The following is a 137142-nucleotide window of genomic DNA, read 5'->3' as shown; positions in this document are numbered from 1 at the left end:
GCAGGGGATGGTTTCCCCTGCAGCCCGAGCGACAGGAGCGGGTCGGAGAGATGCAGATTCGCCCAGAGCTGCTGCGTGGCATGTCGGAACAGCCTTCCCCATGGCAGGCCCCTCCCGGGTTGGCTGTGCACCCCAGGGACGCGGACCCTGTATTGGTAATGCCGGTTTGGGATTTTTTTGGGGGGGAGGGTTGTTTGAAGAACTACATGTCTGTGAACTGAAACACCGCTGATGCTTCCCTGAATCCCTTGGGCTCAGGGTTTGCACCATGTCTCGTGGCTTTGGAGAACCAGGGGACAGACTCTTTAGTAGGGCCTGTAGCTATAGGACAAGGGGTAATGGTTTTAAACTGCAAGAGGGGAGATTCAGACTAGATAAAGAAGAAATTTGTTTACGATGAGGGTGGTGAAACACTGGCACAGGTTGCCCAGAGAGGTGGTGGATGCTCCATCCCTGGAAGCATTCAAGGCCAGGTTGGACGGGGCTCTGAGCAACCTGCTCTAGTGGAAGATGTCCCTGCTCATGGCAGGGGGTTGGACTGGATGGGCTTTAAAGGTCCCTTCCAACCCAAACCATTCTGTGAGTCTATGATTCTAACCTGGCTGTGAGTAACTGAGCTGGTATTCAGAAGAGGCAGTTTCCAAAACAAGGCTTAATCGTGTTCCCTGTTTAAAGCTAAGGGCCCTGACCTGGTCTTGCATGCTAGGCCTTGACAAAGTGTTGCCCCCTCTTGTTCCAGCTATTCCCCCCAGTGCTGCCCAGAAAGTCTCACAAGGCCAAGGTTAGAACAGGTTTATTTGAGGAGCAGTGATCTCAGGAACGCTTTGATCCTCCGTCTTCTGCAAACTCTGCTGGTGAGAGACGTGCCCGGCACAGGGTGTGTATTCGTCGCGGATGCTCTCCGTAGCATGACCGGCTCCCAGTGCTGCTGTGCTACCTGCACACTGGAAAGAGCAGGGGAGAAACCCTATGAATATCTGGGGGGCAGCAGGGCAGTGCAGGATGGGGAGGAAGAACCCAAGCAGCACTTGAAGCTCCACTATGTTTCAAGGGAGACTGATGGATGGATGGAGATTAATTGATTGATTGATGGCTGGGAGGTACATGCAGGCCGGCCGCACTAGGGCCGGTGGGCTGCCCCAAGGCTGGCATTTGCAGAATTTGCCATAAATTTCAGATCAGACCCTGCTGGTTGGTGATATCCGCTCTCCTCCAGCCGTGGCCCTGGTGGGGGGTTGAGCACTCCAGCCAGCACCCTCTGCTCTGCAATGCAGAGGCCAATGTATGGTTAAAAAAAAGAAAAAGTGGTTATGGGATCTCTGTGTGTAAAATGGACAAGTGTTGTCCCCACATGACGTCAGACCTTTCCTTTCCCTGGAAATCTCCCTGCTTTCCCCACGCTCCCTTACATCTTGGGCTTCAAACCTCTCCGATACCCAAGAAGGAGGGGTGTCCTGCCAGGGCGATGGGGCCGGGTGGCTGCCCACCGTCTCGGTCACTGGGAACCATAGCAGGCGCCAGCAGGATGGATAGAGGGGAGCACAGCCCCGGGGTGGGCTGTGCGGCAGCTGAGCGCTGCGGGGCATGGACAGCCCTTGCTCTGTGTGCATGCGGAGCCGGCACGGACTTGCTGCAGCAGCGGCAGGCTGAGCCCTGTGGGTGCCAGTTCCCGAGTCTGTGGGCTCTGCCGCTGCCATGCTGGGGGAGCGGAGGGGCCATCTCAGGATGGCAGGTCTGCAGGGGACAGTGGGGACATGGCGGTGGAGACCTGTGCTCAGGCCTCGGCTTCCCACTACAGCATACCTGTTTTCTTTGCATCCTCTTGGCTACTTTCTGTGAAGGGCTGACCACTGCCAAGGAGCTGGGCCCACGCCGATAGAGTCTTGGGTAGGGCCAGAACCGCTCAGCATCACGGGCTCTCCACGCATAGCCTGGGGTCAGCGTTGCGGTACCATCGCAATGAGCTGGGGCTTGCACAAGTGCATTTGCACATCAGGGCTGTTGCATGAAGACAGGTCTGTGTGTGTGCAGGGTTTGCAGGAGCACCGGCTCTGCAGTCGTTGTGGGGACACCTCCGTGGCCGTCCCCCGCGGGGAGCCCCACTCTCATCCCCCACACAGCTCCAGCTATGGTCTCTCTGAAACGGCTTTGGCCCATTTGTAGCCAAAACGTTTCCTCAAGTGTGGCCTTTTCAAAAGACCTGAAAAAAAAAGCAGCAACCAAAAGCATCTTGCTCCTAAAACCACCGTAAAGCAGAGCATCCCGCAGCACTGACTGGCCACCCCTGGAGGGGGACGCATCAAACTGTCACCTCAGGGAGGGGGCGATAGGTTTTGTGGAGGCTCTGAGCATCCCTGCCAGACTCCACCCAGCATCCACTCACTTACCCAGGTCGGTGACCCCCAGCACCAGCAGCACCCATCTGCAGGAGAGGTGGGGGTCACCCTGGGCAGGGCCACCCCAAGGTTCCCCCTGGCAACAGAGAGCCGACCTCATCTTCCCCACCCCCAGCAAACAGGCACGAAATGAGGAAGTGGGAGGAGGGAAAAAAAAAAATTAGTTGCAATTTGTAGTTGCAGCAGAAACACAAAAGCGAAGCGCTTTGAGATGGACCTGGGCCATCGGTGACAGAAGCCCCGAGCATCCCATCCACAGGGGCAAGACGCAGGGACACCATGGTGAGTGCAAGCGGGGCCCTCGCTGGGCTCCCCCACCCTGTCTCCCTCGGGCACCCTGCGGATGTCACCCTCTCTTTGTGCCACCTCAGGGCTATCTCAGCCCTGTCCTTTCCTGCACCCATCGTGGTCCCTTGCTGCTTTCCAGGAGGTGCCAGGAGCCCACTCAACATCCCCGCTGGAGCGGGGACGGTGCTGCCCAAGCTTGGGGACAGGGAGCAGAGCTGGGGCTGGGTGAGGCACTGGCACAGGACGCAGCAGTGGGGAGCACCCGGGGATGGGTGCTGGGTGCAAGGTCGGTGCCCCCAGAAGCACTGACCCAAGCAGGATGGAGGGCACCAGGTGGTGAGGCTGGGCTGACACAAAGTGGGCTTGATTTTGCCTGTCGATGGTGCAGTACCCACAGGAGAACCCTCGTGTTCCTCTTGGCCCAACTTCCCATCAGTGCTTCTGGTTTCAGCGCTCATGGTGCCAGCAGGGTGTGGGCAAAGCGTCGTACAGGCAGAGCACAGGGGCTGCCAGGGGCAGCCGTACCCCCCACGCTGGCTCAAGCCGGGAAGGACCCTTTGGGTGCTGGTGCCCAGGGTCGGACCGTGCACCTTGGCACATGCGGGGAACAGGGACCACAGGCAGGGCACGGGGCTGTTGGAAGGGCAGCTGGGAGTTGATCTGGAGGTAGAAGAGGAAGATGAAAGCTCTCAAAATTAGGGAGATGCTCAGGCATGGAGTTAATGGTTTGCACAGTGTGGCCGCAGCCGCATCCTTCAGCGCACGGCTCTGCTCCCTCCGTGTCTCGGAGTGATGCTGTCCCCAGACATTTCCACCCAGCCAGGAAGGGGATGGTGGCCAGGCTGAAACAGAGCCTTCTGTCACCCACAGTCGTGGTTGCCACCTCTGAGAGGCTGCTCAGATGCTGTCCCCCACAAGACATGAATACAGTCCCCTCCCTACCACCACCCGAGACTTGAAGAGGTTTTGTGGCTTCACGAAGGGCCGTGGGGCTCCGCAGCCACGACCCCGACTCTGCTGGGGCCCAGCTCCGGGGTCAGCCCCCATCCCCAAAATGCTGGGGGAAACACCCCATCCCCAAACACTGCCTGTGCCTCGGAGCTGGTGGGGTTGTGGCAGCGATGCAACACCTTGTGCTGCTCTTCTCAAGGTTTCCGGTGGTTTTAAGGTGTTGGCTGCATCTGGTCTTGCCCTGTCTTGAGACAGAAGGTGCCTCCTTGGGCTGCGTCCGCTCCCCACTCGGGACTTGTAGGGTTTTTTTGATGGCTGAGACCTGAGCTTTGAAGAAAAACAGATGATGTTTTGCAATCCACAGGGCCGCTCCCCTCCCTGCCTCAGTGATGCTATCATGAGCGCTGGCTGCATCCTGCGGTGGTGACGGTCCCCATCCCGCAGCCCTCAGCTGGGGCACTCATGGGGGTCCTGATGGGGGTCCCCACGCGTGCACCCGTCATGCATGGGGCCACCAGCAGAGCAAAGTCTCTTGTGCAAAGTGGCTGCAAACTGCACCTGGAAGCCTAGGCCAAGGGGTGCTGAAAGCTGCTCCCTACCCAGCTTGAGGATGAAAAGGCCTCACAGAAGCGTTTGGTCCAGGCCACCCATCAGTCCCCTTCCCTGGAGAGCCCCACAGCGGTGGCTGTCGAGCTGCTGCTCCCTTGCTCATCCCTTGCTTTGGCCTGGAACAGAGAGGGGGACTGAAGAACCACTGCCCCAAACCTCTGAAAGCAAATTCAGTTTGTGCCCCCGCTCCTTGCAGGGATGCTGCCTGCAGCCCTCGTCCCACAAGGGCTTGCTGGGCACTGAGCTCAGGCAATGCCGCAGTTTCGAGGAGCATCATTGCTCTTCATCCTCCCCACAAGGCTTTTACCCAGCTTGGTGAGCCCTGGTCCCGCGAACCCCCCGTGCCACCCCTCAGGACGTGCTGAGGAAAGCCAGGCAGACTTTGGGCTCTCAGAAACAGGGTGGAAACAACCACGGCCCTGCAGATATCCGGGACAAAACGTTCATTTAAAGCGAGCTGGTGTTTTCCCTGCAGCTGTGCTGCTTCAGGTGCCCCGGCTGAGCCAGGAAAGCACCTAACCTGAGCCCAGAGGAAGAGGAGGTGTCATGAGGGCACACGCTCGCCACTGACAGCTCTGAGCACTCGTTTGACTGAAGGAGAAACTCTGGGTGTCAGCTCAAAAGCGCCGAGCTTGCAATACAGGAAATGCTCATATTTGCCTTAATTTGGTGCCATCACCAGCCACGTGAGCCCAGGGTGCCTGCGCCAGAGGGCTCAGGGCGATGGAGGCAGGGGACAGGGAACCGAGGTGTCGGGCTCCCCGCGGGCTCCTCCCGACCCGCTCCTCTCCACCTGAAGCACAAGGTTTTGGCCAGGTTGGGTTCAAGCTGGGCAGCTCCTGGGGTCACCGACAGCTCCCTGGGTGACAGCACAGTGACCTGGAGTGGATGACTGAGCCCACCTGCATTTTTCCAAGTGGCTTTTCTAGGGGCTTATTAGGATGGAGGCGAGGAAGAAGAGGGGAAGGCAAGAAAAAGGCCCATAAGCAACAAACAGGAGGAAGAGGAGAAGCTCCCCACGTGGCTTCAGGCTGCGTGAGCAGCCCCAATTCCCCCCTGACCCAGGTCCATGCGTCCCAAGGGAAGGTAGTGGGACAACAAAGCCAAAAGCCCCTCCACCAGCTACGGGGGCTTGAGTGGCACTTGGGTTTTGGGGGGCAGGGATGGTATTTTGGGTTGCAGAGCTCAGCAGCCCAGCAGGGAGGGAGGTGGCTGGGAGAAGCAGCACGATGCTGCCAAGCTCCTCCGTGGTCCATGAGGGTCCCTCTGTCCCTCATCGCGATAGTGCCGGGTTGCGCTGAGCATCCGGGGGGGCTGTGGGCAGCCTGAGAAAATCAGGGGCAGAAGGGAAGGTGCAAAGGTGTCGGGGTCCGGAGGCCTGAAATCTTGAGAGCCAATAGGAAAATGAAACAAAAGGGGAAGAGAAGAAAAGGGAAATGGAAAGAGTAAGAGGCCGAGGGCGACGAGGGGAGGAGAAGTGAAATTGGTGCCGGGAGCACTGGGGTGAAAGCAGAACTGCGGGGGCCGTGGGACGGGCACAGTGGAGCCGTGGGCAGGTCCAGATGGGGTGTCCCCTCCAGGAACCGTGCCGGGGGCCATGCAGGTGCTGCAGCTGTGTTCAGCAAGTTTCCTCTGCATCATCAAGGACAGGGGGCCTTTGAGTAGTTTTCTTTTTGCATGGTGAAATCTTACCCTCCCCTCCCAGCCCAGGGCTGTGTTTAGCCCCTCAAGGGCTTAAATCACAGCCCAGTTTTCCTGCTTCCTCACGGTCCCGGGAGGACAGAGCCAGGCAAGTTGGGGGGCAGCTGGAAAGTGGGTGCTGGCATCTCCATGGGTAGGGAGGAAAGGGTGACGGGGGCACAGTCGCACCTCTGCCCTGGTGCAAAGGGGATGCGGGGGCAGAGGGGATGCGCAGTGCTGGGGATGCCCCCACCGGCTGCAATTTTTGCCCTTCCCCTGGGTTATTTTTGCTGCCCCTTTGACTCATAAGCAGATCCTGTGCAGCAATTGCTTCTTTAGTCCTTTGTCACCTCCGTAACGAGCAGGGGTGATGTTACAAACATGCCCGCAGGCTGTCGGCGCCCCAGCTGCTCCTCTCCAGGGTGCCAGACCTGCGGTGGGACAGGATCCGGACAGAGGGATGAGGCAAGCCCAGGGGCAGCAGCGCTGGGATTTTGAGCTTTGCAAGTTCCCAGTGTGGCCAGACCACTGCTCTTTGCACACTTGAAGGTGTCCGTTTTGGAGCCACAGCCAGGGTGGGGCTGCTACCAGCAGCCCAGGGGGAGCTGGGGCCAGATCCAGGCCTGGAGCCCCGCTCCCGTCGGTGGTGGCCCCGGTGCAGTCGCTGTGGCCCTCTCTCCGCAGGGCAGCAAGGAGCGCTTCCACTGGCAGAGCCACAATGTCAAGCAGAGCGGCGTGGACGACATGGTCCTGCTCTCCAAGATCTCCGAGGAGGCCATTGTGGAGAACCTCAAGAAGCGTTTTATGGACGATTACATCTTTGTATCCTTCCCGGGGCAGCGGGACAGGGACAGGGACAGGGAGCGGCAGGGCTGTGCTCCAAGGTTTTGCCAGGGCATGGACCAAACTGGGGCTGCCTCAATGCTTGCAGAGTGTCCCATCCCCACACAGTGGTGGGACAAGATTGGGGCTGGCTGGAGGAATGCCACCATTCCCAAACTGAGTTGCACTCAGCAGGGACACTGCAACTGTGACCCCCATCCTGCTATGCCCCAGGATCCACTTTGGTCCTTCCTTTGCCAAAGCCAAGAGCGCTGAGCAAAGCCCCCCATCTGCTGTCTCCCACTGCTCCTGCACACTGGAGACCCGCCTGCCTGTGCCAAGGGGGCTGGAGCCCAGTGGCAGTAGTGGCCTTCGTCCCCTGTTGGTGTCACCCAACCCCCCCGATGCCCACAGCGTGCCCTGGCTGCTCTGCACCCACAGCAAATCCAAGCAAACCCTGGACGGAGCGGAAGCATCCCTGCAGACACAGGGAGGAGGTGCCACCCCTCACTCGCCACCGGTGTCAGGCCACGTAGGACACCATCAAACCAGCGCAGGGTGCAAAGCTCCCACCCTGCCCAGTGTTGCAGTTGCTGGCTCCCATCACAGGGTTGACACAGCTGAGCACCGTGCACGAGACTCAGCGGCTCTCGGGCTCCACGATGCGGTGTGGTGTCCCCACACCCACGATTCAAGGCGCTGAGCCCTTGCCTTGCTCGCCCCACACCTGTTTGGGAATGCAGCCGGCTCAGCACCCCGGCACCATCACACCCGCTTCGCCTGCACCCCAGCTCTGGTGGGTGGCCAGCTCTGGTGGGAAAGAGGACAAAATCCCTGCCGTGCAGAGCCAGGCACGGTGGGGTCTCGAGTGACAGTGGGGCTGAGTCGCTTGCTCACACCACTGCAAGTGGTTGTGGTTTCCCTGAAGATGCAGCTCTGTCCTTACAAGGCGATGCTCTGTCCCAGGCCAGCGGTGACGCAGCCATCCTCCCCACTCTTTTGTCAGGCCTGGGGCTTTAAATGTGTTTAGGGGTTGGGTTTGGGGTTGGCTTTTTTTTTGGAGGAAAAAATACCCCATGCAGCATCTCTCTTCCTTTTTTTTGTGCTGCTGCACGCAGGGCCCCCATCTAGCCATGACTCAACACCCCATGCTTCTGCATTTCCCAGAAAAGCCCCTCTCTTCCTGCCTCTTCGGCTGCTCTTCCCCCGCCCCTGCTGTCAGGTGGGCCGAAAATATGACACCGAGGGCTCAGGGGAACACTGCTCCATCCCTCACCTCCATCTCCCCAGCACCTGCCCCGGGGTGCCAGGGGCTCATCCCCATCCTGCTGCTGCATCATTTCCAGGTGCATCTCACTGCTTTTCCATTCCCCTGCCCACACCTGGGTGACCCGGGAATGCTGCAGGCAGGGGCTGAGGGAGGCAGAGTGGTTGGGTGGCTGGGGAAAGGCAGGAGCCTGTGGTTTCTCCCCTCTTGGTGCCTCAGTTTCCCTGGCTGTAAAATGGAGATGGTCTCCTGCTGCAAAAGCCGCAGGTGGAGCATGAGCAGCTGAGCAGAAGGTGAATGCCGGGAGGCTGCAGGATGCTGGACATGCTGCTGATCCTCAGCCAGAGGTTGGGGAGCTGAGGGGATGCTATACCCTGTGCTGGCCACACTGGGGGGGGATGCCCTGGGGCTGAGGGAGCGAAGCACTGAGGCCCTGTGGCTGAGAGAGCACCAAGTCGTGGTGGTGGCTCTGCACCCAAGCTGGAAACCCTCATGGTATTCCTGGTGCAGCTTCCAGGAAGAGGCAGGGACCCCCCAACCACTTTCTTTCCATTGCTCGCACTGATGCTGCCTCCCAGTGCCGTGAGTGGGGCAAGGAAGGGGGAACACGGGAAAGGACGCATGGACCTTAACCTGCTGCTCAGACCTACATCGGGCCAGTGCTCATCTCTGTCAACCCCTTCAAGCAGATGCCGTACTTCACCGACCGGGAGATCGAGCTGTACCAGGGGGCGGTGAGGCTGCTGCGCGCCGGCTGGCGGGGTTGGCCAGGGGTTCACTGGGTTTAATTTGATGCGAAACACCTGGGGGTGTCCCGTGAGTTTCCCCATCCTCCCTAGCCCTTTGGGTGCTGCAGGGTTCAGTGCTCCCAAACACATTGATGTAACAGGACTCAGGCGCAGATCCACATTCCTGGGAAATTCAGCTCATAAATACACACCAAAGCGACCCAAACATGGTAAAATCCAGCCCGAGCGACTAGCTCTGCCACAACGAGCTTCCCAAGGAGGAGGGGAGTTGAAAAAACATCTGACACGCTGCTGATTAGCTCATGTTTGTGGGAAGAGATTAATTCCCCATCCCTGCTATGTGCCACTGCCTTGTGCAATGCATGGGCAGAGTTAAGGGGTTTTGGGGAGGGGGCTCAGTGCGGGGGACAGATGGCTGCTCTCTGCTTAGTGCTGCTGTCCTTGTCCCCTGTTTAGGCTCAGTATGAAAATCCCCCTCATATCTATGCCCTGACCGACAACATGTACCGTAACATGCTGATCGACGGGGAGAACCAGTGCGTCATCATCAGGTAGGGGGTACGCGGGCTGCAGCTGGGGACCCTGTGCCACCGGTCTGGGGCCAGCTGCCCCCATCACCCCTTGTCCCCACATCCCGGGGGCGTCCCGGCTAAACACAGCGGCCTGGCAGCGGTGAGAGGCAGCTGAAGCCCAGTGGTGGGTCCTGGGGGACCCAGCGGGTGGGGGTGACTGGAGGGACCCCGGCATCCTGGGCCATGAGCATCAGCCAGGGCTACGACCGGGTTGTCCCAGTCAGGGACCGAGCCTTGTGCAACGTGTTTTTCCGGCTGAGTGTTGCAAGGCAAATGGTCAGGATGTGGGGCAAGGCCAGAGACTTCCCCTTGAGGCTCCCACGTCTCCCTCCTCCCCTCCAAAATCCAGCAACAAGAAATCCAACATCTCCCAGAGCGGCTCATCGCCCAGCCTTGCTCTGGTCCCAGTTATATCCGAGAGCACCCCCAGAGCACCCAGGCAGCCCCGGCCCCCGCGTTAGCGCTGTCACACACTCAGAGTACACGGCAGGAGGGAGGCCACAGCCCCGTCACCCGCCATCACCCCCCGGCCCTGCTCCAGCATCCCACCCTGAAGCACCCCAGGATGGGCGACTCTGGTGGGGCCGCTTCACATCTCTTCTGCTTTGACATTTGCACAGCGGAGAAAGCGGGGCTGGGAAAACAGTGGCGGCAAAATACATCATGGGCTACATCTCCAAAGTGTCCGGCGGTGGCGAGAAAGTGCAGGTATGGCTGCCTGGCACAGCACCGCCGCGCTTCACTTCATCTCCCAACCACGTCCCACCGCCTCAGCCCCCCGCTCCCCTCATCTGCTGGTGGCACGCGGAGCAGCCCCGGCTGCAGGGCTGGGGACGCCCAAAGCCCCGGGTCTGTCCTCAGCCCCGAGGCAGGGCTGCTGCAGTGGGGTGCAGGCGTGTGGCCCCCCTGCTCAGCCCTCTCCCTCCTCTGCCCCCAGCACGTGAAGGACATCATCCTGCAGTCCAACCCGCTACTGGAAGCCTTCGGAAACGCCAAAACCGTCCGGAACAACAACTCCAGCCGCTTTGTAAGTCACCAGGGCAGGTGCAAAGGGTCAGCGCCGCGGCCAGGATCCGTCCCAGCAATGCTCCTAGCATGGTGGGAGATGGGGGAGAGAAGCCAGGGCCGGGGGCAGTGAGGAGTCCCGACGGCCGGGGCCGCGGCTCTGAGCGGGAGCTGTGCTGGGGCAGGGGAAGTACTTCGAGATCCAGTTCAGCCGGGGCGGCGAACCCGATGGGGGGAAGATCTCCAACTTTCTGCTGGAGAAGTCACGGGTGGTGAGCCAGAACGAGTGCGAGAGGAATTTCCACATCTACTATCAGGTACGGGGGGGCACGGAGCCGGCCGGGCTGCTGCGGCAGCCAGGGGCCGGGTAACCGCAGCTCCCATTTCTCTCCCAGCTCATCGAAGGGGCGTCCCAAGAGCAGCGGCAGAACCTGGGCATCATGAGCCCGGATTATTATTACTACCTGAACCAGTCGGACACATACCAGGTGGAGGGCACAGACGACCGCAGCGACTTCCATGAGACCATGGTGAGTGCCCAGGAGGGGAAGTCCCCAAAGCCGGCTGCGGCCAGGCAGGGGCTGACGGGCTCCCCGTGCCCCCAGAACGCCATGCAGGTCATCGGCATCCGGGGCGAGGACCAGCAGCTGGTGCTGCAGATCGTGGCGGGGATCCTCCACCTGGGAAACATCAGCTTTCGGGAGGAAGGCAACTACGCTCGGGTGGAAAATGCTGACTGTGAGTAGCCAACTCCCCTGGCTTCAGGGGGGCAAGTGGGGATGCTCGCAGAGACCCTTGACAATGAATTGCAAACTCTCTGTAGCACAAATCCTCTGGCAGAGGAGAGAGGCAGTGTCAGCATCTTCCCCATGTTAGACATGGGGAAACTGAGGCAGCGAGCAAATGACGCAACCAGAGCTTAATTAGCAAGGGGCCAGATGCCAGGAGTCACTTGCTGGGATTTAGCAGAGGGAGTACCACGTCCCACGTGCCCAGTCACCGCACCGCTGCTGTCCTTTGCACTCAGACGGGGCTGGGGGGTCCAGCAGCGGCTGCGGGCAGTGTGCCGGGCACGTACGGGGAGCAGGCAGCCCTGACCACCCCCCCCGCCCCCTCTGCCCAGCCCTGGCCTTCCCTGCCTACCTGCTGGGGATCGACCAGGACCGCCTCAATGAGAAGGTCACCAGCAGGAAAATGGACAGCAAGTGGGGCGGCCGCTCCGAGTCCATCACCGTCACCCTCAACGTGGAGCAGGCGGCTTACACCCGGGATGCCCTGGCCAAGGGGCTCTACACGCGCGTCTTCGACTTCCTCGTGGAGGTGTGTGGTCCCGGCGGGCTGGGCCAAGCACAGCTGCGGCATGGAGGGGATGCTTGCCATCTGCTCCCGTGTGCAGCCGGTCCCATCGCCCTAAGCCCCCGATGAAGGTGACTTGTCCCGTCTCTCCCTGCAGTCTATCAACCGGGCTATGCAGAAGCCATATGAGGAGTACAGCATCGGGGTGTTGGACATCTACGGCTTTGAAATATTCCAGGTATGTGTTGCTTTGCTGTAGGAGCCCAGCTGGGGGATGTCCTTCCCTGCTCATGCAGCAAGGAGAGCGGCTGGAGCAGGGGGCTGTTAGCAGTCAGTGGCCCCAAGAAGGGTCCCTGGAACAGCACCCAAAGGTTCTGCTGTTTAGGGTCCCCCCAATGCGGTGAGAGGAGCAGAAGCCAACTCAGCCCCATCTTCTCTTTCATCTCCTGTCCTTTTGCAGAAAAATGGCTTTGAGCAATTCTGCATTAACTTTGTGAATGAGAAGCTGCAGCAGATCTTCATAGAGCTGACCCTGAAGGCAGAGCAGGTACGGCGGGGCTGGGCTGGGGGGGCTGCAGGGCTGCACCAGTGCCCCAATTCCTGCACCCTGCACTCCTGCCGCGAGCCAGTCCCAGCACCACAGCCGAAGCAGGGGGGCTGCAGCATATCCCATGGGTCAGGAGCTCATCCAGCTCTCCCTGTGCTTCCCCAGGAGGAATACGTGCAGGAGGGGATCAAGTGGACCCAGATCCAGTACTTCAACAACAAGGTGGTGTGCGACCTGATAGAGAACAAGCTGGTGAGTGGGGTCCTCTCCTCCGGGGAAGGCTTTCTCAGGGAGTCAAGGCACCCAGGGAGGGGGACGCTGGATGGGCTGGGTGCTGTCGAGGATGGGTGGCAGAAGCCAGTCCTGCCAGGGAGAGCAGCAGCTCTGCATCCTTAACCTAAGCTGCAGTTTAGCACAAAGCAGCTTTGACCAGTGCGGGGCACTTGAGCACAGGCAGATGCAGGACTGGGCCCTGCCTGAAGCCTTTGGACACCCATGGCTTCACTCTCCCTCCCCCAGAATCCCCCTGGGATCATGAGCGTCCTGGACGACGTCTGTGCCACGATGCATGCCACCGGTGAGGGGGCAGACCAGACCCTGCTGCAGAAGCTGCAGGCGGCTGTGGGCACCCACGAGCACTTCAACAGCTGGAGCTCGGGCTTCGTCATCCACCACTACGCAGGCAAGGTACGGCACCCCACACCCCGCACCCAGCACCCCACGGACCCGGCCACAGCGGCAGGGGACTGAGCTCCCCTCGTGTCCCCAGGTCTCCTATGATGTGAATGGCTTCTGCGAGCGCAACCGGGACGTGCTCTTCACTGACTTGATCGAGCTCATGCAAAGCAGCGAATAGTGAGTCCTGGCAGTGCTGTGGTCCCAGGGGCCTCCCCAAAAGGGCTGGGGCAGAGCATCCTCAACATCCAGACCATAAAGCTTTGTTGGTCCTGCCTCTGCTGGAGCCACAGCTTGGGTTGCTCAGCATCCTGCGTTGCCCTGCAGGCACTGGTGGCATCTACCCATCGAGTGCATCGGCATCCAGGGGCTGCAGGGCTGGGCAGAGGGGTGCTCGCCCACCAGCACCAATGCTGCTCGGCCTGGGGGCAGGTGGGGGGACGGGCTGAGCCACGGTGCAGGATTTTCCAGCAGCAGAAAGCAGAGCTGGAGCTGGTTCCAGCTCAGCGTGTGCTGAGCTTGGGGAGCCTGGTGGCTCTCACCCAGGGACTGTCACCTGCCTTTCAGTGGTTTCATCCAGATGCTTTTCCCAGAAAAGCTGGATTCTGACAAAAAGGGACGACCGACCACCGCGGGCTCCAAAATCAAGGTACGTTCCAGAGGCAGCAGGACAGTAGCTGCCTCTGGGGTGGCAGCAGGGTGACGGGCTCCCACCAACACCTTTAACACTACAGAGGTCGATCCTTGCAACAGAAACAGGCTAATGACCTGGTGAACACGCTAATGAAGTGCACGCCACACTACATCCGCTGCATCAAGCCCAACGAGACCAAGAAACCCCGGGACTGGGAGGAGAGCAGGTAACAGAGGCCCCTCACGATGTATCAGTGAGCCCACAGAGCCTGGGGAACGGGAGCCGGCCATGGAGACGTGGCCAGGACCGACTTTCCTCCAAAAACTGCACCCTGGGTCTGGTCCCTCTGTGCTGCCCACAGACCCAGGAGAGCACGAGGTGGGTGCTGAGGAGGGTGCGGGGACACTACATGCATCACCCAGAGGCTCCATCTGAGCCCCAGGAAGCTCTCATGCGTGCACAGCTGAGGCCCCGTGCAAAGCGGTGGCCAAGGGGTCTGGGTAGGTCGCCCACTGACCTGCCATCCCACGCCGAGCGTGTCCCTCCCGGCTCCACAGGGTGAAACACCAAGTCGAGTACCTGGGGCTGAAGGAGAACATCCGGGTGCGCCGGGCAGGTTTCGCCTACCGCCGCCTCTTCCACAAATTCCTGCAACGGTGAGCGACCACCAGGATGGGGGATGGCGGGTCTCCGCAGCCTAGCCACGACTCACGTCCCCTGTCCCGGCAGCTACGCCATCCTCACCCCCGAGACATGGCCGTCGTGGCGCGGGGACGAGCGGCAAGGGGTCCAGCACTTGCTGCGCTCCGTCAACATGGACCCGGACCAGTACCAGATGGGTCGGAGCAAGGTGTTTGTCAAGAACCCCGAATCGGTAGGTGGCCCAGCTCTGCCGCTCACCCCGCAACCCAGCATCCCCAGGGGACGCTGCACACAGCCAAGCATCGCTTTGGCCAACGCTGGGGATGGTTTGGGGTGCCGACATGCTGGAGAAGTGATGCAGCATGGGGGCTGAGCGGCCCCTGGCCGGCCGGGCTCAGCACCTCGTGTCCCCCCAGCTCTTCCTCCTTGAAGAGATGCGGGAGCGGAAATTCGACGGCTTTGCCCGGGTGATCCAGAAGGCCTGGCGCCGGCACATCGCCATCCGGAAATATGAGCAGATGCGAGAAGAGGGTAAGGCCGGGCGAGGATGGGTACACCGGCACCCCAGCACCCCTTTTAGGGTGCCCTTTGCTGGGGACAGCCCAGCTGCCAGAGCGGCAGGAGAGCGGATGCCCAGCACCTTCCTATTTGCGGCACTAATGAGGAGGGGGGTGAGGAGGGACCAGACCATCAGATGCCTGCGGTCTTTTCCTACATCTTAAAGGAGAGCACGGATTTTTTGCTCCTATTTCCATTCCTGGGAGGGGCCATAGGACAGAAACCAGAGCCTCTCACTGTCTTGCTCTGCATTTCATTGCCTGTGCTGAGACAGAGAGGAGTAGCTGAGAATCAGCATTTGCAGAGGGATGGGAAAGGCCAGTGGTCGCCGCCTGACCCCATGGAGGGTGTTTTTCCACCCTTCCAAGCATGCAGTGAAAAATCAAGGGGGAAAACCCAGAAAGCAGCTGGGTCCATCCCTCCCTCCCACAGCACATGTTTTTTTGAGGGTTATTAATGGGTTCCAAAGCCAGCCAAGCTCAAGCAGCTCAGATTCCTCCTGTGGCATAAAACAAGCCCCGCTTCTTGCTGCCACAGTCTGCGATGGCTCCCACAGCTCCCGCAGCCAGTTTGGGAGGGCAGGCAGGCAGGGGCCGAGGGCTGAGCCACCGGCGCAGAGCCCTGTCTGACCGACATCGCTTTGGGGTCCCACGCAGCCTCCAACATCCTCTACAACTTCAAAGAGCGGAGGAGAAACAGCATTAACAGGAATTTCGTGGGTGATTACCTGGGCATGGAGGAGCGGCCGGAGCTGCGCCAGTTCCTGGCCAAGCGGGAGAGGATAGACTTCGCCGACTCCATCACGAAGTACGACCGGAGGTTCAAGGTACGTGGAGCCACTTGGGGTTTGGGACAGGCCAAGCCATGGCTTGTGGTGGCTGCCCTTGGGTGGGATGTGTGCAGGGCTCATGCCCCCCTAAAAACATGCCCTCACCCCCTCCTCCTGCCCTTTCCCAGCCCATCAAGCGGGACTTCATCCTCACCCCCAAGTACTTCTACCTGATCGGGCGGGAAAAGGTGAAGAAAGGTCCTGAGAAGGGGCAGATCAAGGAGGTGCTCAAGAAGAAGGTGGAGCTCCAGGCGGTGAGCGGCGTCTCGCTGAGGTGCGTCCCTTAGCACGGGCTCCACGGGCGGGGGGTCCGTGCAGTCGGGCTTCACCCACCAGCCCCACCAGCCTCTCCGTGCACTGGTGCTCCCCACCAGGCCCCAGCCCCTCGCCCATGGAGGCAACGGGGCATCGGGCTGTGGGGAGAAGGCTCCCTGCAGAGTGCTTTGCAGATGGAGCTTTGGAGGCCAGGGAGGTTTCCACCTAAATCACCCTCCAAATTTGCTCGGGGTGGACTGAGGCCCAGTGGGGCCTTCCAGCTCCCCCCCAGTGCTGGCTAGCACCAGCCTTGCCCCCGCTTATGCCTCCAGCACCAGGCAGGATGATTTCTTCATCCTCCACGAGAACAATGCCGACAATTTCTTGGAGTCCATCTTCAAGACGGAGCTGATCAGCCTGCTGTGCAAACGCTACGAGGAGCTCACCCGCACCAAGCTGTGCCTCTCCTTCAAGGACACGTAAGGATGGAGGCCGGGAGGGGTGACAAAGCAGGACAGGGTCCCATCCCAATGGCCTCACGGCCCCTCTCTCTCCCCCAGACTACAGTTTCGGGTGAAGAAGGAGGGCTGGGGTGGTGGCGGCACCCGCAACGTCACCTTCGTCAGAGGACAGGGCGACGTGGCTGCCCTCAAAGCCGGAGGCAAAACCCTTACAGTCAGCATCGGCGATGGGCTCCCCAGGAATGCCAGTGAGTGCCAGGGTGCCCGGGTGGCAGCGGTCAGGGGGACAGGAGTGCCAGGGCTGCACGGCATGGGCAGAGGCTTGGGGACAAGCCAGTGTGTACCCCAGCGCTGTGGGGTTTGTGTTTCACCCAGAAGGGACGCACTTCTGCTCAGGTGATGGGGCAGCACGGGGAATTTCAGGGAAAAGGGCGGCCGGGGGCAAACTGCGGGGGCAAACTATAGGGGCAAACTGCAGGGGCAGCCCCCCCGGCTGGCTCCAAGGGCCATCAACTAACGGGGGGCTTGTGTCCCCCCAGAGCCCACAAGGAAGGGGGCAACGCAGAGCAAAGGAGGCAGCAGGTGCCCGGCGCCCTCCCGAAGCGCCCCGCCGGCACCCAGAGGTGAGGAGGGCAGTGCCGAAGGGGGGGTGCTGGGGAGGAGGGACCCCAGCCTGGCTCCAGCCAACGCTGAGCTCCTGGGGGGGTGCAGGCTGAGCACAGGCCCCCTGTAATGCACCGTCCCCGGGGGCGATCTTCCAGGTGCCTGCAGGAATGGGGCACCCCAGTTCCCACGCAGCGATGGCCGGGCTCAGCGGGACACCTACTCAGCGCCCCAGAAGCAGGCGCGGGGGCCACCAGCTGCAGCGCTGCCTGCCCGGAACGCCGCCCGCCAGCAGAAGACACGGCCCCCCTCCGAGCAGAACATGGATTTCCTCAACGTGCCCGACCAGGGGGTGGCCGGGTAGGTCCTGTACCGGCACCCACGTCCCCTGCCTGCTGCCCCATCCTCCCCTCCCACTGCTGCCAGTCCCAGGAGATGCTCTTTTCCCTCTAGGCAGCTCAGCTGCCCAACCGAGCAACAGCCCAACCAGCTCCGGGCAATCTGCCCTTGCTGGCAGGACAGGCTCTTGCATACCCCAATTCTCCCAGTTCCCTGCACTGGGAAGACCCAGCTGAGCTGCAGGCGCAGAGCACCACGTCGGTGGGGGAGAGCAGGGTGGGAAGGAGGGTGCGGCACATCCTGCGCCCTCCCGCTCTCCCTGGTGTGAACGCTGTTTCTCCCGCTCCCGCAGCATGCAGCGCCGGCGAAGCCTGAGCCAGCGGCCGCCCCCGGCCGGGCGTCCCAAGCCACAGCCCAAGGCGGCCACGCCGCGCTGCCAGGCGCTCTACCAGTACATCGGGCAGGACGTGGACGAGCTCAGCTTCAACGTAGGGGACATCATTGACATCCTGCTGGAAGGTACCGGCGGGTTCCCGCCCTGCCCAGCTCCTCCCTGCTGTGCCCCATGACAGCACCATGCCTGACCCGGCTCTTTTTTTCCCCCTTTCCCAGATATCTCTGGCTGGTGGAAAGGCCGGCTGCACGGCAAGGAAGGGCTTTTCCCTGGGAACTACGTGCAGAAGATCTGAGCCAGGTGCAGCAGCCGCATGGCCGGAGGCAAGGGGGGGGTCACCATCCTCCCACCCCAGCTCTGCCGAGGCCGTGCTGAAGGGGCCGGCGGCGGCTCCACAGCGGTTCTCCACCGACACTGGCGTTGAGCGAGCGCTTCCTCGCGAGCCCCCCTGGCCTGTGCTGGCTGCCGGGCTGTGCCGGTGCCAACCACTGAATCCCGCAGCTGCTTTAGATGGTGACCTTCCTGCAGCAAGGACTTACTCTTTACTGCTGGTTTGTAGCCTGGGAGTGGAACTGCTTCAGTGATTGTATGGTATGAACAGGATTATTGTTAATCACTGTGGTACAAAAATTGAACCCAGCGTTTGTATTTCACCCTGGTGCCGGCCTGTGGCTCCCGCTGGCCCCGTGACAAGAGCCCTGCACCCACGTGTCCCCACGTAGGGACGTGGGCGGACACACGTCGGAGGCAGCCCCATTCTCCCCATGTTCAACCATCCAGAAGATGCTGAACACAGAAAACGGGATCAGGTGTCTCCACATCCAGGCGTGACTCTGGACCTCTTGGTGCAGCCGGCCCGGAGCTGCCGGGGCAGCAGCGAGGCAAAGCAGGGCAACAGGGCGCAGCAGGACTGGGGCGCCATCGCCGGTCCCTGATTTCTCATAGGGTCGATGCATGGGGTGGAACCTGCCGTCCTCGGCTGCACAGGCTCCAGGGTTTGGGGGGGCCCTCTTTGCCCCGACCCCCCAGGACAGGGGGATAGCCAGGGCTGGGGGGGGGGGGAGGGCTGAGTCCGACCCAGGGTTGTTCAGGAGGTTTGCAGCAGGGAGAGGGACGAACGGTGCCGACATGTAGGGGCTTGTCCCTGCCTGCCCCCCGCTCCCCGCTCCCCCCGTCGGGCCCTGCGCCGGGCGGCCGGAGGAAGTGACGACAGCCCGCTCCTGCGCGGCCCTGCCTCAGCCTCGCGTCCCAGCCCTCCTCTTCCTCCCTCCCGCAGCCCCCCCCGGGGCTGCCCCCCGGCAGGCAGACCCCCTGCCCCGGAGATGAGGGGCTATAGAGGGGTTCAGGGGACCCTGTTTCCTGCAGGGTGGGGACGGCACAGGGCAGGAGGCTGCTGGGATGTGGTCCTGCACGGCCCCACACTGCAAACGGCACTTGGGCCCCTCCCCGTTATGGGTTCTTATGACCCCTGTGGTCCTTGAGGTGATTTTTTCTTGTAAATCACACGGTTTTAGGAGTCCTTGCAATGCTGAGCTTGGTGGAGAGAAGCAGGCAGAGCCTCTGGCTTTATTTTAACGAAAAAAATTGGCTTTAGAAACTCCGGGGATTTAGGAAACACCTTCCTGAGCCTTCCAGCCCTTCTGTGGGGCTGGGGGGGGCAGCACCCCGGCAGTGGGTGTTGTGCAAGTGGGATGCTCCCACTCAGCCCCGGTGGCACTCACTGGGGTGCTCCGAGGGACTCGGGGTGCTCGGAGGGGCTCCGAGGGGCTCCGAGGGTCTTGGGGGTCTCCAGTTGCTCTGAAGGCCCTGGGAGGTTCCAAGGGGCTTGGGCTGCCCTTAGGGGCCATGCGTGATCTGACGGGCTGGGGGGCTCCAAGGAGCCCAGGGTGCTTCAAGGAACTTGGGGTGCTCAGGGGACCCTGGGACACTCTGAGGAGTCCAGGGTGCTCTGAGGGGTTTGAGGAGCTCCAAAAAGCATGGGGTGCCCTGGGATGCTCTGAGGGGTCCAGGGCTTCCCAAGAAGCTCAGGGTGCTCTGAGGACCCTGGGATGCTCTGAGAGCCCCGGGATGCTCCGAGGCCCCTGGGGTGCTCCAAGGGCCCGGGATGCTCTGAGGACCCCGGGATGCTCCGAGGCCCCTGGGATGCTCCAAGGGCCTGGGGTGCTCCAAGGGCCCGGGATGCTCTGAGGACCCCGGGATGCTCCAGACCCCGGGATGCTCCGGGAAGCCCGGGATATTCCAGCCGCCCCCAGCGCTGGGGTGCCGAGCGCTCCCGCTGCCGGCATGGGGCGGGGGGGGGGGGGGGGGGGGCGCCTGCAAAAACACCCGGGAAAAAAAGCCGGTGGGCACCGGGCCGGGGCGGGGCCGGGGCGGGCCGCCCCCCCGCAGCCCCCGCCCCCCCTTCCGCACCGCTCCTTCCTCCCCCCCCGCCCTCCTCCTCCTCCTCCTCCTCCTCCCCCCGCTCTCGCGACAGCTCCGTGCAGAAAATGGCCCCGCGGCCGCGCCGCCGCTGATGCGCGCCCCGGGCGGCGCCGGCCCCGCCGCAGCCCCGGTACGTGCGGGGGCGGGACGGGCCGGCACCGGGGGCGGCACCGGGGGGACCGGGACCCGGGCGGGGGGACCGGCCCCGGGAGGGGAGCACCGGCCCCGGGGATGGACCGGCCCCGGGGCAGCGGCGGTACCGGAGCGGGTGCCGGGCCCGCGGTGCCGGGGCTTTGCAGGGAGCTGGGACGTGCAGCGGGGGCGGCGGGGGGCCGCTCCGGGGGGCGGGCACCAGCCGTGGGGCTGCTGCCCACGGGGGGCTCCAGGCTACGGGGGCCACCAACCCGTGCGGCGACTAGCCGTGGGGCTGCTAGCCATGGCTGTGTTACTGCCCGCAGAGGCTATTAGCCATGGGTGTATTACCCATTGGGGGCTACTAGCCACAGAAACCACTAGCCATGGGGGTGCGCCCCATGGGGGGCTGCTAGCTATGGGGGTTACTACCTGCGGGGCTAGTAGCACGGGCACAGCTAGCCACGAGAGCTGTTAGCCCCCGGTCTTTGCAGGCGTGTGTGGCCCACGGGAGCAGCGGGACCCGCTTCGCCACCCCGAGCATCCCGGGGCTGCGCCCGCCGGGGTCTCCCCGGGGTCTCTGCATCTTCCCACGCACGTGGGAGCCGCTTTGTTGCTGTCAGGGGCTGGGGGATGCGGCTGCTCCTCTGCTGCTGGAGCGAGGGGGTCCCGCACCTTGGCCGCGGTGTGAACTTGACCGAGGCCAGGGCCGCCCGCTCGAGGGGCAGCTTTGTCCGGGCTCAGGGAGGAAGGTTTGTCCTCCCCGGATGGCTCCTGAAAGGAAAGAGGGGGTTTTTTTCCAGCTGAAGAGCTGATGTAGCCTGGTGGATCGGCCGGCTGCGGGCAGGCAGGTAAAGGTGGGCACCAGGATGGTGCGGGGACGTGGGGAAATGGCAGCACGGCTCTCCCCCGTTCGCACGTCACCCGGGTCGCCGATGGCTTGGAGCAAGCCGGGGGGATGGCAGGGGCGGCTCTGCGGGGAAGGCTGGAAGATGTTTCCCAAGGAACCACTGAAGGGCCTCAGCCGAGCTGCCCCTGCGGCCGCCGTGGGGATGTGGCACGGTGGCTGTGCGCAAGGCTCGGCGCTCACCCCCGTGGATGCCCACGCTGCCACCGGCAGCAGCTGTGGCGGGGTTCAGGGTGGGCTCTGTGGGGGTCTCCGGGCAGATTTTCTGAGTTGGAAAGCAAGGAGCCTGCCCTCAGAGCGAGGTGGAGGGATAAAACATCGAGGCAGCGGCTTTGCTCCAGCCCAAGCTGGGATTAGGGCACCCAAGTTGCGGTGGGCATCACGAAGGCCGTGGCTGTGAGGCAGGGGCCGCCGGGCGGCAGAGATGCTCGGAGCATCTTCCCCCCTGCCACACCAACTCTTGCAGGGCTCCCTGTGATATCTGAAGGCAACAGGAGAATTTACGACGTGCATTTTGATTTACGACATGCATTTTAACCCCGTGACCAGTGGCCGGAGCGCGTGCCGGGGTGGGCGGGGGGCTCGCCGCGCCGGCAGGAGCCGTGCTGCTGTCACAGCCTGCGCTTCCTCCCTCCGCGCCGCTCGGCGCTCACCGGCTGAGCGATCACATGAGCCCCTTGTTCGGAGCCTTTGTCTCTCATCTCCGACGCCGAGGAGCGGCGTTTCGGGAAGCCTCTGCAACCTCTGGCCATAGACCATGCGGAGATGATCAAATAGGATTATTTGTCCCATTTATCCTCCCAGGGTGGGTTTGTAAAAGTCTTCTGTGCTTGGCGATATGTATAAACCCCCTGGTTCGGTTGAGGGAGATGAGCTGTATTCATGATTAACTGAATCAGCACCAGTGGCTGCTCTGGGTGACCGGTAGCTGCAAGCCCTCCTGTTCACCCCGTTGCCATCAGCCCTGTGAAAGGACTTTTCCAGGGTCCCCGTTCACCGCAGGGGCTGGAGCGAGGGAGTTTGGTGCCAGCAGGTTTTCAGGGAGACTGAACCTGTGGCAGGAAAACCCTTCAAAAAGTGACGCCGAATTTGCGGTGGTTCTGAGATTCAGGTTTGCAGGGCAGGGTTTGCACCGGCACTGGGGGAGTCACATCTCTGGTGGCCACCTAGGGTCACTGGGGACGGGGACGGTGGCAGGTCAGCGGCACCTGGGTCGGAGCATCGTACCCAGGGTTGCAGAATGAAGGGTCCTGGAGGATGACAAGTGTTGGACGTCATCCCGCGGGAGGTGGCAGATAACAGCAAAATGATACAGGTGTCCCCGGCTCCCTGAAAACCAGGGCCTGGGCCGAGCGTACGGCGATGCTACGGTGCTGCCGTCATGTCCGCTGCCGAAAGCACACCCGCGTTGAACAGCTTTGCCCTGGCGGGACGTTGGCGGGGCCACGAGCCGGGCGCAGGCATGCTCAGGCGTGCTGGCTGCAATGAGGTGCACCCTCACCAGACCTGCCCATTAGTATCCGCTCAAGAGGCATTTTCCCAGGTTTTCCAGACAAAAATCAGCTTAAAACGCATCTTTGGGGTACCGCCTGCCACCGGGAAATGGAGAGCGGCATCAGACAGCGCATCCGAGATGGAGAGGAGGGAGGTTTCAGCACAAGCTGTGACATCCGAAGGAGCCGCAGGGTTTGACGCTGAAGCACTGGGAGCTCTCTGCCCCGGGGAGCCAGCAGCCCTGCTGCGATGCTGCCGAGGAAGAATTTCCTGGTTTCTTGAAAAATGGACTTGAAAAAAAATTGCCTGTGCTCCTGCTGAGCAGCGGGCGCGGGCGTCCTGCTCCCTTACGGCCTCATCTGGAGGCCACCAGAGACCATCGGTCCTGGGGGACCGTCAGCAGGCCCTGGGGAAGGTGGAGGCATCGAGGATTGACCTGGAGTCGGCATCTCCAGCGGGGAAGCGGGGACCTGGGGCTGATTCGCTACAGTCTCAAGGACGTGTGCTAGGAAGAAACGCTCCGGCAGCGCCGAAGCTCCGCGGCTTCAGGGACGGGCACCGAAACGTGGCGGTGCCACACCGGCGCTGCACAAGGGGCTGAGCAGGACGACGCAGCCCTGCCTCGATACTTTGAATGCTTTCTCCCTCAAGAAAGGGAGAAAGTCTCATATTCCTGAGACTTTTTTTCCCAGCAAAACTGCGTTTCCTCCTCCTGATAAAACAAAGCTCCATCAAAGCTGCCATGAACTTTCTGTGCGGTGTTTACCCCGCCCCGGCCGTGCCGCTTTGTGCAGACCGAGCAAACCAACCCCTCCAGCCAGGGCTGAATTTCCCCTCCCGGGACACGGTCAGCCCCGGCGCTGCCCCAAATCCCCGCTCTGGGGCCGACCCCCCTCCAGCCAGTCCTGGCCTTGGCACGGGTTGCATCCCGCAGCGCCGGCAGAAGCCGCCAAACTGAGAAAGCAACAAAAAAAAAAAAAAAAAAAAAAAGGCAATGCAACCCCCAAACAAAGCTGCAAGCCTGGGGGCGGCCAGAGAAATAATCCCACATGGATTTTCCCCCCCCGCTCTGATTTATTGCCCACTGGGTTGCAGTCCCAGCGCCGCCGGTTGCTGCAGTAACAGCCGCTGAGCTCGCCTTCACCAGGCTAAAGCCCCGCTGTGCGCAGCCGGCCGGGAGCAGGGCTGGATGGGAAAAACTGGGAAAATGCCTCTTGAGCAGATGCTAACGGGCAGGTCTGGTGAGGCCGGGGGGGACGGAGGTGGCTGATCCCCAGGGACACTTGTCTTGGGAGTGATTGAGCTCTTGGGGAAACATTAACCCTCTGACCAACTGCAGATGTACGTGTTGCAGCCACTCCACAGCCCCAGTGCTGCTGCTATTATTATTATTATTATTATTATTGTTGTTGTTTTCTTTTTAACTTTGACGTTAAGACACTATTGAGAAGTCTCCTGAAGTGAGGGACTTTTTGGATGCTTTTTACTGAGGGTTAGTATTTGGCTTTTGCATGTCGAAGCCTCGCGCTGAGGCTCCATGAGCCAATTTAATTTAGGGGACCGTCTGATGTAGGGTGTGTGAGGGAACCACCCCCACACGCCCATCAGCTGGGCATCAGGCCCTGCTGCCGATGCTCCTGGTCACGCAATGGGACCTGCTGCTCCTTTTGGCTGGAAAACCCTTCGAAACTGCGGGTGGGGGGAGCACCCAGCGAGACCCTCGGCCCGGACAGTCGTGGCCAGGAGCAAGAGAGGCTGGAGCAGCTCCCACAGTCCCTGCTTCGATGGTGCCGGGGTTGCATTACCTTGGCAGGGAGGGGGGTCCTGTGGGTTTGGGGGGGATTTTTGCCTATCGATGCTGTGGGCTGGACCTTACCACGAAGCGGGAGTCTGGCGATGCGTGGGGCAGACGGCAGCTTGGGGGGGACCTTTTTGGGGGAGGTCGTAGACCACCCCTGGGACAGGAGAAGCGGGAAGGGTTGGCGACGACTCTGGCTTCAAAGCCCGGCCCAGGGCGAAGTGCTGCGTTTGCAGCGTGTCCCTCCTGCAGAGATGCTGCAAAGCTCCTGTGAAGCCATGACCAGCTTGGCCCAGGAGGTCCCCAGGCGGGAGAGTCGGTCCCACAGCCACAGGGCACCGAGGAGGAGGAGGAGGAGGCAGTCGACATGGCTCCATGCTGGGCTTTAACCTCTTGCCCTTGCGCTTGGTGTAGCATCAACAGGAGAAGACGCTGTCGGCGGCGCGCACCTCATCCCATGCCCGCCACTGGCCAGGCCATGAAGATGGAGAAGGATGAGGCGGTGCCCACCTTCTCCCTGGGGGGTAAATACACTGGAGAGGGGGCAGGTGAGTCCCTCGTGCCACGGGGGGGTTGGCGAGAGGAGTCGGGGCAGGACGGGGAGGAGAAGCCTTCGCTCCTGTTGATGTGAGGTCCCTTTGGCCAAATCCCACCCCAGAGGGGCGGCGGGGGGCACCCTGAGGGGGTGGGTGGGTGGGTGTGGGTATGCACGTGGCATCACCCAGCGTGTTCGAGACACCAGCAGGCTTTGCCTTTGTACCAGCAGCTTTTTCTAGAGCAAAGACCCTCCCGTCTCTAACCACCCTGGAGGGCTCCTGCCTCTCTGGCCCCTTCCAAGCCAGACCCCCCCCAGTTGCCTGCACCCCTGTTTGTAAAGGGTAGGAAGGAGGGCACAGAGGTCGTGGTTTAGGCAGGGGCTGAGGTTTGGCGCTGCCCGCGCTGCCCATGGCGGCTGGCGCCCGCTGCCTAACAGCCTCATCCCGGCAGGTTGCAGCGAAGCGGCTCTGCCCGGCGGCCCGATGCCGGTGGCAGGGAGCGGAGGGACCCCAGCCCAGGACCTGCGGCCACTGAAGCGCAGACCTGTCCCAGGTGAGCCGAGCCCCAGCCCTGCCCCGGGGAGGTGACAGCGATGGGCTGGGGCAGGGACGAGGCCAATGGATCTGTCTCCTTCCAGGGAAGCACTACCAGTGCTCAAGCTACGGCTGCAAACTGGCCTTCCCCAGCATGCAGGAGCTGATGGACCACCTGAAGGTCCACTACAGACCCACGCAGTCCCTCGAGGGTAAGGCCGGGACACTCTGCGTCGCTCCACGGTGCCCTTTTTTGGCTGGGAGATGGCAAAGCGGGGCTTGAAGCTGAGGCAGCACTGGTGGGGGTGCCCGTGCCTCCGGGAGGTGCTGCACAGCACTGGACGGGAGTGGGGAGAGCATGGGAGGTGCTGGAGACCCACTGGTGGGGCTGCCCCCAGCCCCAGGGGGTGCAGCGCAGCCAGGCTGTTGCTGAATTTCTGCCCTATTTCTTTGCTCAGGCAAAACCTTCCAGTGCCCCACGCTGGGCTGCACAGAGACCTTCCCCAGCATGCAGGACCTCATGGCCCACATGAAGGTGCACTACAAGCCAAACCGCTACTTCAAGTGAGTCCTGCTGGTCCCCGTCCCCATCCCATGCCGCCCTGCCATCTCCCTGCAGACCCCTCCTGCGGTGTCCTATCTGGGAGCACCCGGCAGCTCCCCCCTTTGCAGACCCCCCCATCTCAGCGGCAGACCCCGGGGCCGGGGTGCGGGGGGGTGATGCAGAGGGGAGCGCTGCCGCTGATGTCGCCTCCCCGGCCCCGCAGGTGTGAGAACTGCATGCTGCGCTTCCGGACGCACCGCTCCCTCTTCAAGCACCTGCACGTCTGCTCCGACAGCGCCAGCAGCCCCGCGCCGCCCCCCAAAACCGACAAGCCCGTCCTGCCTGCTACCTCTGCCCTGGAGAAGGAGTCCCCGGCCAAGCCACCCGAGGGGCTGCCCAAGCTCCGGCCCCCGGAGAAAGAAGCCATCCTCCCCGGCGCGGACATTGCCCCGGCGGCCCCCGCCGCGCTCCCCACCAGCCTCCCCGAGCTGCCCGGCTCACTGGAGGCGCTGCCGCTGGTCTCGCCGGCCCCCCACCCCTTCCCGCTGTTGGAGCCCAGCCTTTTCGGGCCATCATCCTTGACTCGGTTCTCGGGGCCACCCCCCTCCTCGGTGCCGGGGCCGTTCCTGTCCTACGTGCACCCTTCGCCCTACAGCTTGCCCCAGCCCCCGGCGCAGCATCGCCTCCGGCCCTACGTGCCGGGCCACGGTCCCCCCGTCTCCAACGCCGTCTGGAAGAAAAGCCAAGGTGAGCGCGCGGGGCCGTTTGGGCAAACCTTCTTCTGCTCCTGCCTTGACCAGCAGCTCCTGGAGGAGGACCCGCCGTTTGCCAGCTGAGGATCCCCCTCCTCCCGGCCCCACACAGGGCCACCCTGGCCCCCCCCGGCCCCATCCCACCTCCACCCCCCTACTCCATCCCACCCACAGGGATGCTCAATTGGAGAAAGCACCAGCAACCACCAAAAAAACCCAAGCCGCTAAATTTTCCCGGCCCTGCTGCTCCCCGGCGTGCTCGGGGTGCGAGGCGGGGGGCCGGGCCAGGCCTGCCCCCCCACGTCCCCCCCCAGGGAGGGGAAGACCTAATGCTTGTCTTGCCCCTCGATTCCCTCCGCAGGTGTGAGTGTCAGCCCACTCCTCCCATGCTTTGGCTCAGGAGTGACTCCAGGTTAGTTTGGCACCTACTGGTTGGGGGGTGCTTTCTGTCACTGGGGGGGTGGTGGGCGGTGGGGAGGGCCGCAGGGGATGGGAGAGGCCCCATGGGGTGCCGCAATGCTCCCCGGAGAGCAGAGGGGGAGGGCGGGCTCCCTTGGTTTTGGGAGCTGCGTGGAGAGGGGATGCTGCCCAGGTAGGGTCGGAGACAGGGGGGTCGCTGGCTGCACCCCCCCGGGAACCGCCCAGCCTGGCTCCTCCGGCGCCCGCGGGCAGAAGCAGCAGGAGGAGGAGCTGCAGCAGCTGCTTGGGCTCAAGCCCCCCGATCGCCCCAGCCCCGAGGCCGGGCTGGAAACCGCTGCCCTTGGCTCCGTGGGGCACAGAGAGGCGATGGGCAAAGGGAGGTCGGGGCCAGGGGGCACAGCCTTGCTCCCTGCTCCCAGATTTGGGGTTCCCCCCGTGGGGAGGGGACCTCTGTGCATGTGGGGCTCGGAGCAGGGGGGCTCCTGCCCCCATAGCACCGGCCAATCCGAGCCCCATGGCACCCAGCACGATGCAGCAGCACCCAGGACCGCCTGCCCTGCACCCTATGCTGCCGCTTTGCGTGGCTCCCACTGGCGGGAGGGGGCTCCTGGGCACAGCCCCCCCCCCCCGCTGTGGTTGGGGGGCTGGCGGGCGAGCGCTGTGCTTCCCTCCTCGCCCGTCCTTGCAGGGCACTCCTCCAACAGCCGCATCGTGTGGGAGCACACGCGGGGCCGCTACACCTGCATGCAGTGCCCCTACTCCACCGCCTCGCGGGAGGAGATGACCCTGCACATCGAGGACCACCGCAAGAACCCCCCGCCAGCCGGGCGCCTGGACGCAGAGATGGGTACGGCTTGGGGGGTGGCAGGAGGGACCTCAGCTGCCGGGATACTCACGGGGAGCGGGCTCGGCCTGCCCCGCATGGCCAACACACACCCCCTTGCCTCTGTCCTGGAGCAGGGGGTGACCGGCCGCTGTAGTGGGCACCAGGGTCCAGCTCCTGGCTCCCCAGCCTGCAGTGATGCCCTGGGCGGTCCGTGTCCCCCGCCATGCCCCCTCCACTGGGTGCCAGCCCCCAGGGAGCCTCCCATGGGAACTGGGGTGCAAGGGGATCGGCCGCAATGCTGACAGCTCTCTTCCTTCTCCCTCCAGATTTCGGGGTGGGCATCACCTCCTTCCATGCCAAGCTGACGCCGGAGATGGAGAACTCCCTGTACTCCCAGCTCTGATGCCCCTGGCTCCCACGGGACTGCTCCTGCACCTCCCCGTCCCTCCCCCGGCCGGGCAGGGGGGCACCGCACAGCCCCGTGCCACCGCGCTGGGACAGGGGCCCCTTCCTGGGTACCAGGAGCATCCCCCAGCATGGGGTGGCAGAGCAAGGGGTGGTTTTTTCTCTCTTGAATTTCTAGCCTCCCTTTTATTTTCGGAAACTCTAAGCCCCCGGAACCCTGTGTCTCCCTCCCCTAAAGGTTTCGTTGCTTCAGCTCCAGGGGCTCTGGGGGGAGCCTGGTAGGTTGCTCAGGAGTTAGTGGACTTCTCTGGATTGAGGTCTTGAAATAATAAATGGGAATTGTACAGGAGCGGCAGCCAGGAAAGCCTCTGTCGGTCCCCGCGGCGGCTGGGGGCAATGGGGGAGTCCCACCCCGAAGGATGGCCCCCACCCAAAGGAGGGGGCAGGGTGGGGGGTGCAGGGTGTGCATCAACACGTCCCAAACCATGAAGGACTCCCGAGAAGCAGAGTTGGAGCCTCTGCCAGCTGTGCCCCCCCACCCAGCTTGGGCACCCAAACCAGGGAGGACCTCAGCACCCTTCTCCAGCACCTGGCTGGCCTCGGTGGCTGTCCGCACCCCGCCACTGGCAGAGGTGCCAGAGGCGACTCGGCACCAGGCAGCAAGTGGAGAACAGGGCCCCTGCTCCACCCCGATGGCTCTTCCGTGCCCTGGTCCACAGCCCTGGGGGCTGCACAACCCCCTGCACCCCCTCCGTGGGAGCTCAGCAGCCGCGCATTCTCACCCCGGGGCTCCCCGAGTCCCGCTTTGCCTGCGCAGGTGCCGGCCCCATCCCAGTGAGGTGAAAAGTTTGCTCCAAACTGGTTTGAGCGAAGGCATGCTGCTGCACGCCAGCGCCCATGCTGCCTCGCTGGCCCGGCGCCAGCCACTGCCGGAGCAAAGGACAGGAGCGCCGGCACCCTGCTGCTCCCCACCCTGCAGTTGGGTGCTGCCACCAGCCCCAGGAGGGGACACAAACCCCGGGGGAACTGTTTTTTCCCCCACACTTCAGCCCTGGCTCTCACCTGGGGAGCTGCCCCTTTCCCAGGCACATTCACCCCAGAACACAGGTCCCGGGGAGGGGGGGCTTCCCCCTCCCACCTCCCCTGCCCAGCCCTGCCTGTTTCTGGCAGCAATGATCGCGCAGCCTCCCGTGCGTACGCCAAGCAGGGGGGCACCGAGCAGAGCCCCAGCGTCCGCAGCTGGGCCCCGTGATGGAGGCTCAGGAGGGGCCGACAGCAGCGTGGCCGGGGCACACGTGCCTTCCTCCTGCTGCAAGCCCTGCGCGCGGGCGGGCAGCATCACGGACCAACATGGTTCACTCCTGCCTGCAGCCCTGCGTTGGGCAGCATCTCCGTGCTGCCTTCTCCAGCCCACCGGTGGGGACCGCGTCCTGGGAGAGTCACCAGCCAGAGGCAGCACTGGCCCTGGACGAGGATGGCAAGGATGGAGAGAAACCAGGGGAAGCAGAAAGCCAGCTGGACGGACAGACCGGGCCGGACAGACCAAGCTGCAGCTCCAGTGCCACTGCCTCCGTGCGCAGGAGCAAGCGGGAGGGCTCCCTCCCGCAGCGAGGTGGCCCCGCAGCCCTGGGTCTGGGTGGGGAGGGGGCGGCGAGGCTGTATTTGAAAGGGGGGCCCCTCACCCAGGGTGGGAGGGCTGGGCAGGCAGGGGTGGCAGCCCCCCCGAGCCAGCAGTGGGGAGCAGGCCTGGGAGCGGCCACAGCGCTGTTCTGCTTCCCAGCTCTGGTCCACGCAGGGCCCCCCGCCATCCAGCACGGACCCCCGCTCACCCCAGGCAGGAGGACAGACCTGCTGAAGCGAGAAGCCTGAGCTGAAGCCCGTGGCTGCTGAGACCCGATGGAGCTGCAACTCGTTACAGAGCCAGAGCAGGACCACGCAGCCCCAGCAGGGCGAGGGACCCCTCCGGCCCCCAGCGTGGGGGGAGCACCGTGGCATCGGGCACAGCTTGGACCCCCCAGCCCGCTGCCCTGACCCCCCAGCCCAGCCCGCAGTGGAGCTCCTCCTCCCTGCTCCTCCTCCCTGCCTCGCATTCGTACCCGAACACCCCCTTTCCTCCTCCAGGGCAGAACGCAGGTGCCTGCCCTAAAACCCGGCAGCGGGACCTTTCCCCAAGCTTCCCGAGCCTGCGAGCCTGGCTGCGGCCACCTGCAAAGGCAGACAGAGCAGCGCAGCAGCGGCTGCCCCTTCCCGTGCAGGTCCTGCAGACGCATTCGTGCCGGGACTCGGCTGCACCAGGATGGTCTGTGCCACTCCACTCCACACCAGAGCCCCCGCTCCGACCCCATCCCCGTCCCCACCCCACCAGCAGCCCTGCCGTCCCCAAATCAGCCCCACCAGCCGGGCCGCACTTACCGAGCATCCACCCAGCCAGGGCTGAGCGCAAAGCCAGGCCATGCTGGGGGCACGACAGCCACCGCTCCCAGAAGAGACTCAAGAAAAACCGCCCCGACACTTCCACCAAGTGTTCCTGCAGGCTGGCTGCAGCTCGGATGGTCCTAGAGCAGAGGCAGTGAAGACAACGTTCATTGCAATGGATTTTTAAAAACTGAAGTCTTTATTAAAAGTTTTATCCAAATTTTGTAACAAAAGATACAAAAGGGCTGGAGATCCTTATTTCTGGGACTAGTCTGACCAATCAATACCTGACAGTTACTAGGCTAATATAAAATCCATACAATCTGCTAAAAATGCAGGGAAAAATTAGAAGTAACTGCTGCTCTGAAATTTCTTTTAAAAATTCCTTTAACATTTATAAGTTACTCAGTTTGCATTTTACAGGACTAGTTCTTCTCCAAATGGTTACAGCTACTGTACAATGCAAGAGACAACAGCAAGAACAGAACAAAGCAACAGAAACTCGGATGTGCTGCAACACACACCACTCCTCTGAAGGAACCGCTGCGAGTCTCACCTCCGAGCGCCGGGTGCCGACAGATTGCCCAGAGCAACCACCGGGAACGCCACAAAGTGCCAGTGCGTCTGCACCCGCGGAGAGCCTCAACAGCGGGAGGAACAGCAGTTACTCCCGCCCCAGCACGGCTCGCCGGCACCCAGCACCGAGCAGTTACCATCCCTTGGATGCCACGGGGTCAGTTCTCCCCAGAAGCTAACGGCTGGGCCGGCTGAACACCTCCAGGCAGAGGAAGGGTGGGCAAGGGGTCAGAAACCCTCCGGCGGAGAGCTACGCCTGCCTGAATTCCCCCTTTCCCCCTTCCAGCCACGGCGGGGTGGGGGGACGCGCGCTCTGCGGCACCCTCTGCGCTCCCGCAGAGCACAAACACGGGTGGGAGAGAGCTGGGTTTCTGATCAATGCACTTCTCTTCACGCTGAAAAGGAAAGAGGAGGAGGATGCGTACACCAGGCTAGCGCCAAGGCAACTGTCCAGAGCTGGTACTGGCTAGCAGAAGGACCCTGAGAATATATAGGCTAACACGGTCTCCCGGGGAACGCCGAGTTAGGTGCATCACAGTGATACTGGTTGAACGTGTTCTGTACAGTGTGAAATGGAGTTTGACAGAAGTGCAGTATCCCTTCACCTGCTATTTCCTATCTCTTCCTAAAGGCAGAGGCTGCTACGGGGTGACGAGAAGCGTCATCACAGCAAAGACGCTCACAGCCGCAAAAATCAGACTTACTGGGACATCCAAGTGAAAGTTATTAAGTGGCCACCGGGAAAAATATTCCAGTTGATTAAAAAATAGGAAAGCAAGTGCAGGGCTACTGCAAGGTGCATCGTCAGAGGTACCAGGTCTTGCAAGCAGCCAACCCCCCCCCCCCCCCCTCAAGACCCCAAGCACCCCACGTCCCCAGCACTAAAGTATCTTCAAGCATCTCCAGAGATCACATCACCATTATTTCTGATCAGAGAGAGCTCAGTGATCATTCGCTTTGAGTCCATTTAGATGAACCAGATTTGCACCCACTGCTCAAGATGGCTCAAGCGTCTTCAGAAAGCTGGTCTGAGGGCATGCGGATAGCAAACACGCCTTCTTTGCTGTCAGGCAGGGTGGCGAGCTGGAGCTCTGGGTCCAGTGTGGCAAGGCTGATTTCAGACACGAAAGATACCCTAGGAGGAAATTTTTTTTCTTTTTTTTTCTTTTTTTTTTTTTTTTCTTTTTTTTTTTTTTTTTGCAAACTGCTGCACAAACCACAGAACGGAGAAAGCCTTTGGTCATGAGATACTTGTGAGAAAGTGAGCCTGGTATGGAAGATTCCCCTGAATGCCTACAGTATTCTACATCTTAAAAAAATATATTGTGGACGCTGCAGCCATACAAAGGGGGGAGGAGTGGGAGATGGGGATTTACAGTCTCACATAGACACAACGGGGAGGTTAAGACAAGCACAGTCATAGTCTGTAAAACTGATTGGCTCGCTTGGATCAGTCATCCTCATCGTCCTCTTCGTCTTCCGGATCTTCCTCTCCTTCATCCTCTAGATTTCGTTTTCTCTTTTCCCCTCGTGGAAGGTCTGCAAAAAGAGGCGAAGCGTGAAGCTCTGTTCAGTCTTGCGGAACAGCATTTGAACTGTGGCTTCAAGCCGCGTCAGCCACAGCTTGCCGGTGAACAAGCACAGACTGGCACCATTACGGAGCGGAGATCCACCCTGCCCGCCTTCTCATGGCACCCAGAAAAGCCTGCACTAGCACGAGACATTAACCATTTTCTATGCCCTCCAAGCACCCCACATTTCAACAGCTGCCTGAAAACGGGCTTTTTTTGTTGAGCACCCCCAAAACCGCAGCATCTGCAGAATTCAGCCACTTCTGACCAAGCGCATACAAGATAATTTGAAGTCACGCTGCCCGCTCTGTTCTGTCAACATTCACTCAGGCGTTTATAGTTTGTTATAACCAGAGGAGTCTGGACTCACGTCAAGAAGCTCGGCTCTACCTTCCTCTCTGCAGCTGAGAGGAGAGAGGAACATGTCTCCAAGAGCACTTCCTCACGCACGCTACTAACGTGAGCTTCTGCGACAGCAGAAGCCCTGCTTCGGACTATCAATTCAAGCTTAGAACTGGTTTTCTAGGCAATTTGCCTGTTTAATATTTGGCAGACTTACCCAGCTTGGGTGGTATTAGGAGGTACAGAAACCTGTTTCCCCATCACCCCTGTGTGACCCTTTGGTTATAACCACTACTCCACAGCCAGCTTAGGCAGAAGCAACAGCTTCAGCGGTGCCCGTAAGCAGAAACGCTGCGCTTCCTACCAGGGAAATGCTGCAGGCAACGACAGCGCTGCACTGAACCTTGGGGAGCTCCACAAAAACAGCCAATGTGTGAGACTGTTGAGGCAGCTTTGCAAGCGCTTAAGTTTGTTAGGATTTGACTCACCATCATCAGCTTCATCTTCTTCATCATCCTCACCATCCTCCTCCTCATCTTCCTCCTGGAGTCAAAACAAGACGCTTTGTTGCGGGAACCACAATCCCACGAGCAAAGTTTCATTCCACAGCAACATCTTCCTTCACCTCTGCTCCCGCCCTACTCAGGCCTCAGGGTGGCAGGCACAAGCCGAGCGGGGAGAAGCTGCCGGTTCCTAAATACCTTCTCGCATTCCTACGGAGGGGGCTGTACGGCTCTAGCACCTGAAGCCACGGGAAGCACCAGGCTGAGCAATAAACAAGTCTGAACTGACAAACTCTGCGGACCACGAGCCAAAAGGTGTACGGGAAAAGTCAGAGCGCACGGCAGCACTCCTCGGGTCTGCCCCCAGAGGCATCTGTGACATCTCCTCAGGTGGGTCACCAGATCAAGGGACAAACACGCTACCAAACACAGCAACGTGGTGCTGCGGCTTTATACCGATGACAGAAAGTCTCACCTCATCATCTACTCCGTCTTCCTCCTCTTCACCTTCCAGATCGTCATCTTCATCTTCTTCATCATCAATGACTTCTTCATCCAAATCATCTTCCTCCTCCTCATCATCCTCTTCCTCACCTTCTACCAAAAGGAGAGGGAGGTAAGCGTTACAGTTCTCCCTCGCTACTCCCAGACAATGCGCTCACAGCTCCAACCCCAGCGCCACGTGAGCAACGGGCAGGCCCTCACGCGGGACAAGGACGCACAAGGAGCGCCAGCAACAAGCCCCGTCAGCTTGCAGCAAGCCTCGCTTCTTACGCAGCCTGCCAAGCGAGGGAGCGGGGTCCCCCAGACAGCCCCTGCTTCCGTGGCAAGTCATAATCACCATTTATTTAGCAACATCACCATGCAGAAAGGGAAAAAGGGGTTGTTCCCCAGCAAGAAAACCAAGAGGAGAAAATCCTCACCTTCCCCATTCTCATACTCATCTTCCAGACCATCCCCATCTGCTTCAGGGTCTGAGTCAGGGGCTTCCTGGTCATCAGCATCAAACCCATCTAGGTAGGTGAGCTGGGGCAGAAGGGTGAACACGCTCTCCCGGTAGTTGATGAGCATCGTCACCTCACAGTTGAACAGGTCCAGACTATGCAGGTTCGGCAACTTTTTCTGCAAAGATCAATTCATTAGATTATTTACAAGTTGACACTGTTTGAAGATCAGGCAGCCATCCGAGGACAGCTGGTTTGCTACCCACATCTAGTACAGAAGCGTCTTTGCATGCATTATTTGCACCATGTGCTCCTCAGATGGAGAGAAGTTACTGCTCTTGCTAACTGCAGGCAAAGATTTCTTTTCAGCTCCTCTGTCTTAGTTTCCTAGTTTCCTCCTAGTCGGAGCCAGCTCCCTGTGAAACCATTTGCAAATCTTACTCCCTTCTGAATGGGGTGGGCAACAAGCACAGAAAGCCCAGCTTCCCCAGCAGGACAAATCCCTGAGCCGGCCTCATCCTGCCCAAAACATCAGGCAAAATACTCGAGAGCACAAGAGAGGGAGACCAAAGCGCAGCGCCTGCAGGCTGCGCCCCGTGCGCCCTTCAGCACAGCCACAGCAGCTCTCCCGCTCAGGCCATCGCACCGTGCGCCAGGTCATGCGACGGAGGAGTAAAAGAGTTTCAAGCTCTGTCTAGAGGGGATGGAGGGACCAAAGGCAACAGCTGATGAGGGAAAACGCCCCAGCTCAGCCCTTTCAGCGACAGAGTCAGGATCACAGGGCAAGAGCCCTCTCTGGGGCAGTTCAGATGCAACGGGAACCCCCTGCAACGCATGCTGTGACAGCACCCAGGGCGAGAGGGTCCCAGCCCAGCCCAATCACAGAATCGGTTCGCTTGGAAAAGACCTTTAAGATCATCAAGATCACAGGGATCACAACAGCGCCTTTGGACTGATGCGATGGACACCCTCGCTGGCGTCCAAGCAACTCATCTCCATGACACCCCAGGTGCCACCTACCTCACACTGCATCCGACCCATTAATGGTCCTTTCTCAGATGGACACTGAGCACTGCATCCACAGTTTTACTCATCCAGCCCAATTTCACGCTTCTTTTAGCAACTGGCTGCTGGTTTTCCAGACAGAGGAGCCATTAACTATTAGCCCAGCCTCAAATTGGACCCACTCATCTGTTCCCATCAGAACCACGAAGTGCTGTTGGAACAGGTACCGAGACGTTGGACTTCTGCTGCGCAGACACGCTCCCCAAAGGAAACAGCATCATCCCTGAGCTTCCAGCACAGCCTTCCACTCACCAAGGGCTCCAGGGTATTGATGTCTTTGATCTTGTTGCCGCTTAGATTCAAGTGTGTCAGGTTAGGAGTTCTCTCTGCTAGAACTTCAAGGCCACCAGAAATCCTGTTATCGCTCAGCTCCAGCTGCCAGAAGGGAACATCACATGGTCACAAAGTGTCTCGGCTCGTGACACGGGGAATAAAATTGCCCTGAGAACCGGACTACAACGGGCACCCAAGTTCCCGACCCTGTTCGTTAGACCTCGCCGTAGAGCAGCCGTTCAAATTTTTACTTGAAACCCCTTTCCGGCAGTAACGCAGCACTCCCAGCCACCTCCGTACTGCAGGACACAGGGGTACGTGTCCTCTAAGCTGTAACCACATGTTCTAAAATCCAAAATATTTATGATGTTCCTGAAGCTTCTGACAGTAGCACAACAGCAAAAGCAAGAGAGGAAGGATGCTAAACGTATAACAAGCTCAAACGCATTTTATTGCGTACTAAAAAACCACCTCTCCCACTTGCTCGGGTTGTAGGCTGCAGAGGAAAAAGCAAAATCAAATGGCCTTTTTCTGGCAAATGCAGGAAAAACAAGTGTCACCAGGAACAGGACAGCAGAAGTCTCACAGCAAGGACTGCTGGAAATGGGACCACAGCTCTGACTCACCTTCCGCAGTTTGTTGAGTTTGGGGAGATTGGAGACAGACAGCAAGTTGATGTTGATCATGCTGAGGAACTCCAGGTTCTCGAAATCTGAAGAGAGACCAACGATCTTCCCATCGTCTGAACGGCAGTTATCAAGAACCAGCTCCTTCACCTGCCAACAGAGACACCCAGCAGCTGTCATCACACCCGGCCAAGCCTCACCTCGAGTCTGCCAAGCTGAGATCAGGCGGAGTGACCAACACTCCAAAGCAGCACGTGTGTCTGAAGGTCCTCCTCACGCACATTAAGGGGCACGCAAGATCTTAAAGCCAAATAACCTTTGCGAGGGCACGAGGTGAGAATCCCTCATGGTGGTGAGGACTTCACCCTTTAAGCCCGAGCCATGCGACACGCGGGCGCTGCGCCGCCCCGCTCCCTGTGGCTCCAACCAAGGTCCACCTTCCCCACCAAGAAGCATTAAGGGGTCAAACCATGAGGTTGCATCACATTTCACGCACAAGGCATCAAAAAGCTTTCAGAGTCACTCTTTGGTCTTCACCCACAAGAGGCCAAACAAGGTCATCTGGTTTTATCCCCTTCAACTTTCTCCCCCACGCCACCGGGGTGCCGGAAAACCTGCCTCCAGAGGAGTCGCTTCCCTGTGACAGCCTCCACGCAGAAGTGACACACCTGCCTACGCAGCTCTCTAAGCAGATGAGCTCGACCTCAGGCTCGTAGTGCAGGACCACTGATGGCATCTAATATTTTGCCCAGCACAGACTACACACACAGAAGCCATCGCCACCCAGTAATTCAGCATAAAAACCAACCCCTGGGGCATGCGGACCATGAAGCACCAGCACGGCACTGCTCCCCCCCAAACACCTGGAGGGTAAACGTACCTGGCATCCCCCTCTCCCCAAAGCGCAGGCGAGCGCTCACGCCCCAGCTCTCACAGGCCACTTCCAAAACTTGCTTTTACCCTACACATTCTTCACAGCAAGATGCAAAAATCAGCCTTGGCCAGAAGGCTCGCGATGCTCTCCAAATTCCTCCTTCGCAGCCCTCCCATTTTACCTCTCTTCCTCAGCTCAGCCAACTATTAGGGAGTCATTTTAAAAATCACTTTGCCTTACTGGCAGCAGGGTTTCAGGGCTGCCATGCCACCTTTGCAGCACAAGCTGCGAACGAATTAATGCTTAAAACTCCAGAAGTGGCATCACTGCTCAGGGCTCCCAGTTGAGCAGCAAATAGGCTCAGCCAGGAGTTTTGTAGCCATGCTCGTTTTGCTCCCAACTCCCAGTCGCCTACTGAACCGGGACTCTGTCACCACGGTGGGTGGAAAGGTGGCCAAAGCCAGCCCTCTGCCGCCGTCGCTTTGTTGGCGCGGGCGCAGAGGCGAGCCTGAGCGTTACCAGGTTATGAAGTAACCGGGCCGAGACCAGCTTTAACCCGGACCGGAGCCCTGCCCCGGACCGCAGAACAAGCACTGCAGCAGGACGAAGCAGCCAGGACGGCTTCTTCCAGCAGCAACGCTGGCTCGCACCGGCTTCGGTCGCAGGGCACGCTGGCTGTGACCCCGCTCGCCTCCGCAGCGTGCCAGCCGCTCCAGTCCCTGGTGTCAAACTAGAGGAGACCCGCAGCTCGCAGCCGCGGGGGGACACGGCTCAAATCGTCCTGGAAAATCCCTTGGCTATCCACAAAGCATCCTTCATCCCTACCAAAAGCTCCACGTAGACCCCACGTTCCTCGTGCTTGGCCTGAAGCTGCCCACGGCCGCACGCCGCCGTCCCCACGCCGAGTGACAGCCACCGGCTATCTCACTGCAAGGCGGCGAGCGGGGCTGCCGGCCTGGCCTAGATAAGGGGCCCGGGAGCAGCGGCCTGAAGGACGAAGCCAAAGGCTTCGAGAGGCTGCGGAGCCCCGGGCCCGGCCCCATGGCTGCCAGCGGAGGGGAGCGGCCGGCTCCGCTCGCCCGGCCGGGCGGCCGCCCTCGCCGGGAGGCCGCAAGCTGAGGCCAGGCGGGCGGCGGCGGGGCGCGGGCGGCTCCGCTGCCGCCTCAGCCCCGTCCCCAGGGCCCTGCGCGCCCGCGCCCCGGCACCCAGCTCCCCCCCGGGCCTGCGGGGTTGGCGGGAGGCCCCGCACCGCCGGGACGCCCGCTGCCCGCCCGGCGCGGAGGCGGCTCTGACAGCGCGGCCCCCGGCGCCCCCCGGGGCTGGGGGGAGCCCCGGGCCCGGCCCGAGCGCGCCCCGCGGGGAGCCCGGGCCCCGGCGGGGCGGGCCGGGGCAGGCCCGGGCGGCCGCTAACATGGCCGAGCCGCCATGGCTGCGCGGGGCCGCACCGGCCTGGCTCGGCGGCCCCGGAGCGGCGGGAGCCAGCGCGGCCCGGCCCGGCCCGGCCCGGCCGCCCCCGCCGCCCAACGCCCCGCGCTGCGGGACGGGGCGGGACGGGACCGGCCGCCGCCGCCGCCGCCCCGGGCCGGGCCGGGCCCCGCCGCGCACGTGCGCGCCGCCATGCCGGGGGGGGGGGGGGGGGGGTCCCCGCCGCCGCCGCCGCGCTCCGCACCCCCCAACCTCCCCCCCCCTCGCTCCCCCCCACCGTGCGGGACCCCCGCGGGCCTCCCCCGCCGCCGCCGCCGCCCCCCCCCCCGGCAGCACGTGCCCGCCCGGTCCCCCCGCCACGCGCTCCGAGGCCTCGGTACCTCTCCCGGTTTCTTGTTACGCAGCTCCAGCGTCAACCGCTTCTTCATCTCCATCCTCCCGCCGCCGCCCCGAGCCGAGCCCGCCGCGCCGCCCCGAGCTCCCCGCGCCGCTCCGCGCCCGCCGCCCCGCCCCGAGCCCGCGCGCGCCGCCGCCGCCGCCGCCGCCGCCTGGGCAGAGGAAGGCGCCAACGGCAACAAAGGCGGCGCGCGCCGCGCCCCCTGCCGGCCGCGCGCCGTGCCGCGCCCCGCTCCCGCGCGGCAGCGCCCCCTGTCGGCCCCGCCCCGCCCCGCCGCGGCTCAGCTCGGGGGCGGCGCACGGAGCCCCCGGCCGCGGGGCCCGGGTCCCACCCTGGGCGCCATGTTCCCGGCCCCGGCGGCGCCTTCCCGTCCCCGGGCACCGTCTGCCCGGCCCCGGCGCCGCGATCCCGGCCCCGGCGCCACACTGCCATCCCCAGGCACCATCTGCCCGTCTCCAACGCCACGTTCCTGTCCTCAAGCACCACGTTCCCATCCCCAAGCACCACGTTCCCATCCCCAAGCACCACGTTCCCATCCCCAAGCACCACATTCCCACCCCCAGCCCCACATTCCCAGCCCCAGCACCGCATTCCCAGCCCCACGTTCCCATCCGTAAGCGCCACGTTCCCATCCGTAAGCACCACATTCCCATTCCCAGCACCACGTTCCCAACCCCAGGCACCACGTTCCCATCCCTAAGCACCACGTTCCCATCCCCAGGCACTACATTCCCATCTCCAGCCCCACATTCCCATCCCTAAGCGCCACGTTCCCAGCCCCAAGCACCACATTCCCACCCGCAGCACCAGTTCCCAACCCCAGGCACTACATTCCCATCTCCAGCCCTACATTCCCATCTCCAGCCCCACGTTCCCATCCATAAGCGCCACGTTCCCATCCCCAAGCACCACATTCCCATTCCCAGCACCACGTTCCCAACCCCAGGCACCACATTCCCATCCCTAAGCACCACATTCCCACTCCCAGCACCACGTTCCCATCCCCAGGCACCACGTTCCCATCTCCAGCCCCACATTCCCATCCGTAAGCGCCATGTTCCCATCCCCAAGCACCACATTCCCATTCCCAGCACCACGTTCCCATCCCCAGGCACTACATTCCCATCTCCAGCCCCACATTCCCATCCCTAAGCGCCACATTCCCAGCCACAAGCACCACATTCCCAGCACCACGTTCCCACCCCCAGCACCACATTCCCACTCCCAGCACCACATTCCCACCCCCAGCACCACGTTCCCAACCCCAGGCACCACGTTCCCACCCCCAGCACCACATTCCCAGCCCCAAGCACCACATTCCCACCCCCAGCACCACGTTCCCAACCCCAAGCACCACATTCCCACCCCCAGCACCACATTCCCACTACCAGCACCACATTCCCACCCCCAGCACCACGTTCCCGTCCCCATGCCAGGCCTCCTTTTTCGGCCGCTGCTGAGGCTACGCCCGCCAGCGGTGCCGCAGCCGGGCAGGCTGATAAAGCCGGGGCGTTGGTCCGGCTTTCTGCCGAAGGAAGGACGAGATAATGGCGGGAACTCCCTCGTTACTGTGAGGGTTACAATGATGTTTTTCCCTTCTCTCCTCCACAGAGGCCCGCGGCTGGCCCTGGCCAGGGCTGCGCTCCGGGAGCAAACGCGGTGAGCTGGGAATCCTGCCGTCACGGGACGGGCGAGGCGAGGGTTAGCGGGGCAGCCGCAGCCCGGGAGGTTCATGGCGGGTGCCGTCGGGCCCAGCTGCGCGCAAAGGGCGCAGCGGAGCCGGTGGGACTCGCTGCACGGGGCTCGGAAAGGTCCCCCACCACAACACGGTGCCACCGCTCCCAGGGACCCCGCAGGAGGAAGATTCCTGCAGGATGTGGGCACTGCTGGCGATGACTTCATGAAAAATTATCTTAAAAAATATCCAGAGAAATCTCTCTGATCAACGATCCAAGCCTCCGAGTAAACAGGAACACGAGGGCTCACAGGACCAGCCTCATCGTCCCTCCTTGTCCCCTTTGGCAGCAGGCCACTGGCTTGCCTTGTATGGGAGGAAATGGCTTTCTGGTACATTGCAGTTAATTTTTGCCAGTTGGCTCTAACATGAACCTTATTTTATTAGGAGTAGCAAAATGAAACGGCGACATTAGCAGAGGGGTTTGAGCTCTGAAGGGGCCAAACCCAGGGTTTTTTAAAGCAGATAAGGGACACCTCCATGAAGAAAAACTGCCTTTAACGTTGGTGCATTTTTTGCATCTCTGTGATCTCCCCCGGTCTCAGGTTCTCCAGCCCAGCTGCACGCCAGAGAGCTGCCGGCGCTCTGCCGTGGGGCGCGCAGCCCGGGGGGCACCGCACCAGCCACCCCTCTGCTTGGCGTGCCCCTAAGGAGCTCTCCCCAAACCCAGCCCCGGGGCTGCCTGGAGGTGGGCAGATGACGGGAGGTGTGGCGGGGGCTCCAGAGGAGCAGGGAGAGCAGGCACGGCTGGGACGGGCCTGGCTGCAAGGCCCAGAGCATCCTCTTAGTGCCCTGTCCGGGTTAATCACATCCCCACGGGTGAAGCAGCAAGCGGGGTGTAGAATCATAGAATCATTTAGGTTGGAAAAGACCTTTAAGATCATCGAGTCCAACCGTAAGATCACCGAGTCCAACCGTAACCGGGTTGCGCTCCTTTGCAGGGCGAACCCAGGCTCCTCTTGGCCCTTTTCGGCTTCACCGGGACCTACCCGGAGCCAGGTCCCAGAACCCAAGGGGTCCCCAGATCGCCCCTCTCCAAGCCCCCCCAACCCGCTGGCCACAGCAGCAGGTTCTGCAGGCTGCCCCTGGGCAGAGCAGCTGGGAGATGAGCCCAGAGGTCCCCCCTTGCTGATCTGCATTTGTTTTAAGGTCTCTTTCATGTCCTCTTTGAGGCTCGTTTCCTGTTCTTTGTAGAAAACAATGCTCCCCCCCTTCCCCTCCCGTCCCAGGGTGGCTTTATCTCCCCTCCCCTGGGCCGCGCTCCCTCGGGAGCTGGGCTTTATGTTTGTCTTAAAATACAAAACCCTGCTCTGATTTAGCCGAATTGATTTTAAAGCTGCCTCTGGTATTTGATGTCTGGTAGATGCATTTAAACTGATCTAGATTTTCTATGTTTGGGCAGATTAACGCGAAGCTGGTAATTTACTGTGCGAGTGACAGCAACTGGAAGGCTGGACCGTAAATGCTGACATGGGTTGAAATTCAGGTCTGGAGCTTTTCACGCAAGCTGGAGCACAGATGCTCGGAATAATGTATTAGCTGTCTATTATACAACACCATATTATCTGCTTGCATTTTGCACTCCTTTAACTACTTCATTCCTCCCCAGTGCCTCCTGAGAGCGAATCCTGTATAAACGGGCCGTTACGGCTGTCTGCGCCGCAAGGATCTTCTCACCACGCCGTACTTTCCTGTCCTCAAACCAGGGACAAGATTCCCCCAGATCTCCCGGCGGCTGTAGATCCCCAGAAGCTGGTCCTGCTGGGACGTACTGGGATCCAGGCCCAGGAGAGCAATGGGCACAGCAAATCCGCTGCGATGGCTTCTCCCACGGGAGCCAGGAGCTGCACAAGCCCCCAGCGAGGGCCGGTCCCTGCGTGGCGGAGCTGTTCCACCAAGGGGACTTGCTCCAGAGACCTTGGGGGTGGTTTGGGGGTATCCAGTGATCTCTGGAAGATGTCATCAGGCAATTTCACTGAAGATTTACAAGCCAATCATAGAATCGTTTAGGTTGGAAAAGACCTTTAAGATCATCAAGTCCAACCATTAACCCAGCACTGCCAAGGCCACCACTAACCCATGTCCCCAAGCGCCACATCTCCCCGGCTTTTAAATACCCCCAGGGATGGGGACTCAGCCCCTGCCCTGGGCAGCCTGGGCCAGTAACGCATCGACTGGGAGACCGAAAAACCAGTGCCCTCGTGCACCCCGAGAACCCCCCAAGGAGGAGGCAGATAAGGTTAACGCAGCCCTCGGTGGCCTTTAGACGAAATTCCCATGGGTTTGGTTTGTTTGTTTGTTTCGCTGGTGGAAAAGGGGGAATCTCAACCTTGCAGGGCCTGATGTGCTGGGTCCCCGGCGACCCCCTGTCCCTCCGCCCCCCGGCCGGGTCGTGCCCGCCGGCTGCCGGGGCTGCAGGGCTGCGGCGGGGCCGGCAGAGGGAAGCATCCCCCCGGCCATGCGGGAGCGGGGCCCCGGGGGGGCTGGAGCCCGGCCCTGGGGGGTCCTGGGCAGGACCCGGGGCGGGAGTGGGAGCAGGAGCAAACACCTCTGCCGGAGGAGAGCCCGGGCGTGGCTGAAAGTGGTCCTGATTTGGGGCAAAGCCAGTGCTGGTGCCTCCGCCTGGGCTCCTCAACCCTTGTCCAAGGGATGTGTGATGGCCAGGCAGCTTTCCATATTTTTTTGGTCAAGATAGAGGTGCCCAAAGGGTTTGGGTGCCACCAGCCTCCCTCCAGGCACTTAGCAGAAGTGCCTGAAACAGGAGTTGTTGTCTGGGCGCTCCCAAAAGGCAGCAGGGAGAAGGAGGCACTTCCAGAATAAAGATGTGCCTGGGTTTGCCCCTGACCCGAACACCGTCTTTCTGAGAGCGCGCAGGATTGGTACCCCAGCAGAGAGAGGCGTGGGGCTGGCACTCCGGCCTACGCACAGTATTTCCCCAGCGTAGGATAAAGGCACGATTCTTTCATATTTGCAGTGTTTCTCCTTTATTGATGATTCTCTTAACGGTGCGGCAGGGATATCGGCTCATTCCCCTGGAGCTTTCTGCATGGCAAGGGCTTTGCAAGCCGGGTGGTTTGCACCTTAATATTTTATCAGCCAGTCAGTGACTGAAAAAGAAAATCCAACCATTTTCCCTGGAACGTACCTGTCACATCCTGTCCCGTGTGACAGGCTGTACCTGCTTTGAAACACGCAGGCGGCAGGCAGGTTCCTTCGGACTCCCTGAAGATGGCATTCATTTTCCCAGTCCAGGGGCTCCTCAGCCCAGGGTGGCTTATTCTCTCCGCACTGCAGTCATTAGCTTTGCCCTGCAGTAATTAGCTGTGGATACTGGCATCTTTATGCCCGCGTAACCATAGAACAACACCCAGGTCCTATCTCTAAGCAGATCTGGAGGCATCTTGCAGATCGCTGTTCGAACCCCCGATAGGGAAGCTGAGCCGCGTAGCGGGGAAGGTTTTACCCGCCACCACCCTGCAGAGAGCCGGTGCCCTTCCGACCAGCTTCTCCCAGCAAACACACTCAGCATCTTTTCCATCGCAGTCGGTGCCTTGGAAACACAGGGTGGGAATGGGCCAGGCTACAGCCCCGGGGAGGAGAGAGAGAGGCAGCGGGGAACTACCCGGGGTGGGATTTGGGGAGACGGGGCTGCCTTCGGCCAGGCGGGCACTGTGCCCACCTCAGCCCGCACCGGGAGTTATCACCTCCACGCTGCCCCAGCACCCCCAGGCTATTTGCAATGGTAAAAAAAGAAGGAGGGTGGTGGTTAACTACTGTTTTTACCAACTCTGCAACGTCTCCCAGCTCAGCTGGACCAAGCAATGACAGCACCAGGAACCACCATCACTGTTGCTGCTTTGTGCTACCACCGGATTTTGGATCCCCTGTAAAGGAGCCAATATCCAGAGAGACCACAGAGAAAACCTCTCCCAAAAGCTTACAAAAGGCATGCGACACAGTTGGGAAATGGCCTTCAGGTGCCTCAGGCCCCAGGATGCACCCCTGGTGTTAGGGTTAAGTGATGCTGTGTCTGCTGGGATGGACACCTCTGGGGAACCCCGTGAAACACCCCTCGCCCCCCAAGAGCTGCAGCGGGCACTTCAGTCCAGAAGGACTTATGGCACAGGCAAGCAAACAGACATGAAGTCTGTGCGTAGGATTCTCAAACGCCACCTCTCTTCGCTTTATATCTCAAAAATATGCAGCTGAAACAATATCCACCTTCCTCGGAATATCACCAAGACCATGTCCTGTCCCTGCACCATTTTCCTGCCACCTGGATTATGCTTCAACTGCATCGGGTCTCAGCCAGCTCGTGACATTTCTGTGCAGGGTGGGCATCGATGGGCGAGCCCGGAGGTCTTTCCCTTCTCTGGCCCGGGCTTACACACCTTGCTACCCCCCAGCTCCACTGCTGCAAGACTTCTTGCTTCCAGGCTTCAAAATCCTGCCCCTCCACCTATTTGTCTTGTCTGGAGAATGTCCGTGAACAAGATTTTTCCGTTTGTTACCACAGTCAGAGCTGCACTTGCCCCTAATTTGCAAAGTTGCTGTTAATATTCTGGTTACTCACAGGAGTAACATCGCAATAAAAGCATCCCCGGATGAGCTGGAGTTCATCCTCATCACCTCCGCCATGCCAGAGCACGAGGGGGGCCGCTGTGCTCCGCTCACCGTCTGCGCTGAGATTTCAGGACATGAAAATAGGATCTGGGAAACTCCGCTCTTTGGGAAACAGTCCCACAGGTGCCACGGGGAGAGGTGCGCTGCAGGTAGGATGGCTCCGTCCCCCAGTTCCCTCCCAGTTTCCCAGTCTCGGCAGGGCTGTGCTGGGGAGATAGGCAAGGACCTAGCCTGGAGGCTGGGTGCCCACAGCAGCCTCCTCCTCCGTCACCCGCCGTTGTGCAACTCACTCACCCCCTCTGCAAAAGGTGTGGGCAGAAACCCTCGCAGGTGGGTGCTGCTCGGGGTGCAGCTGAGCTTGGGAAACAGCCCCGCACCGGCACGGGAACACGGGAGAGCCCTGCGGGCTCCCTCCTTCGCGCCACGCCGGGCGGCACACGCTCCAGCCTCACACACCCCGGCTGCGGCCGCGCGACGGCACGGCGTCGGCCCCTCGCGTGCCCCGCGTGCCCTCGGAGATGGGACGGGGCGGGTGGATCGGGCTGGAGGCAGGCAGGGCCGAATTTACACCTCAGAGCTATTTCGGAGCCGAACTCAGCCCTGATGCAAGCAGGAAGTCAAATGAATTGCACCAACCTGGGGTTATTTTGGGGCCTTCGGATTTACCGCTGAGTTGCCTACGGGCTCTTAAACTCTCTGGTTGGTTTTATTATTTAGAAATGGTTTTTAGTCCCTCTGGGTTCCCAGGGAAAGCCGGAAATTAAAAAGGCGAACAACATAGTCAAGAAATGGGGAGTTATTAAATGAGTAAAGGAGATGTCTGTGCTGGCGAGGGCCGGCGTGGGAAGGGATGAATGTTCAATGGGAGGCGCGTTCCCAGCCAGCTTCTCCCAGAGTCCGGCCCATCAGCTCCCGTGTCTGGTGACCGCCAGCAGCGTCCCCGGGCAGGCGCTGGGAGAAGGGCACACTCTTGCCAACAGATCAGGGCTGGCACAACCCAGCAAATGGCATCAGGACCTTCCTACGGAGTGAGCACAGAGCCGTCTTCAGGGGCGCATCCAGCTCTGCGCTGAGGCCACCAAGAACGGGATCTGCAGGAGAGCGGCGTGGTCTCGACGTGAACGCGTTTTATTGTGCAGGCAGCTGCGCTCAGGCCACTGCTTGGGCACGGGCACACAGACACCCGCTGTTAAATAGCTCGCAAGAGGACACAAGCGTTGCTTGTTATCTGTCGGGGTTGGGTTTGAATCACAAGGGATGCTCTCTGCTATGAGGGGACCTCATCTGCTTTCGGAAATAAGGGGGAGGTTTGTGCCAGGCGGTGGTTGCAGGAGGATGGAGAGGGTTTTCCTCGTGGTCCCAGAGCCCAGGCACCAAACCAAGAATGAAGGGAGTGGGACACGGCCCCTGCCCCGGGGCTGCTGGGGCCATTTCTGTGCCCTTCTCAGGCTTTGCTATTTCGGGTGACAAACTCTTCCAAGAGGTTTTTCTAGTGGTGCTTCTAAGTGTCACCACGTCCTTGTTATAACAACCCCCCTTGTCCGCCCATGAGGCACTCACACCGAATTTCGGTTTTCAAAATAATGCACAAAGAGAGACTGTGTTAAATATTAGTCTCCCTTTATGTTTGTAGGCAGACAGAGGTTTCAAAGCACCTGGGATGGGATGTGCTCCTTTGAACAGAGACGGGAAACTAGACAAGGCCCAGGGATGTTTACTGGGAATGACTGGGGTGGGACGGGGAGGTTGCGGGGAGGTGCAGCGAAGGGGCCAACAGCTCCGCGTGATTTCCCGCTCCAGAAGTGACCCAGCTGGAGGGCACCCGCTGCAGCAGATGGGCAAAAGGAGGTACTTTTTCACCCAGCACCTAATTTAACTGGACCTCATTGCCATAGGATATGACCTCAAAAAATAACCTTTAAAAGCTTGAGGTAAACGTACGCAGGATTGGGCTGTTCTGACTGGTTAAATATGAGGGGTCAGGACCTCCAGCTAAGGAAGCATTAAGTCCCTGACCACCAGAAGATGGGGCAGGATTATTTCCTGCTTGCCTTCCTCCTTACATTCCTTCCAACAAACCACTGACAGGGTCAGAGGCAAACTTGTGGTCTGCCTTCTTAGGCGCTTACAGAGTTTTAACGAAGGCACTGATTCCCCAAGCTTTACCCCATCCTTCACCACGAACGGAGATGAAGCTTCTCCCTGAAACAGAGACAGCAGCTCCTGCTTTCTGCCCAGTGGGGAGCAAAGAGGGGCCGGGGGGTCTCCCCCTTGAGAGCCCCGGGACAGCCCCAGATGAAGAAGCCTGTGGTTCCCAGGGCCTGTTGCAGACTCTGCTGTTAAGTCTCTCGCAGAACTTGCACAAACCATCGCTGTCTCCTGCCAAAGCTTTGCTCCGCTCTGAGAAAGGATTGCAACGTTAGATAAACACATTTACTTGGGTGCAAAGCACTGCCAAGCTTCTGCCAGCTTGATGTAAAGCTGCAGGCTCAGCCCAAGCAAAAAGGAACTTTCTCTTCATCTCCTTCCATTTTCACATCTCTTCAGAGGCAAGATTCCTGCAAGTAAGAAAGGGTGCAAAGGTGCTAGATGCAGGGGTTTGGTTTGGCAAGAGGTGCCTCCCTGACGCCGGGGTTTGGTTTGGCAAGAGGTGCCTCCCTGCTCTGTGTCTGCTCAATTCGAAGCCTTCTGGGACTCACGGCAGCCCTCGCTGTGTCTGTGGCCTGCACCTAAGTGGGAGAGCCCTGGTTGTGCTGTTACAGCATTGCCAAAAATAAGGTGATTTTTCTCTCTCCTGATGTAGATAGCTTATATTTTCATCTACAAGACGGGGAGAATGAGAAAAGTCTCTGCTTAGCCCTTGCAGATCCAGCAGCTCCTGCTGACTTACGTAAGGCAAAGTCTCTGCAGTGTATACACAACTGCCCCGCGAAGCGCATGTGACAGATGACAGCACTGGGAGAACTTCCTTTAATTATTACTGTTATTGTTGTTACTATTAGCAATTAAGACATTTGTTTCAAACCTCTCTGTATTTCAAAACAAGCACAGGGTGGTCAGATTGGCAAAGACGGTTGGGTTAACTGCTATGGCATCCTGCCTGGAGTAAAGATGATAGAGTGCCTGGATGATTGCTCAAGGATGATGGATTGGCGGGGAATTTCTCTTGGACCCTGAGAGCAGCCCTCTGGGGCCTGACAAGGCTTGTGCCCTGCTCCTCTGCAGGCTGACTTGCACAAGTACCAGGGCCGCGATGTTGTCAAGAGCAGGTGTTTCAGACATTCGGGACTTTAAAGCCACGCCTCGCGTGGGGTGCAAGCTGCCTTTGCTGTTGCTACCGATGCTTTTTGGTTGCCTGGAGCCCCTGCCCTACCTGGCGAAGAAACGCCGATATTTACAGCTCTGCAGATGTGAATGAGAGCGGGTACATCGCTCCCGCTAGGCTGTACAGCAGCAATGGAGATGAACGCTTTCATTTGGCTGTGTAAAGCACATCCAGCTTTAGCGTGTCTCCTGCTGCTGTTATTATTTCTTCCAGACCATGATTTGCTAAACAGGTTCCAAACCAAGCAGAGGACACAATTCCTGCCCTGTGGAGCCATGAATGACAGGGATTATCTAACTGTTCAGCATTAGCAAGGCTCCCAGGTCACCTGCCTGTGTTTTTATACCTGGAAGCATGAAATTGCAGCCCCGGAGTTAAAGTCACGTACCAAAAGCAAAGGAGCTGGCAGCGGGACGGAGCCTGTCCAGGCTGCTTCAGGGCCTTCCCAGACACCGGCAGAGCGATGCAGCAGGGCACCGGTGAGCCCAAATGCCTGGGTTCCCTTCCCGACCCGCCCACTGCCTCCCTGTGGGAATGGGGCTAAGTCACTTCGTCTCCTTCCACCGCAGGGCTCTGACTCACGCTTGCTGGGCCAACAGCAGCGGGGATGTGGGATGCCAGCACTCCCACCTCACCCTCCCTGCCCCGGCTGTTTGTTACTGCCCCTCTGCCCACAGTCACAGCCCCGCACCAGCCAAGGCAATCCGTAAAGACACGTGCCTCTGAGCCACAGCTTCTCCAAATGGGCTTTTTAAAAAATCCCTTGTCAGCAGGTGGAAGCCTCCATCCCAGGTGCCATAGGACAAGGAAGGCAGGACCAGCCTCAAGATAAGCAACTGGATTTTTCCAAACTTGCTTGCCAGAGTCCCCACTTCCCTGTTTTGGGGGCGGCAGCAGCAGGACTGCTTCCTCACCACGGCTTGTGAGTACACAGGTATAAAACGCTTGCAGCTGGGCCCTGAGGCTGCAGGCTCAGCTCCCATGAAAGCCCCTGCCCCTTCCGCTGCCTGCTCTCAGCTGTCTCGGTGCTGTACCTTCGGACCCCACTGCCTGCCCAAGGGATGACGGAGAGGCAGAGGAGCTGGGATGAGGCTCTCCAGATTAAAGCATGTCCCATATCACAAAGCCTGGGACGTTGCCTGGGATGTGGGGTCTTGCAAGACGGCATCAGTCCCAGGGAGTGGGAAGGGGACGGGATGAGGAACAAACCTCATCCAGGAGGTTTCCTTGCAGATCCTGGTGCAGAAGAGACACATCTGAGATGGCACATGTGAGAAGACAGGTGGAGAGGAGCGAGCAAGTCTTAGCAAGGAGGTGAAGACTTTGGGTGAAGCTTTGAGAGAAAGAAGTCTCAAATACAAGAAGTGATTAGGGGAGTCTGTGTAACTCCCACATGAGGCCCAGAAAGCTTCACCCCTGTGCTCCCTGGGCACCCCCATCTCCCCAGCCCACCCCCGTGTCAGCATCCTCAGCATCCTCAGCATCCCAGGTGCTTCTGACCACAGGCAGGAGGATGTAGCCATTAGGAGGAGCTGGGAAGGAGGACTCACCAGGAAATCAGCCTCTCTATGACCCGAATGCTAGTTATTGATGAATCAGGGAAGATGTGGATTCATGACATCCTCCCTAGTTATTTATTCACTGTGTGGCACAGGATGTATCAGTGATGCTTGGGTGCTTTGCTCATGTCAAGGATGCCAGAGGTTTTGGGGTGGGAAAACTCATTCTTTTCAAAGATATTCACATAGGCCAGGCATCACGTGCCTGGGCAACGATCCGTCTTATTTTCAAATCCACCTTTGCCACCTTCCCTGGCCAACACTGTACCTCACCTGCCTCCCTTCACAGCGGGATGGGCAAGTCACCGCTTGCTTCTCACTGAGATCCCCCGGGGAACTGGGTACCTTCTTTCAGCATGCAAACTCAGTTTCCTACTCGCAAGGTCCATTCAGGAGTTGTAAGTTGTCGTAATTTAACCCCAGCCGGCAACTCAGCACCACCCAGCCGCTCACTCACTCCCCCCCGGTGGGATGGGGAGAGAATCAGAAGGGTAAAAGTGAGAAAATTCACGGGTTGAGATAGTTTAACAGATAAAGCAAAAGCCACACACACAAGCAAAGCAAACCAAGGAATTCATTCCCTCCTTCCCATCGGCAGGCAGGTGTGCAGCCATCTCCAGGAAAGCAGGGCTCCATCACGCGTAACGGTGACTTGGGAAGACAAACGCCGTCACCCCGAACGTCCCCCCTTCCTTCTTCTTCCCCCGGTATTTAATTGCTGAGCCTGACACCGTATGGTGTGGGACATCCCTGGGGTCAGCTGTCCCGGCCGTGTCCCCTCCCAGCTCCTTGTGCCCCCCGGCCTTCTCGCTGGTGGGGTGGGGTGAGGAGCACAAGAGGCCTTGACTCTGTGTAAGCACTGCTCAGCAATAAACAAAAAACTCCCTGTGTTATCAACACTGTTTCCAGCACAAATCCAAAACACAGCCCCACACTAGCTACTATGGAGAAAATTAACTCTATCCCAGCCAAAACCAGCACATAAGTGAATTTCTTAGAAGCAAATTCACCCCAGACTTCCTCAACGCGGACACTGCAGTGCAGCCATCCAGTGGGTGAGAACAGCTTGCTGGGGATTGCCTCTGATCTTCTGCTTCAAGACTCATCATCTGTCCTCGAAAGACATCCAGCCTTGACTTAGTTGCATGTAACGGAGGCTCCACCATGTTGTAATATGAGCTGCTTCAGTGGTTAATTACCCTCTCGTTTCAAAATGCATGTGGATTTGTGAGGCTTTTGTAAGCCCTGGCATCTTTAGGAGGTGTTGCACAGCTCAGGTCTCCCAGGTACGCTCCTTTTTATAGAAGTATCAACATAAATGGCTAAGCTTCCCAAAGAGCCAGTCCCCAGGGCCAATCTGAAGTGTCACAGAAAAGGCTGCTGTTTGATCCCTGCTCTTCAGGGAGCGCAAGAACAGGGACAGGGACACCTTGGATCTTGGGCTGACCCTGCCCTGTGATGCTGAACGTGGTGTCTCCCTTGCTCCAACAGGAAGAATTGACCAAATAATAGGCTTTTATGTTTAAGAAAGCAACATATTTCTTCTTTTCCCAACCCTTGATTTTTGGGACTTTTGGGAAAAGTTTAATTGCTGCCAATTTTCTTGACATCTTGAAAAGGATTCAGGAGGAAAATGTTTGCAAAGCAGTCCCTAAAGTGTCCCATTCAGCCAATTCTTTAGCTAAATAACAAAGTAAACTAGCTAGAAGAAGCATGATTTGATAATAAAATTATTTTTGATAATAAAACAGTGGTTGGGGAAAAGTTGAAAAGTGGCTCAAATTTAACCCCTGAAAATGAGGCACCATCAGCTTGCCGCATGCTTTTTGGTGAAAATGGTTTTATGTTTTTTTAACCAGCTCTGCAAGGGAGGCTGTATGGATCAGTCCCTCCCCTGGGAAAAACAGGGTTAGGATTGGGGTGTGTGCGTGTGTGCAGGTAACCTGCCTAGGGGCACGCCGATGATTTCAGACTGCATTTCTACCTGCTCTTCCAACCTTTCCAGCTCACGCTTCTCTGCCCTCCCTCTCTGCCCCTGCCCATTTGGGTGCACAGATATAAACCCTCCAGCCAATATGTTTCCTTTGGGGGACGGGAAGGTTTGCCTGGAGGGTGCACATGGCTCTTGTCTCATCCCAACGCTAGAGACGGAGCAAGGGTATTTCCTGGCGGCTGCTGCCGGTGAGCTCACACCGTGGGCACTCCTTCAGAGCTAGAGCGGCAGGGCAGGTTACTGCTCCAGCTTTGCTAGAATCCTTGGAGCTCCCGACGCTTCACCTCACCGCGTGGAAGCAGTGCTGGTCCGTCTCAAGGGAACACAGGTAAGCCAGGCTGGGACGAGAGGCGAGCAGCAAGCCAGCAGCCACTGGGCACTCTGGTCACTGCTTCGTTTTTTCTGTTCCCTTTTTCTTCTCCTGTCTCGTCTCTCCTCCATCCCTTCACCATCTCTTGACTGAGGTCTGTTCAGCTAGGAGATGGGATTTACCATCTTGGGTATGATTCTTTCTTTACCCCACGCAACCACTTGCATTGCTATAAAAGCATACCACAGAGCACCAGGGACCAGGAGAGAGTCACTGTGTTGCGAATGAACACATGGAAATCCAGGATTATGAAGAGTCAGACCTCAAACCAATCTGCCTGCCATCTATTTTATTTTTCTTCTGTAGCTGTGATCTCACCTGCTCTGGGGAACCAGCCAGCCTGGATTAAAGGGAGGGCATCATTAACTTGCAATTGTAAAAGAACGGTGGACGTTTATCCACAAGTCAGTTTATCTGGTTGGAGCAGGAGGTTACAGAAGACCTTGTTTGTATTGGTGTTACACTCCTGCGTGTTCTCCCTTTGAACTTCTTGGGAAGATAAGCAGAGGAAGCTGTGGTAGCTCCACACCACTGCACACCTACAGTAACTGCTGAACTTGGTGGTGTTGCTCAGTTGACACCGGTGTAAACAGGGACTTGACTGTTTCTCCACAAGAACAAGATCAACTGATGAGTGGTTTTAAGATAAACTTCCTTTCCTTGTGTTAGACAGCTGAAAGGATTTTCAAAGAAAAGAAAGCTTTGTTTTCCACCCCTTACCCTACCAGTGCCTCAGGAGCTCAGAGGTGCTTGGTGTCACCCTGGTACCCGCTCATTCTGCAGATCTAGAGAAGCACAGCCAGATGGGTCAGTTCAACACTGCATCCAGGGACTTAACTGCTTAGTTCCAGGGAATTTCTGTGGCTCTTGTGTACCAAATACCCAGCTGCTAGGCTTTGGATGGTGCTTCCAAACACCTCTAAGGTTGGCACCCATCTATCAGCTTCTAAAATAGCTCCAAAGTCTCAAGGATCTGAAACAAAACATGCCAAATAGGAAACTTGACCAGAACTTTTTCAAACGAATAAAAGAGGGCTGAGAAATGACGCTTACACTGAGGATAGGAAAGTCTTTGGTATGGGGAAGAAAAACAGGCAAAAGGTTAGATTTTTTTTTAGAATCCCACTTGTAACTGCAGCTTCTGCCACTGCCAGAGGCCAGGCTGGGGGACCTGGCAGTGGAGACCCCACCCGAGGTGTGAAGCTCTGATGCCTTTCACTGGGAAACCAGGATGGGGCTTGCATGGAGCACATTCAAAGTGAAATCACTGCCACTGAAGAGACACCTCCCAATGCCTTTGCTCTGTGCGCCCAGGACGCCGGTAATACCCCGGGTCTGCGCTGGTGCTCCAGGGCTGAGCTTGCATAAGGTGAGCTCCAGCCCTCAGGAAGATGCTGAGAAACAACTAAGGAGAGCAGAGCCAATGAGCAATAAACCCTGTGGAGGTGTCCACTCCCAAAAGGTATCTCACAGCCCACAAAGTACAGGGAAGTTCTCTTGGCAGAAAGATCTGAGTCATAAAGAAAGTGAAGAGAAGGGAGAAGACAGGGTGACAAGGACAGGGCTGAAATGGGAAAGCATCGTGTGGCAGTGACGGGGCCTGATGAGAGACGTTAATGCCATGGATGAGGCTGTGGCGACCATTCCCAGGCTCAGAGTTCAAGAACATTTCCTAGGGTGATTTGTCACTCCTCCGTCATGGGGAGAGAGGAGGAAATATTCTGCAATATGATGCGTGCTGGGAAGAGGATGAGTCTGTCATAGGAAGGTAAGGATGCTGTGCTTGCGCAGGCTGGTGTAACGCGAGCACGTGTGCGTGCAAGAGGCAGGCAGGCAGACTGCGCTTCTCCCCTTTCCCCTTGGGTGTGCAGCACACCCTTCCCCGGGTGCAAAACTAACCCGCTCCTCTCCCTTTTGCAAAGGTGGCCCAACAATGCCGAACATATTTTCCTACCAGAGTGCCGAAGTCGACTGGTGTGAAGGCAACTTTGAGCGCTCGACGGTCATTGCGGAGTACTACAACACCGTGAGTGTGGGCGCATCCGAAGGGCAGGCTGGGGCACGAAGGCAGCCGGCTCCGGGCACTCAGGAGCTGCTTTTAGGAGATGCAATGGGACAACCTTGTTTTCTCTTCTCCTGCTCACTCCCTTGAACTTCCTAGTGTTGGAGGGTGCTGGTACGGGGAACGTTTTCTGAGCTTCAGGTAAATCATGGGCCTTTTACTGCTTACAACAGCCAAGTTGCTCACAAAACGAGCTGGGGTCAGGGGTACTTCTGGCACGTGTGGGGAAGAGAGAGAAAACCGTGGCGGTGCTCCTTAGCCCAGATTTGTGAGATCCTGTTATACCAGTCCTGCAGCTCTCCTGCCAACTGGGGTAAGTCCCACACAGGGCTCATATATTCCAGCTAAATGTACAGGAGTGGCAAAATGAGAGACAGCACTTGCATGAACCGTGTCAAGCAGGTTGGGAATCCAGAACTCAAGACAGAGGGAAGCTGATGCGTGAGCCAGTTTCACCTCCTGTGATCCTTTATAATTCAGACTCCATCCAGTGCCAGTCCCTTGAACACAGCCTCCTGGCTCAAGCATGGCTAGAAGCATCCGTATCTGTCTGCAGAGGACTCGGGGGATAACCGGTCTCTGCAAGCATGTCCTTCTACCTCAGTGCAATTACAGGCTAGCAGGGGTGTGAGGCATGTGGATTTACAACCTTCCAAAGGCTTTGTTTATGACTTTTAGCAATTACTGTCTAACACTAGAAGTTCTTGTTCTCATGGAAATGTCTCTTCCTCTTTTTTAAAAGCATTTCCTGCTTTTAATAAATTGCCTATAATAACGATAATTCCCTCACCCGAGTCCCGCAGCTCCCAAGCTCTAATTGCCCAGCCAGGGTCTCAGAGGAGCGGTGCTCGGGCTGTATATAGTCACTTCTCTTTGAGACAGTTAACAAATAAAGATCTGCCAGTCCAGACCAAACCCTGCTTCCCTCTGGCATCCAACTGAGTGTGTCGTGCTGTCGCCTGTTTGCTGGCACTGCATCCCTGTTGGATGGGCTCAGAGCTGCAGAGCAAGGCATAACTAGCAAGGAGGTACAGAAATCACTTATATTCACATCAGCATTTCAAATGTAGCTGGAGATGCCAAATGCCTCTGTGTTTTGGAGTGTCACTGGCAACACTGGAGAGGGGCTGATTTCCACAAAGAGCAGGAAGTCTGAAAGTTATTTTTTAATCAGAAATCATTCTGGGAAATAAATTTGCCTAACCTCCTAGTTTAGTACATAGGCAGCACTTTTCAAATGTGTCTTTGGAGCTGAGACCCCATTTTCACAAGGATCCTGATTTACGCCCAGACTGTCAAAGTGGCTCAGGATCCTTAACACACCAAGAAGTATCTCAGGAGGTCTCCAAAAGCACTTACGTGTCTAACTTCTCTGCGGCACACTGCTAGACACCAGCTGGTCTGGCCAGATGCATAACTGTCTTTCTTAGGACCCACAGCCCTCTAATTCCCCTAAAACATCATTAACTCTTAGCTGCCTGGGTCGCTTTGTGGCACAGGTTTCTAAATTATGTAGCTATTCCTCAAAATCTTACCCAGGTGCCTAGTTCTGGACAGAGGTCCCTACTAGCCACAGCCGTCTCCCATGTTTCCATACTACACCACCTTCGAGGCACCAGGCTTATCTGGATGAATTTGCACTAGGTAGGACTGAGACACAGCTTTCCTCTAGGAGACGAAAACTTCTCCAACGCATGTTTCTGCACAGATGCAAACTAGTGCGATACCGAGGAACACAGAGAGATGTGGGCAGAGCAAAACCTGCGGGATTTTTTCCAGTGACTAAACTAGCCCTTGTCCCTCCCTGTATGTGAACACAGGACACCTCTTTCACAGCAGAGAAAGAGCTTTTTTTGGTCTCTGCACTGATCTCCTCCTTGCCAGGCTTGCTTCTACCAGTCCACGGAGCTCAGCAGAGCGCCTGTGCAGGCGGAGGGTACCGCTTCTGCAGTTTCTGTCTTAAGATGTGACTCTTGATTAAAGAAAGTAACGGAGATCCAAACCTGCCTTGACAGCTGCCTGCATCAGGGCTGGCATGTGATCTCCCGTCCAAACAAGGGGAGACAAAAGAGCAAACCTTCCTAAAAACTACTGCTGTCTGAGCATCTGACAACAGCCCCAAAGGCTGCACCGTGCTCAGGGCCAGACCTTGTAACCAAAAGCGGGCAGGAGCATCACTTACATGGGCATCACCCCTTCATCAGCCTGCAGACGGCGGCTGGCATTGCCTGGCTCTCGCCCCTTGCAGCAGCACCAGGGGAGCCCTCGTCATGCTCTGGGCTCTCTCGCAGGATCAGGCTCCTTGTGCTGTGCCCTAAAGGTACACAAAGGCACTATAGAAATCGGACCAGACTGAGATCCCGAGCTATCCCTGCTGGCTGGCAGCATGTTGCAGATCCAGCTGGGGCTCTGGGCGCTATCTCAGATGTGATCCTAACAGCCTGGATCTCATTCTCTTTTCTCCTGCATTCATTTGTTCCCCATATTCAGGTTGCTTCCTCCCTGTGGCAAGCTTTACAGGCCTCACCTCACTGGCCTGCCCCGAGATAATTATATCAATATTGACTTCAGCATCACTTTGCCAGAGTTTTAGACTAGCTGGGAATCCAGCCAGCTCCTACCCAAGACTCCTGAATCACTAAATCAGCAGGGCTTCCTAACGGAGCATCCTCTTCAACGTCTTCTTCCCAAGACTGCCTGGGACTCCAGCAGGGTAGTTTTGTGCCAGCAGCAGCAATGTGCTGCTGAGAATTCCTCTATGCCAGCCGCACTCTCTCGCAGGTCTGCTTGGGTTGGATGCTTTTTATTAGAAATAAGCACCAAGGGTATGAGCAAAGAATGTAAACAGTATCTTTAAGTACCTAATAATACACGGTGGCTCGTGATTGGATGCAGTTCAGCAACAAAGAACTAACTATTTATAGTGACTCAGTGACCCAGAAATTTATTGTCTTCTGGCTGTTCGTAGGAGAACAGTATTGTGCTACATGAGGGTCATCAGTCAGGGACTTGTCTTTCTGCCCTCATTTCTTTCCTGAAATGACTGATCCAGGATGCTGGTAATGACACCCAAATCCTCAGCAGTCTCTGGCAAAGCAGCAGGAGCTCTGACACTGCTGCGTATCCAGAGCTCCTGGATGCTTCATCGATCGGTGGAGACAAGCTCAACTGCAGGTGCAAATTACCTAGATATGCCCAGAGAAGCATTCACTTTCAGAGTGTGTCAGAGCTGTGGCATGCGCCCCAGCCCTCTGCACGGGCTCAGCAACCCCGCGGCATCGCAGAGGCATCGCGCTCTCGCCTGCCCAGAAAGTCCCGTGCAGGAGTACGGCAGCTCCTTGCCCGGCGCTCTGCAAACACTAGACAAACAGCTGTTTCCTGCCCCAAAGCACTGGCGTGACATTGCGATGTCAGGACACACAGCCTCATCTTCTGCTACACAGGTCTGCCTATTAGGAACTTGCTATACAGGTCTGGAGAGCCTCTGAGGTATTCACTTCTGTCTTTGGTCCTGTGGGCTCTTCTATCAGCTAAAGCTGGTTTGCTGGCCTTTAAATGAATGAATGCACTCCAATGAGTCTTGCAGAAATCTCCTTTCACTGCAGAAAATGCCTGTCTTGAGTAAGGACCAGAACATGCCTTGGCTGCTAGGGCGCTGTTGCCATGCTCAGAGCTTTGCAAACCAGCATCTCCCATCCCAATCCATATCGGAGGCTTGTTCTCACCCTGTCATGGATGGAGGTGCAAACAGGTTCTCTGCAAGTCTCTCCTTCCATCTTAGGTTGCAAAGTGCTGAGTTGCACAAGCCCTGGGTCCTTTCCCATGATCCTGCTAATACACCAGGATTAGGGCTGTGTCGCTGATCCCAGTCTTGCCTTTCTCCTAGGGAAAGAAGCAAATGCCAGTGTAGGGGGGCCTGGCTTAGGCACCTGGAGCAATAACTCACACTTGTTAGGAAGTGGGACGTGGCTGTGAGCTCACAGAGTGGAAAACCACAGGGCTAAGTCACTCTCACAGGTCAAATCACACCTCGGCTCCATCACCACTCTCTTGTCTCCCTGGCATCCTGGGCAGAGCGAGCTGGTGCCTCCTGGCCAGTATGGCCCGGCTAGGTGTAAGTAGAAGCCATGCTGGGGGGCCTCAGCGTGAGCAGAGACTCTGGAAAAATTTCCTAATGGGAGTACTGGGAGCAAAACCCTCCTAACCACATTTGAGATGGAGCTTGCCACATCCTAAAGGGAAGATATAAGACAGCACTTACAAATCAGGGCTTGGATCCGACGAGTGATGAAGACCCTGTGTCCCCCACAGATGCGGTTTTGTAGCGGCTCTCCCCCAAGCTCTGAGTTTGGCTGCCCTGCAAGGAGTCACTCTATCTTTTCGACTCTATTGGCACAGTTCCCCTGATTATCACTCCCCTCTGATATCTGATCTTGCACATTTCATACTGAATTAATAAAGTGATAATACTGCTATCATGTAATTAATGGCACTGTTGCAATGCCCACTGCAGCAGGGATTCAGACCTCTCCATACGCAATCTCGAATTCCCGCATTTCCTCACTTTGACGTGCATGCTGGCACTTGTATGCTGTTGCCTTTTCTGCAAGCATTTTCTCTCTTCTTGCTATCCCTGCTTGTCTTCCAAAAGCCTCTTTAACCATTTCGCAGGAAAAGAAATGTTTGCAACACAGTTGTTACTTTAACACACGGTTTGGTTTCTCGATCATTCCCGAACAGTTTGACCTCAAGTGTGCAAGTGGGACCAGCACTTCTCTTTTCATAGCTGGAATGGGAACAGGCCTGGATTTGGCTCTAAGCACCTATAGAAAACCAATACACTTGGCCTGAGAATTGCTGTTAATGGGAGCATCAACTTGTTTCATGAAAGCCTTAGTGAAATTCAAGATTAATCTCCAGGTGTTAAGGGGAATAGAGACCTTACATTAAGCGTGAATTGTGTTTCCCTCTGGAATATGAGAGGGTGTGTTTCATATATATGACAACATCCCTGTGATTTGCAGCCCTGTTACCATCATCTCAGATCCCATTGGATATCACAAGCCAAGCATGGATTTTGCAGTTTACCTGGTGCATGTAAGGGCTGCTGAGGGGTGAGACTCCAGCTGTGGAGGTCAGATTCCAGGCTTGGGGTCTGGGTCAGCATCTAGCTGGAAGATGAAAGGAAAAGGATTGTCAGGGTGAGATAAAAGTCACCCTGGTGTCTTGCCAAATGGCATTTTAGCAGATGGCTCTGCCCTGATCTTCCAAATCCCCAAAGAGCTGCCTGGCAGGTAAAACGTGGCACCGCAGTCACAATATTTCACGAGCAAGAAAGATTTTCCCTGGGGAGGCTGTGCTTCCCCATGATATCCCTCTACCGAGTTTGCAAAATCAGGTGAAAAAGCCAGGATAAGAACCCACAGAGGGTAAGGATTATTTCAAACTTCATTCTTAGCTGCAGGGTGGAGCAGGCCTGATCCAGCAGACAGGTCCAGGCTTTGGGCACTTGCTGCTCCTCCCCAGCTCCCACATTTTGCCCATCAGCATCTGCCGTTCCCCGAGGCACTGGCACCTTCAACCAGGCCAGGCAGCAGCAGCAGGCTGAGCCCCAGTACCATCCCCTCCTCCCCAGACAAATCAAAGTCTGTCAATGGAGCAATTTTGCAGAGTTGGAAATCAGGGCAGAATAATTTCGCTGCATTCAATTGCTAGGTATGTTTAAAGGAGGTTTATGACTTCATGTAATTACTAGTGTCCAGAATACCTCCCCTCCCCAGGCCAGGAGGGTTCGCACATGACACTACAGGATGTCACCTCCGTCCTGTTCCCACCTACCAACGTCCTGCTGCCCTCCACTGCACCCACTCCCAGTTAACAGTGGTTTCCCTGACGGTGGCTTGCTGGGGTGGCCCAGCTCCTCACACTCACCCAGCCCCTCGCAGGGGGCTGCCTGCTGGCCAAAAGAGGCAGAAGCCATCCAGGGGGTTTTGGGGAGGTCTGGGTTGACAGGAGATGGCTGCAAACGAAGGGCTTTGGCAGCTTGCTTGAAGACCCTGGGCAGCTGAAGTTAAACCATCACCCAAAAGGGGCACACCAGCTTATCCGGGGCTTGCTGGCCCCAGAGGTGCCTGCAGGGAGAGCACAGATGTCTGCAGCCATTGCTGTCACAGCAATAGCTGTCCTTCCAGTTCCAGCCTCGCTTCCTGAGAAACGCCTCTGCGCTCTCCCCGTGCCAAGAGTAATACCTGCCTCCCCGCGATGCTTTCCACTAGAGATCAGTATCCTCTTTGCACGTGAAGATACTGAGGTACATGGTGGGATGGGACTTGCCCAAGATCATGCAATAAGCTGAATGTGCCTCTTGTTTTTCAGATCAGCAATGTAAGCTTCTTTATCCTTTCTCCTGCCCTGCTCTACCTGAACCGGCAGTACCGTCAGCAGCGTGCCTTGCCTTTGTATTTCTTCTCTGGCCTGCTCTTCTGCGTAGGTGGGTGCCAAGGTTGTGAGAAGACCAGACAGGTTGCCAGAGTACCCAGCTGTTCATTCATGATACCTTTGGCTTTGGAGGCTGGTTCTTAGTGGCCAAAGCACAGGGGCAAGCTGGAGTGGGAAACCAAACAGCCGCGTCTGTTTGAAGCCCTGCAGCTCATGGTTCCTGCTGGCTGTGGACGCACAGCTTCCAGCCCAGTAAATCCCCGTGGTGCTGTGTGGACTGACTCACTCAAGTCTCCATTAACGCCAAGGTCCATGCCCTGCCCTTCAGGAACGGTGTGTCTTTAGGAATGGCCCCCAAGAACTCCTCAGGCCAGACAGGCTTGTGCGAGGACAGAGCTTTGCTGACACAAGCTGTCCTTGCTCCTTGCAGGCATCTTTTCCATGTACTTTCACATGACCCTGAGCTACGTGGGACAACTCTTGGATGAGCTCTCCATCCTCTGGACGCTGGCTGTGGCATATTCCTTTTGGTACCCAAGGGTTCACTTCCCCAGATGCATCAAGAGCAGGTACGACTCACCGGGAGACAGGGTTGCAGGCCCTGAGGGGAGGGCTGGGACATGGACATTGATGTGTGTGACCCACAGTCCCAGCCCACAGCCCTGCAAGGGGTCAGCGTTGAGGTTCCTGCAGTTTGCTTTGGGACCAGACCCTCCATCACTCAGTGGTGGATGCGCTGACAGAGGAAGAGTAAAAAACCTTCCCACAGGGAAATGCCATCCTGTCGACTGGAGCTGCTTGTCTTTGCGAAGCTGCAGAGGAAACTTTGCATGGAGAATTTCAAAATTAATTAGGAAATTAAATATTCCTGAGCACTGACATTCAATTACCCATGCTGTCAAACTGTCATAGCATCGCCTGCCATCCACAGAGAGCTTTCCCTGGAGGCTGATGGGGTTTCCCATAGGACAAGCTGATCCAAGTCAGCACCCCACATTTCAAAGGTTGTTTGCAGGAGGGCTGGCTGGGCTATTGGAGCTCAGCAGAAAGGATAGGGATACTGAGTGAGCATGGATCAGCAGAAACAGGAACCCAGCAGGGCTTTGCCCAAAGGATGGTCTCATCCTGGCAGGCTTGCTGGAGCCCTCTGAGCCAGCCCAGTTAGAAGCCTCGCAAAGGCCTGCTCCAAGTCTGCTCTTCCCATGCCATGGTGGGGGTCACCAGGAGTTCACTGTGGAGACTTGGCTGGGGGAGAGGGGAAGGGACTTGGGACGGGATTTGCATGTGAAAGGCCCCTCTGAGCCCTATTGTTGTTCAGTCAGCCCAAATCTGCATGTTTGCACGGCTCAAGCCCCTGCCCGCCACTGCTGGGACTCCTGCTTTGCAGCCCTTCCCTGTGCAAAGCTCCCGACGCCTTTGCCTCTCGATGCTCATCTCTGGTAGCACCATGAAAGTGCACAAGTTACCTTCCGGGCTGTGTTCCCCGCTCCGTCATGGACTAACTGGGGGGCTTTTGGCAAAGCACAGATATAAACAGATACCCCAGCCTTCCTGCCAGGACTACTGCAGAGGCTGAGGTCAGCCATATGCAAACAGATTGGAGGTGCTGGAGAAGGGTTTCCTCTCTCTGGGAATAAGCAGGACCTCTCCCATCCTTATCCTTCCATGCTGTGAACCTTGAGGGCACTGACACTTGCTCCCAACTCCCTTTAGGAAGCATTTCTTCTGGTTGACTGGTATCACCACTGTGGTCAGTACCTTGATGTCCTTCATCAAACCAGCATTCAATGCCTACGCGCTCAACTGCATCGCCTTCCACCTGCTGTACCTGACATGGTGTGAGCTGAAAAAGTAAGGAGGGGGCTGAGAGGGGTCATCTGTAGGTCCATTGCACGCTCCTGGCAGGCTCACACGTGGCAGTGACTCTGTGCACAACAGTGAACGGAGCCCAAGACTTCATCAGCCACGTGTGACTATCAGCTCTGCAAAGAATTGGGGCAGCCTGGGAGGGACCCAGGAAAAGGCACAGGCAGGACTGTGGGCAGTGGGGTACAAGAAGGCCATCTGGCCCAGGTGCCACGCAGAATGGGGACAATCCATGGGACGGGTGCATCTTCTCCTCCTCAGCTGCCATCTCTGCAGCTCTTTCCCCTTTGTGGGGGATTTGGGAACCAGCGTGGGGTTGGGAGAAAGCCCCAGGATCTGGGAAGAAAGACAAGAGTTCCCTGGCATCTCCTAGCATCATCCTCACCCACAGAAAGTCAGACCCCCCCCCTACAGAGCCACACTTCTCTAGTTCTTGTGGTCTGATGAATACTCTCCAGAAGAAACTCGCTGGCTTTTGCTCTGTTCCATTAGCACTTGCAGACAGGAACCAGCCCTCTTTAAAACTGTCTTTCCTTCCAACACGATACTCCGTTCCCTCTCCCTCACTGTGTCTTCCAGGTGCAATGACAAAAGGGTTCACTGGACGGCCGCAGCCATGGTCGTGTGCTGGGTACTGGCCATCAGCAGCTGGATAAGCGACAGGTGGCTCTGCGGGCTCTGGCAGGCGATCAACTTCCCCTACTTCCACAGCTTCTGGTAAGGGCTCCAGCGCAGAGGCAGGAACCCCAGCCCAAACATTTCAGGGGCTGAAGGGCCACAGCTAAGGAGAGATGGCAGCAGGGATGTGATACTTGACCAGGGAGCAGCCGCATCTCTGCCCAACCCTCTCCTCCTTTCCTCTGTTGCGATTGATGCTGCTCCTCACCCTGGCCCCAGCCCAAGGATTTGGTCCTAACCACTGTTTAATATCCCTTCCCTCCTCCGCACCAGCCAAATGGTGTTTTGCAAGTGAAATTGTTCTAAAAGTCCCTCCAGGTAAGCAGCTTGCTTTCAAAGGGCTGCATCTGCTCCCAGGAAGCTGGATGAAGTGCAATGTTCTTTAAATTATTTTAATAGCCAAAATGAAAAAGTGATTTGCTTGAGCAAGACATTTCAGTGCCTGGCCAAGTGTGGCTGTAAGTGCTGCACGCAGCGCGCATGCTCAGATTCATCCTCACAAACCACTGGGATGACTGGGACAGACACCCAGCGCTGCTAGGCCCGGCCAGGCAAGGTGGAATGGGTGGGTTGGTTTGGGGCTTAAGTCCCCTATATCCCATCGCCTCTGTGCAAGGAATTGTCCCAGCCCCAGCTCACAGAGCTCTGCTGGGATTTCCCCATAGGCACAAACCCTGCAGGACCCACGCTCCCTGCAGCCCTCGTGCATCACAGGATTGGGACCTTTGCCTGCCACTGCCGTACCCCTTGGCTCTAGCCTCACGGTGGCAATGCCAGCCGCACACCGCTACAAGGTACAGGAGGAGCAGATGTAGCTACCCCTGTCCAACACATGTTTTTTTGGTTTCCTTGCCAGGCACATACTGATAGCCATGTCCCTCCTATACTGCTGCCCACTGGTCATCTACTTTGACGTCAACTACGAGATGCCATCGTTCAAGCCAAAGCTAGGATTTTGGCCCAGCGACTCGTGGCCTGTCGCGGTGCCTTACATTGCCCTGGAGGAATCCCACAAGCAGTGCTAGAGCCGGTTGCCCTCAGGCATCCCTCGGGCACGGGGTGCGCGATGCACACGTGTGCGTCTGCATGGGGAAGACCTCGGCTGTGCGCCTGTTCCTCGGACAAGGGCAATGTGGCTAGCGGATGGGGCAGGGAGCAGCTGAGGCCTCGTGATGCCGGGCATGAAGCAGGGTGGGAGCCCACAGGTGCCTTGGAAGACTCTGCCCAGACTGGCGTCCAGGGAACCGAAGATCTCCTCCTCCAGCAGATCCCCACTGAGAAGGGGAGGGAGACGGTGCTTCTTCTGTGTCTTCTGCATTAGTCGAGCGCTGGCACCCCTTGCTGACAAGAGCACAGCGAGAACACAGAAGCCAAACTGGTGGCAGCTGGGTTTGTTGGGGCTGCTCTAATTATTATTATTAATTTTATTTATTGACGTATGTGGTGTTGCTCAGGAGACCTGTGCATTAAAGCTATGGACACTGACTTGCACTGAGCCCCTTTCTTTGCCCTGACTGCACCACATGCCCTGTTATCTGCCAGTCACTCCCACAGACAGGGCAGCCAAAGCACTCTCTGCCTTAGGGAGAGCTGTTTATAAAGAGAAATCCTCCTGGCCGACAGCCCAAAAGAGGCTCTGCTGGCCCAGGTCCTGCCTGGGGTGCTCTACCCCAGGCTCTACCCCTTCTTCAGCCCCCAGTGGCCCTTGTTCCTCCCCAGCTCTGATGGTCTCCGATGGCCATGTGTAACTTGGAGACTCCTCTGCTTGCTGAAAGGGCTGGCTGGTGGCAGAGAGTGAGGTGAGGAGCCAGTACGTTAGATAAACGCGTTGGTACCTTTGCAAGAACAAAGAGAAGATGTAAAGCCTCAGAGAAAGACCACTGCTGTGCCACGGGTACAAAGCGATGCTTTCCAGGTTCTCCCCGCAGTCTAACAGCAAAGAAGTTGCTCTCGCAGCCACGGGACACACTCTTGTGCTCCAAGCCTTGCTGCAGTACAGTGGCGAGATGAACCATGTGGTGGGTCTGGGTCCTCGCCCAACCAGCGGGGACTGTCTCTGGAGAGCTGGCAGGGTGGCTGAGGCTGGCTCCCTGCAACGCAGCCAGGACAAGGTAATGTCACTCCAGGGACCACAGGCTTTTTGGGCCCCTGTGAGCAAAGCAAAAGCAGAAGCACTCTGTGCTTAACCTCTGAGGCAGAGGGTGCTGCGCAGCGTGCCACACAGCGCCTGTGCCGTGGCCCTCCCGTGGCCGCCGCTGCCTCGTGGGTCCCTCTGCAATGGTCCCCGGAGCCACTAGATGGCAAATTTGGCTCATGAACCCCGAGCAATATTTCATTTTGGGAAAGGGATGCCTTGCGCAAGGACTGAACCCCCAGGCCTGGTCCCCCTGCCCTCTCCATCGCCCGGCACCGGGGTCAGACGCCTCTCTGCCAGCACGGCCACTGACGAGACACTGGCTCAAGGTGCAGGACAGGGGGACTCAGAGCTCCAGCCTTTGTGTGCCCGTGCTGGTGCCCATCTCCTCCTCTGCCTCTTTGTCTCTCCTGCATGCCATCACTCTTGCCTCTCCACTCATCACCCCATCTCCCTTTTGCTGACCCTCCCCGTTTCGCTCCCTCTTGCTCTCCCCCCCGCCTCACCCCTTCCCCAGCCCATCACATTCTTCTACAGCCTATTAATAACTTCTGGGCAATTGCACCGGGTCCCTGCTGGGCTCGGCCCCTCCGTCGGCGCTGCCCTGCGCAGCCACTGAGCGCGCCGGCAGCAAGTTCAAAAGTGCAGCGGGGCTTTCACAGCCCCTTTCCCCGTCAGGGGGTGGAGGAGGCCGCTGGAAAAGAAAGGCCGCGTTGCCAGGGAGCCTGGCACAGGAAAAGGGGGTCACCTTCACCTCCGACAGGACCGGCGGAGATGGACAGGCGCCAGCAGCCCTGCGGGCCGGAGATGCTGAGAGCCACGAAGGGATGGAGGCTGGGATGTGGGCGAGGAGGGCTAATTGGCCGTCTCTGGCCGTGGAGCCGGTGTGATGCTCGGCACAGAAACCCAGCAGCAAAATCCCCCGTGTGGTATGGTAATAAGGGAGGTGTCCCGGGCGCCGCTGCCTTGAGAACAATGTTGCTGCAGTTGAGTGACTGTAACAGGCCCTGATGACAGCCGGGGCCGCGTTAAAAATGCCTATTCAAGCAGATCAAGACATTGAGAGGCCTCGTGGGGATCTGAAACCCTCAGGGATTTCTGGATGAAGCCAGAAGCTGAATCCCCAGCCCTGGGAACCTGGGGGGGGGAAAAAAAAGAAAGAGAGAAAAGAAAAGAAACCCACAAAGCAGCTTTAAAAGGACTGCAGCGCCCGAGGCAGGGCCTCCTGCTCCAAGCGGGGCTGTAGCCTGAGAAAGCGAAGCAGCCCTGACACCAGTGTGTGACTGTGGTCTGGGCATCCCCAGGGCTGCACAGGGTTATCTGAGGCTGGGGCGGCACCTCCAAAAGATCCCTGAGCTGCTGGGGATGCTCTGTCCTTCCTGCCAGGGAGCCGCGGCTCCAGCTCGTGGGGCGCAGCCTGCAGTGCCGAGCTGACAAATACCCCACAAAAAAGAGCGGGGCTATCAAAGGGACGAGTCAGGGCATTTTCGCCTCGAGCTGAAAGGGGCCCTGCAGAGATGACCAGCACGCTGAACGGGTAAAGCTGGGAGCCCTCAGAGGGTGAAAGGCAACAGAGGCCCCTTCTCAACCCCGCCAAGCTGTGGGGAGTTCTGACGGTACCTTCTGCACCGGGACCCCTGGCCGTGTGAGTGCCTCCGGCGTGCACGCAGCCAGCTCGCTCAGCAGAGCAACACAGGAAAACAGGCAGGGCAGGAAGAGCTGCAAACCCTGCACTCGGGGATCTGAGTTAGGCCTGGTCAAAATTAAACCTTTCCTTATTTTTGCCAGATGAGCCCTAACCCGGATCATTTCCCTGATTTGGTTCGCCATGTGGCTGCCTAAACCACAAGAAAAGAGGCAAGAGAAGGAGCAGGAATGAGGAAGAGGATAGAGGCTGCTCCTTTCAACTGATGCCAGATTAAAGACGTTGTGACACAAGGGCATCAGTTGAGTCTGGTGCAATTGCAACACAAATGAAATAATAATGTTGATAACACACCAGTCCTGCAGCATCAAGGATTAACACTTACCTGTTCTGCTGCACCGAATTGCCTCCTGCTGTTACAGATTTACACTGCAGGATTTGGCTCGCAGACTGGAAACTTTTCAAGGCAGAGTGATTTATCTGTAAAAGACATTGCACATTCATGGACCTGCATAAATAATGCAAAAGTAATTAATAATAACCCAGTCCTTGCTCTTAACAATGCCAGGAGAAGAAATTGCTTCACTGGAATGTCTCTTATGCCTTTTGCAAAAGATCTTTATTTGTTAACTGTCTCAAAGAGAAGGAAGATAATAGTTTTGAAACACGGAATGGATGTCGCTAGGTCCTGGGATTTTATTGCCAGCCTGGCAATCTTTACGATTGATTTAAAGAACCCTCTGCTGGAGTCATGTTAAACCAACATTGATTCAGCTTTGATTTTTTTTAGTTTTAACCTCCTAGGTCTGCAATCAAAAGTTGGAAACCACGAACACAAAGGGCTAAGAAACCCAGGAAGGAAAGAGATAAGCTCCAAGAATTATTGCCTCTAAAAGTCTTGTCCTTTCAACTCTAAGTGCTACTTTTGAGGTTTGACACAGGATTTCCAGCTCAAGGGCTGGCAATTCTGTTACACCCACCTCGCAACTGCTAGGAAAGATGTTTCTTTTTTTTTTCCACTGTTTTACCTACATCCTGGCTATCTGTTTTTCATATAAGACAAAATTAGCCATAGGGACATAAACAAATGCCAGGATTTTCCAGATATTGATGGCTGTTCTGGACAGATGAAAGGTATCAGGTCCTGATTAGCTGAAAGTCGTATTTCAGCAAATATTCTGTCACTGTGTTTGCAGCAGTCAAGGTCTTGAGGTCCCCTGCCCGTGTCGGTGTGTATTAGCTCACACGGTGGCTGCACACATAACCAGGGCTGGTTTTGACCAGTGATCATAGAGGAGATGTGGGTAAAAATCACTTCTCAGTAAGGAGAAGCACGGCCATTACATGGCCAAATAAATCAGTTGAGAAAAACATTATTTTTAATCAGAAGATCAAATGATCTCCTTGGCTGTTTCTATAAAACCCCATGATGTGGTTCCACTTAGTAAGACATTCTCACTGCTGTTTTCAGAAGAAAAATAAGCCGTTCACATTTGTCTGACAAAGTGGTTCCAATAACTCCAATTCTCTAGTAATGGCTGCTATCAAAATACCGAAAATGGAAGGATTAATTTTTCTGTGCCTTCCCATTACAGCTCAAAACATGGTTTCAATTAGGACCATTCTCCACTTTTTTATATCCACTTTCTATGAACATTCAGCCACTTGGGTCCTGATTCATGAGCTCACTTAAGCACATGGTTTTTTTATAAATGTGTTTAAACGTAAAACTGAATCAGGTTGTTCTGAAATGGCGCACTTAGTTTCACTGTCACAAATATTTAACAAAAGGCAAAGACTTAGCTCAAATGCCGAAGTATTCACCAAAAGCAACGTTCAATTGTGCATCGGGTTATAAATTTCACAATCTGCAATCGATGCTGCATTTATTTAGATAGGCCTTCCATAAGAGACCAGCTGTCTCAGTTCACTAAAATGCTTAAGCATATGTTTAATTTTAAGAATATGAATAATTCCATTGATATCAATGGCACTTGCTTGCACTTAAGAATATATTTTGCTGGGCTGGAGCCAGAAATAGTGCCATGTAATGCCAATAAAGTGCAAACTGCAATATTTCTCCGAGTGCTTTCTGGGACCAATTTAAAAATTAATCATTGAAGAACTTGTGCTGGTTTTGGCTGGGATAGAGTTAATTGTCTTCACAGTAGCTAGTGTGGGGCTGTGTTTTGGATTTGTGCTGGAAACAGTGTTGATAACACAGAGATGTTTTAGTTCCTGCTGAGCAGCGCTTACACAGAGTCAAGGCCTCTTGTGCTCCTCACCCCACCCCACCAGCGAGGAGGCCGGGGGGCACAAGGAGCTGGGAGGGGACACGGCTGGGACAGCTGACCCCAGCTGACCCCAGGGATGTCCCACACCATACGGCGTCAGGCTCAGCAATTAAATACCGGGGGAAGAAGAAGGAAGGGGGGACGTTCGGGGTGATGGCGTTTGTCTTCCCAAGTCACCGTTACGCGTGATGGAGCCCTGCTTTCCTGGCGATGGCTGAGCACCTGCCTGCCGATGGGAAGGAGGGAATGAATTCCTTGTTTTGCTTTGCTTGCGTGCGCGGCTTTTGCTTTACCTATTAAACTGTCATTATCTTAACCCATGAGTTTTTCTCACTTTTACCTTTCCGATTCTCTCCCCCATCCCACCGGGGGGGAGTGAGCGAGCGGCTGGGTGGGGCTGAGTTGCTGGCTGGGGTTAAACCACAACAGAACTGTAATGTGAAAATGCAAAGATTAATATATGTGAGGTTTTGTTGTTTACTATCCTAATATTGCCAAGTATTAACATCCACCAGAGCACTGCCAAGTGAAATCAAAATCAAATCTGTGTAACAGAGCAAAAATGGCAACAAGTTGAATTTGTTATTCATCATGAATCATCCTATCAGACCTAAAGATTTACTCATGTAACATTGAATAACATTTACCATCCTTAGGGAAAGACATACATATAGATTAAAGACAGGGTCTGACCCCATTTGTACCATCCCCGAAGCGTACTAACTCTGTTCAGCCCAGAGGGCCAGACCGGTCCAAAGTGGATGCTTGAAAGGGAGAACAGGATCCGCTCTGTAACAGCCAAAAAGTGCCTTGAACAAGGATGGCTTTTAACGATCCAAATCTGGTGGAGCAAAGGGTCACTAAAACCATGATTTCACTCTCCTGCTTACTGTGCCTTACCTTTCACAAAAGTATGAATTGCTCTGTTACGAGGAACGGATGAAAATTTCCAGGCACCACCCACTTTAGCGATTTGTATTTGTTCTCATAACTTTACTCATCAGGAGCCCAACAGTACTGACGCCGGGACCTGGGACCCACCTACGTGGACCTGGGACATCCCCCTTACTCCCTTACGACGGTATCATCATATAAACAGCTATATATCCATATGCAAATGATTGCTGTTTTCAAGCTGTTCATGAGCGACCTTATACACTGCCCATACGGTACAGTAATATGTTTTCCACATATGTCAGATGTTTCATGACACATTTCACGCATATATTTAAAATAGATTTCATAGCATATAAAAATGCACAGGCAACGGAAGAAAATGGCCTGCATCTGCAATGTTTACATAATGCATTTCAAAATTGCATGAAATGTGTCCAAATTGGTTGTATTCTTCATCTATCTAAAATATTGATGGCATGTAAAATGTATGTGTAATGGATTCACTCATGAGCGTGTATTACACGCCTTATTCTGATGCTTGAGTAACAAAGGGAAAGAATTTGTTACAGCTCTGCCTCCACAGTGTAGCTGCAGAGACAATTCTCAGCTCTCCCTGCGTTGGTCGAAATGGTATTTGTCGCATGTGTACGTCGCTTTATATTCCAACCTGACTCCCTTGAAACTGCCCTGGCTGGGCCTTTATGCAACAAAAACAAGCTCCGAGGCATTTGAGACGTGCCACACTGCTAAGATATGACTTTGCTGCAATCAGGTGCACTATTGTCTCACAGGTAGCGGTATCAGCGATAATGATTAAGTTTCAGTGGGATAAATTTCAGCATGGTAGGGCCAGCCAAATTCCCTGAGTCACAGGCAAGTTTGCATAGCCCGTACTGCAGCGTGGGGTATTATCTGAACTGCTATCGTACCTGAGTTAGCTAGATTAGAGGTGGTTTGCATACATTTACATATGTGGCAACCCCACCTCCAGTTGCTATGTAGACAGGTGAAAGCTCATTTCATATCATTCCAGCAAAACAGCTTAAATCAGTAACAGCTTAGTTTTGCTGGAATCTGTCATGAGAGCAGCTGACCCAGAATCCACAAAAATCAGAAATTCATCCCGATTTGAATGTTACAGGCTCTGAAACGCTGCGCTGCCAGCTCGGGGATGTCTCACAATCTGCTCTGAGCGTAGAGAGGAGCAAACCACCAGGCTGGGTATCTGCTGATGGTGGAAATGGCCAGTTGCTCTGAAAACCACCGAGCTGACTTACTGAGGTTGGAAATAGCAGAAACACCAGTTGCAAGAGGAAAAGGCACCACACAGTGTGAGCCAGAGCTCAGCGTGCTCAGAAATATGGCAAGCGTGAGTGTGCGGCCACCCGACTGCTACATTAGAGCCCTAGGAAACTCCAAACCCTGGGAATGCCTGGGAAGAGGTTCTCTCATATCTCAGACAGTATATTTGTCTGCGATAGTAATTCCTACTTGCTTTTTGGACTCTTCAATACGTAAAACAATTCAGAACAGGCTTTTTGGTGCTGGTCAGACTCTCCTACTGATCTCCTCCTGTCACGTCCTATTTTTCAAGCTATTTTTTCCCCCATCTGGTATTTTTCAGTGGCCTAAAAGTTATCCCGTCTAGGGTGACAGTCACCAGTCAGAAGGTGGCCTCTGAGACGAGCACCTTTCAATGACTTTGGCATCAACCAAAAGAAGCCCCACGCAAAGCAGACACAAATTTCGGCAGTGAATCTCACTCCCTCCTGTTGTACCGTGACTGCGTTTGCTCCAACGGGCGCATAAGGTGCCTGGGCCCGTCTTCTCCAGCCTGCACTTCTGCCAGCAGCTCGTATTCAGCGTTGGACAAATCCAGGCTGTGAAATGCTCTTCGCGGCAGGTCCAGCCGGCTGGCGGGTTTGGCACGACGCAGCCCGTTACATCACTTGGCCAAACCTGACCTCTGTCTGTAGAGCACAAGGGAAAGGTACCGTCATCCGACGGCTGCTCAATAGCCAGGCGAAACGAATTGATAGGTGTCAATTTAGCCTGCGGTGGACCAGGAGCTACATTATAATGCCAAGCTCACCTTTGGTGTTAATGAGGCCCCTTCATTAACAGCTTTGAGCAGAGGGGTCAGGGACTGAATAGAGGCAGACTCCTTTCTCACCCAGAAAGCTGGTCCTTCTCATTCAGAATTGAAGCACGTTGGCGGGGCAGTTTGAGGACGCTTGTGCTGCCCATGTTGTATCTGCAAGGGACATGACGTATTTGTGACTATTCATCTGGCTCTTTTCACCAGCACTAAATACACAGAAAGAATAAAATAAATTCTCATTGTGTTCCCGCTTACTAAGAAAATTTTCCCTCTTCCTTCTGGTTAGGAGGGTTATTGTACGTTAAAAGCCTTTTGCATTTTTCAGTAGCTATAGTACGCTATAATTTAGATTTTCCTCAGGCACTAAAGAACTTAGTTAAGCTAAACTGTATTACAGTGTGGTGGTTTTTTTTCTACTAAGTCCTTCATTAATAAGGGAACTAAAGAATTTCCAAGCTGTCTGTAATTTTTCCCAGATGCAGCTAGTAGTTGCTAGGAGTATCTTTTTGGCAATCAGAGTTTTTGGCTATTAACAATCTGGACTTTTGCTGTACTACCGTGGTGTTAAATGTGTGCTGTGAATACCGTAGTGTGGAGTGTGAACCGGAGAAGGACGGGAAGGCAGAGAGCAGGCAAAACAAAATCATTTTTAGAAGAATAAATATTGCTAGGATTAACAGCTGATTCGAACGAACACGCTTCCCTGCAGGGATCCCAACGCTGATTAGCAAACCAGGAGCCCTGCTACACCAGAACAAGCATCGCTGCAGAACTGACTCCTCCTCACTCACGGCTTCTCTCGCTGTCACTACCTGTTCGGTTTTCTCCCTGGCAGCCCGCACGGACAAGCCCTGGGGTGAGCCTGTGCCACGAAGTAAAGGCAACAAAGGCCACAGACAAACCAAAGCAACACCCAGCTCCCCTCGGTGCACCCAGAGAAACTGAACCCTCTCTTGACTTCGGGTTCAGAACATTTTCTGCGGCTGTAAGTAAGGGCTGCTGCTGGCAAAGCCATGGTAAGTACCAGGAGAAAGCCATCTGCCCCTTATTACCTAAAATATCATCAGGTTTTTGTTTCAACTGCAGGTATGTTCATCTTGGAAACGCCCCAGAGTATTTTGCTCATCGGACGTGCTTCACGAAAGTAGATGAAGATCACTATAATCGCTTTGCAGCCGGTAGGAGAAGGCAGTGAAGTGACTTGCACATATCCAGGAGAGAGCTTAGGGGTCTTTCCACTCAGTCACGTTGCACATGGACACAAAGTGGAGGCATATATTTTCTCAGAGAAATGCTGCTCAAATGCAAGATTTGTGTCTTATTCTTTAAATCCCTGGGACTATCACAAGATGATCATTTTTCTGCACTGCCTGACTCTTTAAGTGCTGGAGACAGCCTTGCTTGTTGGCTGGCTGGTGTCCAAGCCACTCCAAGCACAGGCTGACCACAGAACTTGTGGTCCTCAGTTCAGAGTGGAAAAAGGGAAGAGGCAACTAAATCGGTAACAAGAAAATAATAATAAATGACGACAAACGGTGAAACAAACGTGTTTCTCCAGGGATAGGAAGGGCAAGCCGCAAACATACAGATGCAGACCTATAAACTGGCGACGGGGCCTTACAGCGGACGGAGAGCCAGCCACCCCAATGAGCCACGCTAAGCCGACAGGAAAGTACTTTTGCTGCAAGATGAGGTGTTGCACGGAGGCTGGCGAATAAGCAGTTTGGGCACCTTGGGTTGCACGGCAAGTGGGATTGTCTGGGGGGGCTGTGTGTGTTCGGGGGTCAATGTCGTGTTCCCGCAGAGAGGAGGAGCCGAGGAGGAGTTGGGGAGCAGCACGGGAGGAAGGAGAGGTGCCTCGAGTTTGGCTGCTCCCCAGGCAGAGCCTCGGAAAACCCGGAGTGGGCTCTGTCGCAGCTCAGCGCCTGCCGGCCTGTCCTCTCCCAGGAGGCGTCTGCGGACGCCCGAGCGTGGGCTGGGCTGCCCCAGCTTGCACTCACCGTGACTTTCCCCACCAAAGCACCGGGACTCATCCCTTCCCCAACACCGCGGTCGTTGCCTCCTTCAGCCACGCTCCCCAAGACCTGCCAGGTTTGGCCTGTACAGCAGCCGTGGGGTGTACAAGCGGGAAAGAGAAGGGACGTGTTGTACCCTCCCAGGGCTGTCGCTTAGCCTGTGCTGGGGGAAACACCCCAGAAATCTTTCCCATCCCTGCATTTACCCAGCCAAGGCAGGGACAAGCGCAGTGCAAAGTCTTTTTTCCACTTTATTTTCCACCATCCCCAAGTCTCAGGGGACAGAACCAGTCCTTGGCACAGTCCCCTGCCGTGGGCCAAGCCAGATTAAACACACACCTTTCAGTCCAAGACAAGGATCTTTGAAGCAAGGCTCTGGAAAGAAAAATAAAAAGCCCAAACAAAAATTAGGGAGAGCTGTCATGTGTCATTTGCATATTTGAATATGCAAATAAGATCTGTTTCTTATCCATTGGCACTGGCCCTACTGTAGATGGCAGCAACACAGCAGATCTCTGCCAGCATACAGTACCACAAAGAAAGACGCTAATTGGATTTGCAGACGCTTATTGCAAAACCCAGAAGTTGCTGGAATAGATATAAAGAAACAGGAGCTCAGCCCACGGCTGCCTTGGGTGCGAAGGCACTCAGCTGACAGCTCGTTAGCTTGAGATGTCCCCACAAAATTAGAAGTTTGGAGGAGCCTGGATGGCTGCTGGCTCCACCTTCCCCGGCACCTGAAACTCCCAACGCACTCCCATAGAGCCTGGCAAATTTTCTACCCTTGGCTGTGATTATTTTTTTTTTTTTGGATCTTAAAAAGAAAATCGGGGGTGAGCTTCATCAGTCCTTGGGCTGGAAACCATTCAGAACTGGGAACTGCTAGTGGAGCAAAGGCTGGTTATAGGAATTTCTCTCTTTGAGTATTTTCGCAGTTGAAACTAAAGAGCTACCCCAGCACGTTTTAAATTAATCCACTCCACTCTTCCCAGCACAGAGCCCTGGGGTGCTGGCTTGGAGCAGGCGTCCATACAACGATGGGCTTACTCTGAACGGGGCACCCCAGCTTCTCCAGTACAGCGCGGTTTAACGGCGGGGCGCCGCGCTGCCCGCCTGAGATGCCGTGGAAGCTGACTCTGGGTTTCCCGTCCCTGACTTGGAAGTCTCTGAGTCCTTGCTCGGATCCCACCCCAGGCCACAGAGCAGCCGAAAGCCGGAGGAGCGACTTGTGTCCAAAGCAGCAGAAGTAAAGACGGGCGTGCTGAGGTGGGAGGGCAGCCCAGGTCCTGCATCGGGAAAGCATGAAAACAACCGTTAACACCAGGCTGGGCAAAAATAAAGGCAGAGAAAAATCGTCATCGATGGAAATTAAAATAAAAAGCAAATTCTAATGATGTTTCAGAGGAAGTAACAGCAATTTTTCAGGCAAGGGAAAAGTTCAGGGTCTTGTGTGTCTGTGCAACATCTCTTGCACAAGGAGGAAACGCAACAGAGCAAGAGCGGAGTCAAACTTGGGAAAGACAAAGACATTTCCAGAAAAGATTCAGGCCCGGGAGCACGTAACCACCAAGGACTGTGAGGAGGCTGTGGCTGAATAGCTAGGATTGGGAGTTAGAAAATAAAAGATTTAGACCTAAGAGTCATGTGCATGGGAATAATGTCCACAATTAAAGATATCAATGAGAACTCGCCGAGAAAGAGGCCCTGTCTCAATGGAGAAGAAAAGAGACTGTCCGAGGAGATCTCTTGGGACCGCATCAGACAGAAACATGGAAAATTAAAACTGGGGCACTTAAAAGAATCCAAATCAGGCTCTTTTTTGTTGTTGTTGCTGTTAACTGAAGCGATTAAGCATTTTGCTTTACTAATATCCTCTATCAGGTTGATGAGGTAAACTGGCTCTTTAGAATGATTTGGGAACCGATTAATCCTTGCCCGTGGCTATCAGTTAGCAACACACGCAGCGTTATTGGCTAACACGCATTTTTCTGCTGCCTTACAGAGATCAACAAACTATTTCAAACAAGAAACTTGCGCGAAGAAAAAAATTCTGCCTTGCATCTAAAAGAAAATTTGCTCCGAAACAGTCACAAATCACACTCGTAACGAGAGTGCCGCCGTTAATTTGAGGCTCACAAAATCGAGCGCAATAACTTGTCATTTAAGAGCTCGAAGAAAAGGTAAACAAAACCCACTTTTCAGATGCAAATGTCACGCTCAGAGTCAGCAGCGGTGCTGAGAAAACCGCGTCTGCAGGGCGGGCGGCTTTTAATGATGCCTCCGCCGCAGCCAGCAGCTCCTTTCTCAGCCAGGACAGTGACCTCCGGGCTCGTCACCCAGCTGAGCCCGCGGCTGATAACCACCGCCTCACTGAAGGAATCCCTGGGCCCATTTGCATTGCAAATACCCCCCGCTACAGACCAGAAAACGAGATATTGTTTCCCCTGCAGCGAACAGCCCTTCTCCCCCGCCGTCTCCATCGCGGCACGGCCGGCGGCGGGGCAGGCGGCGCTGGGCGGGCGAGGCCCGGGCCGGAGGGCGGCGGCGGGCGGAGGGGGCGGCGGGGAGAGCCCGGGGGGAAGCGGGGAGAGCCCGGGGGGAAGCGGGGAGAGGCGGGAAGGTGAGGGGAGCTGCGGGGGGGGGGGGGGGGGGAGGCGAGGGGCAAGGGGAGAAACGAGAGAAGCGGAGGGGGGAAACGAGGGAGAGCGAGGGGGGAATGGGAACTGAGGGGGGAAATGAGGGAGAGCGAGGGGGAAAATGAGGGGAAATGAGGGAGACTGAGGGGGGAAATGAGGGGAAATGAGGGAGACTGAGGGGGAAATGAGGGGAAATGAGGGAGACTGAGGGGGGAAAATGAGGGGGGGAAATGGGAACTGAGAGAAAATGAGGGAGAGCGAGGGGGCAAATGAGGGGAAATGAGGGAGACTGAGGGGGAAATAAGAAAATGAGGGGAAATGAGGGAGAGCGAGGGGGGAATGGGAACTGAGGGGGGAAATGAGGGGAAATGAGGGAGACTGAGGGGGAAATGAGGGGAAATGAGGGAGACTGAGGGGGGAAAATGAGGGGGGGAAATGGGAACTGAGAGAAAATGAGGGAGAGCGAGGGGGCAAATGAGGGGAAATGAGGGAGACTGAGGGGGAAATAAGAAAATGAGGGGAAATGAGGGAGAGCGAGGGGGGAAATGGGAACTGAGGGGGGAAATGAGGGAGAGCGAGGGGGAAATGGGAACTGAGAGAAAATGAGGGAGAGCGAGGGGGGGAAATGGGAACTGAGGGGGGAAATGAGGGAGACTGAGGGGGAAATAAGAAAATGAGGGGAAATGAGGGAGAGCGAGGGGGGAATGGGAACTGAGAGAAAATGAGGGAGACTGAGGGGAAATTGAAACTGGGGGAAAATGAGGGAGACTGAGGGGGAAATGAAACTGAGAGAAAATGTGCAAGACTGAGGGGAAAAATGGGAGAAACTGCAGGGAAATGAGGGAGACCAAAGAGGAAATGGAAACTGAGAGAAAATGTGAGAGACCAAGGGGGAAATGAGGGAGACCGAGGGCAGTTGAAAGGAAACGAGGCAGAGCAAGGGAAAAATGAGGGAGAACAAGGGAGAACGAAGGAGAGCAAGGGGAAACAAGGGAGAACAGGAGAAAATGAGAGAAACTGAGGAGAAATGAGGGATAAAGAGGGAAAGGGGGGGGGTATTGAGGGAAAATGAAGAACAGTGAGGGGAAAAATGAGACCGAGGGAAGACGATGGGGGAAGAGATGGAGGGGAAGTGAGGAGAGGCTGAGGGAGAACAAGGAGAACCGAGGGCGAGCAGTGCCGCCAGCCTCCTCCCCAGCCAAGGCTCAGCCCTGCCCAGCCATTCCGGACTGCCGCGTCCGCTGTACTGGGAGCTGTGGTTTCCCTTGTTCTCAGCTCATTTGTGCAGGAAATTAATAAACGGGTGAGATTCGCCGCCGCCAGCGGCGGGGAAGCGTGGGCCGAGGGAGGGAAAAGGGGCGGGTTGGCGCGGCCGGGGCGCACAACAAGGCCCAAGCGCTTGGTCTCGGTGCCGGCCGGCGGACAGGCCCGGGAAGGGCGCCCGGGAACGGGGCGCGGGCCCGAGCCCGGCCACGCCGCAGGGCAGGAGCGCGCCGCAGCGCCGCGCCCGCCGCGGGGGAAGGCGGGGGGGCGGAGGAGGCGGCGAGGCCCCGCTCCCTCCCACCACCCGCTTGACCCAGCGCAGGCCCCGCCCCACCCCCGCCCCCTCGGCAGCCCGCCCGCCGCCGATTGGGCGTAGCGGCTGCCCATCATGCGGAGGCGGGGGAGATCGGCGGCGCCCGGGCGGAAGCCCCGCCTCCAGGCGTGAAGCGACGCGGCTATTGGCGGCGGGCGGGTGCCTCTCTGATGGCGTCGGTTTCCGGTTCCGCGGGGCGGGCGCCGGGGGGGTGGCGGGGCTGGTGCCTGTGAGTGACACACAATGAGGCGAGCGGCGGCGGCGGGGCCGTGAGGGGCCGCGACCGAGGAGGCGGCGGCGGCGGCGGCCGAGGCGGCGGGGAGGGGGGTGGGGGGGGACGGAGAGCGGCTTCGGTCGTAGAAGGGGGGGGAAGAGAGGGGGGGGAAGAGACACCCCCCCTCCCCGCCGACCGGCCAGCGAAACCGCCGCGGCGGGAGTGAGCGAGCGAGCGAGCGAGCGGGGCCCGCGGCGCTGCGCCCAGCCATGGACAATCAGGTGAGGGGAGCGGCCGCGCCGCCGTGGGGGTGGGGCCCCTCGGCCCCTCCCTTCCCCCCCCGCGGTGGGGGGCACGCGTGGGGCGGGATCGGGCCCCCCTGCACCGGTGGTGGTGCGGGGGGGGCTGTACCGGGCGCACCCCCACCTCCGTCCTGGATGAGGAGGGGGTTGATCCCCCGGTGGTGTTGGGGGGCATCGCCCCCCCTTTGGGGAGGCACACCTCCTCCCCACCCCGCACCCCCTTTTTTTGGGGGGGGTTGCTCAGCCCTCGCTCCTTCATGGGCGGCCGCGCTGCAGCCTCGCCCGCGGCGGGGGGTGGCAGCAGCATTTCCCGCAAATTCCTGCCCGGGCTTATTTACGGGGAGGGGTGGTGCCGGCATTATTACCCCCATCAGCCGCGGTGCAAAGGGTTAATGCCACCGGGAGAGTTACTACCGCGCCGGGAGGCGGTGGGAAGCCGCCTGGTAGCGGCCGGGTCGCTGCGGCGCTGCAGCGGGCGGGGATGGATGCTGGAAGTTTACCTGGGGTGATCCGGAGCAGGCTGGCTCAGGCCTTTTGTGTGCGAGTGCAGGCGAGCTGGTAACAGGTTACCTACGAGCCTGAGGTTCAGGAGGTGAGCCCCGCTATCCTTTGAATAATCAGCCAAAGGAGAGCGAATGGAAGCTGGTTATGGCTTTCAGGCAATTAGCACATCAAACAAAAACCCGGAGCAGCCTTCAGAATGTTTATTGAGAAGTTGAAAAGCAGACTCCTTTGTATTATTACAAATTGTTTGAATAGGATCCTGATTTCCCTTTGTTGAGAGACACGCTTGGAAAAAAAAAAAACCCTCCATTTTCAGTGGAGCAACTTCGGATGTTTGTTATGCTGGGAGATCTTATTTTCAAATGTGTTTCAACTTCTGGCTTAATTCGTAGCGATTGTTAATTGGACCGATATGTGAGGAGTGTAGCAAGTACAACTTTCACTCTCAGTTAAACAGTTCTCTTTTATGTTTAATTTTGTTCTCTTCCACATAATCCCATCTGTTTCTCAGCTAAAATTTCTCAGCCGTTTCAACTAGAAAGGCAAATTCTGTAGACTGACAGTCATTTGCACTTCTCTGGAGAGGGGTAGTAACTGGCAACAGTAGCACAATTTAAAGGGTAATTATGGAATCGATAACGTGAAGCTGCCGAACAGACTGGCTCAGTTGATGTGAACGCTTGTGTGAACACTGTGGGAAGTATCCCAGATAAAGCAGGCCTGCGAGCAGTCTCCTGTGCGAGCTTGGGATTTCGGCAGACGTTCTCCACATAATGCTCTTGCACCGTAGGAGAGGTTGCTGTGCTTTGAGTGAAACACACCTTGCCTCTTTTCTTATTCCTTAATACAACATGAAAGAACAGACGGCCGCGTACCTTCATTTTTAGCGCAGGAGCAAGATGGAGCCAGCGTAGATAAGCCCTAAAGCACAGAATGGGAAAAAATGGCCTGCCAAGAGAACTTGCAGGGGAAGGTAACCTGAAGAAGTGTTATAGTAAAACAGGTGAAGCAATTAATTAGCTAAGTTTGTCCCTGAGAATTGATGTGTTGGGTGGCAGCTGAAGGTATTTTGCCATAAAGATAACTGCCTGAAAGAGTGTGTTAAGGCTTATAGTGGAAATTAGAACTGGACTGCAATTTGGGAGGTCGAGCTTTGATGCCTGGTACTCTGTAGACCTCCTGTGTGATCTTTTTACAAAGAAAAGAATACTGAGATTGAGTGACTTACGCTTTCTCAGCAAGTGTTAACCATGCTCTGAAAATCACATTCCCATAAAATGCCAGGTTGGATACGCAAAATGTTTTTTGAGCGTTAATCACGGTCATACTCCTTGTTGCAGTTCGTCGATGGGAAAATGAGGGTAATGCTTTTCCTAAACGTTTGTCTAGATCTCGGGAAGCTCGCTCTTTCTATATTCATTGTCTAACATCAGGCCCTCAGTTTGGGTCTGTGTCCACCTCTAATATAGGCAATGACAAATAATGTTGCCTCTCCCAATGGTAATTGAGAACTGCCGGAAAGAACAACACGCTTATTTTCAAGTCTCAGGTGAAGACGGGAGTAAGGACTAAAAACTGCCCCCTTCTTTATAAGCTTCCAGTTGCTGAAGCTGGATTTTGTTGGGTTTAGTTTGAGATCAATGTGCTATGGGTCTGGTTTGTATAATGCATATGCACAAAATTAGTAAGTAGTCGGATACCTTAGGTGTTATTCCCTGTCTCTACAAATCTTGCCCTAAGATTTGCTTGCTTTAACTTGTGTCTGAATCACGTTTGCCTTTCCTCTGTTACATCTGTTTAATTCATTTGCTTTCTTCTGACTGTGAAGTCTGCAATAATATGTGGATCTTCACAATTAATTTAATCTCATTTTTAAGATATTTAATGGGATTTTTGTGCTTTGGGTGAGACACTGAATACACCCTCTCTGTTATTCTACGATTAGAGTAGGATTCGGGAGGGCGAATCAGAATTAGGTTATTTTAGTGTTGGGTATTGTGCGGGCATGCTATATGCAGGCTTGGTCTTTGAAAGTGCGTTAATAAAATGCGTTTAAAAGAATACAAGGAGCATCATAGCTGTATTCTAATGTATTACATATTCCAGGGAATATCATAAACCACCAATACATGATCTAATTTTTCCTGGTTTAAGATTAGTTTTCTGTCAGTGCTGTGAATTCTGTAAGCTGTGAACATCAAGTTCTGTCTCTGACACTTTCTAGAAATAAAGATTCCGCAATTAGGACTTTGCTGACAATTTAGTTGATAAGTGAGGCAGATAAACCTATCCCTCTTCTAAAGCTGTTTTCTCTGCAATGCTAATATTAGGAAGAAGATAGGTATGAAATGGTGCTAGGAGCTATTTTTATGATACCTTTTCTGTTGACAACACTGTAGTTTTTAGAATTACACTAATCTCTCTGTGGAGGCTGTTGTATTCCCCCCCGTGGTGATCTAGCGTCTTCTGTCTGTGGGGCTCAGCAGTATGCATAACATGTAAGCTGTTTCATTTCGCTTATAGTCTTACCTCTATCCTAAAACAGTGCACGGTTCAAGTAAAATTGGAGCTGGGGCACCGAGCCCAACTGCGGAAAAAGCCCACCACCGAAGGGTTTACTCATGACTGGATGGTGTTTGTCCGTGGCCCGGAGCAGTGCGACATCCAGCATTTTGTGGAAAGGGTGGTCTTTCGGCTACATGAGAGCTTCCCAAAACCCAAGCGAGGTGAGTGTATTTTTGAAGATGTATTGTTAGGTCTCCTCTGTATGAAAGAGCATTGTGCGAGCCAAGGTTGTCTTGGACTGTCACTTTTCTGTAAAATATCTCCTTAAAGAAGAACAAAATGTGCATTGCGTGCACTTCAGCTTTAACCTTTACCGTCTTTGTTTGAGGAAGGTCAGGAAGAATGGAACCTTTCTTCTGATGAAAGGGCTGGAGGTGAGGTGCTTTCTCCTCTTATTTAAGCATTAGTACATGCAGGTTCTCCAGACAGTTAGTGACAGCAGAAGATAACTCATGTTGCAAAATGGGAAAGATGGGTTCAATTTGTTAATATTCGCCAGCACAAGCTGGAAGCATGTGATTGGTGAGGGATGCTCACATACAAGGCTCGTATACATACTGGAGCATGCAGACTTGTGCATTGGTCATTAAGTAGCCGTCAGGATTCTTGCAGTTTCTAGTCTCACCTGCCAATTCAGGTAGTATTTAAGCCAGCAGAAATCAATGATGCCAAAGGGGTGGTGGTTGTTTTGCCACTGGCTGTGTGTTCCAGCTGCACATATGTGTGCAAGCGCTGTGCAGTCAGCAAGGCTGGGGAGAGCATACAAATTGTGGTGTTATTTTTGCTGGATCTGTTCATTGCTCTTTCTGACTGTGCAGCAATATGAACCTTATTCTTGGCACGGGGCAGCGGGAACACATGGTTGAGGTGGAGGAGCAGGAATTGCCCTTTTCGGCAGCAGCAAAGACTTAGATCTGCTTCAGATTGTGTAACTGCATCTGCAGCGTTATTATTATGTAGTGTTACGCGGAATGCTGGCTGCCTAAGCGTATTGCTGTAAATTACTTCGTAATGTGCATTCTCTGAAATATTTCTTTGGAAGACTGCTGGTCACGCAGGATGTCTTAGGACTACCTACTACATTGGTTATTTGTGAGAGTCCACGGTGGAAAGTAACTCAAAGGTGTTCAGCTCATAAGGATGTGAATCTAGTCTGTATGTTAATAATCTCTCCTTCGAATTGATGTAGTAAAACTGATGTATGATAAGCAAGTGCAATGCCGAGCTGAAAGCTAATTTATAGAATAAAAGTTACAATCTGCTGTGCTACAATTCTTGTCATCTGGTGTAATTACTTTATTACAAACAACTGTGTTGGGATAGTACATGGTCTTTGCTCAGTCGGTTGCTATATCATCTACCTTTAAAGAGACAGTTTTCCAATCTCTAGGTTTTGCGTGCTTTCTTAAGCTTGCTCGTAATGCCAGCTTGCTTTTGACCAAAGTGTGTCTGGGTTGTACGTAAATCGTATGGCAGACGCGTACTATTTATAGTTTTGTTTGAAGGGTTTCTTCAGATGGTTCGCTCTTACTTGGAGCAAAATCTACTGGTGAAGGTAGGCTTGTGCTGCTAGCAGATTGCTTGTGTAGTAATTTTAATTTGTTAGAATAGAGCGGCAAAGGAACAAAGGCTGCTTGGCAGATAGTCTTAAGATTCCCGCTGCCATATTGGCACTGTTCTTTGGTTTTGGGCTTTTTCCCCTTAATGATAGGGTTCTTATATGAAATTCAAGTTAAAGCAAGTCTAGAGATTTTTGTTATTTTTAGATATGCTCTTTTTTCACAGTGGAATTTTGAGTACTGCTTTCTAGCACCTTAATGATGGTAGAAGTGCTTAGAGCTGAGGATAATATATCTACATTAAAGGAAAATAGTTTGTGTGCTTTTTAGGTTTGAGGTACTGTTTCCTAATCATATTAATTACTTGGAGTTCTTTAGAGAAAGTAAAAAGATTTGCACGGAATTCCTCTAATTACTTAATTGACTTTATTTACATATATTGTAGTGCATAAATTATATGCAAGTGCATCCGGTTCCTGAGAGGGAGAATATCTGTGTTGGTCTCATGTTTCTTCTGGCAGCTGTTGCGTGTAGCTATGTCATGGGCAAAGAAATGATCCTGGAATCCTTTGAGTTGGCTGTCACCCCACTGAAATGCAGCGGTAGATGATAGGAAGGATTCGGTAGCATGAAGATACAACAGGTAGCGGGATGGGGGAACTGAGGCAGGAAGCACGTAGATTAATTTCTTAGAAGCGATTAACTTTTGTAATCGATGTTTCTGCAGTAGGCAGCGCTGTGACCTTAGCGGCAAGCTATTTAACCTTTCTCCGTTTCCTTGTATGTGAAGTAAATAGCAGCGCTTACCTGCCCTTCAGGTTTGCTACGAGGTTTGGATGAAGCACCTTGTAGTATGGCTGTTACGTAATTATGAAGATTGAGCATTGCAGGAGAGCGTTTCAAAGGAAAAAAAAAAATATCCGCTCGCACGGTGTAGTGTTTTGATTAATAAATGTTGGCATCAAAGTAAATTTTACCTTTCTGTACTGTTCAAATTCCCACCCTTCGGGTCTTCGCCTTTTTTTTCAGGACAGCTTTAACTGGCAGTTTGCATTGTTGTGGAACAGCACAGAAATGTAATTGTATCTCACTGCAAAAGCGGGGGGAAGAATCTCACTGAGACTCTGGCATGGCGTGTTTTATGTTTCCTTTCCATGGGAGGAGCTAAGAACAGATTTTCATGTTCTTAACTAAGCTCGTGACCACCATCTTATTTTGTTTTTTCCACAAAGGTCAGGGTTTTAAATGTGTCCTGAGTTCTCAGAGGCCCATTTCTCATCCTGCAACTCCTTTTTGGCTCAGATTAAGTTGCATTATATTCAAAGTTAACATTTGTTTGTTCTCTTTTCAGTGTGCAAGGAGCCCCCTTACAAAGTGGAAGAGTCTGGCTACGCAGGCTTCATTATGCCCATTGAAGTGTACTTCAAAAATAAGGTAGAATCTGATTTCTGGTCTTCTAATTGTTTTGAGCTGTGCCAGAGCCCGAAACTGCCTGACAGAAAGACTCTAAATTATGTGACTGTTTTATGTGTGTGTTTTTTATTAGTCTAATAAATAGAATTTAACTGGGAGTTGCAAGCTCCTGCCAGACTTCAAAAGAAAGCTTTTGGCAGAAATGGAATTGTATAGAAAGGTAATATCAGGACAGTGTGATGGTCCTAGAGATTCTGAACAGAGGTTGTACCACGGGTAACAAGCTTCTCTAGCATGGATAATATTAAAGCGGTTTAAAATATTTTATGCAAAGGGAAGTAAATAAACATAAACTACTGATTTTATAAACGTTTGTAAATACTGTGTTGATGGGCAATATATTAAAAAAAAATCCATTTTTTATTTGCAATCTTATTGCATTAGCTGTACAGGTATAAAATTTGTATAGGCCCAAGACAAAGATTTGCATATATAGGACAGGTATTTACAGCTAAAAATATTGTCCTTCTGATGCAGTACTCTTCCAAAAAGAAAACACTAAATATTTTAAATCTTAAGATGTGTTGCCAACAAGTATACAAAAGTTAAAATTTGGGATTTATTGCTTGCTTTAAGTCTTACCGCAGAGGTCGCGTGCTACATGGCTTGAAGAAGGTTATGAAAACAGAGATTTGGGCACTTGTGTTCGTGTTAAGTCAGTTAAACTGTTTTGTTAAACATGAATACCGAATCTTCCTGGATTTGATTACTACTTAAATAAAATTTAAAAAATGCTCTGCCTGTTATCCCTAAGAGGGAACCTAGATAAACCAAAATTTGACCATTAAGCCGCATCATTTATAATGTATGCTCTCACCCCTACCTCCCTCAACCCTCCAAGCACAAGCCGTTACCCCAGGTTTTGTTGACAGCAGACCACATACAACAACCTAATTCGCTTTAGCTTCGCAGCATCCCTTCCATCGTACCTCCCACAAACGTATCCGTCTATCGTTTCCTTCTCACCCCAGTCTAGCACAGAATACTCTCCTGGCAGTGTCATTTGTGAGTAATTACTGTTTCAGTTTGGTTTTTTTGGCCTACCGCATTGCTCTTACCCCACTTTATGAGTCTGAGTAATAAGCCAAATAATGAGACTGAACCACAAGAAGATTTGTCTTCTAAACCTGGGAACGTTTTGCCCACAACTTTCTTTTGGGTGGGTGGGGTGAGCCAAAAGGATGTGAAGAGAAATGGCAGTTAGAGGGCAGGGGACGAAAGTTGTTGATAGAAGCAACTTTTTTGGCAAACACTGAAAACTACGACTTGACTGCAGGAAAAAAACCTCAAAAGCTTAAAAGTAGTTTGTCTTCTGGTGGCTTTTCTGAGGTTTTGGATGGAAGTCAGGAAACTCTTTATCTGCACTGTATGTTGGCTTAATTCAGGTTCAAAATCTACCTTTACGTTCCTGACCAAAAAATGTCATCTCCACACCGACTTCTTGTGAGGGGAATCTCGAATGACTGTGATGGGTGAACTATGTTTTGTTTCTACTCTTACCTTTTATTTTTCCTTCCTTCCTTCCTTCCCCCAGTCTTTCCTCACACTTGCCTTTTCCCTGCAGGTCTCCGATGGCTTTGTCTTTCACAAGTCCTCAGATCTTTCTCATTTCTGCCTCTCCTGTATTTTTTTGTAGGTGCACTTGTTAGCAATGACTGTCATCTGCATTTGTATGAGTTCTTTCTCGCTCTCCTTTATATTCATATGCTCCTCACAGAATATGGAACCGGCAGCTTTTCTGAGTATGGCTTGGTTTCACACCCACAGGGGTCATCGCTTCTCATTGTTTCTATAAACACGTGACTGCATACTTGCTCTTTCTAGCGTTAGGGGTAGGGTGGCTTTTATAAATAAGGGAAATAGGTGGTCTCTTCTTAGTGGAAACAATGGAAGTAGCAGTTAGTTTAGGAGAAGGCTGTCTGGTTTTGGCATTTTGGTCTTCAGAAAGATGAAAAATAAATAGGAAAACAGTTTTAGTTGCAGACTTGTTTTCAAAAATACGAATCTTCAAAATACTCATCTTCGCCCTGCTTTTTAGATGCATGCATTGTGGAGAAGTTCTTTTCCACTTTTAAGCTGACTGATAAATTGACTAATTAAGCAGTTACAGACAGCACCTCCCATTATTAAATTGGGGCAAGTGGTGGTTGAGGGAAGACGTGATCGCTTCTGTCTTTCAGCGCATCATTTGAACAGAGACACGTTCCCAGGTTCAACCGTGAACTTGAAATACGTGAGCTACGCTGAAGTTGTCTGACATTTGCTTTTGCTGCTTAAAAGTAATTTTTCCATCCTTATGTCAGCAAATGTTCTATACTCTGCACATTTGGAAGTTAAGCACGGTACTGATGATTGCTGGAAGCTTAGAAGCTGCTTGACGATGTGAGGAATTTGGCTCCTTTGACCGCTATTGCCCGGCGATAATGCCGTCTTGAAATATTAAGAGCTATGATTATTTTCAGTAAGTGGAGTTGAAGGAAATGTGAGAGGTAAATACTTCTGCAGAGACAGAAATGCAAAGACAAAAGATAAGCCAAGGCTGGGATATAGTAGAAATGAAGAAGATTGGGAAAGAGGAGGAATGGCAAAGGCTTAGAACACAGCCTATTTTCTCCTGCATTAAAGAATGTGACATTAAAGCACCAAATAAATAAGTCTTTGCTACTTCGAGACCATATGCTCACTCTGATCTGTGTAAACCTGTTGACACTGGTGGGGATCAGCTGTTGTGTGTAGAGCATATATTGTTCTGAATTTGCCTGAATTGATTCCAGCATTTGGGACTCATCCTTGAATAACTCTTTTCAAGTAGATGTTACGGATTGATTCTGGGATTGGGTAGAAAGCGCTGGTTGGTAGGTGGCTGGGCAGGAGGAGTCGGGTGGGTCTTTCTGGCCATATGCTCCCTGCATTCTAGCACGTTTTTGTTGCTGTGCGTCCTGTCAGTTGAAACAAGAGTTGCAAAGGCTTTGGGATTTGTTTATCGATGCATGTTTAGCTTTGTAAAGGTGAGAGGAGAGAGGATTTGAAGAGGGAGTGAACTGCTCTGTGGAGGCTGATCTTTGCCATGGTTGGCTGAAATTTTTTTTTCCACAGTTTAAGCTTCCTTCTTAGCCATTTCCTTTCCCTGTTCTAATTTGTTACTAGAATGATAAATAGTGGTTGTCAGAGCCAGTGTACTCTTTGCTTTGGCTAAAGAAACACGAGCCTGTTCACTGCTAAGGAACAGTTTTACTAAGACTGACTTAAGAACGGTTTTAATGAACTTGATCAGGGATTTTTGTTTGGGCAACTTTGCATAAAACTGCCCGTGAACTCTTTGTGCTGGAGTACTCTCTTTTTGTTACTGTTGTTGGCTGTTGGGAGTAGCAGTCAGTGCTCTTGGCCCTGCTGAAGCTTTTGGTGCCTTTCTGTCAGACAGGGGAGTGTCAGCAGAGTGTTAAAAAAGGCGCAAGAGCCTGTTGTTATCCTCTACAAACATAGCTATGCCTTGTTGGCATGTGTTGGTCCTTCCTGTGCTGTAATTCAGTTCCTCAGTAAGTGCGTGCTCTCTCAGTCTTGTCATATGAATTACAGAATATGTATTTTGCGTCTTGCTGGGAACCTGGACGGTTTGTTTATCTGAGCTTTCCAGAGAGCTGCAGTGGCCTGTATAGAGCCCAGGACTTGCAGTCGCGTTTGATATTGGTGGCCTGCTAGAGCCTTTGCTTCTGTAACTGAACCAGAAAAACAAATGGCAGGGTCTCAGTAGGTCGAATGATGAAGCGTTTGAAAGCACAGTTGACTAATGATAGTGGATCATTTGGGATTGTTGGACTGAAAATGTTAGTATGCTATTTTTATTTTTAAATCCTTTGTGTTCCTATAATGAGGGCTGCTGTTAGTGGCTTCTGGTGCTTGAATCAATACAAACTGGGCACAATAAATGCATTGCTGTTTTTCTGCTGCTCTTCCCCTTCCCTCCCCCCCACTCAATTTCAACAGTCTTGAGGCTTTTTTCATGGCCTTATTGTTGTCTCCAAATACATCTCTTCTAGCGGCATATGGTGTAATCCGGAGACTGTAACACAGGTATGACTTTGGTATTCAGCCCCTGTTACATTTTTTGCATCCTAATCAAATCAGATGAATCCTCCCCCCTCCAACAAAAGCTAAAGGTCTGGTATCCTTCCATGCTATTCTGATATAAGGCAGATGATATTAATGCAACATGGATAAGATGTTGTATTAAAGTCTCTTTAAAGATACTACCTCCCAGTTTCACTGCTAGAGATAAAAGGCTTCCAGTATTTACATAATGGATACATGTAACGTAGGCTTTTTCTATTAGTGAAAAGGGAGATAAGCAAAGAAAGCAGAGAAATCCGTTTGATTTTTCCGGTTAGGTTCAAAATAAAATCATGCATATTTTACCCCTTCTGCCGTATTTATAGGTGTGATATATAAAATACATAGAAAAATATTAGAGAAGGGAAAAATGATCTGTGTTTCAAAGTGGGAACTCAGTGGAGACATTGGACGTGGGGTGCACATGCGGCAGGGAAGGTGAAACTGGGGGTTGGTCAGAGCTGCGCGGCAGGGCTGCGCCGTCAGGAAGGTATTGGCTTGTGAAATACTGCTAAGGAAGGGTGCTGAAGAGGCCGTGTTTGCATGCGACATTTGATTTTATTTAACAAATTGCTGTGTTACTGGGGCAGAGTCTGCACAGGTTTGAGGAAAGGACGACTAGATTTAACCTGTTCATATTTATTCAGTGTTGCTGAAAGTTGTGGAGGGAGGGGTAAAGCTTGTCATTTTGGCTAGCCTTTAAGTGGAAGCATTTGTTGCTCACATTTTTTAGGTCTGTTCTGTATTGTCTTACCAAACCTGCAGCGCTTTCTTTTGTGCTGCTGCTGAATGGTGAATCTTTTTTTTTTTTTTTTTAATCATTTTCTGTCCTAAATTAATATGTGTTATCAGTTTACCCATTCTTCTATCTGAGCAGACTGTTTTCCTGGCCAAAACACCTGGGCTGTGTGTGTTTCAGTAGCCGTTCAGTGTGGCGCATTGATAGGCATCTCCCTATGCTGAATAGGTCGCAGTGCCTGGCAAGGAAGCGTTGTCGAACGTAGCAGCTTTACTAGCCATACCAGCATCATATATCATGTATTTATAAGAGCTAGTAGACTATTAAATGCTTGGCTTTGAGCAGTGAGTATATTTTCCTAATTTTCAAACAAAGTAATAGGCTTCAGATGGGGGAGAGTTCCAAAATGCTGTTCTCTGCTATTTTAGTTAACCCTGTAGAATCTCATAAAAGATAAGGGTGTTCCATGGACTCGTTAGCCGAGTGTAACATAAGGCTACTTGCTTCAAAAAATGAATATTGGGCTATTCAGTTTTAAATATCCTGTCTCTAAGCGGGGTGGAAGACTAGTCAAACGGGTTGTACGAGCCTGGAAAGGGGGTTTCGTTTATACAGACGTTATGAACCGGTCACGGATAAATGACTCTGTCAGGCTGGATCTATGGCAAAAGGGAAGTAGTGTTAGATGTTATAGTTATTGAATAACCATGAGTCTGCTTCCTTGGTGTGCTAGATTTTTGTAGATAATTTTGTTTTATGGCTTTCTAAAAGTGATTTATGAGCTTTATGCGCACGCTACCAGTGAAATTCTTTTGATTTGTGTTTAAGTGGCAAAGGGCACACCCTGCCTTAAAAACAGGACAAGGAAATTTTAACAAAAGACTTTGAAAAATTCCTCCTCTTACGAAAAGTGCCAAAAGAACTTTAACCCATTACTTCAGAACTCGGAAGAAAAATGAAGCAACTTCGGTGTTTGTAAGAGTGCAGTGGGGACGGGAAGCTGGAAAACAGTAAAAATTAAGCGTAACGTACTCGGCTTTGGAGGCTGGAGGTGGACTGGGGGGATTCACAGCAAATGAAGCTTGGTGCTAGCTTTGTGGTACGCACTCCTAGTTGAATTCTGTGGAATCGTGAGATTTAAGGGGCAGGTATAAACTGAGGTTCTAAGGTGGCTTGCTCAGAGATGCCATATCAGGTTAACCATTTCGTCTGCAAATTGAGCATTGAATTTTAATCTGAATAACAGCAATATCTCCCAGTTAGAAATGGAGGTGATCCATCCTTTCTAAAGCCTTTCTTGGCAGTAAGGCCCTTTAGAAAAGCTTATGGTCTCAGAGAGCAATAAAATACCCACAGAAAGTAAGCCTCTCCCCTTTTCAGTTTTACTTGTTGGCATCAAGGGTTTAGTATCAGGAGGTGGAATCATCTAAGAGTAAAGCTTGGCTTGCCCATGTAGTTGCTACTCAAGCAGGAGTATGTTGCAGTATGAGAACAGACTGCCTGGACCTAATTTCGTAGGGTGAAGAAGTACCTACGCTCCGTTGCAGCTCCAAGCAGCAGGGTGTGTAGATCCCAAGATGTTATTTCGAAAGGCTTTGAAGTGTGGCACCGTGGATTCAGTGGGGCTTTCCATTTAAAGTTAGAGGATGTGTAGGTCCAGGTCAATTGAGAGAGATTTTCCTTGGTTTTCTTTTTTTTTTTTCCTTTCCTTCTTTCCCGTGCCCGCCCCCCCTCCCCTTGGTGGTTGTTTGGAGGGAAGAACCTTTTAGGGAGGACCAGATGGGTTAAGCTTTGGAGTGTCTTGAGCTGTAATCATTAGCTGTCAGCGAAGGCAGTAAAGGAAAGAATGTTTATTTGCAGCTTTTTGCTTTGAGACTTTTGTACGCCTTCTTTTAGGAGTGCTGTAATCTTAACTATTCACTTGGGTGGGGGGTTTCTGACGGCCGGAGACAATACAAAGGATATTTTAATGATCATGGTACTTGGCTAGGGCTCGGTTCCCAGGGCAGTCGTGATCTCTGAGTTGGAGAAAAATCACATTGAAAAATTGTCTTAATTTTACAAAAAGTGGAAGCTTGTCAACAGAGGTACGATAAATATTTGGGAGGTTCTCTGATGCTTTTGAGACTCTCTAAAAAATAGGAGGGAAATTAATCTGCTGCCCCTCTCCTGCTCTGAAAGCGAACAGGCAAATGACAAAGCAGAGCTCTGACAATGTAATGGCATAACAGCTTTTGACTAAAGCTTTCTTTTGCTGATATATCCAAGATCAGTTTATTCTATGTTGTAAACTAGGAAAAGCATTTTAGAAACGGTTCTTAGGCCACATTTGGATTTCTCTTCATCCTTCATTTAAGTTTATTAGACTTTGAGGGACCCTCTACAGCTGCTGTTTGAACTCCAGCGTAAGCACGCACATGCAGAGCTCACTAATGATTCCGTTAATGAGAGTGGTTGTAGCAAAAGAGGAAAATGACAATGCAGTGTATTTTGCAAGTGTTTTTCTTCTTCTTCCCATTCATCTGTTTCAGTAGACATTGAACCCTTTCAAGTGTGCGTGGATTCTTCAGGACTTTTCCAAAAGAGGGTCTGAAGACCCTCGTGTTGGTAGCACGTCCTTGCTTTTAACAAGTGAGACTCTTCTATTTTATGTGTCTGCTTAGATGTCTGCCTTCCCCTGTTTGGGGAGTCAGGACCCAAGAACTTGACTCCCAGGTGGGCATAGGGTACTGATTTTGATGTAAACCAGGGGTGACTACCATACTTCTTATTATTAGAGGTACAGTTTGTACAAGAAATGGCTTCTTTAGCGACGTTAGTATCCACCAAGCAAACAGCAGGAATCAGTGTGGTCTGAAGCTGTTTGACGCTTCAACCTATTTTCAGCAAATCTAATGGCTTGGGCTAGAAGCCTGCGGCGTCTGTTCCCGTACAACAATGCAACTACACCAGGAAATCGAGCTGCTGGATATGAATTGTGGAAAAGACTGCTGTGCAGCCGCTTGATGTTGCGCATTGAATGAGGCATGTGGGATGCATTCATGTAAATACTGAACGTACTGTAAGGCTCTGTGTGGTTTGCAGGAGAGTCTCTTTTGCCACATTTTGAGTTTTCATCTTGAAATGCAGAATGCAAGATAATATCGGGAAATGTCACCTCGATATTTGTAATATACAAGCAGGATGCAATATTTGCAATTTCAAAAAAAGGAAGAGATTTCTTCCACTCTGTACTGCAAATGCAGAGTGTTTGCTGTGCTTCTGCAGCAGGTGGAACAAAACCAGTGAGGCGCAGATGATCCCCAACATGCATACAAACTCCAGATTTCTTCAGTGAAAGTGCCCTTGGAAAGTTCAAAAGCCTAGGATATCTTCCCATTCAGCCCCTGCAATATGAATATTAAAAAGGATTTTACAAAACGAGTCATCCTTTTACCATTGCGTTTAATCTTTTCTCAGTACCCGCAGAAATCCTGTGAGTTCAGAAGTTGTTCCTTCTCTAAATAAAGGATTATGCTTTTCTTAATATTGATACTTACAGTTCAGTTGCTTCCCAAAGGAGATAGGACCTGAATTTCAGTGAAAACAGAATAGTGGATAAAGCTTGTGAATCTGCTTTCCTAGGAAGACTTGAACAGCTTTAAACAGACAATTGTCAGGCAGTATCCTTGTCCGTGCATTGCTTTTGCAGTGAAAAGCCATGCGTGAGTTTCTGATGAACGGTATGGTAACTTCAGGCACTTTAGGCACAAATAGTTTAAGTTCTAGCTCTCTGATCTCATGATGAAAAACTCTGTGAACGCAACACTTAGTGGTTTATTTGGGATTTTCAGGAGTGAGTGTTTGAATCCTCTGCCTTATTGTGCTTGCCAAGCTTCTTCCGTTTTCCCAAAGTCTGTCTTCTTTTTAGGAGGAGCCGAAAAAGGTTTGTTTCACATACGACCTGTTCTTAAATTTGGAGGGAAATCCACCTGTGAACCACCTTCGTTGTGAGAAACTGACTTTCAACAACCCCACCAAGGAATTCAGACGCAAGCTCATTAGGGCTGGAGGGGTAAGTGCCGGGGGATTGGAGATTTGAAGAGCTTCTGCTAAAATGTGTAGTGATCTTGTTTGGCTCTGGGGTTCCTTTTCAGCTGCAGCCCAGCAGGCTGCAGTTTTCTGTGTTCATCTAAAGGATGACCCAGCCAGTTTTTACTCCTGGTTATACGACTGCAGCACTTGAAGCAGAACTAAACCATTGCTTGTGTGATTGGTGGTACTTCATTTTCAATTTAAATGTGACCATTAATATCAAAGCACTAAAACCCCTCTGGAAATGGAAATCTTCTGTGGATGTTGCACGCTGTCCATCAGGCAGTTACAGTTATCTGTGACCTTCCTACTGTCGTGAGCTGTATCAGTATAGAAGAGGGAGAGGCTTCCAGTGTGTTCCTTACTCATTTTTGCCACAGGAGAGCTTAATACTTAGCACTTCCTGGTCAATAGATGTCCCCTAAACCTGAGGTCGGCTGCTTGTGGCTTAGATAATAAAAAAATTAAGGAAAAGCGTTAGAATTTAGAGTGAAAATGGGCGTGGGAGGGAAAACCCAGATACACTCCTGAAGGCACAATAAGATACGGGTCGCTACAGTGGATGAACTCTTACTACTGGGAAAGTAATATGCAGTGATAGACTCAATAAATGATAACTACAAGATCTAGGCAAATTAGTGCAAGCCCCAAAGTGCATGAAGTTTTTAACCAGACAGAGAACGTCAAGACTGTATTCTGAGACACCCCCATATATGGTAATGTATAATTATGTTCCATTCGAGGACTTTATTCAAGATGGTCTTAATTGCTGGCAAAACTTTCTTCTGAAAAAACATGTTTCTAGCCTGAAAAATTAAAAAAGTAAAAAGCTGTGGGTAAGTTTGTCAATAATAAATCTCAAGAGTGGCAAGTATTCCAAGCGGGTCTGTCCAGATCTTCCTCAGTGTGCCAGCGCTTTTCCATATTGGGCACAAAGAGGAGAGTGCTTATTTCAGCCACAGGATGGCTAGAACATCATTTGCTTTCTCGGACTTTCATTGTATTCCTTATGGATCGAGGCGTTTGATCTGTGATTATTCTGACAGAATATAGAGGAGGTAAGAAGAAGGTGTTTCATGGAGCTCAGTGCTTGGTGTTAAGATCTTGTCAAGGGAGAGACCCAAGTCCTGCTTTTTGGTTTTTTCCCCTGAATGAGTGATTTCAGCTTCTCCTAACTTGATGAAGTCTTGCTCATTCCTTCTGGATTTACCTTGCTGCCCTTTTGCAGGATAAGAGCATTTGCGGCAGAACACACAGTTCTTGTCCAAAGCTTTATTGCCTGCTTGTGCTCAGAATATTGGAGTTCCCTTTGGGAAAGATACTTGATATTGCATGTCGCCTTTCATTTTTTTGTGGTTTTAATGTTCTCTATTTGAGGAGTTGCCTTGAAACTGAGCATTACCTAGACAATATCTTTTTATGGCCTTTAAGCAGGGGAAAAAAACATTCAAAAGATGAATAATAGTGTGTTAATTGAGCAAGTGACTTAACATAATCATGTGTTAACAGTCCATGCAGCGTTACTCATACATAATTTTTCTCCTCTTTATTACTAGGTGATGGTAATGCCAGAAGGAGCAGAAACTGTTTCAAGGCCAAGTCCCGATTATCCGATGTTACCCACAATACCGCTCTCTGCCTTCTCTGATCCCAAGAAGACCAAACCATCCCATGGGTCAAAGGTCAGCGAAGCATGCTTTTGTGTCACCCTGAGGTGAAGAAGTCTTTTAGGATGTGCTGCTAAGAGTTTGTTTAGCAGCTGTTTCTGGCTATTTCTGATGCTGAAAACATCTTCCTTTTACTCTGTAGTTCACTAGCTAATGGTCTGGAACTTATAATAATTTAGGAGGCCTTTTTATGATTTGCTAGACTTCTCTCCAGGGAAATTTTGAAAAGAAAATTAAATGTCCGAGATTGGCATTTTTTGGTGAACCATATCTTCCTCCTAATCTGCTATAGCAGATAAAGTTGAATGAAGTCCTCTCTGATTGTTCTGGCTTGTATCCTTGATGCTGAGGATGAATTATGTGGATCTTTCCCTCTCTCTCATGTAAAGCTGTGCCTGAAGTCGTCGTTTCTCTTAGCAGCAAGGCTGAGTAGAGAGTCCGCACTTCCTCTGTCACTAGGACAACTTAGCGTAGTGGTGTAAAGAACGTAAAATATACTGCACTTGGTCAAACTAGTGATTTCAAGACGTGCTGTTTGCATCCAGCAGTATCTAGTTTTTGAGACTTCAGAAGCAGCTTAAGTTTTCTTTTTTTCACTTGTGTGATGAAGCTATTTTTGTGTGATTCTATATAAGAGAAACAATCCACAGGCAGTGTGTTTTGAAGCAGATTACATACACTTTATCAGCCTGAACAGTCACAAATATTAACGGTAATTCATTTCATGGTGTAATTCAATTCTGATATCCATTTTGTTCAGGGCTCTAAACACTTCTGGCACTTCGGTCGTGTCTTCTGATGTTGATGTTATGAAACAGAATAAAGATGACTTACCTATTAGTGGCTGATTTAATTTTGGTCAGGAATTAAGCGTTAGAAAACAGAGAAGACGGAAGAGAAATAAAGGGCGCTGACCCAAGCTCTGGTGAAAATTGCCAGTAGCTAAAGAGAGAATAGTCTCCTGCTGCTCTTCCTCCAGGTTGCCCTCAGAGGTGCACGTGGGTTTGCGCCTCAGCGTCTCCAGTTCATGCTCCAGTGTCTCCCCGCAAGACCCACTTCCAGGAGAGTTTTGTGTTCACATGCAATTCGCAAAGGGAAGTGCTCCTTTGCCTTCGTGCGTACCTGGCTCGTAGGATAGGCAGGGTCCTAATGACTGGTGTCTTAAAGCTCTTATTAAAGGTGATAAAATGCCTGCTGATATCGGAGACTTTGGCCCTCTTATGGTTGTGGGGGCATTCGGGTTTTTGTCAAGTTGCGGTGTGGCTGATGTGGTGAGTTGGGGCTACGCTGTGAACATAACTTGCATTTGCCATGGGTGTGATTTAACCTTAAAGAAAAAAAAAAATCTCTTTAGTTGCTGGTTTTTTTTCCCCTAAAACGTGGTGTGAAGTATAGCTTTGTGTAACACGGCTAGAGTGAGTTTCCTCTTACATGGCTTCAGATGTTAACCCTGCAGATTAAATCTGAACTAAACATCTATAGATGGTTATAGGCCTCCTTCTATAGACCATGGAAAGGAACAGGCGTTCGAAATGTGTTTCATCCTGTCCTAGTGTGGATGTTTAAGTGCCTACTGCCAATGTCTGTCCCTCAGCTTCAGGGAAATCTGGATACTCAGAGGCAGATAAGTGCATTAGGCAGCTGTGGGTGGATGTCTACATGAAACAAATGCTTCAGTGTGATTTATGAGAATGTGTTTTATAATTCTGTGCAGAGCTTCAGTTTCATACCTAGCTTGCATGTTTCTGTTACTGAATTGTAGGATGCAAACAAGGAAAGTAGCAAGGCATCTAAGCCACACAAAGTAACCAAGGAGCACAGAGAGAGGCCAAGAAAAGACTCTGAGAGTAAAAACTCCTCCAAAGACCTTGAAAGAGAACAAAACAAGCCTTTGAAGGACTCCTCCAGAAAACCAACTGAGAACAAACTGCCTAAGGAGGAGAAGGCACCTCCAAAAGCTGCTTTCAAGGAACCAAAACTGGCCGTGAAGGAGACCAAACTGGAGAACACTTCTCCAAAGGGTGGGCCACAGCCGGAGTTAAAGTCTTCCAGCAAGAGGCCCTCCAACGTGGAGTCACCAAAGCCTAGTGCCAAAAAACAAAAAAAGAGTAGCTCCAAAGGGGTAAAGAATATCCTAGGGACATCTCCCAGAACCTCGTCTTCCTCATACCCAGAGAAGAAGCAAACCAAGGAGAAGATGAATGCCAAAGTGGAAAAGGTAAAATCTGAAAGTGAGGCCAAGGAGATCAAAAAGCCTGTGGAAATGGAGGAGTCAAATTCAGAGGATGAAACTTCCTTCAAGTCAGAGGTGAGTAGGGATTTGTCCTTTACCAGAGTTTTTAAGCGTGCTGCTTAAATCCCCGCATGAAAAAGATGTTGAAAAATATTCCCTCAGATGAGACAGAGAACCAGATCGGCAAATGCTTAGGCTGGGTTGTATCTCAAATAAAACTCTTGGAAAATCCTATCAGTATTAATCATTACTGCTACCTGGTTTACCTCCGGTTTCAGATGTGCAGTTCTATTTAGATTTATCTGCAGGCAGAGTTACCTAAAGGTTGGGGTTTAAGGTTCTGGTCTCTCGTTCATCCCTTGCAGTGCAGTGACATTTATAGAGCTAGAGCATAGTAGGCGTAGATACACTTCCTACCTGCTTATGATAACATAATGTTTTTGAACGTGATCTTAAATCAGAACAGGAGGAAATAATTTCAGTTTTGTTTCTGAAAAAAACTCCAGTATTAAAATGTAAATAAAAAACCCTGTTCCTGACATGGTCTGTAAGAAATGTGCTATTGGCTAAAGCTCAAAATACAACCACATGCCACTAAACCTAAATAAGTTGTGTTGTAAAATATAAAACAAATTATGTTATTGTACTACTATTTTTAAAAGCTGTCTAAATATTTTTTTCCTTTTTACAACCAAGAACATTCCTCACCCTCTGTCCTCTAAAAATAGTTTTCCAAAAGAAGGCAAAAAAAAAAAAGTAGGAGGGGAAGGACACAACTTAAATCCGGACTCTCGCTATTCTCTTAGCTTGTATATTTTGTATTTGCTATAAAGAAGCCATGTATCTTTTAATAGGATTTGCAGGATAATATCACATGAATTTTTGCACTACTTCCTACTGACCGCTTCTAGAAAGATTTGTTTTACTAGAATAAATCTTCTTGGGACAATTCATACTATGATTTAATCAGCACCACGATACAGTAAGTATTGATGTGTTTATTTCAGAAAGGATTTTTTTTCAAAAGATTCCCAGTAGAAGAGTTTATTGGGGAAGTGTTAATTCAAGTTACTTGGCAAAGATTTTTTTCCAGATTGATTAAATGCGTAGCTTGCGCATTAAAAAGCAGCGGCTCCTCTCCACTTTTAGCCTTGTACCTGAAGCGCATCGGTTGTAGCAAGCTCCTCGGTTCTATACAACGATACGTGGCCCTGACTGCGGGCTTCGGTACTCTGCTGCTCTCTATGAAGTCCCGAGTGTCTCGTACTTCAGTATTTCGTAGGTGTCGTCATCCCCTCGGGACTCGCCATGCAGCTGTAAGCTGATAGCGCTGTTCAGAGTGTTCTGTGAAACCACAAACTCTGGTTGTGGTTCCACGGTGTCTGCTGCAGTCCCGTCCTGCCCCCGCCAAGCGTTGTATGCTTCTGTGTCCTCTCTTGCACCAGCGCTCGTGTCTCTTGGATGCTTGACAGAGGTATTTGAGTGCTAGCCCAGAAGGAGGGTAGGAATACTCGGTGTGATGGAGGGGGAACCGTGGCAGCTGCAGCCAGATCAGCTTAGGTTTCTGTGGAACTTGAAGCTTAAGGGTATAACTGTATAATGCATTGGCATCAGCAGAGAAGACTGTTTGAGTTCCTTTTCCACCCTGGGGGGTTCTTTTTGCTCCCAATGCTGCAGTTTGCTACTCCATCGTTTGTACTGGTACAGCTGTTTGTGCATCTGTGTGGTAAGCCACATCACTAAAGCGAATGAGCAGCTGGAGGTGGACCGGGGCCCGGAAACTCTTAAATCAGCTTTGCTGCTGCAGCCAACGTATTGTGCAACATGCTCTGAGGCTGCAACTCCACGATTGCTTTGAGTTGACATCTTTGCAGGCTGCTGTTGAAAGGAACAGTCTTGCTCTCATTTGTGCTGCTGGCACGAGAGCTCGTGTGACTTTGCAATGGGCTGGAGGAGTTTCTCCTTCCATTTCAGCTCCTGCTGAAAGTTAGTTGTCCTTTTTTTTTTTTCTTTTTTCCTTTTATTTTTTTTTCCTTCCCCCATCAAGTCCAGTTCCCTGAGCTGGCCTCATGCTTGGCTGCCTAAATGCTAGTGCTGACAAAAGGGAGAGGCTGAGATGTGAGGGCAGGATTGCTTTTTTCCATTGTCGGCATGTGCTTTTGTCATATCGCGGTGACAGTAACTGCAGCCTGAGCATGCAGAGCAGGTCCAGCTGGGTGCCTCCGAAATGGTTGAAATAGCTGATAGGGTTAATGGCAAAAGGAGGGACGTGGGTCTGTACAACTTCCAACTTCTGCTCCTTAGGTCCTGTTAAGTCATTTTAAGGGAACACCTGCCAGATTATCAGGAATGAAGGATGTTAGGATTGAATCTGTGGGTAAGACGCAAGAGCTGTGCTCCCTTATCTCGAAAATATTGCTCTTTACTTTCATGTTGTAATTTTTCTAAACAAATAGAGCTGCTGCAATGTGCCAATCTATCAGATGCTGGAATTATTAAATTATTCTCCTTTGCTACTGAATAATTCACAAGGGTGGTAATGCCCCTTTTTGACATTTTTCCCTGCCTTCTTAGAGTTGAATAAATGAAACTCTTAACAGTACTTGGGTGACAAATTATAGGGAAGGGCTGAAAGTCCTGCCGCCGCTTTCACTTATTAGTGCCCAAAGCTGCTGATGGGCCTCTTTCTATCTGTTTACGATGTTTTTAGAGTATTAACAATTTCTGCAATAAAGTTGATTGATCAATGGGAATGTGTGATTTTACTAGGATTTGGTAGTGGAAGTAATAGGTAGATTCCCAGGAATGGTGCAATGAAATTGAAATGCTAAATTTCGAGGGAATTACTTTTAAAAAGGCAAGATAATATTACAGTACATTGAGAATCTTCTAAACTAGATCCCACTGAGTAACAAAACCCCCTTTAAGGTTATCGTAATAGTCGCCGCAGCTATCGGGGATGAAATCCTTGATTTAGCCTTCGCTGCCACCTCGTGGTCCGTTAAGCTAAAGCAGGTGATTGCCGCACGATATCTGGTTTTATGTTAAAAACATACCTAGCATGAAAACTTTGTTTCTCGATGCTGTTATTAGCAGTAGTCCATCATATCTTTTTACTCTTACTGCACAGTATGCTCCTGGCATTTCTGCTGAATACTGGCAGTCAGTGGAGTTGGTTTCGGTAGAGTATATCTGTTTTCCGTTATGTTTTCACAATAAACTGGAAACAGTACAGTGGATTGCTCAAATTGGTGTAGAAACAACTGTTTTGAGGGTGTAGTAATAAATTAGAGCTAATTTTGGAGTCAAGCGAGCTAGTTAGGCTAGGCATGCTTTCCACGTTTAATGCGCAGTACGAGGTGTTCAGAGGGAATGTTGGTGGGTTACAATAAATACACTTTTTAAGAGGGCTTTGCTAATTGTTCTAGGTTGTATGCTGGTCACCTTTCACATTTCAAAGTAAGGGTTTTTTCACTTGGACGTTTTTCAGATGCTGTATTTCATCACTTGAGGCTATTTGAAACTAATGGCGTGAAGGGGTTTGGTGAGAGCTGTTGATGCTGCTGCCCAGGAGTGCTGAGCTACAGCGTCCCAAAGTTTTCATCAATGTCGTTTTTCTTCACCTTGCATCTTGTATATTTTCTGTAATTCCAAGAACTGTATTCAGTGATGTATGATGTTGTAGGGTGTTCAAATGCTTCTGTCTCACTGTGCTTTGTGCGCTGCGCTGGTTTTCCAGATTAGAAAGGTTAAGATTCTTTTTCTTTTTTTCCCTTTTATGGGGGGTTAAGTCTGTCCAGTCCAGCCCTTCCAACTCCAGCTCCAGCTCCGACTCCAGCTCTGACTCTGATTTCGAGCCATCTCAGAACCACAGTCAAGGTGTGTTGCAAGAAATAAATTTTGCTAAAATCTTCCTTGCATAACCTTAAAAGGCTCATGAGAATTAGATCTGTTTTCCCAGCACCATATATAAGGCTAATACAGTTTCTTGTATGCAGCCATGTGTTGAAGCTTTGACGCTTCAGCAAGAAAAGGCAATAATGTCACAGCGTAATCATGAACAAGTATTTTTCTTGTTTTGGCAGTTGATTTATGAGTAGGGTATCTCTCTGGATTTGGTTCTTTCCCTGTTGACTTTGGTTTCTGCCTTGGTTTATAGATGTGTTTGCTGCTGCTTGATCTATAGTGTCACCAGAATATTTCTCTTCCAATCTCATATATGTTTTATTAAAAATTATAAACGTGACATTCATCACTTTGTCAGTGCATACCATAGCTTCTTTTTCAGACACTGATAATCCAAAGAGATATACTGCGGCAATAGTAAATGCTCTAACCTTAGCAAATGCTGTGTTGCTACAAGTACTGTCTCTTGAGTGACATTTAAAATAGTCCCCAAACGCATGAAAAATGTGTCCTTTTGCTTTCATTTCAGAAGAGAGGGGGAGGATTGGGGGGGGAGGCTAGGATGGCTTTACGGCACTTGTAACGTTTGTCAACTCTGCTTTAGTTTTGAGACTGGAATACAGTGTCTTTTAGCAATATCTTTGTGCAAAATGAAAATACCAGTGACATTTTATGGAGAAATTTTGAGGTATCTTAATAATAACTAATCCAGTTTAGATCAGCTGGCTCGGATGGAGTTCTGCTGCACGTGTCCTAGTGCTGAATTGCTTTCTCCCCTCTGATCCCAGGCCCGCTGCGCTCCATGGTGGAAGATCTGCAGTCGGAGGAGTCAGATGATGATGACAGCTCCTCTGGAGAAGAGGCAGCCGTCAAAGCCAACCCAGTCAGCCGGGATTCCAGGTGGTAACAAATCGGGAAGAAAGATGTTTGTTGTCTTTTTGTCCTCCACGTTTGGTATTTTTGTGTGCCCTCCATTTGGAGGGAGGAATCAAAGCGATGGGGCTACGCGTGAGAGGAAAGTGTGAGAGAAGGAGAGAAAGGGCAGATGTGTGGAGTACTTAGCACGGGGTGGGGGGACAGAGCCGATGAAAACAGCAGGGTGAGAACAGAATTGGATGCGGAGGGATGACCGGAGCTCAAAGGGAGGAAGCCATTGGGTATGTGTTGAGCTTGCAGGTGTTGGTGACTGAGCCCCTTAAAATAGTCACCTAATTGTCATCTTCAGATCTCTGCTGAGCTGAATGGTGCGTGACACCTTTGATCTGTCGAGATTAGAGAAGTGTTGTGGAGGCTGTCAGCATGTGTGCTCTTCTTACTGCATACGACTGATACAAAACTGAGAAGTCTTAGCCTTTGCCAATAGCGCGTGCTGACAGTTGGTTACTTGACTCCTATGGGACTTGATTAACAGCTGTTTCCTGCTTTAGTCAGTGGAAATAGTTGAATTTCATCCTTCTCCCTTCAGGAAACGCTGTTGTAGCCAAAACCTCGAGTCTCAGGCTGAATATTTGAAGCCAAATGTTTGGCGCACATAGCAGCTGCCAATTTCAAATGATGCTTGCGTTCACCAAAAAAAACTCAAACAAAAAAATCCGTTGGTGCGCTCTGTCATAATCAACTAAAGAGGAATGGAGAGACTTTGAAGGACACTTTTTAGACCTTTAGGGGATAGGTAATAAACGTTTTTTCAGGCTTATCAAAAGTAGGATACCTGCTATAATACATCTGTAGTGCCACAAGAAGAATGAGAATAAATAGTAAACCTCAAAGGTCACAACAGAAACACTATATGCATTTTTTGGTTTTTTTGCCTGTGTTCTCAGTGGAGGTGTTGGTAAGCCTCATGCAGGTACTCGGAGACCTTGGAATGAATCCCCAAAATGAAAATCAGGTGGTACTTACTCAGTTGTCCTAAGGGACTTGTGTATGAAAGGGTTGAACTGCTAGCTGTAATGGGTAAACTAAAGCTCCCTCCTCTGCCGGCTCAGGGAATGGAAGATGGCAAAGGCGACATCAGCTGGGAAAAAAGAGATCTTGGAAATTACAGACTGACTGTTTCTCCCAGACAATTCAGTAGTCTATAATAAAGAAGAGAATTTCACTTAACTCGGTGTGGTTCAGTTGACAGCTAAGTAAGTTTCCTGTTACCTGGCGATGCTAATTCTCTGCTGCTTGTTTTTCAGACTGAGCCTTAGTGACAGCGACAGCGATAACAGTGCAGATTCCTGCCTGCCAAGTCGAGAGCCACCTCCTGGTCAGAAACTGCCCCCAGCAAATAATAAGGTATTGCATCCTACGCGCCCATACAATGCTGCTTTCCACCACTCTTGGTTCCTGCATTGTGTTCAGTCCATGGTGTTAGTTCTGACTTGCACCAAATTTTCCCTATTTCACTGTCTTCATCAGACAGGTAATTTCTCTGTTCAGTGCTGTGCATCCAAACCATTAAGCCACCATGTTGTCTGAGCTCATTTTGGCCCTGATGTTGATTTCTTTTACCCTCAGGCATCTGGAAGAAAAAGCCCAGAGTCTTGTAACAAGCCAGAGAAGATCCTGAAGAAGGGAACATATGACAAGGTATGTTTGAGGATTTACATATCATAGAACTGTGGGATGCTCACTAACATTTCTGTGTAGAAAACAATTGGAATCAGCCTAGCCTGTTCAGATGGTTCTGCCTTGGCAGGTTAAAAGCTTGAGTATAATGAAAACCAGATGTTGAAAGGACAGAATTTGGAGAATGACACTGCAGAAACTGTGTGTCTATTAAATCGATGGACCCCCCAGGTCGTTTCCACATGCAAAATGTTAAAATTGTTTTATTTGTTTGCCCTTTGTCTGAACCAATGATCTGGCTGCTGCGGCAGTGGCGAGTGCCTCTTCATTAAACAGCAATTTTCATCTGTCTTTGATCTTACAAATTAAAGATTGTTTGATGCTCCGCTTTGCTGGTTTAGTTGAAACCTTTGTTCAATGAAATTCCCTTCTTTCTTGCCTCCAAGGAAAGCTGAGCAGCGTACATGCTCCTAAAGCATGGCTAACTCACAAGCAAATAGCCAAACCCCCCCAGTTGTCCAGAAAGTTCTCCCACTGTGTTTTTTTCATAAAGAAATCAATCAAATGGGAGCTTAATACTTTTCCTTAGTCTAATCATTGAGGTCCTTGCAGTAATCAAAGAATCAGGCTGCAGCTCTCACTTGTGTGTTTGAATAGTTCTTCAAGAGGAGAATGCAGCACAGGTTAATCCCTAAAGGTTAGGTCTGAAGTGTGATCTTGAGATACTTGCATCTGAGTCTCCTGCTAGCTACAAAGTCTTTGACCACTAAATACTGTTAACCGTCGCTGAGATGGCTTAGCTGAGGCAAGGTTTGTAGGTAATAGTATCTTTTATTAGACTACTTAATATAGATAGAAGGGGACACCCTTGAGACCCATTGAAGAGAGCGCCTGAAATACCATCAGCTTTTCCAGCTGTCAGAGGTTTTATAAAAGATACTAGCTCTCCCAGCAAGCATAGCGTTCAGTACCGTTTGGGTGTTTTGGGAAAAATGCTTTTCTCTGCGTGAATGTGCTGGGGAGGGGTATATTTCATGGGGTTTGGGGTTTTTGGGTTTGGTGGGTTTTTTGCCTTGGTACAATTACTTAAATGAGTTCAGTTTTGCTGATACAGACATGAACAACTCTGGGGCAGCTTTACAGATAAGAATCTATCCCCTGGGAGCAATAGTGTGCCAAGAGAAGCTTGCCTTGTTGGCTGCCTAAATTAAAAAAACAAAAAACCCCCCCCAAAAAACCCCAAACAAAACCAACAACCAAATCATCCTTATATAAGAACAATTAAAATGTTGAGCTTGTAAACAATCCTGCGCTTCCCATTGTGGTGTATGTAAAACTACCTGGGAATACAGTGCACTCAAAGAATTTTTTCCTTACCGAAACACAAATCGTTGCTCAGCAGATTGCTGGGGCGTTGGTCACTGAGCAGCGGTGCAGGTATTTTCAGGTAATGAGTAGTTTATTAGTACAACCCGCTGATGAAGAACCCACGCTGAAGTTCACCGAGATGAACTTCACCTTGTTGAGGTCCTCTAAGCTCAAAGGTTCTGACCACTTCTTAAAGCTGGTTAATTGTTTGTTTAATGGTGTCATTAAATAGTCCTGCTGATGGTCTTCAGACCATCCATATTTATGGGAAGTCTTGAGTCTCCCAGTACTTGATACGGATGGAGGAGGCAGTAAAAAATTTAGGGAAAAATTGGGAATAGGAACACGTCTGAAAGGGCCTCAAGTTCCTCTGATCCTCGCTAGGAAAGTCACTTTGGCAGTCATACCAACATGCCACATATGTCACTATTTCTGTTCCTGCCTCCTTTACAGGCCTACACTGATGAATTAGTGGAGCTTCACAGGCGACTAATGGCACTACGAGAGCGCAATGTGCTACAGCAGGTAGAGATCATTTGTCAGCTTTCTGGCAAGCCATTGTACCCTGGTAATCTTTGTGTCCCAGGGTCTCAGCCGGACCCCTGTGATGCTTGACCTTTCACTGGCCTCTCCTTCACGAGGGGTCGGGTTCACTCTGAAAGCAAAGATATGTAGAAAAAAAAAAAAAGGCAATCAGATGTGCATGCAATGTTTTTGTTGGAAAAGATACAGAACTGTGGTTTGCGCATCTTTCCTCTGCCACCCTGGTAGCGGTCCCAAAGCTGGGCGCTCTCGGTCTAATTTAAAAGGAAAGAAATGTGCCCACGTCGCTTTTGGGACGGAGCTAGCCAGGCATGCAGGCGGAGCTGGTTTGCTTTTTTGGGAGAGGATTCCCGTCATGTTGTGAGACATTCTCCTCTCTGGAGCTCCTCTAAAGGGATGAGAAAAGGACTGGGTGGGTTGCTCTGTATCTGCTGGCCTTTCTGCCGTGCTTAATCTTTATGGGGTCTCTGTATACATCTCTGCTTGTCTCCTTTCTGTACAGATTGTAAATCTCATTGAGGAAACCGGGCATTTTAATGTTACCAACACAACCTTTGACTTTGACCTCTTCTCCTTGGATGAGACGACCGTCCGTAAGCTGCAGAGCTACTTGGAAGCAGTAGCGACATGACGCTTGGCCTTAGAAGCAGGCTGCTTTTGAAACCAGAAATCCCGTTTATTGGTACCAGGAAACGAACCCATGGAACTAGGCCTTCTTATTCTCTTGATTCACCCGAAGCACTGCCTTAGAGAACAGCCATGCTCTATGAATGCACAGCCAGCTGCACTTTCTTGTAGGCTTCAAACAAGCGCCCGTATTGCTGAGTCTGTCCTCCCTAGCTTCATAAGTACGCTTGGGCACAGGTCCTAAGTAGAGCAAAAGATGTGCTGCACTTAGCTGCACAGCGTGACCTTTTTGGTTTTACTTCAAGAAACTGTGTTTTAAGAGCACATTTTCAGGCGTCTCTGAGATCCGAAGAAGTGTGGACGATGTTTTCTTCACCAAATCTAGGGACCGGCCTGCCTGCGGAGAGCTCTAGTGAGTCCCGTTTCCTCCAGCTCTGTGAAGAAGCGTTCGTGCTGTGTAAGCAAGATTGGCTTTTACAAAGCTAGCCGAGAGACTGATGACAGAGGAGGCTTCCCAGGGGTCCTGCTGGTCTGCTGCAGAGGAGAGTGGACAGATTCCAGTTTTGATCGCTCGCAAGTTAGTTCTGCCGCGGTTCGGTACAGAGCACTGCTGTAATTTGGCTCCCGATTCCTCCAGGGCATCGTTCCACGCGCAGGGCCTTCAGCTTCCTGCAGAGACAGTTCGTGCTCTTTGAAGAGGCCTCTAGAATCTGCTGTCTCCCGCTGGGGTTTTGAGATGTCTTGTTTGTTGATCTGAGCTCCTAAACAAAGTCTCACTCCTTTCAGTCTGCTTTAACTGTAATAGGACTACAAAACTGTAAGCTGTATATTTTATATATATATTATATATATGTATGTACTGTATGTATAAGAAGGGCCTAGTTGGGTCTCATGATCTTAAGGGTGTGTTTTTCTGTTATGTTTTTTAATGGCTATGGCAGGGGAAGGGCGCTTAATAAGATTTGACTTGTTTGTTAAAATGCCTCTTGTGGACAATTTTTAGTGTATGAAAGCTGAACAGCAATCTTCAAAGCATTTTGTGCTCTGGAAGGGGCTCACCTGTCGTCTTTTCATTTGTCAGTGTTTAATAACTTTGCCAAAATACGTGATTGGTTTTGTTCTATGTTCTCAAAGAGGAATCTCCTACAGTGGCCCCTATAGTAGTGGCTGTACTTTGGGAAAACCAAAACAAGGGAGAATTTTGTCTTGGGACATACCTGGAAAACGCTGATGTAAGAACCAGGTGAAGGCAGGTTTGTTTCCTCCTCCCTCTCCCGCCCCGCTGCCTGTTCAAGAAACGGCAGGAAACAGAAAACACTAATCCAGAACCTCTCATATATTTCTAGTTCAACTAGTATTGACTTCCAAGTGTTGTCTAGGTGGGTGTGAGGAAAGTCCTGTAGCTTTCATCAAAACTGTATTACACTCCCGTTCCCTAAATTCAGTATTTTTTTGAAGAATTGCTCAGTTTTTCCAATCAGCGTGTAAGCTTTTGCCAAATGTTAAGTGGGCTGCAGGCAGCGAGGAGGAGAGCAGCGGTCCGGAGGAGCCCTCCGCTCACGAGCGGACCTCCGTACCTGTGGGAGCCGCGGGTGGGAGCCGGGGGGTTGCATCGCTCCAGGGTTCGCTGTCCCTTCTCCATTATGAAATTGCAGTCCCTTGTTTTGGGTTACCCCTTTCTTTATCATGGAAATGTTGCAACTAATCAACTTAAGTGGCAATATGATGATAAGCTTGTTTGAGTTGGGTCATGTTGACCCGATTCCCATTAATTTTGTCTTTGTACCATCTTTCATGTGTCTTGTGTGTGTGTGTGTGTATATATATATATATAAAAAAAAGAAAAAATCAAGCTCATGCCAGGTGCAAACCCTGTCACGACAGTGATCTCAGCTGTTTTCTTTCTTGATGGACAACGCCAAGCCTGGATAGAAACCCTGTGCGCAAATGTACACGGAGAAGGTGGAGGACAGCGGGAAGAGGAGGAGCTGCGGTTCTGTCTTGGTTGGCAGCGGGATGCACCGTGGCGGAGGACGGCAGGCGCGGTCCACGAGTGTCACAGACTCGCCCGTGTGCTGTGCTAGGCGTGGTGGGTACGTGCGAACCGCTCATGGTCTCTGTTGGCTCTGTGGCGTGGAGGAGGCAAGCCTTGCGCGGTCGCTGCGGCCCCAAACTTGGCTCCCTGGGCATGCGGAGCGGCCCCTGGTGCGCGGTGCCTCCTGCCCGCTGCCCCCAGCGAAGGGCGAGGCGGGTGACGTTGTCCTGTCCCTGAAGCAGTAGGAGCAGCGGCGGTAGCCAGCCTCAGCCTGAGATCTCCCGAGGTCTTTGCCTCCTCTCTCCACCCGGGTAACTTGCCCCCACAGCCGTTGCATCCGAGCCGCCCACCCTGGCAGCATTTCTCCTGGGACTAGCAGTAGCCTCCAGAGTTGCCCCACGAGGGATCGGAGGTGCCACCTCCCTTCTGCCCCCTTCTCGCGTTAAGATCTGAATGGTGACGCTGCTCCCGGCCGCTCCAAGAACACGTGTGGGAGCGCGTTCCTGACCCTGGCTGGAAGCGCCCGGGGCTCCCGCCCGCGGCTGTGGCATCGTCCTGTCCTGGAACCGACTTTCTTCGTGAAGTCTAATGAGCATTGATAGGAATTTTGTTTGGTTTTTATACGAAGTATTTTACACAAGGATTTTTTTTTTTTTTTAGACTGTTTATAATCTCCTTGAAAACCTGAACTAGGATTGTTCCCCCAGCAATAGTTCTTTTCCATTGTGTGCACATGCTGATTTGTTACTAAAAGGTTTCTTGCAAGTACTTAGTTGTTCTACAGAGTTGTTGTTTTTTGGGGTATGTGGTAGCGTCGGGGACCACAGGAGGAATGACTCTGCAAACAAAGAATGGTCGCATTTGGGCCTCATCTTGTGTCCCCTTCTAGTTATATATGAACGAGTTCCCTGTGTAGATTCTCTAGGCTGGCTGAATGCTGTTCGAACATGCCGTGTACAGGTATTTGTGGATAAAGTGTTTGTTCTTGTGTCACTCTTGAGAGCATGGATGGATTATTGTACTATAGGAAGGAGGTGGCAGTGCTGCTGTCGGCATTGCTTCAGGTCTTCGAGGATGTGTAGTAGCTTGCATTGTTAAAAAAAAAAAAGGAAAAAAAAAAAAATATCCAAAATTGACTTCTAGCCATAATGGTTTTTCCAAGGAAAATGGACAGAATTCTGTTACTTTTCAGTGTCCTTCATCTTGTTACTGACGGCACGAGCCAGTGCTGATCAGTCCGAAGGCTTTCAGAGTTGCTTTGAACTGAACCGTGTTGGAGGTGAGATCAGGACACAGCTTTTCCTTTGTCCTTGGCCGTTGTATTGAAGGGCAAAAGAGGGGTCGGGAGTATTTTCCTGTCGTCTTGGTCTGCGTATGTATTAAGCCTTGAGGCTTTGATTACTGACATTTACTATTAAAAAAAAAAAAAAAAAGAAAAAAAAAAAGGCTAGTAAGGCTGGCTGGATCCCGAAACAGCAGCTGAGGAATATTGGAGACGGAGGTAGCGAGACTGGCTGTGCCGTGGTCAGGCTGAAAACATGGAAGTGCAATGATTTTGCCACCAGTTCTTCTGTTGCTGTGCGCGGTGGTAGTGTCAGAACTAGCAAAGCAATTGATGCAACAATCCAGAAGCAGTTTTTGTGAGATCTTGAACGTATTTGATGGTGAGAGAGGTTTAAACTTCCCTGAGGGAGCTTGCCCCGTCACGTTCTCCGCCAGCAGAGGCCCGAGTCGCTCTGGTTCTGCAGGTTTCGGCTGTCGCGTTGGCGGCGTTCTCGGGCGACGCTTCTCTCCGCGCGCCCGGCGCTCGTGGCGATGCCGTAGACAACCGTTGTGCACCTTGGAGGAGCGTTACATCCAAAACGAGGAAAATCGATGGGCAGCGCTTTCCTGGGGGCGCGAAATAGCCATCAAAAACTGACGAGATGAGTTTGCACTCCTAAAGAAAAATGTAAGTACTTCAACTTCTAGATAATTTTTAATTGTATTTCTGCCTAGAGCCGAGGTATTAAATACCTTGTCACTTGAGGATTTTAAAAGTTGTGTTGGGAAATGAGTTCTTCACTCAGCTGTAAGAAATTCAGCTGGCCCAAGACTAACTTCAAGATTAAAAAAAAAAAAAAAAATCATGTTTGTAATACGTTACAGGATTGTTTGTCCTGAATTTTAAACTTTTTGTTAAAATTTGTGGAACTATGGAGGAATTTTCTAGAAAAAGTGAAATAAAGTAAGATGGAAAAGTAAAACTTCAAGCGCTTTTTTGTTTTTTGTTTGCTGTATTGCTGCTCCCTGGACAGCACCGAGCCTTTCCCAAAGCGCCTCGTTATTTCTGTATAGGAATACGGAAGCCGGTACTGCAGTGGGCTGCTCTCCGGCTCCACCGAGGTGAAAAGCAAGGGAAAAGGAAACGCGAGTCCAGGGCTCGACTTTGGCCCTTGGAGCTTTAAGTCGGTGGCTTAAACCCCGTTGCCGCTGCAGCTTCGCGCTTGGTTCCCTGTGGCTCGCAGGAGGGAGCGAGCAGGCCCCAGCTGAGCTCGGCCTAAGGCCCTGCTCCGTGGGGTTTTGTGCGCGCCCGTCTCCTCCCGCCGCTGCTGCGGGGAGCATCGTCAGCCTCAACAGCGACCGAGGCGGCGGCTTGGCTGCCACTCGCCCTGCGATAAGGCCAACGGCCCTTCTGCTGCTCGCCACCCTGTCGCCTTGGACCCTGGCCTCAACCTTATCTTGCAGAAATCACTGAAGTGCTGAGACACAAGCGGCCGAGTTTATTTATTCAGCATTGCCCTGAACAGCGGAGACATCGCATATGCGCACAGCCGAGCACACACGTTCGCACAAGAGCAGCGGCTCTGATGCCGCATTGCCCCCTTCTCTACAGCTGCTGCAGGCACTGGGGCGAGTGGGATTTCACTAAGCCCAGCTCAGACACCAAGTTTTAGGTTAAACCCCCGCCTAAGATGCCCGGTTCCAGGCACTGCGAATGCCCACCACCACCAGGCTTTGACACAAGGTCGTGCTGTAGAACAGAGCCGCGGCCGGGGCTCGCTGGAGGCGGTGGCGGTATTTGGCAGCGCGGAGGTGCCTCTCGCCCTCTCCTGGGGCTCCTCCCTTGGCCACGGGAACCCGACTCCAGCTCCACTTGCATCCAGGTAACGATTCCTCGTTTGAAACGAGCCCTTTTACACGCGATCCTTCCTTGGCTGTGGGGAGGAGCAGTCCCTCCAGGCACCGGGCAGAACCCTTCAGAAGAGACGGTCAGGAGCTTTCCCCCCGCTCCGGGGCCGGCCCCCCCCGTCCTGCGTTCAGTGAATTCGGGGTACGGGGCCTCCACGGCTGCTGCCGTGGGTGCCCGCAGACCTCCGAGCAGCTGGAGCCCCGACCCCCTCTCCTCTCTCCAAGCGCAGGGACAAAGCCTCAGCCCAGGCCGCAGCTCCGGAGCTCCACCCCAGAACGGCGTTTCTATGATTGTAAGACTACAGCCAGATTTCACACACATTTGTACACAGCCTTATAAATAATCTCTCGCAGAAAACGCTTCACAGAAGGCGGGCCACGTACGCTACTTCAACACCACAATTTATGGCTTCATTATAACTCAAGAAAATAAAAGAGACTCAAAATATTGCACAGACAAACCCAGCAAACGCGAGGTCCGCACCCGCGCCGAGGCAGCGTGTGAGTCACACGGCCTTCCTCCTCTAGGAGAGGAGACAGTTTGCAGGTAAAAAGAGATTTAAAATGATTGGGATGTCATCAGCATGCAGTTAAACGTGCATCGGGGGGAGAGAAGGGCGCCGCTATAAAAAGAAATCGGCCCTGCTCCCTCAGCAGGAAAATTGCAGTTCCTGATTGTTTTACATTCAGCGCAGGAAAAGAAAACTTTGGTTAAAACGTAACGTATAACATGGATTGAAGGTAAACATCGTACTGCCCTTACAGGAACGGAAAGACAAAAACCAGCGAAATAGCAGAGACGTTCAGGAATATCTCAGCATTAGAGCACAGACACAGGCAAACACTGGGCACGAACACGCTCACCACACGGCAGTACGCGGGCCAAAACGCGCGCAGTTACGCGATGCAGAAGGGCTGCGCGATGACCCAGCCTCATTTATTTCAGCAGAGCCCAGGGGACCCTTTTGGGGGGCGCCCGGGGAATCGGCCTCCAGGCTTGCCTCAGTCCACGGCCCAAGGCCTGGGCGCTACGGCCGAGGCGCCGTCTCGGCTGTGGTAGGTGTATCCGCATCCGCGTAAAACTGAGCGATTTGCTCTTTGTACTTCTGGGCCACCACCGGTCTCTTCAGCTTCATCGTCGGGCCTGCGGAAAAAATACAGCACGAGGTTTTCAGGGTGACCGTACCGTTTGGAGACGCAGCTCAATGTTTGAGTGAAGCAAGCCTGGAGGAAGACTGAACAGACATTGACCTCTAAATTTCTCTTTATGATGATTAAAATCTCCCTTCCTTCCCCTGTGAATAGAAGCAGCAGAACCATCCTGCAGCAGACAAGGCAGAACCAAGGGTAGGCGCTGCTCAGCTCCGTTCTGCCGGGCGGGAGTGGGAATTCATCCCGCCCTCCCCAAAACCCTAACAGGGAAAAGCCACAGCGAGGAAGGGCGTGGGCAGCTCCGGTTGTGCTGCCCCTTCGCCACCCAAGGACGGGGTGAGGGGGTGACCCCAAGCGCCCCGCCGCCACTCACCGAGCTCTCCACCGAAGAGAGAGAAGTCCTTCTCCAGAAGGACCCACTTCTGGACTTTCTGAGCATTTGAGACAGCGCCCTCGTTGACTGCCGAGATTCCCTTCTGGATAGCCGCGTAGACAGCCTTGTCCTTGCTGCTGATGATCTCGGAGACTTTGGTAGCCTTGCTGCCCAGTTTCTGACAGTACTCAATAGCTTCTGGAGTGAGATCGTCTCCCGGCTCGCCAGTTTCTACATCTACGTTGCACTGCAAGACAAGTCAGAACAGGGAACTTTACAGCGGTAAACACGCGGTTCCCTTCCTACTAAAACGCCTCACAGCCCCGGGAAGCTGCCTGCCTCCTTCCCCACCCTGGCACTAATTGGCCAATTAATCAGGCACTGCAATTTTCATATGCTTGATGCAAAGCACCACTGCTTCAAATAAAAGCTCGTTGAGGCACAATGCAGATGAAACCCCTTCAGCTCTCCGCGTGCTCGACAGCCGCGTCGATACCAAGGAGCGAGCTGGGTACAGAGCCCATCTTCCAAGTTCCTCTCGCGCTATCCCACGTCGATCCCTTTTTTCTGGACCACAGCTTTACTTCCCTGTACGCCGCAGGAGCGCAGCAGTCTGTTGGACGTCAACACGTGCGGCACCCGACCAAGACAAGCGCGGGACCACCAGCTCCAGGGCCTGGCTCGGCGTCTCGCACAGGGGCGAGGTTGGCCGCCGGTCTCGCTAACGAGCAATTACCACTGTCCTGAGAAACCGCCAGCCTGCAGGGTCGCTAGGCAGAAGCCAGCGCAGGCCTCCCCAGATGCGTCACTGTGGAGTTTAAAGCCAGTGTCTTAAATCACTGACAGCTCATTACTGCCCGGACTGCTCCGGGAGATACTGAAATACGGGTAAGAAAAGCAGAAGGGTTTCTTTTTTCAGTCTTTTAGGTCTTTTACTTCTGTGTCTTTCTGCTTTCTTGCCCTACCTGGTACAGAGAGAAACAGCTGCCCTGAGCAAGAGAACCTGATCGCCTGATCAAGTGGCAACGCTCATTTTTCTGTACAGTTACAACTGCTGTGTGTAACTCAGCTACAAGTCATGCTCCACGATGCCTCCTGTCTCTAGAAGACACTGTAAAAATGTGTAACAATTATCTTCCTCGCTGGAATTAAACGTTTAGCAACACAGGTGGATTCCCATCCTGGTTTCCCTTACCTTCAGCGTTAGAAGCATAGCAAGGAATTTTGCTTTGTCTCCAACCAACATTGCATTGCTGATGATGGGGACAGCATCTTTTACAGCATCCTCGATCGGAACGGGAGGAATGTTCTCACCTCCTGCAGTGATGATGAGCTCTGGAAAACAGCCAAATCTCGATTAATGCTTAGTTTTTCCCCCCTTCCTTCACAATCTGAAATGACTTTATAGCTCCTTTGTGTCTACCGGATCAAATAGCGAGTCTGTGCCCCAGCACCTGGGGAAGGCAGCAAACCAGACGGACTCCAGTCAGGCCAGGAGAGGCGAGCCGGGGGCGTGCAGACAACCGGCATTGCAAAAGCTGCTCCGATGCTGCGGAGAGGTTTGCAGTTTGGGAACGCGGGGTGTGGCGTGCGAGCACCTCGGTACCCTGCCACGGTCACCTGAGGCTCCGAGGCAGGTAAGCTGGTTCCCGAGCTGCTCAGAAACTTCAGTAAAAAATTTGCTGAGGCAAAGCGGAGTTTTTGAAGTTAGGCAGTGCGATACAGAGCAGAGGGGGGCCTGCCCTTCTTGGCTGTCTTTTACAGATTTCTTAAGGCAGCCCCTTTGCGTGACCATTTCTCTCTCTCTGATGACTGAAGTCTTGCATGAAATTGGATTTGTTTGGGGTTGGCCAAAGCGCTGTCCCAAGCACTGCATTGCTGCGAGCGATTTTCACAACAGTGTCAAGCTACTGCTTTCTCTCAGAGGCTACCTAGCAAAGCTAGCTGAAGCTGGAGGGACCTGGACAGGTCTGACACCATAAAAGAAGCAACAAAGCATTAACTATTGCTTCTGAGATCAGAGGATTTCTTCCTTGCTTTGTAAACACACAGTGGTTTCAGAGGTCACCCCTCTCCTCCCATCACCCACCAGGTCACAGGCTCAGTGGCAGGACACGCTGCGGCCATACTCACATTAAAAACCTCAGAAGAATTATTTAAATATTCTTCTGTGCAAGCCACAACCACGTAACTGGCCGGGTCTGAACGCATCGTATCCTAGGACCGCGTAACCTCAAGACAACAGAGTGAGGGGATGCATTACCTTTAATTCTGCCAGTGATGTAGAGGAATCCATCTTTATCGTGCTTGCCAAGGTCCCCCGAATGCAGCCAGCCATCTTCATCAATTGCCTCTTTGGTTTTTTCTTCCATGTTCAAATAGCCCATGAAGATGTGCCTTCCCGAGAAGCAGATCTCCCCGTTGCCATCTCCATCTGGCTTGTGAATCAGTGTCCGGCAGCCCGTGATTTCCTTTCCACAGCTTAGAGAGAGCACAAACACAAACCCATGGCTTTTTTTTTGTTTTAAATTCAATAGCTGAGCAGCAGAGTAAGATTACAGCAGCACCCTCTCAAGCTAAAGTGTTTGAACAAAGCCAAGCAGCTTTTTATTCCAACTGCTTCAGCAAGGAACTTCTAAACTTAAAAGGCATCTGCTTATTAAGGGGATGCACAGAAGAAGTTGTTATTGCAGGGAGATCAGTGCTCACACACCTGGTGTTTTCCACTCATTGTTCTCAAACACCTGAGCTTTGAATTAGAAGATTTATGTCCTTGGCAGCAAACTGTAACTGATGGTGGTATTTGCTCTGCAGACCGAACCCATGGGAACTGAACAAGCCGTTCAAAGCAACAGCACACTCTTACCGCATTTATTCATTTGACATTAAAGTGAACTGCAGGCTAGAGTTAGTAATTCTTCCTTCTTCCCACCAATCCCTCGCTTGGTCCTCAGTTTCTAGAGAATCCAGGTCCAGTTACATTTAAGTAATGCTGCTGTTGCCCTTGGCAGATCTCTCCATCTGCGAGATGTGGCCAAAGGAACTGGCTCCCTAGCGACTTTTTACTGGCCACAAGGCTCTGGGGATGAGCTGCATCAGGCGAGATGGAGGTGCCAGATGCAGGAGAAACCTTAAAGCAACTCCTCCTCCCAGCCAGCAGCGCTCTACTCGCAGAAAGAGCTTTACCTGGTAAGCTTGAACGCGTGAGGTAGAGAGATTGTGTGAGGCCCAGAGCTCTCGCTCATGCCGTACAGCTCAAACACAGGAATGTTCAGACTTAAAAAAAATTCCAGCGTCTCTCTGGTAATGGGAGCAGCGCCCGTGTAGCACTTTGTGCACCGGTCCAGCCCAATGGCCTTCCGCACTTTCTTGTACACCAAGTGCCTGGCTAAGCGGAAGTTCATCGGGACTTCAGAATACCTGGAGGAGAAAAATGGTTGCAAGAGCTCAGTCGTCAAGTAGAACTTCTCCCCCTTCCTCCTTTCATCCTCCTCCTATTTTAGTTTGAGTAAAATAAAAATATTTTACTGAATACTAAAAAAAATTATTTCCCCCTCCAGCCCTTGCTGCTCACCCTCTGGTCCAAGCGCTACCTTTGGCTTTTACTGCCCGCAAGCCTGGCCTGTTACATGGGATGTAATTCCTGATCGGATAGTAAAGCTCTCCTGATATTTGTAACGTCCCTGAAGTGCAGTTCACCATTACCCATTCATCCGCTTCAGGTTTGTCTGCAACCCGACTCCCTTGGCCCACGCCGCCACTTTTCTTCTGAGCGCTGACGATTTTGCGCCGATGGATTTCATTTTTTCTTCCATTTTTTCCCAGACACGAGGAACTCCCAGGAAAGCCGTTGGCCTCACTTCCCGCAGGGTGTCTACCAAGGTGCCCTGAGCAAAGCAGAATTTAATACAGCTTTCAGGAGTGCTTCACTGCAGCCTTCAGCTCAGCGCTGGTCACTAGCCGAAGCTTAGGACTCTGCCACCGATTTTGAGGAACTGCTCCTTTTCAACCGCAGTGGCACCGAGAGAAAGCACTCAAATGCCACAGTGGTTCTGAGAGGACAGCAAGGGTCGATGCTTTCAGTGCCAGCGCTGACACAGCGCCGAGGGAAGAAACGTTCTCTTCTCAGGACACGGATTTAATGGGGGTGGCGTTTTGCAATGTGGACAGAGCAAACACAAAGCCGTTGCTCAACCAAGCTGTCAGGGTGGAGAACTGGTGTCAGGTGAGACACCAAGAAGCTCCTAGTTGTGAAGTACGTGGTCAGCTCATCCGAGCTTGCAATACAGAGTCAAAAGGCAAAGGTCAGAGGGGCTGTATTTGTCAAACCAACAGATCCTTAAACAGGAGCAATCGCTCACTACACAAATGAACCGAGTTAGCACAGCTTTCAGAACCATGAGATAAGTCAGCCACGTTCATTTTAAAGCACCCACCTCAGCTACAAGCAGGGGGACGGGTGTACGATTTTTATTCTCTTATGTTTTTACCTTCAATGCATCTGGTTGAGCAAAGAAAACTTGCACACCGAATGTCATTGCCGACCAAATATCTGACATCTGTGCAGCAATATGACTGAGGGGCAGATAGCTGACCACCAGTTCCTGCTTTTCTTTAGCATCTGTCAGCATAATGAAACGCCCCGCCGCCGATGCCGTCCACGTCAGCTGTAACAAGAACCCACATCAGTATGAGGTGACAGCTCTTCGAGCAGGCACAACACCGAACGCGCAGCTCACAAAACAAGTCCATGACTTCCCCTGATCTTAACATCAGGCACGTTTTTCAGCTGATCTCTGCCCTCCCTCGGTACCCACCTAAGGCCGCAGAATGGGCGTTTATCCAAAAGGATACTTACGTTGTCGTGACTGAGCATTACTCCCTTCGGCTGTCCCGTTGTCCCCGAGGTATATATTAGTGTACAGCACTGGTTAGGCTTCTGCGACTCAATGATTTGTTGGAGCTGAGTATCTGGAACATCTTTGCCAAGGTCCATGAACTCGCTCCACTGTATATGCAAGAGAGGAGCTCAGTCACTTTGTAGGCTATCATTCACACGTGAAATTAAACCCTTTGCTACACATGAAGAGAAGGAAACTGTTTCCTACATCCAAACCTCTGGCAGAATCTGAAAGAGGCTGTACATGAGCACTGTCAGCCCCACAATGTTTTCTGGCTGCCACAAGAGGCATGGCGAGAGGCAGAAAAGGAGACGGACCCACCCCGAGGAAGCTTACAGCTCTGTAGCAACCCTGATATTCACAGGGAGTGCTGAGCTGGAGCAACTGTGGGACCCGAGGCTGCCTTGCAGAGGGCAATACGCTAAAACCCTCCCTCGCAACATGGATTATTGAGGTTTGCACAACAGTAGACATCTGCTTTAGTGAGGCAAGCGATCCCTCACTAAAACCAACGTCAGCTCACGTGACAGTCCCGTGGAAGGTTGCTTGCAAGCCATCAGCTAAACACAGCCAGTATTTACAAGCCATGAAGATGCCCAGTACTTACAGAGTACAGATTTGGTCTCTTCTCTTTTAGCTCTTCCCCATACTGGATAATAGCTTTCAGATGAGGTAGTTTATCCTGAATCTGTGTTAAGAAGGGAGATTTGTTCAGAGGGAGCAAATCCTGCCTGTCCCTTTTAAGCCTAAGTAACCCACCACTTAACACGCTACTGGTACTTGCTATTTTAAGTAACACTAAGAGAATCTCATCTCTGTTACTGAAAGAGAACGCGGAAGCCTTACTAGAGACAGTAATCATTTTGACTGGGATGTTGCAGACAACCTAGGGGATGCTCAATTGTTCGTTTTGGCTTCTCATATTTGAAGCTCGAGGCTTTGCTAAGCTGTGGAACCACCATTCAGCCTCTCACGAGATTTCGCACTAGTGGCTCCTCATCTGGCTTGAACAGGGAGCCCACCAAGTAGGCTGAATCAGTTCACCTCTGCTTTCCGATCCAGCATTTCCCTCAGGTATCGCGCTCCCGCATCTGTCAATAGGATGCTGTAGCCCCCAGCCATTTAAAAAGTATACTTACTTCTAAGATTTTCTGCAGCTGTTTATGGTTTTCCACAACCAGAACGTTAGCACTACAGTTCTCTGCTACATAGTGACAGGCCTCAGGAGAGTTTGTAGTGTAGATACCAACAGCAAATCCACTACAAAAGAAAAGGGGAAAAAAAAAAAAAAAACAAAACAGAAAAGCAAAACACAGAATTAGAGAATAAGTGGAGTTGCTGGCAAATTTCAGACCATGTCAAACTTTACAGAGGAAAAATTTTAGGAAGAATATCCCATAACACACCAACAAAGAGTGGAGGGCTTAATTCCAAGAGCAAAGGCTCTGTTCTGGGGCATGGGAAATGGCAGAATGGTGTAAGGAACCAAAACATCTCAGGTGGAAGAAGGCCATCCAAATCCAGTGCTGTGATTCTCTGGCATTTCCCATCATATTTTTAATGGCAGTGTAAGTAAGCATGTTTTTGGATTAACCTACTGTTCATCTTATTTTGAAAGAAGCACCTGGCTAAAAAAAAAAAATTAATTTTTGTCTCATTAATTCATAATGAAGTAAAGAGAGAGTTTAGGTTCTAGCTATCTTCATTAAATTCAAATATAAGCAGTTGGTTTTGTTCTGGTTTTTTTGTGGTTTGTTTTGTTGTGTTTGGGGTTTTTTTTAATCAAAAACTGCTTCTCACATGAATACCGAAATCGCTATCTGAATGCTAAAGCAAAATGCACGTCGAGAGACACCACTCATTCTTACCCTGCAAGGATAGCTCCAATGTCAGCAATAAACCACTCTGCGGAATTAAATCCCAAGATGCACACTCCATGGAAACGCTCTAGTCCCAGCTGTAAGCAAGAGATGAGATTACAGCAATCTTGTTTTTCCTTTGAAGAATGCTTAGAGTTAATTTACAGATCTCTGCTGCGAGCACAACATCAAGGGAAAAGTTCACGCTATTATACACAGTAATTCACACTGAAAAACTTCCCAAGACCTAACACAGAACCAGTTAAATTTCACATCAGACACTGTCCCACCTCTTTATCAGCAGGCAGGAAAAAAAGGATTTGCTTAGGTCTGCACTCGGTAGGACTACCTCACTGACGCTAACGGTATTATAAACCTGCAACCCAGGCAGTTATTGGTTCCCTTTAGGACAGGAATGAGGAGGTAAGAGGTTAAGTTAGACCACACCTACTGAGACATTTCGTCATTTAGTACAGGTTAGATATGTCAGATATCGATAACGACAAGAGCAACAGGTTGCAATGGCAGTCAGAGGCACTTTGCTATGAAATTCCAGCTGTTGAAGTCCCAGCCTTTAAATCTCCTCCAGCCATTCTCTGGTTTTGTCCCAGAGTGGAATTATGGAGACTGGAAGATCCCATCGTAGCAGTAAAAACAGAGCGGCCTTAACTTCAAGAAATAGGACTTCATAACGTAACAGTAAGTGCATGTAATGTTGGTTTCTCTCTCTCAGCGTCTTAACTCCCAACAGCACAGGCAAAAGGCTCAGCCACTTTGGACATTGAAGTCTGATTCAGAAGCATCCCTTCAAGTTTTTTCTTAGAAAGACTAAAATTTACATGCCTCACGAGGGGTGTTGTCGAGGCTTGACATATACCTCAAACACCTCTCTTTAAATGTTTCCTTACGTACTTTTTCCTTAGTTGAATGTGGAAGCAACTTGCAAGAAATTCAAACAAACACACTGCGGTAATTACTGAGCCGTTCACGGCACGTTCAGGTATTTCCCTGTCACTTTAAGACTCACTCAGCAAATTTGTGTGTTTAAGATATAGTTGACCACAGCCATTTCGGCAGTTAAATTGACTGAACTCAAGGAGGAGCAGAATTCATCAAAAGCTTACCTTCAGAAAGCTTTTTGCTGCTTTCCAGCACTCGTCATAGTACATCTTATATGTTAGTTTTATCCACTGGCCACCCTTCTTGGATGCGAGGGCGTAATAATCACCATATTTACTAGCAGCTTCCTGGAAAAGGTCGTGAACAGTCTTTGGTGCCTCACTGCCTATGCCCTGTTCGTCCATCCTCAGTCTGACCTCTCCATCTCGTCGTGTTGTCCACACGCTGGAGGTAGGAGGGGAAGAGGCTGCTTTGAAAGAAAAGTGTTCAGCATCTTGTATTTAGAAATTGCCTGCTGCCATAACAGAAATATAAATACAAGTATCAAACATGAAAGCAAATGCTAGTATACCCCCTCCCGCCCCCCTTTTTTGACCTTTTATTCTTGGCAAGTTTGCCATACAACTCCCAGTATTTTAGACCAGGACAAACAGATGAAGCCTCTAAAGCACTTTCAAAACTCTGTTAAACATTTCCCATCTACATCCCCCTCTAACCTGCTTTGCTGCTCTAAAGCTCTTGCGCTGGTGAGGTGGCAGCTTCCTGCAACAATCACATACACCGTGCTTTTTTTCTTTTAGTTTTCTTTTTTTTTTTTTTAAGGGGGACTGACAGTCGTACATTATTACCTGGTAGATAAGCATTAGGCAGCGACACTACCTATTTTACTCCTTGAAGCACATCTGTGCTTTAAAGTCAAAGTTCAAGAGGCTTCTGGACAAACCATCCTGCAATTTGAGGTTCTTCTTCCATTGTTATGGTTTGATAAATTCCTCTCTCATTTCAATAATAATTTTATGCACACCGCAGTAACTAAAAATTCTTTCCACTTACCTTTGAAGCCAAGCGTGTCTACCTGACATCCCTCTGTCTTAATATCTTCAACTGCCTCAGTGTTGTGGACCTCAACAGTTCTGCAAGGCAAAAGCAATTAGTCCTGGATAGGCTGAAGAACGCCTCAGGCACGCTTGCTCCATCACTTAATTATATTAGACCTTGGATGTCAAACAAAGATTAGTGGTTCCCGATGTTCTGCAGATGATTTTATTAATTTTACTAGCCCGCATGGCTACGGCAACGAAACAGGTCGCTCCCAGAGTGTGCAAGCTTTGCCTGCGCTGCTTTTAAACACATGTATGTTGTCCTAACTGTAGCTATTGTTTCAGATAAGCTGCAGAAGAATCCATAAACACGTCGTCCAGAAAACACTGATAATTTAATACCACAGGCCTGTTCTAGGTGCCTGAAACAAAGGGTCTACAGCGGTGAGGAGGAGGAGGGCAGGAAGGGGCACACGGATGTGGCGCTCATCTCCTGCCTGCCACGTGCGAGCCTGAGGAAGGGGAGGCCCCAGCGGCGGAGCAGCAACCCCCCGGCGGGGAAACCCACGGAGCTGTCCTGCAGAAGGCCGGGCCAGCTGAAGGGCAGGAAATTGATTTAACAGGAAATCTTGTTCTTAGGCATTCCCAATAAAGTCAGTCCATGGGGCTCCCACCAGATGTCTGAAGAAACGCAAACAGGCCCATCCCCGTCTGCTCCAGCCACGCTCCCCACCAGGGGCCAGCTCAAAGTTGCCCCTTTTACTTTCATCCTTGCAAGATCTGGTGAGGTGCCACCTGCCCGCATTTGTAGAACCGTGTTCTTCCTCCGTCCCTTTCCAAGATGGACTTTCTCACAGCCATAAGCGACAAGGATAAGGAATAACCAAGTCGCACGTCCCACTTCAGACCACAGGTTGGAAACCAGACCCTGTGAGATTTGATATTTGAGTCCCTGTGCTCTGCTCCCTGGAAGGGCACCCCACCCTCCAACCCACAGGCAGATGACGCTTGTTCCCCTACCCCGGGCAATACCCTGCCTGTACCATCACCATAGCGCTAAGGTCCAAGGTTCAGTCGACCCAAGATTATATCCCAGAGAACCAACGTTCCCATCTTGCCTTGCCGAAGAGCCCTCCCGGGGCCCTTCGCTCCAGGCCATCACGAAGGTGTTTCTTTCTTCATGCCAGCGCTAGGTGTTTACTCTTCCCCATGGCAATGTTTGGTGCAAGGTTTCTCTCTAGCACTGACTCCCAGGTCTTCTAGAAGGGCTGCAGGCCCCTGACATCACAACGGCCCCAGCCCTCCGCAGGGGCAGCTCCGGGGCAAAAAGAAGCCCCGACATCTCTGCCTGTCGCGATCGGACCACGCCAGCGGACAGGCAGGAGCTCCTCTGGTCCCATGCAACCTCCTCAGCCTCATCCCAGCAGGGCTCCCACCGAGCCCCACATTGTCTTCCCTTTCTACTAGGCCAAAGAGAAGACAAGTCAGCAGAAGGCACTGGGGGAATTTCAGTGTCAGGGGTCAATCGCTTCCCTCTGCTTTACGTTTTCTCTGCATTTCTAGGGGAGAGTCAGCTCTTACTGCTTTGGGCAGATGAGAGGGTTTAAGGCGCAGAGAAGATTTGACATTGCTACTCCTGTTACTGTCCAAAAGCAGAACTGCTTCTCCTAACTGATCTGCAAGCCAGAAACCAGAGGGAAGTAAATATTTTTTTTTTCTTTATTTCCCGCAAAGGGATTACAAGATGTTCCCTACTACGCGTTTCCTCCTCATTATTGAGAACATTTTTCAGCACAAATTAATCCTCAGTTGCAACAGATCTGCACCATTTCTCCACTAGCTTTTATGATCAAAGCATGCAAACGACCCAGTAATATAAGCAAAAAAGCCCCAGCTACTTCCCTTACAGTGAATCACGTCATCTTTTTCTCCCCCTTACTACACATAGTTCAAATGCAGCGTAAAAAAAATGAGGCAAAGAGTTTTTTGTCTGCCATATCCCATTACCCTGTGGTGACATACAGACCTTTAGCTACCCGGCTGCTCTCTAGTAAGAGGCTCCTTAGATTTACAGGCAGACTAACAGGAGTTGGATAAAAATCAGCATAGGTACCGCACACAAACTATCCCCTACAGAGGCACGCCTCTCTGTTTACAGTACAGCAACACTTCACAAACAACGTAGTACTTGCTGGGTATTCTAAGTGTTCGATCAGGGCCCTCCCAATTTCATAGAATTAGCAATCACGTGAAGTGCCTTTGTAAGAGGCGATCTTTCTGACTATGCAGAATATTCTGCCATTCCCGTGCTTTAAGTTTATGTTAAACGCACGCTACTTCAAGCTCTGTACTCTGTGTGGTAGCTATGCACAGCAAATTTAATTCTGTTCCTCCTCTTTTGAGAGGGTGAGATTGTAGATTCAGCTTTTGGATTTTGGAAGTTGTAACAACTGCTTGAAATTTCTTCAAAAAAAAAATCTTAATTAATCTAAGTAAGCACGACAGAATACAAACTCTATCCTACGTACACAGGTCACCACAGAAAATAAAATCTTAAATTACACAAACCTTGTTGAAGAGTTGAGCAGTACGTCATCCAGTGACACCTCACAGTTCCCTCGAGGATCCGAATTAAAATAAGCCGTGGGGACCGGTTCCGCAAGTGCCATCCGTGCGTCTGACTCACACAGCATTGTCCCTGTAAAAACAGGTTTCAAAAATTAAAATGCAATCAAACACTACAGTAAAATCAGCTTCTGCTGATGTAGCTATCTGACCGAGGCAATCCCAAAGCAGGCACGACTCGAGACTGCTGTATTTGCATGGAACACGGTAAATTCTAACAGCGGACGCAGCGTGCTCTGCACCGCGCTCGGTTCATTCGAAAAACCTGATCAGCGGTAGGTGATACATCCACTCCCTCATCCAAAAACCAGCGTGACAATTACAGCTTTGAAAGAACACCGCGAGCCTAACGATTTAAATTTTACATTCCCTTTGTCCCAAATGCTCCCGCTCGGCTCTCAGACCCCCCACCCCCCCAAAACCCAGCACCGCCGGGCTCCGGGCCCAGCCTTACAACGCATCGCCTCCGCCTTTGTGCAGCCTCTCCTCCCGCAGCCGCTCCAGACCAGCGCCAAGGACAACGACGTGTAATATCTTTTATTTTTAAACTAGCGCCCAGGAGGCAGATCTGGAGCATCTTATGTCATGTGGTGCCTGCCTCGCAATTGGAAGCAGCTCGTCACCCCACACCGCCGCCTCTTAAGGAAGCTCTGGCCCCGCGCCTGCCCACCAGCCTCGGGCACGCCAGGGCTTTGGGGTCCCCCCTGGGGGGCACGGCCCCAGGACACCCCGGGGATTTAACCTGTTCGCGTAAAAATCGGCGCTTTTGCAGCCGCTGTGTTTTCCGCGGCTCCTACGCTGCTCTCAGTACTTTGTCGTTAGGGGATTTCAGCACCTAAATGAAGCGTCTTCTAACGCTGAGAGCAGTGTTGGGTTAATTTAAGTATATTTACTACACTTAAGTTTATTTAAGGCTTACATTTGTCAAAAGCGTTTGATGTGTATGACTTGACAGGCTGAGCTTTGTTTCAAGGCATTTCTAACTGATTGGAGACGAATCTCATTATCCTTGATCTTTTTAAAAAGTGGATTTTAGCTTGCTATTTTGTACCTGCCTTAGACAGACGCGATTTAAAGCGGGCAATGTGAAGAGCGTGTTTGTCTGAATGACGACAGCCAGGAGCAAAAGGAAAGAGCCCTTTTATCTAACGAGTCCGACACAGCCGAGCGGCAGCCTTCTGCCCCGATGGGTGGGGAAAGCCGTGCCCAGCCACAATTCACAGCAGGCAGACCTGCCTCCAGCCCAGGAAAGCACGTCCCCCCCTTCCGCTTCCTCATCTACGCAAGGACACGTTGCTGCTCACGCCACGCTCTGCTACAGCCTACAATCCACAATGCAAAAATAGTTTAATTCACAAGCAGCTGAGAAAAGGATGTCTCCAAAAGTCCCATCTCTGAAGCTCCGAGATAAGCAGCAGACGTCACCCAACGCCCCATTCTAGGCTAAAACACCAGAGTGGTTTATTCTGGGTTGGGTTTTTTTTTTTTTTTTAATAAGACAGCTGTGAAAAAAAGGGCTTTTTCTCTACAGAGCAGCCCAGTGCTAGGAGCAGCCACCCAGACCTGCGAAACCTGGGTTTAGTTCCCTCCCCAGCCTGGAGGAACTCAAACCCACATCCAGAAGAGCACGCCGGTTACCAGACTGCGTGGTGCCTGCTGGAGGTGTCACCGCCGCCTCTCTTGCTCAAGGAGAGACCCAGGCACGAGGCGAGGAGGAACGTACTGTAAAAGCTGTCATCAGGCCTGACCCCCTTTCGCAATACTGTACCCACATTCCTTCCCAGCGCCCCACACCAAGGGGTTTAAGGCTCCCCGTGTCCCTGAAGGAAGCTTTTCTCTCTGCACTAACTACAGCCTTTCTCCTGCCGTCTGCTCTTGAATGCAGCCAGAAAGTTTCAAGGGAAAGGGTGGAGGTGTCCTCACGCCAGCTATCTCACAGCACAGCCTGGCGAGCTCGTGGGCGGCAGAGGTTGGTTGGAAACACGTTGGGCAAAGAAAGGCAGAAGCCTCATCTCCCAGACAAGCGTTGCGGCTGGTAGGCTGCGGGTTTGTGCCTCAACCCCCGTCACTCAAGAGGAAAAAGCGTTTCACAGTGGAGCCGGTAACTGCATGCTGCCCTCGCTGCGCTGTGCATGTGCTCTTCACCCAGACCCCTGCATGGGCTAAAACCCTGGCAGCAGGGTCTCTTGCTGATGGGCATTTGGTTCCCAAGTGTGGGCACACCAGGTACGGCACAAAGATCAAGGACACGAGGCTGCACAAGCTGAAAGGCCAGGGAGACACAGCAGGACATCACTGTCACTGTCACATCCAGTGGGATGGGTTCTGCAAGGAGAATCTAGATGTCAACGCCACACGGCCCTCGGCACCTGGAGAGCAAGAGCACCTCCCTGCACACGCAGCAGCAGAGCTTTTGGGGTGCCCAGGCACACTTGCACCATGGACCAGAATGCCGAAGTGCAGCCTGGTTGTGCAAGTTTCCTTGTGAACGTAGGCCACGGGAATCCCAAGTCAGTCATGCATTTTATATAATAAACTCAGGTTAGAAACAAAAATTTGGCAATATATATATATACTCTCGCTAGCTCTGCTGAGCACTGCAGCTGGCCCCATCCTTCCCTGGTTGCTCAGTTCCAAGCAAAGCTATGCTACGCAAGCCATTGGAAAACACACACGCGCTCACCAGAGCCGGGCTTAACGCTCACGGTAGCTCACCGCGGGTGAATGGGATCAGGAACGATCCTCTCCTGCCCCGCGCTGTTTCCAGGGGAGTTAACACACTGCGACGCACCACAGAAGTTCAGGAACACGAAGAACACACACCCAAACAAAAACCTGCTGAAAGAAACCTCCCTTTTAATTAAGCCTGTGTGACAATTTAAGTCATTGAAATACAAAGCATCTTCTGCTTCGAGGGAGCGCTGCTCCCTAGAAGTGGAAGCTCGTGAACGATTTCACTGAACCCGCTGCGGAGCCTCACTGACAAAGCAGAAGTTTGACTACGTGGAAACTCGTGGCACTCAACGGGACAGGCGTGAAGGTTTCATTTATAATAGGCTCTAAACAGGCCTTTACTGAAAACACACACAGAGCTTCAAAAACATCAGTTCCAATTCCAATTCCTGCATCTGTTCATCAGCCACCTCGACCTTTTCCAGCACAGCCCACTTCGCTCCCTGTTGCCGACTTCTTTTCTTTTTACTGGTAAAGCCACCACCTCTGATCCGGTCCAATTTGCACTGCGCAGATCAGCGTTAGGAGATTGCCACATTATCTCGCTGCCTTTCCACATTTCCACCAAAACTGAAACTTGGTCTCTTTCTTCCTTTGTTTTCTTTAAAGATTTATTAAGTGAGGAAACAGAAGCCAAGCAACCCACTCTTCCTCTTTTAGATAAATTCCATTTTGAAAAGGGCAGTGATAAAAAACTTCCTATGCACTGAAGGTTTTCTCCTGGGCAGCACCACTGACCACAGGTCAGCGAACGGCTGTGCTGGGAAATTATCCGATGCCCTCCTGGTGCAGGAGCAGGGAGAACAGGAGGAAAAATAACCCAAACTCCTCTAAGGATGATACCGAAGATCTTAAACAAACGACAGGACTGCAGGCAGATATTCGACCCCGCCGCGGCGCCGTCAGAGCCGCGCTTTGGCCGAGCACAGCTGCCCACAGACCAGAGAAGGGCACCGGCGTGGGCTGACACCAGAGGCTTCAGCACCGCGCAGCTCCTCAGCCACGCAGGCCACCGCGTAACTCGTTATTCTAAATTTTACACCGTTTGCTGGGGAATTCACCGAAAATATCCCGCTGTCCCGGAGGAGCGGTGTGACTCACAGGAGGCTGGTGTAAGTTCCTCTTTCTTAGGCAGCTGTTGGCCTTACCGAGCCATCCGGGCCCGTTTGCCTGCGGGTGGGAAATCCCCTCAGGCAGAGGGCACGGGGCTGCGTTTTCGGAGACGCACCACCCGTGTTTCTGCCAGCTTCCACGCCACCCGAGACTTTCTCTCCACTTGAAGCCCGGCCAAGCTCGGAGCGGTACCGGAGCGCCCCAAGCCACCTCACGGTACCTCACCGGGGTGGGACCGGTGGCAGCGGCCCGCGGGGAAGGGACGGGCCTTCGCCTCGGCCCACCCGTGCGGCCTCGGCCCACGGCGCTGCTCCCCTGACACCCAGGTGGGCCCCCAACGCGCTAAGGGTTTATTGAGCCAAAACCTCCAAGTATTTTGGCCCCGTGGGCCAGGCCGCCCCACTCGTGACAGGGGCGTCGAGAGAACTCGGTGGAAAGATTAATTCCACAGTGAAAGAGCGGAACCCCCGAGACGGGTGGGCTCGGCACCCGCGCCAGCCTCCCGCTCGGGACACCCAGAGGCTCCGGGGGCCACGGCGTGGGCACGGCCAGACCGGGCCCGCGGAGCTGCGACCCCGCCGCCGCCCCCCTGCCCTGGGCGGGCCCGTCACGACTCGCGTGGGCGCCGGCGCGTTTCCCGCCCTGCCTTTCCCGCGCCGCGATGAACCGACACCGCCCCCGCCACGCGCAGCCGACCGCGAGGGGAAGGCGGGAACGGCGCGCGTGGGCCGCCGCCGCCCCCCGCGCGCGCACGCGCCGTTACCTCAGGAGCCGGCGGGCGCGCGGCGAACCCCCCACGCGGCGCGACAGCAGCTGCCGCGCGCCGCCACGCGGGGCCCTTTAGAGCGCTCGTGGCGAGGGGCGGGGCCGCGGCCCAGAAAGGGCGGGTCCCTCCCCCTCCGCCCCGCCCCTTCCCCCCCTCGAAAGACCCCGCGCCGCCGCCCCATTGGGCGAGGCGGCCGTCGGAAGGCGGCGGGGCCCCGCCCACCTCCCTTCCCGCGGCGGCGGAGGTCACCCGCGGTCGTTGCCCCGCCGCCGGGCCGCCTCTGGCGGCGCGGCCGCCGCCGAGCATCGGTCGTCGGCTCCGGGCCGAGCACCGCGGCCCCTCCGGGCAGCCCTCGGCTCCCGCAGGCCGAAGGCAGGACGGGCTGAGCCAGCGAGGCGGTGGGAGAGGCGTGAATCGCCTCACGGTCACCCCGCAACCGGTTTCTGCACCTCAGAAATCGATAAGCCGCTGCAAGCGTGAGGTGTTTCTGCCTGCGGCGCACTGCTGGGCGGCCTTATCTGCCCAGCAAGGAGAAATAAAAGCGAGAGGAAGAGAAACGGTGCGATGGTTGCTCACAGCGGAGGTGCTGCAGCTGGCGGAGCACGGCCCCCAGCAAACCAGCCCCGCGCTGCTGGTTTCTGTTCAGCACAAGCGAAGGAAAGGGCTGGATCTGCGCCGAGCAGCATCGCGGGCACCAGCGGCGGGCGGTTCTGGCCGTGGCGGCAGCGGGAACCTCGTTACCAGGCCTGGGGCAGAAGCTCCACCATCTCCTGCCCTCCCTGGGTCTTGCTTATTGAAACTGAAGTCCCATGGCACATTTTTTAATTTATTTTTTTTAAAGGTTATGGTCAGGTAGATCATCGAACTGTCCTCAGTTGTTTCTAGCTGATAAAAGTTGCGGAAAAGCCAGAATTTTGTTTATCCTGTTAGCAAAACAGCTGTATCCGTCAAATGACTTTTGTGACCAAGAATTTCCAATCGTATTTTTCCTGCAAATTCTTCTCTCCCTCCCCTCCAGATACTCCCCACTCACACGGGGTGGGGAGGGTATGGTTCACGCCATTTCGTTGATGAGCAAACCTAAGGAATATGTCATGAGAGAAGCTCCTGCCAGAAGGCTGGGGCTGCAGCTGGAGCAGTGGCATTTCCAGAGGACAGAACAACACTGAGGATATTGCAGCTGCAAAACAGCAACAGCACAGAGAGAGGGTGGCTGCTGTCTTGTATCAGGAACAGCGTGGCCAGCAGGAGCAGGGCAGGGATGGTGCCCCTGTGCTGGGCACTGGTGAGGCCGCCCCCGAATGCTGTGCTCAGCGCTGGGCCCCGCACCCCAAGGCGGCCATGGAGGGGCTGGAGCGTGGCCAGAGCAGGGCAGCGAGGCTGGGGCAGGGGCTGGAGCACAAGGCTGGGGAGGAGCGGCTGGGGGAGCTGGGGGGGCTCAGCCTGGAGAAGAGGAGGCTGAGGGGAGCCCTCATCGCTCTCTGCAACGGCCTGAAAGGAGGCTGGAGCCGGGGGGGTCGGTCTCTGCTCCCCAGGAACAAGCGATGGGACGAGAGGGAACGGCCTCAAGCTGCGCCAGGGCAGGTTTGGGTTGGGTATTAGGAAGAATTTCTTCCTCCAAAGGGCTGTCAGGCCCTGGCCCAGGCTGCCCAGGGCAGGGGCTGAGTCCCCATCCCTGGAGGTGTTTAAAAGCCGGGGAGATGTGGTCCTTAGGGACATGGTTTAGTGGTGGCCTTGGCAGTGATAGGTTAACGGTTGGACTTGGTGATCTTAAGGGTCTTTTCCAACCTAAACGATTCTGTGATTCTAAGTCAGCCCCAGGAGCCCTGCACCGTGCTGTCTGCAGGTCCAGGCACCCAAGAGTTCTTGCTTTGTCAGCCGTTTGCTATCTCACAGTCTGAGCCTTCCCTTGCAGCTTCACTGCACTCCTCTCCCTGCCCCAGCTATCTCATCTGCTCCTCTCTGCAGCCTGCCCAAATCCATTGCCAATCTACGGCTCTGCTTTGATTCAGATGGCAAATTTATTCTGAAGACCAAGGATACAAACAGCATCCGGAAAGTCGGGGAGATCTGTAAACTTAGCAGACCGCTAACCCTCTTACTCCAGTCATGCCTTGGTCGTTAGCCAGTACCTGCTGTGCTGACGAGGGGCATGTAATTCTCAGCGAACCAAGAAAAGATTCAGTGACACAGCCCAAAGGTTAACTGAAGTGGCAGGAGTAACCAGTTCTATTTTTGGTGATGCCCTGAGCCAACAAATTACCTTGGGCAAGCTGCTTTTTTGTGCTCCCGGTGTCCTTGTCTATCAAACTGAGGTTGCATCACTACCAAGGCAGCTGCCACGGTGTTTGCAAAACTCCCATCGGTTCCGGGACCAAAGGGGACCGTGTTACTGGTGAAGGACCAGGCAAGAGCAAAGATAAGCGCAGATGGTCCTCAGGCAGCTCTGCCACAGGGAGGAGAGGGACCGTTCTCACTGCCTGCAGGGGATCGGCTTATACCTTGGCGTAACTACAAGAACGCTTATTATTGATCGGTGATAGCACAGCCCAGCCCTTTATAAACAAACATGGAGTTAAGCTTGAACTAGCAAATGCCCCAGCGTGACTGCGCTCTTTGTCAGGTATCGCCTTTGCTGGCTCTATACTTACTAGCAATTAACTCGAGCGGAGTCCCAGGGTTCTCGCTTTCCGAGGCACGAAGAACAGAGTGGCCCAAGAAGCTCCAGGAACTATTATCTCGATGATCTTAAGGGTCTTTTCCAACCTAAACAATTCTATGATTCTATTAGCGCAGTACAGAATCGCTCCTCTGGGGTTAATTTTAGCAACGGCTGGCTAGGCCAGGAAGGACTGGAAAGTCTTTGCAGGTATCAGTTCCAATCACTGGCTTGTGACGGATCTTACTGAACTTTCATGCCATGAAAATTGCAACCAGCATAAGTTATGTATACTGGCGGGGGGGAAGAAAAAAAAGCATTAAATACATGTCTCAGTCCTGCATTTGTTGGCTACAGGGAGGAGACAAGTGAAGAAAAGTATAATAATATCTACTCTCTGCATAGACATTTTCAGTCTCTGGGACTTCAAAGGGAATAAAGGCCAGTTTCTCATCTGATGCCAATCAACATAGCTCTGCAGAAGAAGCCGTGCCCTGTGGCGTGCGTCCTGCCAAGATCAACATCCAAAGCCAAGCCGTGTATTTTGCAGTGAAGGAGCAGAGAAGCGAGCATAGTGCCTTGGTGGTTGGCTCTGTAAAGCAGACCTAGCAATTGAAATGCGTTGTCTAAATGATCAGCCCACATTAGAGTGTTAATATAGATTATCCAAATAAATTGTCAAATACTAGTATAAAGTTATAATTGTGGTTTGAGACAGGTTTGAAGAACTGTCACGTCTGCTGCCCTTAGAAAAGGCAGGTCACGAAGTGTGAGAGCTGGGGAAGAGTTCTTGGCTACAGAGTCTGCCTGTGGAGCTTCCAGAAGATACCAGGCAAATGTGGAGCATTCAAGAAACGCTAAAAACCTTCCCCTTTGAAGATGCCTTTCCAGTAGAGCCACTCTCAGCAATCAAAGTTTGACATTACCTTTAAATCGTGTTTGTGACACGAGATCGTGGGAGAGGGGGAGGTGGCTGCAGGTTAAACGGCCTCGAGCTCTGTTGATGAGACAGGCTTGGCCTCGAAGGGGGGACCAAAAACTCCACAGAACCCATTTTGTTCCTGTTGGTAAATTTTATGGTGAGGACACCCAGATATTGCAGTGTCGTGGTTTAACCCCAGCCAGCAACTAAGCACCACGCAGCCGCTCGCTCACTCCCCACCAGTGGGATGGGGGAGAGAATCAGAAGGGTAAAAGGGAGGAAACTCGTGGGTTGAGATAAGAACAGTTTAATAATTGAAGTAAAATAAATTAGAACAGTTAAATAGGCAAAGCAAAAACCGTGCACGCAAACAAAACAAAACAAGGAACTCACTCACTACCTCCCATCGGCAGGCAGGTGCCCAGCCATCTCCAGGAAAGCAGGGCTCCACCACGCGCAACGGCCACCTGGGAAGACAAACGCCATCACGCCCAACGTCCCCCCCCTTCCTTCTTCTTCCCCCAGCTTATATATACTGAGCATGATGTCATACGGTATGGAATAGCGCTTGGGCCAGTCTGGGCCAGCACTCCCCCCGGCTGTGCCCCCTCCCAGCTTCTTGTGCACCCGGCAGAGCATGGGCAGTTGAAAAGTCCTTTACCACTGTGAGCGCCACTTAGCAACTACTTAGCAAGAACAAAACGTCAGTGTATCCTCGACATTGTTCTCATCCTAAACCCAAAACACAGCCCCATACCGGCTACCAAGATGAAAATTAACTCTATCCCAGCTGAAACCAGGACATGCAGCGAGTTGGAAATGCAGATACATTGCATGATTTCGATCCATTTAATGGTCTGCTTGGATCACTTACAGTAGGACAGCAGCATCTTGGCTGTCTGTGCCTGGGACATTACGGCTCGTTGACTGCTGCAATATGTCACCTTTTCCTGAGTGTAGCCACACTCCTGGAGGTACCCGAAAGACGTGTGGACGTGGCGCTTAGGGACGTGGTTTAGTGGTGGACTTGGTAGTGTTAGGTTAACGGTTGGACTCGATGATCTTAAGGGTCTTTTCCAACCTAAACGATTCTCTGATTCCTTCATGTTTCCATCCTGCCTTGACATTTGCAGGTATTTAACATGCTGCGGCAGAAGACTAAGGTGGAGGAAGATGCCATTGAGGACAGAGGCGTCCCTCACAAGACAAGAGCGGTAGGATAAGTGCCTTGACAAGACCCAGGATAAATGCAGACTGGGGCCCTGGTACTTCAGGCTCGTGCGTGTCAAATCACCTGACTGTGGTTAGAAACGCTGATGTACAGCCAGCACACTTCTTCCTGACAGGGGTTAGTTTGTTGGTGAGGCGCAGGCTGGCTGCTGCCGAGAGCCACGTTCTTCATCTTGGCCACAAACTTCCTGTGACCTACAGAACATCACTCTGCTTTCTGGTGAGACAGAAGAAATTCCATTTGCAAGTTCTTTCCTATCTCAAGCAAAGAATCATCTCTTTATACAGCTGTGAACGCAGAGAGAGAGTAGAAATAAGTTTCTTCTTCAGCTTCATCATTCCCCATATGGAACAAGTCATATCTGCCTACCTAAATGACCCAAGACAGTTTACACAACCTTTCACGTTTGTCCCCCTTCCCATCCAGCCCTGGCATTGGATCCGTAAGCTATTCTGGGCTAGCATTCCTCCGATAACGCTCACCAGTTTCCAACTCCAGAGTCACTGGGAGCAAATGACTCAACCCGACAAGCAGTTGCACCTCAGGACGTTGACTTGAAAGATAACGGGCGGGGGGGGCAATACACTAGTTCAGAAATTTCCACATGAAGCGCGACAAGAGGAGAATGAACGCTCTGGGAAAATATGCTGGTAAACACGCAGTCACGAGGAACGAAGGGAGACAGAAGAGTCTGTTTATAGCATACTCATTTCTAAACTTAAACAGGTTACGTTATCTTTCCCACCAAGGACTTGCAGCATCTCTCTGGTCGTGTGAAAGGGTCTTCAGCAAATAGGTGTAGGTGCCTCTGGGAAAAAAACAAACAAACCAACCACAAAACCCCAAAAAACCTCCACACAATAAAAAAAGACACACGCATGCTAAAATCCCATACCAAATTAAGTTCTAGATTCATATCCGACGCTCAGCTGTCACAAATCAACATAGCTTCACCAACGCCAAGGAGTCTGCGCCAGAACACGCCTGCGGATAACTGACCTCTGCTGCCTCAGCCTGTAATAACATGACTCTTCTGCGGTTTTGTTCTCATCAATAAAACTGGAGCAAGCAGTATTTGCCCTGTCATAGGCACAAACACCTTTTTATTTTTTTAAAACTCATTAAAACCTGCATGCTAGTGGATTTTGAAACAACGCAGTATAGGCAAAGGCTGTTCGTTGTTTTACACAACATGCAAAGTGTAATATGTGGCATACACATTTATAAAGCGTGAAAGGCAGTGGAGAATTAGAATTTCTAGCCTCTGTATTAATTTAGTTCAATGCTAGATATCACCTCTCTTCGGAGGCCTTGCCCATATCCTCTGAACATTAAAGCTAAAACCAAATTGCAATGCTATTTATGCCCACAGGTAATTCCACTTTTGAGAAGAGTTTGATGGAAAGCCATTTGCTCCGAAATGAGATGCATACAGAAGTTACACGTAGAAGAGTTGTTTCCAGCACCTCAGAAAAAAAAAAACAATTGCATCTCCAGAATTTCAATAAACGAAAGAATTATATCTTTTCTCTTGCTGCTGTAGGACGAGAGCAGCGGGCTCGCTTCCACGTTCCCAAGCCAAGGGACTTTGTTGCAACGGTGTCACAATGTTTACCAGGCAGATCTAGCCCAAAGCAGAACAAGGCTGTTCACTGTCTGTCCTCCCCATTTAAACTGTGTTGTAACCAGGAAAGGGATGAATGTGTAACCAAAGAAAGAGATAGCAACACGGAAACAGGCTCGATCACTTGATTACGCCGAGCGCAGATACCGCTCCGTGCGCGGTGAGACAATACGAGCAGGGAAGTTGCTGATGATGGTTGACTGTAGCTGGCGTGCGGTGCAAGACCTATGCACCTGCAATTCAGTCTGAAATGTTAATAATCCACAGGGCTACTTAATATTTTTCTGTGTTTTTTAAACATA

The 137142-nt window shown here is 52.9% G+C and overlaps 6 protein-coding genes across 18 annotated transcripts; 4 read left to right on the top strand and 2 right to left on the bottom strand.

Moving 5' to 3' along the window:
- The first annotated feature begins 2583 nt into the window (after positions 1 to 2583).
- Positions 2584 to 18450, top strand: MYO1F (myosin IF). The gene is made up of 28 exons (XM_082330990.1): positions 2584 to 2678; positions 6609 to 6746; positions 8658 to 8747; positions 9219 to 9313; positions 9955 to 10042; positions 10272 to 10361; positions 10525 to 10656; positions 10735 to 10869; positions 10945 to 11077; positions 11463 to 11659; positions 11793 to 11873; positions 12096 to 12182; positions 12348 to 12434; positions 12702 to 12869; positions 12952 to 13037; positions 13425 to 13506; positions 13611 to 13717; positions 14049 to 14147; positions 14221 to 14365; positions 14550 to 14664; positions 15348 to 15517; positions 15649 to 15794; positions 16108 to 16254; positions 16336 to 16484; positions 16776 to 16859; positions 16998 to 17199; positions 17531 to 17697; positions 17791 to 18450. Exons 1-28 carry the CDS (start codon positions 2676 to 2678, stop codon positions 17865 to 17867), a joined length of 3300 nt encoding a protein of 1099 aa, XP_082187116.1. The 5' UTR covers positions 2584 to 2675; the 3' UTR covers positions 17868 to 18450.
- A 1587-nt stretch (positions 18451 to 20037) lies between these two features.
- ZNF414 (zinc finger protein 414) lies at positions 20038 to 28531 on the top strand. Of its 3 annotated transcripts, none has more exons than XM_082331540.1 (8): positions 20038 to 20123; positions 24739 to 24872; positions 25312 to 25413; positions 25499 to 25606; positions 25853 to 25958; positions 26162 to 26685; positions 27052 to 27102; positions 27799 to 28337. In XM_082331540.1, exons 2-8 carry the CDS (start codon positions 24782 to 24784, stop codon positions 28236 to 28238), a joined length of 1422 nt encoding a protein of 473 aa, XP_082187666.1. In that variant the 5' UTR covers positions 20038 to 20123; positions 24739 to 24781; the 3' UTR covers positions 28239 to 28337. The 3 variants fall into 3 exon arrangements, with proteins under 3 accessions (XP_082187666.1, XP_082187667.1, XP_082187665.1); XM_082331541.1 differs by lacking the exon at positions 20038 to 20123 and having other exon boundaries at positions 23941 to 24872; positions 27799 to 27957; positions 28263 to 28531; XM_082331539.1 differs by lacking the exon at positions 20038 to 20123 and having other exon boundaries at positions 23941 to 24872.
- Positions 28532 to 32200: 3669 nt separating this feature from the next.
- Positions 32201 to 39454, bottom strand: LOC309599762 (acidic leucine-rich nuclear phosphoprotein 32 family member B). Of its 5 annotated transcripts, none has more exons than XM_082331542.1 (7): positions 39336 to 39454; positions 36657 to 36806; positions 36010 to 36132; positions 34672 to 34870; positions 34224 to 34345; positions 33734 to 33788; positions 32201 to 32871 (listed from the first exon to the last, which is right to left on the bottom strand). In XM_082331542.1, the coding sequence occupies exons 1-7, from the start codon at positions 39387 to 39389 to the stop codon at positions 32783 to 32785; spliced, it is 792 nt and encodes a 263-aa protein (XP_082187668.1). In that variant the 5' UTR covers positions 39390 to 39454; the 3' UTR covers positions 32201 to 32782. The 5 variants fall into 5 exon arrangements, with proteins under 5 accessions (XP_082187668.1, XP_082187669.1, XP_082187672.1 ...); XM_082331543.1 differs by having other exon boundaries at positions 34224 to 34342; XM_082331546.1 differs by lacking the exon at positions 39336 to 39454 and adding an exon at positions 37537 to 38334.
- Positions 39455 to 54890: 15436 nt separating this feature from the next.
- ACER1 (alkaline ceramidase 1) lies at positions 54891 to 65026 on the top strand (the record flags this gene model as incomplete). The annotated part of the gene is made up of 6 exons (XM_082330912.1): positions 54891 to 54983; positions 61395 to 61509; positions 61888 to 62026; positions 63171 to 63308; positions 63903 to 64040; positions 64858 to 65026. 6 exons carry the CDS (start codon positions 54891 to 54893, stop codon positions 65024 to 65026), a joined length of 792 nt encoding a protein of 263 aa, XP_082187038.1.
- Positions 65027 to 79645: 14619 nt separating this feature from the next.
- MLLT1 (MLLT1 super elongation complex subunit) lies at positions 79646 to 112186 on the top strand. Of its 3 annotated transcripts, none has more exons than XR_014230276.1 (13): positions 79646 to 79794; positions 82865 to 83045; positions 85795 to 85877; positions 94673 to 94816; positions 96393 to 96518; positions 98266 to 98811; positions 102528 to 102615; positions 103431 to 103542; positions 104826 to 104925; positions 105148 to 105219; positions 107020 to 107091; positions 107612 to 111722; positions 112109 to 112186. XR_014230276.1 is itself a non-coding variant. In XM_082330987.1 (12 exons), the coding sequence occupies exons 1-12, from the start codon at positions 79783 to 79785 to the stop codon at positions 107738 to 107740; spliced, it is 1665 nt and encodes a 554-aa protein (XP_082187113.1). In that variant the 5' UTR covers positions 79646 to 79782; the 3' UTR covers positions 107741 to 111982. The 3 variants fall into 3 exon arrangements, 1 of the variants encoding a protein (XP_082187113.1); XR_014230277.1 differs by lacking the exon at positions 112109 to 112186 and adding an exon at positions 112069 to 112090; XM_082330987.1 differs by lacking the exon at positions 112109 to 112186 and having other exon boundaries at positions 107612 to 111982.
- Positions 112187 to 112244: 58 nt separating this feature from the next.
- ACSBG2 (acyl-CoA synthetase bubblegum family member 2) lies at positions 112245 to 130484 on the bottom strand. 5 transcript variants are annotated; one of them, XM_082330925.1, is made up of 16 exons: positions 130402 to 130473; positions 128476 to 128627; positions 125736 to 125865; positions 123181 to 123260; positions 122352 to 122596; positions 121237 to 121325; positions 120508 to 120628; positions 119976 to 120056; positions 119326 to 119475; positions 118958 to 119134; positions 118173 to 118354; positions 117654 to 117887; positions 116731 to 116948; positions 115663 to 115802; positions 114468 to 114714; positions 112245 to 114086 (listed from the first exon to the last, which is right to left on the bottom strand). In XM_082330925.1, the coding sequence occupies exons 3-16, from the start codon at positions 125858 to 125860 to the stop codon at positions 113971 to 113973; spliced, it is 2205 nt and encodes a 734-aa protein (XP_082187051.1). In that variant the 5' UTR covers positions 125861 to 125865; positions 128476 to 128627; positions 130402 to 130473; the 3' UTR covers positions 112245 to 113970. The 5 variants fall into 5 exon arrangements, with proteins under 5 accessions (XP_082187051.1, XP_082187053.1, XP_082187052.1 ...); XM_082330927.1 differs by having other exon boundaries at positions 128476 to 128630; positions 130402 to 130435; XM_082330926.1 differs by lacking the exon at positions 128476 to 128627 and having other exon boundaries at positions 130402 to 130484.
- Between the last annotated feature and the right edge of the window lie 6658 nt (positions 130485 to 137142).

The sequence above is a fragment of the Platalea leucorodia genome (genome assembly GCF_965183815.1).
Source record: "Platalea leucorodia genome assembly, chromosome: 21".
Taxonomy (NCBI): Eukaryota; Metazoa; Chordata; class Aves; order Pelecaniformes; family Threskiornithidae; genus Platalea; species Platalea leucorodia.
The sequence above is the reverse complement of the archived record's forward strand: the minus strand, read 5'-3'. Positions and strand labels throughout refer to the sequence as shown.

What these genes read in the sequence shown, in the direction of transcription:
- MYO1F (XM_082330990.1), top strand. An exon ending in TCCACCACTACGCAGGCAAG is followed by an intron (nt 12,870 to 12,951) that starts GTACGGCACCCC and finishes TCGTGTCCCCAG; the next exon opens with GTCTCCTATGATGTGAATGG. An exon ending in AGTACGACCGGAGGTTCAAG is followed by an intron (nt 15,518 to 15,648) that starts GTACGTGGAGCC and finishes GCCCTTTCCCAG; the next exon opens with CCCATCAAGCGGGACTTCAT.
- ZNF414 (XM_082331539.1), top strand. Translation starts at nt 24,692, where the DNA reads ATGGCTCCATGCTGGGCTTTAACCTCTTGCCCTTGCGCTTGGTGTAGC. An exon ending in ATACACTGGAGAGGGGGCAG is followed by an intron (nt 24,873 to 25,311) that starts GTGAGTCCCTCG and finishes TCATCCCGGCAG; the next exon opens with GTTGCAGCGAAGCGGCTCTG. An exon ending in AAGCCAAACCGCTACTTCAA is followed by an intron (nt 25,959 to 26,161) that starts GTGAGTCCTGCT and finishes CCGGCCCCGCAG; the next exon opens with GTGTGAGAACTGCATGCTGC.
- LOC309599762 (XM_082331542.1), bottom strand. Translation starts at nt 39,389, where the DNA reads ATGGAGATGAAGAAGCGGTTGACGCTGGAGCTGCGTAACAAGAAACCG. An exon ending in AAGACGGAGTAGATGATGAG is followed by an intron (nt 33,789 to 34,223) that starts GTGAGACTTTCT and finishes TTTTGACTCCAG; the next exon opens with GAGGAAGATGAGGAGGAGGA. An exon ending in AGAAGATGAAGCTGATGATG is followed by an intron (nt 32,872 to 33,733) that starts GTGAGTCAAATC and finishes CTCTTTTTGCAG; the next exon opens with ACCTTCCACGAGGGGAAAAG.
- MLLT1 (XM_082330987.1), top strand. An exon ending in AACCATCCCATGGGTCAAAG is followed by an intron (nt 96,519 to 98,265) that starts GTCAGCGAAGCA and finishes ACTGAATTGTAG; the next exon opens with GATGCAAACAAGGAAAGTAG. An exon ending in TGCCCCCAGCAAATAATAAG is followed by an intron (nt 104,926 to 105,147) that starts GTATTGCATCCT and finishes TTTTACCCTCAG; the next exon opens with GCATCTGGAAGAAAAAGCCC.
- ACSBG2 (XM_082330923.1), bottom strand. An exon ending in AGCTGCAGAAAATCTTAGAA is followed by an intron (nt 120,057 to 120,507) that starts GTAAGTATACTT and finishes TTCTTAACACAG; the next exon opens with ATTCAGGATAAACTACCTCA. An exon ending in TAATGCTCAGTCACGACAAC is followed by an intron (nt 119,135 to 119,325) that starts GTAAGTATCCTT and finishes TTCTTGTTACAG; the next exon opens with CTGACGTGGACGGCATCGGC.